This window comes from Bos taurus, chromosome X, assembly GCF_002263795.3.
Source record: "Bos taurus isolate L1 Dominette 01449 registration number 42190680 breed Hereford chromosome X, ARS-UCD2.0, whole genome shotgun sequence".
NCBI lineage: Eukaryota > Metazoa > Chordata > Mammalia > Artiodactyla > Bovidae > Bos > Bos taurus.
The window spans coordinates 22,039,889-22,184,067 of record NC_037357.1 but is presented as its reverse complement, the minus strand read 5'-3'; the positions used below and the strand labels follow the sequence as shown (position 1 = coordinate 22,184,067).

The following is a 144,179-nucleotide window of genomic DNA, read 5'->3' as shown; positions in this document are numbered from 1 at the left end:
AAAGCCAGCTTGAGGATAAGGTACATGGGAAGAAATCTGGAGGAAACCAGGCGCAAGTCTCCAAGGGTCCTTGCCAAGAGGACATGCTTGTTTCCCCAGCAAGAAGCATGACAACACATGTGAAAGGTTGTCTATCCAGGAATCTCATTAGAGACCCAGGACTCAGGGTTTCTACTGAGGGCTAGTCACATAGGCACCATCTATCTGCCTGATACATGCCAAAATTCCAGATACCTAGAGGGAAAATGGATAGGTATTCAGCAAGAACTACCTTGTTTGTACAGAATTGTTTAAATGCACCAAGTCACGTTTATCATTTCATGCAAGTTTCATATCATTTTAGGGAACTGTTTGCCAGCCTAGTTCCAGACACCAGGCAAGGGGCCAGCTGTGCAAGCAGGCCTTTTTAAGGACAGTAGTGTCAGGGCAGTTAAGTTGGTGAAGTAATGTGTGTGTGCGGTGGGAACCAAGGAGTTAATTTTCTGGAAATGAGCATTCTAACTGATTGAAGGCAGAGGAGAGAGAGTCAGATTAATCTAGTGGACAGTCTTGTACTCCATTCATTCATTCAAAACAATATTTATTGACTGCTTACCACTGTGCCAGCTATTATATAAAGCATAGTACACACAGGGAGCCAAACCAATGTTCCTGTCCTCAGAGAGCCCTCCGTTTTAGTGCCTCTTACCCACATATCGTGAATTATACCATATCCATTTTACTGGAAACTCTCTCTCTAGTTTTAAATTAGACCGTGAACATGGTAGATCTACTTGGCATGCTCCTTCATTAGAAGAAACACAGAGGATAACTTCTATCCAAATTCGAGCTAGTCCTGTGTGTAAGTAACACATACATAGTAAATGTGATAAATGGATTTTTAAGCGGGAGCCAGTTTGTTACTACTATAATCAAAGACTTTGGCATTATTTCAGTTGTGAGTTCTCAGAATCTGAATCCATTTTATGTGTTGGCTGCATGATTTTGTTGGTGGTGATGGTAATAGTGGTGATAACAAGAGGGAGAATAATCTGTTAGCTATTGAGAGAGCAGCAAGACACAAACCAGTCCAGAAAACATTCATCAGCTTTAGGTCAAACAAAAGAGCACATTAGAAGTCTAGTGTCTGATCAGTTTTGATTAAGTTCACAAGAATACTGCTACTTGATAGGCTGAAGTATTCTTATTCCATTGTCTAGCCCAGCCAGCCAGTCAGCCATCTCAATCCTGTCACCTATTGTACCACTGAGAGTGGTTCTCACCTCAACTTGAGACATTTTATGAAAGAAAATTTGCTTTCATTAAGTCTTGACTCAAACATTGCTCAGTTTTGGCCATACAACTAGAAAGATCAGATGGTATAAGCTTCATTGTCTCATCTCACAAGTTCCAGGAGTCTGATAGTTTGGCATTGTTGATTCTTAGTTGACTTGGGCTCTCTTGAACTCTTATCATACTGGCAGGGCAGATGCTTGGTAATTCAGACACCATTCTTATTTTGCACTCTAAAAATTCAAGAGTAGCTCATAGCCATCAAAGGGAAACCACTTTCTGCACTTGACTCATGTCTATCAGTAAAATTATTCCTGTGTATTTGCTCTATTTCATATCTGACAATTAAAACTTGAGCCCCTGACAAGGCCTTCTTTTTTGTTGTTGGTGGTGCCACATGACTCAGAGAAAGGGAAAAATAACCTCAGATAAGTAAAGCTTTTATCTAAGCATTTTAACTTTTGGAAAAGACAAAAACTGAAGATATGCTAACATACCAGTTGAATTCCTTAGTGGCCTAGAACAGTTCTTAGAATAAACAATGCTCTCAAAGATTTGATGAATGTCTGAGACAATGGAGGATCAACATATTAAAGAAAAGTAGCGCTTAGGGAATGTGGGGAAAATGAAGCTAACCTGTAATGTGGTCAGTTATCTGGGAATGTATTTCAAATTTTAAATATTCTTTTCATGTTTCAACTATAAAAAATCATCATCATAAAATGAGTAATGGAAGGTGCTGATTCAAACACAGATACCCCTGATATTTTTCTGACAATGAGAATAGCCTCTGAGGATAAATGTCTGGAAAATAAATTGTTCACAAACTATATTTTAATTAAATCCATGGTCTGTGCTTTCGTCCAAACAGTACAAAGGATTTGTGTACTTCATAGTGGTATATAAATAGACTCAGGTACATGGGTTCAGGAGACAGACAGCGTTATGTGTAATTTTACGAATCAGGGCTAGTGAGGTTTTTGTTTATCACTGTCTGTACCACCGGTCATCTACAAACCTCTTGATCACACACCTTCTACCTGAGTGTACATATTTATTTGTGTGCAATTATGTATATGTAAATTTTTACTAATAGATTTAAATATATTCTAAAATAAAACATAAGCATACAAATAAAAAAAGATGAAAGAAGTAAGTGTATTTGGAGTTCCAATCTGTTCTTCCCATATCTGATTGCTTTGCCCATCCCTGAGACTCATGTATCTGACTTGGGAGAACACTTTTCTAGAGTGAGGTCCATCATAGGAGTGCTCGACTCTTTCTTTATTTAATTATTTATTTATTTGGCTGTGCCAGGTCTTAGTTGTGGCATGCGGAAATCTAGTTCCCTGACCAATTCCCTGATCGAACGCGGGCCTCCTGCATGGGAGCTCAAGAGTCTTAGCCACGAGACCACCAGGGAAGTCCTTTAATTCTTCTTAATAGTATTTGTTTGAATTATTAAATGTGTTCAAATGTAAGTTCTTCTACTGCCTGAGCAGGTTCTACTTTCCATATACTGGGCTTTTGTCATCTATAAAATAGACTAAGTTAATAATGGCTAAACTCATTTAATTGTGGATCTTGGATGTTAGGCTTTTGATTTTAATTTTTTATTTCAGCCCCTCTTGAAGATGGCAAACAATGGGCTGAAACAAAAAATTGAAATTAAGAGCTTAATGTTTAGAATTTGGAGGAAATTCAAGTGAGCTCTCAGGTGATGTTTTATGCGTTTGTAACATTTATACTTCTACAAGTATCAGAGCTTCAAATTGCACAAAGACTTCAGGAGGATATCCTGTATCTTTATAGACCTGGCCACCTCTTTTTAAAATAGTCCTTTGCCTGGTGGGGCTGTTTATCTGCTTGAGCACCAAAGTTTCTTTTTTCTAGATTTGGTAAAGGAATTATGAACAATAGCATAATTCTTCTGTAACAAATTGAAAGGAATTGGACCCTAATAGTACTCTAGCCTGGAAAATCCCATGGGCAGAGGAGCCTGGTAGGCTGCAGTCCCATGGGGTCACTGAGTCGGACACGACTGAGCGACCTTCACTTTCACTTTTTCACTTTCATGCGTTGGAGAAGGAAATGGCAACCCACTCCAGTGTTCTTGCCTGGAGAATCCCAGGGACAGGGGGGCCTGGTGGCCTTGCCATCTCTGGGGTCGCACAGAGTCGGACACAACTGAAGCGACTTAGCAACAGCAGCAGCAGCAGCAATAATGGCTGCATTTTGAGATAATCATGAAGAGTAAATGTAAATAATAGTTGCTATGTTGATGATGATGACGATAATGATAACAGTGGCAAACACTGTTAACTGCTCCCTTCTCAGATGAAGGTAATTAGGCTCCACCCTTACGACACCATTACTTTTGACCATGGATACCCTTCACATATTCCACTTGATAGGATGTGTTATTTAATAGGGTTTGATGTAGGGTCTGTTCCTACTGAAAAATTCTGTTGCTGCTTATGGGTGTAATTTCCTGCTAATGGATTTACAAAAGAGTGAAAAGGGAAGAGGTGGTTACTCTCTTTAAGCTCATCTCGAAAGGTGATGCCTTTCAACAATATGTTACTGAAACAGAATAAAAGATGCTAGCAGAAAGATACTATTTCCTCTCCTTCACTCCCTCCTCTTCCTCTATTATAAATGTTAGCATTTCTCAAGATTTCGTCCTCAGCCTCCTCCTCATCTCCTTCTATGCATCCTTCCCAGGGCGTCACATCTTATCTACTCTACCCGCCAAGACTTCAGTTACCGTCTCTTTGCTCTTCACTCCAGAATCAGGTCCCTCTTCCGTGAAATGATTAGTTGGCAAAGAATCAGAAAATATTTGGCTTGTAGTGCCAGTTGTCACTCACTTTTTGAATGATATTGGGTGAGTTTACTTTCCTCACCTGTAAAAATAGGCTATTGGGAAAATGAACTCTGAGGCTCCCTATCTTTTCTTTTTACCCTGCCTCATTGCTGATGGGACCTTAGTTCCCTGACCAGGGACTGAACCCGGGCCCTGAGCAGTGAAAGTGTGGAGTCCTAATCACTGGACCACCAGGGAATTCCCCCCACAGTTCCCTATCTTGATGAACAACAACACCTCAACCATCCAGTTGCCCAAGTCAAAAACCCTAGAGTATTCTTTGACACTTGCCTCTTCTTTACCTTCCATCTCCCGTCCATGATCATGTTCTATGCATTCTACATCCACAGTGGCTTTGAAGTCTGCTTTTTCTCTGTTCACCATGTCATTGCCTCAATTTAGGCTCTTGACATTGCTTCTGGGATAACTGACATCTCAGATGTCATCCTCCTCCTCTAGTCCTGTACTTGCAGCCACCACACAGTCTTCACACTGCAGCCACTGAGCTCTTTCTAAAATGCCAACTGGGTCAGGTCCCTCACTGAAAATGCATATTTCCCCCCGGGCACATAAGATGGTGGCAAGCCTTTCCATGGTCCACGAGGTGCCACACGATCCAGCCTTCTAGCAACTTTCACGACTTCATGTCTCATCCCACCCCTGCAGATCTGTGTGCCAAGCATTCCAAGCTGGATGCGTCTCCCAACTGGTCTGATTGTCTCAAGCCTGTCTTTGTATTTGTTCCCTCTGCCAGGAATTCTTAGCCCCTCCCAACTCACTTGGCTAATGAGCACTGGCCTTCAAAACTCTGCCACCACCACCTGCTCTGAGAAGGTGCTTCCCTGACCACCCCTCACCCCACGGCTGGGTTTGGTAGATGCCCCACTCTGTGCTTTCATAACGTCTTATGCCACATCCCTGTTGTTATGCTGACTACCTTGTAAGGTTATTAATTATATGTGTGTTTGTTGCTCTCTCCTGGGAGCTAAGAGCTCATTTAGCATAGAAACTTTGTATGATTCTTCTGGGTTCTGCCCCTTTCTAGAACAGTTCCTGTTTTCACCTGATTGCATCTTGTTTCAGATTAATATCCCCTTTTCTGGATGCCTTCCCTGATTCCCAAACTCGGACCAATGTCTTCGACGTCCCTGCCCTGTAACCCTGAACTTCTCTCCTCTTTAAATGTTTACTTCTCTGTCTCGTCCACTATATGCAGAATCCCTTGAGATTTTATTCAACATGGTGTTTCCGACCCCAGCCTCCTGTTACAGTCAAGCACAGAGCCAGGTACAGATTACTCATTCATTAAACGTTTGCTGATTTCACTTTGCATTTGGACATTGTGATTTTGCCTCATTTCTATTTCATTTAAATGACATTCCTGTTTGTGTACCACTCCTGGTTGCATCTTTCCCAAGCGTTATACAGTTTTACAGATTTGGACTCTTTTGTCCTCTAGGTGGGGTTGTTTGGAAAAGAAATGCAAAGTTATGTATACTTTAGAAGAAGGAGGTACTGTATTAGTCAGCTCGGGCTGACAAAGCAAAATACTAGAAACAGCGTGACTCAAACACTGGACATTTCTTTTCCCAAAGTTCTAGGGGCGAGAAGTCCAGGATCAAGGTGCTGTAAGGGTTAGTTTGGGGTAAAACCTCTTTCCCGGCTTGTAGATGGCTAACTACTCATGGTGCTCTTCCATAGTCCTGGGGGCGGGGGAGTGGGAAAGAAAGAGAGAGATTTTCTGAGTGCTCTAGTGTCTCTTCCTGTTCTTATGAGGACTCCAGTCCCTTCAGATTAGGACCCTACCATTATGATGTCATTTAGCCTAATTAACCCCCTAAGGGGGCTTCCTTGGTGGCTCAGGGATAAAGAATCCTCCAGCAATGCAGGAGCTGCAGGAGACATGGGTTTGATTCCTGGTTCAAGAAGATTCCCCTGGAGAAGGGAATGGCTACCCACTCCAGTATTCTTGGTTGGAGAATCCCCATGGACAGAGGTGCCCTTGTGGGCTACAGTCCATAGGGTCGCAAAGAGTCAGACACGACTGAAGCGACTTAGCATGCATGCATGCACCCCTCTAAAGGCCCTATAGCCAAATTGGGGGCTAGGGCTTCAACCTCTGAATCTGGAGGGGAACACACAATTCAGTGCATAAGAGAACCACATCCCAAGGTTATCAACATTTTGTGCCATTCCATTAAATACTATATTCATGTTAGAACAAAAGCAGCAGGGTTGGTTGTAACCCCAACTTATGGTGAGACTTCCTGAGTCTCTGTTCTCTCATGTGTCAAAGGAGGGGACTTCTGCTGCGGAAGCGATGTGGGGGCAACTGAGCCCACAGGAAACCCTCGGGCTGGAGAAATGATACTTGAGTTCTTTCCCTTTTTCTGGCACTTCATTACCTCAGAAGCCTAGAGTCACTGTGGCTGGCCCACAAGCGCCCTCCTTCTAGGGCAAGTGGACTGCCTTCTTCAAGGGCTTCAGTTTTCTGGGTACCAGGTTTTCGAAACTTCCTTCAGGGAGCCCTCGCCTGGAAACCAGAAATTCCAGAAGTAGTGGAGGCAGCGCCATCCGGGCGGTTTTCTGACCTCTTGACTCTGGGGTCATCTGATACACAGGTGGGGAACACAACACCCACCTAAGATCAGGACCTTGGAACCATTCCACGGGCCCCCTGAGTGATTCTGCCCTGGCTAAAGAGGCTCATGCCGAGGAGACCTTAGCTCGGCATGTCCTCAGTGGCTTTTCACTAAATACTAGTATTAAGGAACATTAGTAGTTATTGTGGGAAATAAAGGATTCTGGGAACAAATTAGTATGTTTAACCCAGAGTTTCTCACAGATAATAGGTTTCTTTATTGTAGGCTTTATGAGAACCTTCAGCCATCCAAATGTATAATACAGAGCTCCAAGAGCAGGGCGTGGTGAACAGCCTTTCCCAAACTAACTGATCACGGGGCCTTTCAGTCAGAAAATCTTGGTCAGATTAGTGTTTCCAAGGACTCACTCTTAGGAATGCTTACTCTGGGACAGTCCTATAAAAAGCCATGTGGGAGGTGCACTTTGACCCAAGCAATTCCTCCAGGCCTAACCGTGCTGTCTCTCTCTCTGCTTGGGCTCCCAGCAATGCCAAGTCCTCTTGTCCTCCCATCCTGACTTGGCCTTTGCCTGTTCACCTGCCTCTTTCTTGGCTGACTTAGAAATCCCATAGGATTCTGCTGCCAGCCTTCTTTCCAGGCTCTGTGCTTTCCAGTAAGAATTGGCAGGTACACAGACCAGGCCCTCTGGACCAAGAAAGTCTGGCTTGATCTCAATTCTCCCTGTGCAGTTTAGACTCTGTCTTGGTCAGGAGGGATACAAACTGCTGAAATCATTAGATACCTTTCAAATAGAGGGTTTCCTGAGACCCAAGGCAGGTATTTAATACTATGGGACTCGCATAATAGGCATCTTACAAAAGACTCATTTGCCTGGGAACACTGAACAGGGAAGGGGAAGGGGAAATACAGTAAGGTTTTTTTTTACATTTTTAAAAATTTTAACAGAGCCAGAATGGATCAGAATTTTGCTTAGTTTTCATGTTACATAATGCTAAGAAAAACACAAAAATATAATCTCTAAATTTAAGTCTCTTTAGATTTATTTATTTCTAATTGAGGGATATATCAACTGCTTATTATCAGGGCTTCCAAGGTGGTACTAGTGGTAAAGAATCCTCCTGCAATATAGGAGATACAGGAGATGCGGGTTCAACCCCTGGATGGAAGATCCCCTGGAGAGGGAATGGCCACCCACTCCAGTACACTTGCCTGGAAAATTCCATGGACAGAGGAGCCTGGCAGACTCCATGGGGTCTCAAGAGTCGGACACAACTGAACTACTGAACACACACACAGACACACTTACACACATATTATGTGCCAGTCACTGTAGTGAGTACTTTATATACATCACCAAACTGAGTTCTCACAACCACCCTAACAGATAGCTACAATTATTCCATCCATTTTCCAGAGGAGGAAGTTGGAAGTCAGAGAGGTGAGGAAATAGGCCCAAGGAAGCTCAGAGACAGGACTCAAGCCTCCGTCTGTGTGGCCCTGGAGCCCATGCTTTTCACCACTTTGCTCTGTTGCTTCTCTAGTCACTCATGTGCCTGACACTCGAGCCAAATGGAACCATTGGAGTTTGGAGCAGAGAAAGGTTTGCTGCAGGTCCGAACAAGGAGAAAGGAGGGGCTCATGCTCACAAAGCCCAATCTCCCTGATGGTTTTGCTAGGGAAGAGTTTTTATAGGCAAAATTTGGAGGAGGTGGTGGGAAGCACTGCAGGATGTGTGGCCTTCCTCTGATTGGTTAGTAGTGAGGTAAGAGGATGGTGTTTTCAGAATCTCAATCATCAACCTTCTGATTCCAACCCATCTGGGGTCCACATGAGTGTGCTCAGCCTGAAGTTACCAACCTCTATCTGGGTGAGGACCCTGGTTCCATAGAAGAACTCAAAGATAGATATCAGATTGTTATGCACACCCTCAGAAGGAGCCAGGACCCTGCTCCATGCCTGCATTGTTGCTTGTTCCTGCATTCCCTCACTCCCTTAATGATAAGTGTTTGAATCTGCCCTGTGGAACTCAGGGAAGGACTGGAAAGCTGAACCGTTTTTCCTACAAACAAGAGAGGCTTTTCTACCCAGGAGGACCCCCACAGGGTCCTGCTCAGTTTCAATCCCCTGCCCCCTTTTTTTTATTCTGCTCCATCTTGAGAGGAAAAGGAGTAAGACAAGAAAGGGCATAACGTTTTTGGTAGAGAGGTTAATCTCGGCAGAAGAGTTGGCTTTGGGGGGACTCAGTTTTACTTCCTTGTGAATCTCCAGATGGGATGGAGCCCATTTGCCTGGTGTCCAAATCAAAGAGCAGCTTAGGTGACTATTTGAAGTCATCAGTGCCTGCCCCTCCCCCAACCCAAGAATCAGTTGTGTAGTGAAGAGAACTAGGGTTTTTTGTGGGGGAGGTGGGGCAGCGTAGTGATGGTGGGGTCTTCAGAAGGAACCTATGACCCCCTCATTATTTCTCACTGTGTCACTTACCAGAGCTCTCTGTTTCATTCCTCTCCCACCCCCAAGGCTGCAGCCCATGTTACCTGTGTGAGAGCACTTTTAAACCTTTCTAGTATGAAACCAAATTGCCCTTGGGGTGAAGTCCAAATTCCTAAAACTGCCTGCTTCTTCAGTTTATGCCTCCGAAACCCTCTGTTCTTCACTGCCCATCCTTAGCCTGTGGTCATGCTAAATGACTTCACCTTCAGGAGTGTCCCATGTGGGTTCGGCTTGCTCTGTCTACTTTTTTGGCCTAGAATACCTATTTCTCTTACCTAACCCATCTGCCTTGCGAACAACTATTCAACTTTCAGTGCACAGGTCAACTGTCTCCTTCTCTATGAAGCCTTTTTGGTTTTTGCTCACCGTCTTATGAGTTCTTAACCTGGCCTGGTTCACTTTTGAAGATGGTTTCCCAAGGGACCTCTCAGCTCTGGACAAGCTCCTCCCAGCAGGGACCCGGGCTTCTTTATTCCAGGTCTCAAGCAGCCAGAACAGACTTAGCACATAATAAGCACTCAGGAATGTTTGCTGAATGAAAGGTAGTTTCGCTAAATAAGAAATTGACATTTCATTTAAAATTCGGCCAAGATAATTTTCAGAATAAGAGAACTAAACAAACTATAATTTATTCCTATGGTATTGAGATATTGAGACTTATCTAAAAAAGCCAAGAATTTTTAATTTCTACCTCCATAAAATCTTAAGAGGAAAATAAAAATCATTGAAGCAGGATTAGCACACAACTGAAATATGCTAGCTCTCACCAGAGGGTGCTATGAACATAAAGGGAAGCCGTTTCTTTAGTTTGTTCTCCTCAGAGACAAGTGCAGAACCAAATAACTTTTCTGTTTTCCCTGCATTGCGTACAATTATGGGGAGAAATGAATAAACTCTCCCACGATGCTTGAAAAATCACGTATGTCTGAACAATCTTCCTGCTATAAGATGCGCATTTGTGCTGCCTGCTGGCACACATGCAACGCACACACAACACACCTTTAGAACCTTTAAAGATCAAGCATCAAGTTTACAAATGTATGAATGTTGTATATCTTGAACTTGTTCATCGACACATTCGGGTGTTATTTACTATAACATGAGAAGCAGAATCAAGCAGAAGAAACATGTGGGCCCTATGTTGCTTTTAACCTTGACATTAGAATATCCTAGACCAGTCCAAATATCAGAGATGGGTATCATCCAGCTCTTGCTCCTAAGAGCACAAAGACAAAGCAGTACCCAGCGTGTGCGCACTAGTTCAGTTTTGATTCTTACAAGACTGTAACAGGGGAACACACACAACACGATCAATATTTGGGGAGCTGTAGTTTGTATAACCAGTGACTTAGGCCAATCAAACCTTGTTTTCAACATCATCGCTCCAGTTTCTGCCTTCAGCATAGCCCTGTTGGCCCTGGATGCTGAGTGATATTTGTAAACTGTATTCATGTTTAGCATCCTTTTATATTCCCGAGCTCCAGGTATATGTGTGTTTCCCATCTGTGTCTCCTGCACATGCCAAAGGTGCACTGTAAGGACTCAGTCAGTGTTCATGGATTGCTTGCTTATTGATCAGTTTCTGTAAAAATGCTGCCAAAATGTCAGGAAGGATAGCGACGAGACTACAGGCGATACGAGTAAATGGGCCAGAAGGGACTGAGGGAAGAGAAAAAGACTCGCTTCATCGACCACTCAGTGTGCTGGGCACCGCCCTACCCACTTTCTGTGAATTTCTCATCTAATTCTTACAGAAGCCCAAGGAAGAAATCATTACCACTGTGATCCCATCACTTAGCTTTTTTGCACAGTTGTGACTGTTACATTAAAATACTCAATTAAGCAGCATTCCTGGGAGTGGCAAGGTTTCATGTGTGCCTTTTGTACCTTTGGATTTGAGCCGTGGGCAGAATAAATAGTGAACTGTTACTGAGGCTGACTCCTGTATTCCCAGGGGTAGGGGTGATGTGGATCTCCCTGGCTGCTTCTCTGCCTCTGCTGCACTCAGAGAAATTGACAGGGAGATGCAGCCCTAAGCAATGGACAGAAGTGAAGCTGTTCCTATCTTTTGACTGAAGTGGGGGGGGGGGTGCCTGTTGGGCATTTCCTTTCCTCCCTGGGACTCTTTAGTATCATCAGAAATGAAAGACATGGGCAGTGCTGATGGATGTTGAGCAGTTGGATTCACTGGAGAATGCTTTATAGAGGAGGAGGGATTTTGCCATCATGATAACTCTGCCTCAGGAGAAACCATAAAGGGTATCCAGTTTAACCACCCAAGCAAGCTTTTGAGACCCTTGATAGGATTCCAGCCACTTGCCCGCTGTGTGATCTTGGGCAAGGAACTTCACCTCTCTTAGCCTTCATTGTCTCATCTACAAAAACAAAGAGCAGACAAAGACCTTACAGGGTCATCATGAGGATTCAATGAGATAACATGCACTCCTGAAACCTACTAGGTACTCAGTACTTTTCATTTTTATTTTTTAGAGCAGTTTTAGATTCACAGCAAAATTGAGGGGAAGGTACACTGATGTCCCCTAGGAGACGTCCATTTGAAAGGTTACACTATACCCCTGTCCCCTTCCACACACAGTCTCCCCCATCATCCACATCCCCTACCAGGGTGGTGCATTTGTTGCAGTTGATGGAATGAGAGTGACATCCTACTCACCCAAAGTCCATAGCTTACCCTAAGGTTCACTCTTGGTCTTGGGCTTTCAGTGTGTCTGGACCAAATGTATAATGACATCCATCCATCGTGGTATCATGCAGAGTATTTTAACTGCCCTAAAAATCCTCTGTGCTCTGCCTATTCATCCATTCCTCCTCATGATCCCTTGCAATGACTTTACTGTTACCATATTTTGCCTTTCTCAGTATGTCATCTGGTTGGAATCACACAGTATATGTGCTCTTTTTTTCATTGGCTGCTTTCACTCAGTTCGTATGCATTGGAGGTTCTTCCATGTCCCTTAGTGGGCTGGATAGCTCATTTCTCTCCATTTGTTACTATGTGCTAAATCACTTCAGTCGTGTCCCAACTCTGTGATCCCCATGGACTATGGCCTGCCAGGCTCCTCTTTCTATGAGATTTCTCCAGGCAAGAATACTGGAGAGGGTTGCCAAGCCCTCCTCCAGGGGATCTTCCCAATCCTGGAATCGAACCCAGGAATCTCTTACATATCCTGCATTGGGAGATAGGTTCTTTACCACTAGTGCCACTTGGGAAGCCCCTTAGTGTTGAATAATATTTCATTGTCTGGATGTACCACAGTTTATTTATCTGTTCACCAACTGAAGGACATCCTAGTTGCTTCCAAGTTTGGGCCAATGAGGAATAAAGCCACTATAAACATTTGCATGCAGGTTTTGGTGTAGGCATTAAAATTTCAAGTCACTGGTACTTTTCAATGGAAAATGTGTCCATCCTTACTCCTATAAATTCCTCTCTCCCATAACTTTTTCCCAACGTGAGGGATCCATGCAGCCTAGATGCCCAATTTGCAGCAAAACCGTCTTATTAATTAGCCAGAAAGCTGCAGTGCAAGTGAACAATGTACTACAAATCTGTTTACATCGACTTCTGCAGACATTTTAAAACAATTAAACTGTCAAGGGGGCCTGGAGACAGCCTTGCATTTTAATGGGAAATGATTAAATATTCAGGCATTATTGCTTTGGATGTGGATGTGTCTGGGCTCTAAGAGGAGGGCAGAGTATTGATCAGGGCCTCCAGGAAGGCAGGATGCTTACTCGGGCTACTGGGCCACAGGCTGATGAAAGCTTGAAGATCTGAACTTCTAGGGCTGAGATGAAAGGCCACTCACTGGAGCTGACTAGATTTGTCAGCTTCTGTCTAGTGGGGCTCTGCCTGTAGGGCAGACAGTAGATTGTGACTTTGGAGGGGTACTATTGGTCAATGGGCGGAAAAAGAGGTGCTGAAGAGGGTGATGGACACAGCACTGCATGCTGACCCCAATATCAATCCTACCCGGATGAAATCCTTGTAAGGGAAGTGAAGGCACCCTGGCAACCCCTGTGTAAGCTGACAAATGCAAAACTGTCCTACAGCAGGTGAATGTTTGTCCCAGTGATGATAGCTGTGCAGGCTCAGGCTCCTAATGTGTTCACCATTTAGGATACCCTATTTTCTGTTGATTTCATTTGTTCACGGGCACTTGTCAGCTCACACGGGGACCCTTGCCCTCAGGCCCACTTACAGGCCAAAAAATGTAAACAGCTGAATGCAATCAAGTCGAATAGTCCAATGATAGATGTTTGTGTTGGGCACAGTGAAGGGACCAAGGAGGCCATGGTCAGCTGAGAAGTGTGGAGAGGCTGGAGGAAAAACCTTCCTAGGAGATGTCCATTTGAAAGGTTAACAGGCAGACAGAAGGCACCCAAGGCTGGGAGATCTTGAACAGACCTGCTGAGGTGTGAAAGAACCTGGTACTAGTTCTGAGAACTCAATTAGTCTGGCATGTGGGGTTGGGAGTGGTACCAATAGGCTGGCTCAGCCCAAACCTGTCCCCCTTACTACTTTTGAAAGGGTGGGAGGACCTTAGCACTAAGGTTCAGAAACTGTAATCAACCAAGAAGTGATGAAAATGTTGAAGTCCATCCCACCTATGGCAAAATAGACTAGCATCCCTTATACTTTTCTGTCGCTTGAAATCCTTCCATTGGTCCCAGAGTATGCCAGTGAAAGAACAAGGCTCTTTCTTTCAAAGTGAAAACACCTTTGTGAGATTTGTCATTTATTCACGAATTCATGTGAATCCATTTAATCGGATTGCTTTCCTCCATAATGCCTGACCAAGACCAGTCACATTGAGGACTAGGAGGCTGGGGAGACCTGAAATGCAATAGAAGCAAGGGCCTGGGGTACGGAGGGGGCTGCCATGCCTAGTAGGGGACTCCTCCTGCAGTGGACTTCTAGCAGCTGGCGAAGGCTTGCAGTAGCTGACAACTAGTTTGGGAGAAAGGAGTGCAGAAATAAATTTCACCTGCCTTGCAGTTTGGCTCCAAGTCAGCCCTCACTTTATTTCTGTACCGTCTAGACAGTTGAAGACTGAGCTGCTCTCATCCCAGTGCACTGACTGATGCAGCCCCTGTCCGACCAGAGGAAACTATAGCGCAGCTACAGGGAAGATCCGAGTCTCTTGATGAGACCCAGTAAGACCACTCAGATGGAGATGACTTAATTTCCTCCCTTGAGAAATGCCTTTTTAATAAGAGTTCTTCCATTGGCCAAGAGAGACTGCTTCTGTATTAGGGTTTTCTATTTTTGTTTGAAGGAAGCTGGCATCTGTCCTGTGTAAGGAGTTCACTGAAGCCTCAGTTCTTCCATTAGCCATTTGGGTTGCAAACAGGGATCCAGGCCTGTGCAGCTGTGTGTCTGGTGCTAGAACACAAGCTCAGCTTCCCAGTCTCAGGGCCGTGGGGAAGACCCCATGGCCACACTCTGAAGCTGACCATCTGCCCCTCTAAGCAGGACTGACGAATGGCTGGCAAGGTTCAGGAATGGCTACCTAATTTGCAGGGCCTGGTGCAAAATGAAAATGTTAAAAAATTCTCTTTGTTCCAAAATTATTGAAAATTAAAAACAAACAAACAAAAACCCCAAAAACGGTGACAACAAAGCTTATGAAACCAGGACACTGTCCCCTGCTGAGGAACAGCTCCTTGGCTCCTGTGGGTTCTAAGGGCTCCTGGTGTTCAGGCCCCCTGGCTGTGAGCAGTGGATGGGGGCGGGGAGAGGATGCTTGATTTGAGGGCAGAACAAATTTTCTCCATCCTCTGCCTACTGCTGAAATCCTGTCCTTACAGCTAAACCAATTTCGCTGGAGGCTGGATCCCTTTGGGAGGGGCTCCCGTCTGCAGCTGTTGTCTGTTACACTCTTCATGTTGGATGGAAAAGTGGAGGGAGAGAGCACAAGGCAATTTTGAGTATGCAGAGACGCTTAAGGGAAAAAAAATTATGTAAGTTTATGGAATGCTTTTGGGTATACATAATCTTCCTTTCCATATAGCACTGAGGATGGGTGATGGGTTCAATAAATATAGCTCCTGGTGGGTGTCAGTAATTCTTCAATATTCATTGATAGTGACGATATTCAGACCTTGAGACAGATTTCCTTTCTTTCTGACTCAAGGGAAATTTTCCCAGAGCCACACAGAAGGAGAATCCAATCTGTTCAATAGGAAAGACTCATTTGCTCCCGGAATAACTTAATTTCCATTTCCATTTGAATTTTTAACCAAAATAGTGGATCTTCCATAAGGCAGAAATAAAAAGAATGACAATTTGGTTTGGGGTTTCACTTTTCCTTAAAATTTTGATTCCTATATTAACACTGTTGAGTGCTTCAGTAACGTGTGTGGCATAATGTTAAAATAGACTGTGTTTCTTGCTTTTTGTTATAATTAGCTAAAAGCCTCATCATTGGCTGCTAGTAGAGTCTGAATTTTTTAACAAAGGACCTCAATATGAAAATGCATTTTTTGGCAAGAAACTCAAAAATCAGGTAAAGTGTCAACATTTGACAAGGAATTGTGACAGGAGATTCTTATCCATGTTTATTTTGCTTGTAGCCTTTTTGATTCATCAGTAATTCAATTTCAAAATAAAGGACACATTTTCCACATCCCAAAAGGTATCAGGGAGCCTTTCAGACAATAAGATTTCTGACTGTGGGAGAAACGTCTACCAAAGAAAGCAGCTTGCTCCAAAAACTCATCTAATGTGCTGAGGGATCCTGTTACAGACCATTTTTCGTAATTCTAGAAGGCAAAATAAAATTTTATGCTTGGAAATAATAAGTTTAAGCAAATAGTATGGGCAAAGCTTATATCTGAGTCCAAGCAATGGTCTGATTATTGCCAGAACAATACTGCTGCATGATGAATCATTAATGATCTGTGAGAGTCATAATGGTCTGTCACTAATGCCCATTAATGATCTCTCTATACCGCGAGTATGGGCTTGATGTTTCTGGCCAGTACCTTGGAGAATACTTTAGATGTGCCCTAAACTTTCTCTGATCTCCTTTCTCTCTGTCTGCTCCCAATGTAGACAGCAATTGTCTGGGGTAGGACCAGCTTATAAAGAAGCATGGCTTTGTTAAGGAAGTCGTATTCAGGTAAGATTTATTTAAGCAATGTTTTTGAAGGACAGATTTGAGAACTTCTCCTGGACATTAATGCCTTTGTGGAAATTAGCAGAGTTATGCCGGAGATCTTTCTGTTGAGATCTCTTGTGTCGGGATGGGACAGCGGCTGTTCAGTTTCCCCATTCTCCATGATGGGTGGCTGTTGAACACAGACTCTTTGAGAAATGCTTCCTTTGTTTTGTTGTGTTTTTTCCTAAGGAATTTGAGATCTTAATTGTTAGAGAAGAGAAATGTTTGTGTCCGGAAAGCCCTGTTTGTCTTTAGAAAACTGTGACACAAGCTGGTTCAAGAGAGATTTCCTAACTCTCGATTTGCCTTTATTCTGTGTAGGTAGCACAAGGCATTCATTTGAATTTCTAAAGGAAGAAAGGGGAATAAATAATTATCATCAGCTTGAAATGTATTTTGCTTTTAGCTTAGGAAAGGAAGGAAAGAGAAGGCAACATAGAGCTAAGGCGGGGGCGGGGGGAGTTCGACACAGTCACATATTAATTCTGAGAATCTTATTAGGTGTATCTTCAGGGAAATCACAGAAGATAGGCACTCCATATCTAAGTGAAACTAAAAGAAGATCCGTTCCTCCATGGCGGCCAGGGAGATGCGGCAGATAGCTAATGGAACCAACGCCCAAGAGCCTCTGGCTCACGGAGGAAAACAAGATGAGACAAGGTTGCCTAAGTGGCCACTTTCCAGCCTCTGAAAATAACATGACAGGGATTCTTGGGGAGGGTTTCAGTCACTCTGCTGGCTACTTTTTGATGAGAAATATGAACATGTAACTAAATGGAAAATGACATCTTTACTTTGGAAACTTTGGCCAGTCTTCATATTATTTGAACGAAGTAGCCTTATCAAGCAAACATTTCCATTGCAACCCTTTGCACTTTCTTGATCATTGAACTCACGAGGACCAGGGAGACTGCTCACCCTTCTAAATATTTCATTTTGCTAGGATGTTTAGTCCAAATGAGTGATTACTCTTTGCAATTTTTGTTTCTTCAAAATCTTTTCCTCCCTGTTCAAAAACTACTGAGTAGCATGTGTTTACTCAACAGAATTAACTGGGATTGATAGATTTTTCCCTTCTGAGAACTTCATAAGATCTCCCCAACTACTTGGAGTGGTCCTGGAGCATCCCAAGATGAAGGTTAGGATTGATCTGTCATGTTGCATGGGCCTTGCTTATTTGGTTATTTTCAATTGATCTCCTCATGAAAAGGAGAACAAAGCTCATCTGAGCATTAGGGCATCCTGGGCAGTATTAGTGATGGAGATACATTATAGACTTTGTGAGGTCAGTTCAACATTTCATTTTCTGATTATTTTCACAACTCATGCTTCTAATAAACCCACCAAAGTTTCTACCTTTCAGATGGGAAATGGCTTGTAATCATCCTTAAAGGGACTATGGACTCCATGCCCCTTAGAATACATGTGGCAGAAACCTTTAAACTCATTGCTGTGCTTGTAAAATATTTGAGTAGAAAGCATGCATTAATTCTTTGCTGAGTAAGGTCTGTGCCATAAGTAATTCTTACCAGACAATTATTTCATTGACAAGTGCATAGATTAATTGGAAGTGATCAGATTGCCATCTAAGCTGTTTGGTTAGATTCAAGCACAAACTAACTTTATGCTTACAAAAGACTTCTAGATTGATTGATGAAATGCTATAAATAGATGTGTCTGTTTTAAATAGATGTATGTTCATGGCAAACCAAGGCCCTTTGCAGAAATGAGTGCAAACTTGGGGACAGATTGGCAGTCACCGAGGATGCTGCAGTGTCTCTTTGAAAGGAAAGAAAGTACCTGATGTGATATAGGGTAAGCTCTGAGTCCATGGTAACACAGTGCAAAGGAGACCAGGAGAAAGGATTTTGCAACCGAAGAATGACAAATCTCAAGAAAGGTCAAGTAGTTATCTTTTAGTGTTTAGACAGGAAAATACTTCTCTTGTACAGATGAGACTTGTCTTCAGCCACCACACCCACAAGCTCTTGAGCTCTTTAAAGAATTCATTTCAATGGCTCTTAAGGCAAAAACATTCACCCTAAATTCTCCCTCCTCTAGTTGAGTCTGGTGCCTCTTTTTTGGTCCTCAGGGAACCCAGAAAACAGACTGTAGCTGTGTTCTGTGTAACCCTTCACAACACAGAAGGGCTTCCCTGGTGGCTCAGATGGTAAGGAATCTGCCTGCAATGCAGGAGACCTGGGTTTGATCCCTGGGTCGGGAAGATCCCCTGGAGGAGGAAATGGCAACCCACTCCAGTATTCTTGCCTGGAGAATCCCCGTGGACAGAGGAGCCTCACAGGCTATAGTCCATGGGGTCGCAAAGAGCCGGACACGACTGAGCGACTAACCTTTCCTTTCCTTTCACAACACAGAAGCCCTCCTGATCATGCTAATTGAAGTTAAAGATGCTAAGAGTCTTTAGCCTCCTAAAAGTCTTAATGTCTAACCAGTCCTGCCTTACCTCACCCATTTATTTCTCTAAGTCCTTATATCTTTGTTGTACTGCTTTCTGCTTGTCCCTGTGACAATTTTTTCAGCGTTTCAAAGTCCTTTCATATCCATTTCTTTTTCTGGCTGTTGTGGGCCTTCTATTCATGGCTATGCCTACATCTGCCTAATCATCCACATATCATGTTGACTGAGAATTTCCAGAATTTAGAACACATGAAGACAGATTCCCCCTTCTTTAGGAACTATAGGAGACAGTGTATTTGTTTTGTCTTTAGGCACTACAGGAAACAGTGTATTTGTTTTGTTTTCTTATCGATAGGCATTTAGGAAATGGTATATGTATTCATTGTTTTTTAATCAAAGATGACTTAAGTCTATTTTTCAGGGGATGCAAATGTGTACTTTCAGCTGTTCCATAGATCACTCATTTCAATCATGGAGGCCACTGTTACTTGGGCAGTGCTTCAAAGTGCCTTCTTATGATACACAGCTCTGACTAGCTGGCCGTGGATCTGGGGCTTAGAAGATACTCAGGGTTTTTTGAGTGAATGAATATCTTGACAATGGTTGCATAGAGAGCACTCCAGAATATTTCAATCTAGTTGCTTTGGACAAATGAGTAAAAAATCTAAACTGATCTTGTAAAACTGGCCAGAAAGAATATCTTCAAATCATGTCTTTAGAATGTATCGTGGAAGTGTGTATTTGCCTTTGCCTTTCACTTTAGAAACTGGAAGTTTGGGGTTGTGAATACTGTTAGAAGTGAAGAGATCTTGAGAAGAAAAGGAGAGTATTCACAGGAAGCAAGTGTCTTTGGGGTAGTAAAAGTTTGATAAGTTCCTCTTGGAAGGCCAGTGATGTGGGAGAAAGATGAATATGCCATAATGTTTCTTTTAATTCCTGCAGTGCCACTGGATGTGGCCCGTGACTTAAAGGATATCTCAATTTACAGAACAAGTGTGTCTTGCTTTATACAATTAAACTGCTTCCAGAAAATTATGTGTACATCAAGTACCATTTGAAATCCAAATGGAGTGTGTAGTAAGGAAACGAGCCTTGTGAATGTTTTTGTAAGTGAAGACTTTTTAAAAAATAGATATATTTAAAAAATTACCCTTTAATCTATCCACTGGAAAGTCTGAGTTTTGCCTACAAGAATTAAAACATAACAACATTCTGTTGAGAAGGAATTCTTTGACCAGGGCTTGCTAAACTGTTTTAATAGGGCCTCCTTTGGGAGAGGCGGAGAAGGCAATGGCACCCCACTCCAGTACTTTTGCCTGGAAAATCCCATGGACAGAGAGGCCTGGTAGGCTGCAGTCCATGGGGTCGCTAGAGTCGGACACGACTGAGCGACTTCACTTTCACTTTTCACTTTCATGCATTGGAGAAGGAAATGGCAACCCACTCCAGTGTTCTTGCCTGGAGAATCCCAGGGACAGGGGAGCCTGGTGGGCTGCCGTCTATGGGGTCGCACAGAGTCGGACGCGATGAAGCGACTTAGCAGCAGCAGCAGCAGCATTTGGAAGAATGTTAAAAATGGTTTCATTTAAGTCTGGTTACTTTATCTTGCAATTTCTTGTATAATTTATTAATTTCTTTGGATTTAGCAGCTATTATCTGACATGACATGATACTACTTCCTTCTAAAATAGAATTTTGAAAAAGTTTCATTCAAAGGGAGTTGTAAATAACAGGTATGATCATTTGTATATTTAAAGACAATATGTGCTTCTCTCCTGGGCGTAAAGCTTTAATCTGTTACCTGTGCCAATTTCCCATGTCTAGTTCAACATGTAGCTTCAGTGTCCAAATATTAACCCTTTCCCAACATACTTCATCCTGTACTCTGTTCTTAGAGGACCAAGACTGCTGATTCAGGATCCTTGCCTTACATGATAAAATGAATGTTGTCTAGGCATATACTAGGGCTCCAGAGGAGTCAGATTTGGGATATCTACTGGGACTCTTGGGCTTCCCAGGTGGTGCTAGCGGTAAAGAACCCGCCTGCCAATGCAGGAGACATAAGAGACACGGATTTGATACCTGGATCTGGAAGATCCTCTGGAGAAGGAAATGGCAGCCCACTACAGTATCCTTGCCAGGAGAATCTCATGGACCAAGGAGCCAGTTGGGCTACGGTTGACAGGGTCACAAAGAGTCAGACATGACTGACGTAACTTAGCATGCACACACGCACTGGGACTTTTTCTTTGGTTGGTTATGTGTGTGCATTGCTGGCATTCTTTGTACTATTTACTGTTCACTAGAGGGCTTAACTGCATGCTTGAGCAAGAAGATATTTTTCCAGCTCCAATACTAGCTAGTATAAGGTATCATGACAAGGTCTTCAAATTCCACATTCATCATGTTGCTTCTCTCAAGAAAAACACTCACTGGATTCATTCTGTATGCCAACCAGTTGGAAGCAGAGGGTGGTTGGCTTTATTCTGTAAGCAGAGCCCACAACAGGCTGGCGCAACATACCTTTCTAGTCCTATCTCCTTTCTTCCCCAAAAGAACGGCTTCAGTCAGTCCTGTTGTCTCCATTACACCAAGAGGAATTTGTCCAGTTCATTAAAGTGTTCTCTCTGCAGCAGCCTCTCTGTGATGTTCTACTTGCTGAAGAAGGTGCCAAAATGAAAGAGCCATAGGGCCTGCCTTCCAGGAAGGCACAGTCTGGTTGCCCAGCTAATACCAGACCCATAACAAGTGCTGTAATGGAAATACAAAAGCCACAGGGGGTCGGGACTAGGAGAGCTGCCTTCTGCTGGCTGGTTTTTGGGATCGCCTCACTGAGGAGGTGTTATTTAACCAGAGATTTAAACATGTGTGAGACTTTGGTTCGTGTCCTCTGAGCTGCCCTTCCAAAGCTCTCCCCAGACAAATAAGATTTCTTGGCCCCTAGAGCTCTCATAGGACTTACTGGCTAAACCAATCATATGACACTCGTTCTAAACTCCTTCATTTGTATTGAACTTTGTGCTCATTTCCCCACTGGATTTTAAACTCCTTGGAGGCAGGGCTCCTATTGAAACTTTTTTTTTATTATTAGTATTATTCCTCTAATCTATATTTGCGTGTGTGCTAAGTCACTTCAATCGTGTCTGACTCTGTGCAACACTATGGACTGTAGCCCGCCAGGCTCCTCTGTCCATGAAATTCTCCAGGCAAGAATACTGGAGTGAGTTGCCATGCCCTCCTCCCGGGGATCTTATGACCCAGGGATCGAACCTGCGTCTCATGTCTACCTGCATTGGCAGGCAGGTTCTTTACCACTAGCGCCACCTGGGAAGCTCCACCCCCCCCCCCACCCCGCACCGCCCCCAGTTGATAGCACAGGACTAAACACAATAGTAACTTAAAAATATCATTTATATGAAATAAAAAAGCACAAACTTTTGTTTGCATCCTGACAACTCCCTGATTTCTTAGTTGGTTGACAAACGAGCTACATAGTAAAATATCGAGATATAACACAACTACTCAAGTTCACTATAGCTGAGCCAGCCTGGACTGCAGAAAAAATTGTGATGCTTCCTTTGAACCTCTTTCATTCACTCAACAGCTATGCACTGAGAGCCTGCTGTGTTACAGGCGCTGTGCTGGCTTCTGGATGGACAGTGCAAACCACAGGATATATATAGTCTAGAAGCAGTTCAAAAAGCCTTTTTGATCCCTTTCCCCTACATCACATCATGATCCTGCTGTATAGATCTTAACACTCGAAAAACAACTATATCAGGCTCTTAGTATTTTCTGTTCCATATCATTTCATTCTCTTAAATATGTGATCTGCTTGGTCCTTGTTCTTGGTCAGCAGTTTCATTCTTCCTCCTCATTAAGAAAAAGAGGCTCTATACCTGTGGCGGATTCATTTTGATATTTGGCAAAACTAATACAATTATGTAAAGTTTAAAAATAAAATAAAATTAAAAAAAAAGAAAAAGAGGCTGAAGTTATCACCCTAATAGTTAGACTGTGTGACCAAGAGAAAACAGCTACTATTTGTTACATATCAACTATGGGCCAGCCTCCAGCTTAAATATTGTACGTGGATAACTCTCATTCTTACAACTACCCTGCCAGGCAGGTGAATATCTTAATTTTACTGCTGGGGGAACTGAGGCTCAGAGAGATTAAATAATCATACTGAGCTCCCATTTCATGAATGCTGAAGCCAGTCTTTAATATAGGTCCATGTCATGCCATATTGGGCTTCCCTGGTGGCTCAGTGCTAAACAATCTGCCTGCAATGCAGGAGACCTGGGTTCAGTCCCTGAGTTGGGAAGATCTCCTGGAGAAGGAAATGGCAACCCATTCCAGTATTCTTACCTGGAAAATCCCATAGACAGAGGAGCCTGGAGGACTACAGTCCGTGGGGTCACAAAAGAGTTGGACACAACTTAGCAACTAAACAACAGCAAATACCATACTGTCCAAGGTATAATGAATTTTGAGCAAATATTGGTTTCTTGATTGGCTGAATGTTACTATTCTAATTTCAAGATCTTTATATATTTAAAATACCAATGTCAAAGGTTGATAGTCTTAGGTTGCTAGCAATCCCCAGTCTGTATCTTTCTGTTCCCTTAACAATTCTATGACTGCTTTATGTATCATAGAAGCAAATTATTGTTTTGATACAATAGAACTCATTCTTCTAAAACATTCTTTACATGAATACCAATTGACAGTTCATCTCAATAACAGGAAGATGTAGAATCTCAGTTAATGTTATAGTTTCTGTCAAATACTCAAAGTTTTCAAGCCTCCAACTAAAAATTACAACATCAATTCATCTCAATAAAATAAAATAATCTGATTCATAGTTTCATAGACATATGAAAACTGACTCATAACACTCATCACTTGTGAAAAGATCCAAGATCACATTTCAAGCCTTAGCTTCAGTGTTGTCTAACTACACTATTTCTCTATGATAAACTTCTGGATTCTGGGCTGAAAATCTTGGAACCCAGCTGTTTCACAATGTCAGGGTGTGCCATCAGTATCCTCTGTGAAAGTGGTTCAAGTTGGTGATTCCCAGCTGATTTGGTTGGAACCCAGGAATCTACTGAAAAACTGATGCTTTTAAACTGTGGTGTTGGAGAAGACTCTTGAGAGTCCCTTGGGCTGCAAGGAGATCCAACCAGTTCATCCTAAAGGAAATCAGTCCTGAATATTCATTGGAAGGACTGATGCTGAAGCTGAAAACTCCAATACTTTGGCCGCCTGATGCAAAGAACTGACTCATTGGAAAATACCCTGATGCTGGGAAAGATTGAAGGCGTGAGAAGAAGGGGACGACAGAGGATGAGATGATTGGATGGCATCACCAACTCAATGGATATGAGTTTGAGTAAACTCCAGGAATTGGTAATGGACAGTGAGGCCTGGTGTGCTGCAGTCCATGGGGTCTCAAAAGTCAGACACAACTGAGCAACTGAACTGAACTGAACAAGAATCTACATTGGAACAAGGATTCCATGTCATTCTGGAACAGGAAAGATGACACATACCACACTCAGAGAAATCCTTCTGGAACTGTTCTTCTCCATTCACTATTCTCTTCCCAGTCTTCATTGTTGTCCTTCCCTCACCAGCCTCCCACATCCACACACAAGAATTTGAGTGTATATTACTTTTTAAAGTCTTTTTTTTTTTTTTTTGCTATTTAGATATAATTTACATACAGTGACGTTCTCAGATCTTAAGTAGACATAGATAGTGTCACCAGTTTTGAAAAAAACGCTTTCATTCATGTAATCTATACTCAAGATAGAGAACATATCCATCACCCCAGAAAGTCTCCTTATTTCCCTTCCTAGTCAACACCCCAGAAGCAATCCCTGAACTTATTTCTATCATCATGGGTTAGATTTTTGCTACTTTAGAACTTCCTATCAATGGAAACATTATAGTAGGTGCTTTTTTGGTGTCTGGGCTCCTTTCGCCCAGTAGAAGTTTTGTGAAATTCCACCCATGTGTCTGTGTGTATCAGTAAGTCGTGATACTTTCTTGCTGAGAAGTATTCCATTTGCCTGAATTATATCAGTTTGTTTACCTAATCTGTCACTGAGGGACATCTAGACTGTTGCCAGATGTTGCCTACAATGAGTAAAGCAATTCTTAGAAATTTTTCTATGGACATACATTTTCATTTTTTTTTGGACAAACACCTAGCACTTGCCTATTAAGATTGATATAAGTTTAATTTTTTAAGCTACTGCTAAACAGTTTCCCATCATTTTTATATTCCTGCCAAGGAGAACTCGGATTGTTCCCATAATCACCAACATTTGGGTTGACAGTTGTTTTGTTCATCATAGTCTTGTATGTATTACTGTGGATTACATTTTGGTTTTACTTTACATCTGGCTGATAACGAAGGATGTTGAGTACTTCTTCATGTGCTTGGTGGCTCTTCGTAAATCATTTTTACTGAAGTATCTGTTCAAGTGTTTTGCCTGTTTTTTCACTGAGTTTTTGGTCTTTTTATTGAATTGTCCACAACAGTCTCTCATTATCCTTTTAATGGCTGTAGTATCTCTAATGATCTCCTCATTTCCATTTATTATATTCACAGTTGTTGTTTGTTTTCTTTTTCTTGATCTGTATTGGTGGTGGTGGTGGTTCAGTTGTTAAGTCGTGTCCAATTTCTTGCGACCCCATGGACTGTAAGCCTGCCAGGCTCCTCTGTTTATGAGATTGTCCAGGCAAGAGTAATGGAGTGTGTAGCCATTTCCTTCTCAGGGGATCTTCCCATCCCAGGAATCAAACCTAGGTCTCCTGCATTGCAGGCAGATTCTTTACCAACTTGAGCTACAAGGGAAGTCCTTTGATCTGTATTGCTAGTGGTTTAAAATTTTATTACTCATTCAAAGAATCATCTTTTGGCTTGGGTGATTATCTGTTCTATGTGTCACTGATAACCCATTTTTATCATGTCCTTCCTACGTAATACATTTGGGATTTCGTTTGTTCTGCTCTTTCTGACTTCTTTTTTGAATTTATTTTTATTGGTTTATACTTGATTTGGGATTCCCAGGTGGCACTATTGGTAAACAACTCACCTGCCACTGCAGGAGACATAATAGACAATAGACGTGGGTTCAGTCCTTGCATCGGGAAGATCCCCTGGAGAAGGGAATGGCTACCCACTCCAGTATTCGTGTCTGGAGAATCCCATAGACAGAGGAGTCTGGCGGCTACAGTCCATAGGGTTGCAAAGAGTCGGACAGGACTGAAGCAATTAGCATGCACGCATACTTGATTTACAATGTTGTGTTACTTTCAGATGTACAGCAAAGTGAATCAGTTATACATATACACATAGCCACCCTTTTTTAGAATCCTATTCCCTTATAGTTCATTTACAGAGTATTGAATAGAGTTTCCTGTGCTATACAATAAGGTTTTTTTTCTGGCTTCTTAAGGTGGAAATATAAATCATTTATTATACAACTTTCTTCTTTTTGAGTAAAGTCATTTAAAGCAGCTATACATTTCCCTACAAGGACTGCTTTAGACTCGTTTCACTTTTTGATCTATTGTATTTCATTATCACTCACTTCAAAGTATTTTCTTTGTAATTAATTTTATTGGAATATAGTGCTTATATTATTTTTTACCTTTATTTTTAATTGGACGGAAATTTTCTTTACAAAGTTGGTTGGTTTTCTGCGTGCATCGATGCAAAATCTGCCATAATTACATGTGTATCCCTCCTTACGTATTTTCTAACTTCCACTTTAAATTTTTCTTTTGTGTATGCATGCTACTTCACTTCAGTTCATATCTGACTCTTTGTGACCCTATGGACTGTAGCCCACCAGGTTCTCTGTTCATGGGATTCCCCAGGCAAGAATACTGGAGTGGGTAGCCATTCCTCCTCCAGGGGATCTTCCTGACCCAGGGATTGAACTAGGTCTCCTGCATTGGCAGGTGGTTCTTTACCACCAGTGCAGCTGGGAAACCCAAATTTTCTTTTACTGTGGCCTTATTTATAATAAATATGTAATATTGGATTTCCAAATTTGAGGGCAGAGTCTAAGGTATATTCTGGTGTGGATTTTAAAACTGATATGGTTGCAATCAGATATATCTGTTGATTTCAGACATTTATTAACTATTTAGAGGCTGAGCTCATAGTGTACTTGGTGCCTTGAGGGAGAATGTGCTTCTGCTATTGGTTACAGTAGTTTCTAAAGTTATATAAGGGCAAATGATTGATAGTGTTTTTCATTCTATACTATGATTTTTGGTCTAGATATTTTATCAGTGCAATAGAGATGAGTATTGAAACCTCTGACCTGATTGTGGGTTATCTGTATTTTTCTTTATTTCTATAATTTTGCTTCATGTATGTAATAATGCCTTTGTTAGGTGCAAACACATAAGAATTTATATTCTTGATAAGCTGACCATTGTATAAATAATGTGATTTCCTTCTTCATCTCTGATGATATTCACCTCCACGAAGCCTACCTTATCTAGTACAGCCACACCATCAATGTTAGGCTCAGTTTTGCAGTACATATATTTTCCACCCTTTGACATTCATCCTCTTGTGTCTTTATGTTTACAGTGTGTTCTGTAAAGCAGTATATAACTGAGTCATTATTTTTCTTCCTTTTATTTAGGGTTTTAGACTGTTTATATCATAATTGGGCTTCCCTGGTGGCTCAGACTGTAAAGAATCCACTGCAATGTATCCAGTATTCTTCCGGAATACCGATTCCAGTATTCTGACGGAGAATCCTATGAACAGAGAAACCTGAGAGGGGTTGCAAAGAGATTGGATACGACTGAGCAACTAACACTTTCATTTTCATATTACAATATGTAGTTTCAATTTAATAGTTTCCGTTTGGGTGCTTCCCTGTTCCTTTTATTCCAGACTTTTGGTGGTGAATCAAAACAAAATCTTTTTTGGTTGCACTGCATCATGTTGGGATCTTAGTTCCTTGACAGGGATCAAACCCCCATCTCTCATCATAGAAGCAGTATCTTAAACTACTGCGACCATAGCGGAATCCCTCATATATTTTTATATTCATTCTTGAATTTATTTTAGCATTTCACAAGATTACAGTATGCATCTTTGGTGGTGGTTTAGCCAGGAGTCATATTCCGACTCTTTGCGACCCCACGGATGTAGCCTGCCAGACTTCTCTGTCCATGGGATTTTCCAGGCAAGAATACTGGAATCGGTTGCCATTTCCTTCTCCAGGGGATTTTTACTACCCAGGGATCGAACTTGGGTCTCCTGCATTGCAGGCGGATTCTTTACCAACTGAGCTACCAGGGAAACCATTCAGTATGCATCTTTATCTCTGCTATTTTCAATATATGTTCTATTATTTCACATAGACTATAAGAAGCTTGCAGAATTATTCTTCCAGTTATCCCACTCACAGCCTTTATGATCATTTTTCTCATGTTTTATTCTATGTGTTCTAACCTCCCCCTTGTTATGTTACTATTATTTTTACCATAAACAGTAGTCTTTGATATGATTTCTACACACACACACACAAACACATATTTACTGTTTTTTAAAATAATGATTCTTTTATATTTACCAGTATATTTACTTCTTCAGGCATTTTTTATTTCTTCCAACAGAATTAGATTTCTAGGGTGGTATAATTTTGCTTCAGTAAAAAGAGCTTATTTTGAGTACTTCTTACAGCATATTTCTGCTGAATAAAAATTCTTCTTTTCAGCTTCCTTTTTTCCTGAAAATTTCTTTATTTCACTTTCATCTTTGAAAAATATTTTTGCTGGATATGTAATTCAGGTTTGAATTTTTTGTAATTCAATTTGTATATGTAATTCAGGTTTGTAATATGTAATTCAGGTTTGATATGTAATTCAGGGTTTTATTTTCTCCCAGCGAGGAGACAAAATGCTATTCCATTGTCTTCAGTCTCATGGTTTCTGATGAGACGTTACATATTATTCTTATCATTGTTCCCCTGTATGTAGTATTTCTGATTTTTCTTGATGCCTTCAAGATTGTCTTTTTATCTTAGTATGTTTAGTAGTTTGATTCTAATATGCCTAGCTGGTTTTTGTTTGTTGTATTAATCCTGATTGGTATTCTCTGAGCTCCTTGGATAGTAAAGATGTCTTTCCATAAATTTTGAAAAATTGTGGCCATTATCCCCTTCTATATTTTTTCTGCTCATTTCTCTCTTATCCTCCAGGGATTCTAATTACTTGTATGTCAGATGGTTTGCTATTGTGCCACAGATATCAGATGCTCTGTTCCTTTTTTTTTGCTGCTTTATTTCTTTTTGTTTCTTTTTAGATACTTCTTATTTACATGTATCCAAGTCACAAATTTTATTCTCTGCTGTAGCCAGTCAACTGATAACCCCTCAAAACAAATTCATCATCTCTGATAGTTACATTTTATTTTCAGCTTTTCCATCTTTCTCTTATTCATAGTTTCCATCTCAATGCTGAAATTTCTATATCCATTTATGCATGTTACTCACCTTCCCACTATATCTTTTGAAAATGTGTATCATAGTCATTTTAGCATCTTGTTTGATAATTCCTTCATCCTAGATTATCTCTGGGGATTGGTTCTATAGTCTCTTTATCTCTTGAGAAAGAGATATTTTCTTCCTTTTTTGTAAGTTTTTTATTTGTTTCCTGTAATTTCCTCTTGATTACAAGTCACTATATGTAAAAGAAGAGAAACTGAGTTAAATTATATCAGTGTCCAAAAATGGGAATGCCTTTTCTTCTATTAGGCCATTAGTATTGCTTTGGGGTCAGTCTATTGTTAGATTGATCTGGAGCTGAGCTTTGTTGTTGCTTTAGTTTTATTCAATTCACAATAGGCTTCACTTTATTTAAGAGCAGGATTAAAGCTTTTCTTCAGCAGGGCTTTTGGTCTGAGTACCTGGATCCTTTGTTTCTGTTCTGCTTCCTTATCCCCATGCTTCAGCGGGCTCTGTAAACTGGAACTATGGCAGATGGGGGTGTTCTCTCTTTATTCTCCTGCCCATCACAGCAGTAGAGGGCCACTGGCTGGTACTCAGTGTTTTCCAGGTCCTCAGTGCCTGTGAGGTTTCTCTCGGTTATTTTTTTCTTCTTTTTGGTCATGGTGTATGGCATGTGGAATCGTAGTTCACTGATCAGGGATCGAACCCATGCCTCCTGCAATGTAAGCACAGAGTCTTAACACTGGGCCACCAGGGAAGTCCCCTCTGTCAATTATTTTCCCTGCCCTTCCTGCAGTGCGTACCTCGGATTGAGGAGCAAGGGATATCTCCCTCTGCTTTTCCGCTCCTCCTCCAATGGCAGATGACTGCTGTCTCCTATTCATTGTAAATAAAGGCTAGAGTATGGCAAGAATTGTAACTCCTACTTTCTGAGTTTTGTGTGCCATGATACCTTAGATCCGTAAGTACCATTATTGCAGAAGCAATAGCGTCAATATAATGCTCATAAAATATCCACTAACCACATAATATTCCAAAATTCTGTGTATGCTTGACTACATGATAATTATGCATATGGCCTGATTAAACCTGTTCTCCAATTTGGAGGTCAGAGTTTGTTCATGGTAAATTTTTCATGAGAGGTTTTTGTAGAGTCAAGGGACTATGGCTCATTGGGAATGGGAGAAGGGAAAATGTTACCTCTTGTCTCCCATATTTAAATGCTGGGATAAGAAATTATCTTCCCTCTGAAACTTTGTGTAACCTGGAGTAAGTTATAATCCACAGAGCCAAAACAGGGAAAACTACAAAAATTGTATCACGCTTAAGTATAAGCAACTAAGCCACTGCATGATGGATTATGATTCATAAAAGGCTTTTATTTAATATAAACTCATTCATATTTTGCTGCTTATAAGGTTCCTCACAGTATGAATTCACACATTTTCTTCAGTTTTTGCTAAGTATGGCTTTAGGAAGGATAATATAATATTAAAATACTGGAAGAGTAAAAGTCCGTTCTATTTAAAATATATAGTTTTCCTGTCAGTCTTCTTTTTCATATTTAGTTTTATAACCTTTCTGAACTTGGGAGACTAATTTTTTTACACAAAATTGAAATAAGGAGTTATATAAAGTAATATCCAATGGGAAAAGCATAAACACTGCAGAAACTTTCTATAATTTTTCCAGCCCTTCCCTTTGTTGTTCACTGTAATTCCTCTTGGAGCATTCTTGTGGACCATGTTTCCAAGCATCTAAGGACAAGGAAAATATTAACTGTTGGCTTTGTTTCTCATTTTACTAGGTATGTTTTCTTACTAGATCACAAAAATGCAATGGCTTCCTTGATAGCCTGTGTATTTCTAGGGTACATCAAGAAGAACTATTTGCCCAGAGAATTTCAATCGGGTGAATTTGTTCCACGGGGATTTCTTCCAAGCATCTCATTGTATTTCATCATGTAACAAGTGATGTGATTATGGGCCTTTAGTCAGAATGTTGTTTTGCTCACTTAAGATTCATTCTCAGGAAGGTTGAGCAAATTTGAATTTCATATGAAAGCTTTCTTTGTGTGCTTCAAGTAACTCTTTTCCCTTTATGGGAAGAGAAAATCTTCTTGTTGGAGGGATCTACAGATCTCCGTGCCTGTGGGGCCTGGACCAGCAGCAGGGGGGCCTCCACCCAAGGCTACTGCTTCCTGAGCCTCATTAAGGGCATCCTCTGCAGATTTCCTAGGGAGAACGTTGGTGTTGCAGTTATCCAACCCTTCCAGAAATTTGACACTGAGCAAAATTTGCCTTCATCTCCCACTAGAAAGACTGAGTCTAAAAAAAGAAAAAAAACTAAACTAAAAACCAGGAATCTCAGTCTTGCTAAGAAACAGCACAAGTAGAGAGTGGGCAAAACACGGATTACAGAGACAGCCTCTAGCCCTCCCTCGCTCTGTGATATTGTGCAAGGTTACCCAGGCTTTCTGAGCATCACTTTCCACAACTGTGAAAAAACTGAAGTAAACATAATACCTTCCTTGCAGGGTTATCATAAGGATGAAGGATAAGGTTTGTAATGAGTGTAGTGCTTCGTAGGCACCTAATAATATGAGTTGTTATTATGGCAGCAACACATAGGGTTAAGAGCAGAAGACTCTGGAACCAGACTGTTTAGGGTCCAAACCCTGTGGCCTGATGTATATATAGTAGCTGCTACTTAGGCAAGTTGTTTTAACTCCTCATACCTCAGTTTTATCATCCCCCAAATTAGGGAGAATGATAGTACCCGCACTAGTCATTTCTGTTAATCTGTGGCAGATGGGAAAATTCTGGCTGTTTTTGTCAAGGTATGTATGTAGATAAAGTTGAGTTTAATAATATGTTCTCAATGAGAAGAATGATAGAAACAGCAACTACAGTTTATTCTGTGTATGCTGTATACCAAGAACATGCTAAGCTCTTTACCAATGCTTTGCTAAACATGCTGTTACCAATATTAATCCTTTTAGCTCTCACAATTCCCCTAGGAGATAGGTACTAATAGTAATATTTATTCTTACAGGTTGAGAAAACTGAGGAACAGAGAGGTTCATCAGTGTTCTAAGGTCACGCAGCTCACCTGGATTCACACCTATGTTTTCTAGTGGCAGAGTTTGTGCTCTTAATCACTCTGCCATTGCGCTCGCCATCTTCTATATTAAGTGGAGAGCCTGTCCCGGGGCTTCAGGCTTCTTGTGCTTCATGACTTTTTCAATTTGATGAAGCAACTGTATATGATGGACAAATAATTGTATGGCAAATGAGATAAACTCCCATGATCATGTTTTCCTGATTAGTGGTGGGTTAATTACATTTAAGAGGTTTTTTTGTATATAGGTCACTTGTTTTCTAGATGAGGAAATAGAAGCCTTGAGTGTAGACAGTTTTCCAAAAATCTCAAGACAAGTTATGAGGAGAACCCAGGATTTCTTATTTTCATCATTCCATCAAGCCTGTAGTTGAAAAAGAAGAAATGATAGTTGACTTTGGACACAACTAAATACCAGTTCTAATTATCATGTGCAAACCCACAACAAACGGTGCCTTATTACAACCCAGGTCTCCTGCATTGCGGGCAGATTCTTACCAGCTGAGCTGCAAGAGAAGCCCAGGAATACTGGAGTGGGTAGCCTGTCCCTTCTTCAGCAGATCTTCCCGACCCAGGAATAGAACCAGGGTCTCCTGCATTGCAGGCTGATTCTTTACCAACTGAGCTATCAGGGCTCCTTCTTATTTTCTGCAAATGCCAAGTCATGTTTTGTCCATTACCAATAATGTCAATATTTTTGCGGGGAGGAGAAACAAGCTTCAAGCTTCCCAGGCACGTAAAAGGAAGTACCAGTGGAAAGGCATGCCAAAACAAATATCCTTAGGAAAGAAGCTATTATATTATCTGCACTCTTTGCCTTCAATGGCATTTCCCTCTGCTGCAATCACAACACCATCTGCAGCCCGCTCCTCTGAAGAGGGGAAAACTTGAAATGCGTAATGTCTGATGCTTGCTAGCTGAGAAATCTCCTGGTAACAACTTAGGAAGAACAAGGGTGCAGTTTCTGATTCAGTAAGAGGGAAAGGAGCACTCTCCTTGGCTGTGTCAACCTCTCGTGCTTCTGGGGGTGAGATGCCAGTCACTGTACCCTCATGGTACATCACCCATGTCATGGCCTTCACTTGTCTTTACTTGACGCTTTTCTATTGGTGACAGAGGGTATGCCTGCTTTTCCAAACAGACTTAGCAGCTTTCTTCTCTCCGCCCTGTGGGTGCAGCGTCATTTGTGTACTCAAGATGGTCCCCTTAACTCAATAAAGTATAAAATTGGGGGAAAAAAGGAGTGAAGAAATAGGTCTTATTTTAGACACATCTTTTCCATCCCCATCAATTCCTACTACTTATTTCCTCATAGTTCAGATTACAGAGAAATTCTATTCAGACTAGAAGGCCTGTAAAATGTTTCCCAAATCAAAGCGAGAAACAAACCACAATTTGTAAAACATATTGAACTATGATTCAGAAATAGATCAACTGAAGCAAGCCATGAGGTACAAGGAAAACTCAAACTGTTTCTTTATAAACTTAATTTTTTTTTGAATTTTAGATTTGCAGAAATATTGCAAAGATGATACAGAGAGTTCCCACTTACCCTGCATCCAGTTTTCCCTATTTTTTTTTTTTTTAGACTGTGCCTTTTGCAGGATCTTAGCTCCCCTACCAAGGATTGAACTTGGATCCTAGCAGTGAAAACACTGGGTCCTAACCACTGGACAGCTGGGGTATTCCTACAATTTCCCTTAATGTTAGCATCTTAATTTACTATGATACATCTGTGAAAACTAAGAAACTAACACTATACATTACTATAAGTAAATTCCAGATTTTATTTGGATTTCACCAGTTTCTCCACTAATGCCCTTATTCCTTTCCAGGATCCCATCCAGGAGTATCATACCCTCATTTAATTGTCACGTCTTCATCTCTTGTGGGTGTCCTCTCAGTCATGTCTGACTCTCTGCAACCCATGTGCTGTAGCCCCACCAGGCTACATGGGATTTTCCAGGCAAGCAATACTGGAGCAGATAGCCATTCCCTTCTCCAGGGGATCGTCCCAACTCAGGGATTAAACCTAGGTCTCCTGCATTGTGCAGTCAGATTCTTTAACATCTGAGCCACCGGGAAACCCTAAGAGATGAAAAGAGCTTCATCTCTTCTGGTCTGTGACAGTTGCTTCGTGTTCTCTCTCTCTTTTTTTTAACCTTGGATGTTTTAACACTAACTCCACGTAGCTCCTGTATCTAAGACAACTCCACTGAGTATCCCAGAAACTCACCTAGTTTACAAGTTCTGATCTGGATTTATAAGGACTGAACTTAACAAAATTCTGCTTTAAAACTGCCTTATGACCAATCCCAGCCTCTGGAACCCTTGTAACTCTCACTTTTAAGCCACTACTGAGCCTCTGACAAGAGGGTACAGCATGTTTTTAAAACCAGTGGCCTTCACTGGTGGTCTTTGTGTTGGATTTGACAAAGGGATTCATAACAATTTAATTCAATCATCCAGTAAAATGCAAGAATTCTTTCTACAGCACCTGATAAGTCTCTATCAGGCCTGTGTGAACCCCACCACCCATATATAAACACTGCAATAACAGGACACTAATTACCTCCCCAAAGAATCCATTTTCTCCATTTTTGGACAGTCCCTATTTGTTAGAAATGGCTTCATTAAAGTGAGCCCTGACCTATTGCCTTGCAGTTTTTCTTCACTGACACTATTGCTGTCTTCTACAGAGTTAAGTTTCCCCATCTATTTCCCATAAAGTGATGGGCCCAGATGCCATGATCTTAGTTTTCTGAATGTTGAGCTTTAAGCCAACTTTTTCACTCTCCTCTTTCACTTTCATCAAGAGGCTTTTTAGTTTCTCTTCACTTTCTGCCATAAGCAAGTAAGCTCCGTCTTAAGTTAAATATGGGATGGCAAGTCCCACTCCAGGTGAATGGCGGCAGTCAGACACACTTGGGTGGTCCAGCTTCATTCAGATACTGTCACTCGGTAGGTGTCTGAATTTGGGTGTGTGATTCAACAGCTCTGCTCTGGGCCTCATAGAATTATTATGAAAATGAATGAAGTAACACATATGACAGCACCTGGCACACTGCCAGGCACAGAGAAGACTCTTAATACATGAGAGTTGGTCAGGATGATCAACTGCTGAATACCCAGAATGAAATGTACCATTTATGTTGCACTGGGTTGACCCAAAAATTTGTTCAGGTTTTTTGGGCAAAATCTTATGGAAGAATCCAAATGAACTTTTGGGCCAACCCAGTATTGTGTTATTACATTCTTTGCTCTTCCTCACAGCAGTGAATTCTAACTTTCTCTTCTTATTAACTGATTTCAAAGACATAAGTTTATTTTCCTGTGACTTTTTTTCCTCAAGGTTTAATTAAGCTATTACTGAACAGAACTGAAGTGTTAAATAACCTGAGAGGATCAGTTCCTAACATTCATGAATATGGTATATTGCCAACGTAAGAGATTAGTCATGGTAGTGGATGGGAGAATTTGGAAAGGATTAGCAAATACCCCTGCTAATCAACAAAATATGCAAATGAAGCCCCTTCTTGTGGCATTGATCTCAGTCTCCATGGCAACACCAGAGTTATCTGTGTACATGGGAAGAAGTAATTTCAAAGCTGCAAAGTATGATAGAAAGCACTGTGAGGAGCATCAAAGGGGAAAAAGATCGCTGAAAAGTATTCCCACTTCTTGAAGAAATTCATACAACTTTCTGTAAGTTTTTATTTTCCCTGGGCCTCTACTGCGTGTGTGTGCCTGTGTGTGTGCGTGCTAAGTCGCTTCAGTCATGTCCAACTTTGTGTGACCTGGGACCATAGCCTACCCGGCCCCTCTGTCCATGGAATTCTCCAGGCAAGAATACTGGAATGGGTTGTCATTTCCTATTCCAGGGGATATTCCTGACCCAGGGACTGGAACCTGTGGATCCTGTGGTTCCTCCATTGGCAGGTTGGGTTTCTTTCCACTCACCACCTGGGAAGCCTGAGCCTCTCTACTGGAATGTTAATTGATGTTATAAACACAAACGGCGAGTAGAAAAGGTCAGAAGGGACCCACAAAATCTATAATCCATTGTTTTGACCGAACAACTATAAATTAAGATTATTTGCAATGTCCTTCTGTAGCAGGATTATCTGGGTTAGGAACCTAGTTTCCAGCAATCATCAGCTATATATTATTATCCTTTAGGCAAAATCTTAAACCTCTTCAACCTCATTGTCCTTATCTGTAACGTGGCGATAATAATAGTTCTACCAAGTAGGTTTTTGCTATGATCATTGAGTAAGTCAACACATGTAAAGTGGTAAGAACAGGGCCTGGTTCACAGAACTAAGTGCTCCAAAAAATGCTAGCTGCTATTATTATTATTATCACGCCTCATCATGTATTCTTTGCTAGTTGGTCATGCTTCCTGGAATAGGGACTACCTTTCAATTTTATATCCTGTGAGGAAATACAGAGCCCGAGAAAAGGATTATATTTTCCATTTTCTAATTTTGTTTGTACTGAAAAAGAGACTTGAAATGTCAGCCCTGAAGAGGTTTTATAGGTATTATAATTTTCAATTTCAATAAAACACTTAGGAAAATGGTAACTGTGACTCTGTTGAGGCGTGAGATCCAAGTAAAGCCACATCATTGTTTAAACTTTCATCAAAATCTAGGAGCAGGTGGATGTCCTTAAAATGGGATGTGATCAAAATTGAAATTCATTTACTTCAGAAACCAAGCCACCTTTTGATCTAAATGTGTGTGTGGTGTGTGTGTGTGTGTGTGTGTATATATATTAAAACAAATGCAGGCCCTTGTACCTTCATAGGCCAATTTTTCTTTGTGGTCTCAGCTCGATTTCACCTTGCCTCTGTGTGTTGGTTGCTTAAATTTCTAGTCCAAGCAGGATAATTTCAGGAATTCAAGTTTGGGTTTAGTTTTCAGTGCTTACATTTGATGTGAGATTATTCTAATAGATATTGGGCTACTTGCTTTGTGAGGTTAAAAAAAAAATTTTTTTTTTTACTGCAAACAAAGCTCCCTGCTGATCACTCCCAGTGGTTCAAAAGCTTTTTGGAGGCAGCCTAATGGAACTAAAGAGAGGAGTCTAGGAGTCTGAAACCTGAGGTTTGAAACCCTGCTGGCCTCTGCTACATCTGACTCTTCTTCCTTCACTCTGCTGCCTTTAGTTTTCCTGGATACCTTTTGTAAGTAACTACACTGCCTCTTTGGAATGAGGTAGGGCTTAAAATGATCAGTCAGTAAATGAGGTATGTGATGGTAGGCAAGCCGTGACCCCTTGGTGAGAAAACAGTTTTCTGGTCTGTAAAATGGAGCCAACTGAAATCTCCTCTGGCTTCATCAGCTGTTCTCAAGCATATCAAATAAGACAATGGTTGTAAGAGGGCTCTGTCAGACCTTAACAGATTGTATACTTCTGAAGAATTATTTTAATATCAAATATGACAATATATGGGTCAATCTAATTACCAACATGATTTAACTTCCCCTTTCACAAGGATCCAATGGTTCCCGGCTTATAGTTTGATGCGTGAACTGTATAGTTCTTCTAGGTTAAAACATGGCTACCTTCTAACATGCATTCGTATATGAACCTACTCATTAAAATAGTCCTGTCTGCATTTCAGTGCTCCAGATGCCTACTTTCTAACAGAGAAACAGAGAGTTAGCTAACTCAATGGAGCCAGGAAACTGTCATTTATGGAGTCCCTCCTCTGTCTAGCTGTGGGTATCCAGAGATGAAGTTCCCAGCCCCTGCGTGGGAGCTTCCCTGCTTGGTAGGCATGACGGACAAGTAGACAGTAAATGAACAGTGTAAATGCCATAATAGCTATCTGTGTAGGGTGCTATGGAGCAGAGAAAGAAGAAACTGTCTTACAGGGAGATCGTGGAGGAAGGTTTCCAGAGGAGATCATGCCTGAAATAAATCTGGAGGTTTGCTAGTGAGGTAGATAGAATTGTCAAAGCTGTAGCAGTTGGAGTGGCTAAAGGGATGGAAAGGATGCCTTGGGGAAGGGAAGTCTTTGGTATGGCTGAAATGCAATGTGTCTGAGGAAGGACATAGGGTGCCAGGAGTCTAGGGCCCAATAATGGAAGGCTTGTGAGTGGCGAGCCACTGAGAGTTTGTTAAACAGGGCATGCATGATCAGATTTTTCTGTTAACATTAGAGCAGTTAGCCGAGTATTTTGGTCAAGTCCAGAGAGGAGGCTATGGTGAAATTCAGGAAGAAATAACACTGGAATAGGTGAAATATTAACAAGAGGAATTTAGAGAAGTAGTAAGAATATAAGAACCTGCAGTACTTGATTACTCATTGATGTGAGGTGGGAGAGGGAAGGACTCGGGATAATACCCAAGTTTCTGGCTCAGTTGAGAATGGTGAATGAATCCGGAAAGAAGTAGGCTACAAGAAACAAACTCAATAGCCACATGGAGTAAGAGAAGAGGAAACCAGTCTGGGGGAGATGAGTTCAATTTGAGATTTGTTTAGTTTTGAGGTCCTGAGTGGCATTTGGGGAGAACTATCCATGTATTGAGTTCAGAGGAGTTATCCGAGCTTGATGAAATTGTAGGGGTCAAGAAAGGTTTCCCAACTCTCGTAGATTTCAGACCCAGCCTCAACTTGGGCTAGGTCCTGAACAACAAAGACAAATTCAAAGAAAAGCATTCAGAATTACTTAGCATCAGTTTTACATGGCATTTGTTGTTGTTGTTATTCAGTCGCTCAGTCTGACTCTTCGCAATCCCATGGGCTGCAGATGTCAGGCTTCCCTGTCCTTCACTATCTCCCAAAGTTTGCTCAAACTCATGTCCATGACCATCTCATCCTCTGCACCCCCTTCTCCTCCTGCCCTCAACCTTTCCCAGCATCAGGGTTTTTCCATTGAGTCAAATCTTTGTGCTAGGTGGCCGAAGGATTGGAATTTTCAGTTTCAGCATCTGCCCATGCCAATGAATATTCAGTTGATTTCCTTTAGAATTGACTGTTTTATCTGCCCTGCAGTCCAAGGGACTCTCAAGGAGTCTTCTCCAGCACCACAATTCAAAGCATCAGTTCTTCAATGCTCAGCCTTCTTCATGGTCCAACTCTCACATCCATACATAACTACTGGAAAAACCATACCTTTGACTAGGTGGACCTTTGTTGGCAAAGTGATCTCTGCTTTTCAATATGCTGTCTAGGTTTGTCATAGCTTTTCTTCCAAGGAGCAAGCGTCTTTTTATTATGCGTCATAAGAGTCTTCATAAGGTAATGCCAGACTAGAAGAAACAATTAGAAGTGAGTATTTTTATGCTAGTTTTCCTGAAGAATGGGCAGCCATGTAGAAATGTAATAGACCAAGGGGTACGAGGTAAGTGCATAAACTTGAGGAAAACTGAGCAAGGCCTTTGGAGACAACGATGTTTCTTTCCTCTGGTACAATAAGGGCACTTGGTGAAGTGAAAAGTGCTGTCCTGTCTGACTCTTTGTGACCCCTTGAACTAATACAGTCCATAGAATTCTCCAGGCCAGAATACTGGAGTGGTAGCCTTTCCCTTCTCCAGGGGATCTTCCCTACCCAGGGGATTGAACCCAGGTCTCCCGCATTGCAGGCGGATTCTTTCCAGCTGAGCCACCAGGGAAGCCCAAGAATACTGGAGTGGGATAGCCTATCCCTTCTCCAGCAGATCTTCCCAACCCAGGAGTCAAACCGGAGGTCTCCTGCATTGCAGGTGGATTCTTTAACCAACTAAGCTATCAGGGAAGCCTCTTACATGAGGATTTTATGACCTGCTTCTGACAAGGGAGGATGAAAGGTCAGTGACCTTACCTGCTTTTACTGTTTCTCTAACTCCTTCAGCTTAACATTTTCCAATGTGCCCAAGTGTCCTATTTAGGGGCAGCATGTCTCAACTTCCGTCAAAAGCAGTAGAAATTTCTGGATTTGTTACAGTAGGAAAGGTAGTTATTTTCTACACTATTCATAAGGCTGAATTCCTACATATACCAAGCATCAGCTAAACCAGTTCTCCTTTTAGAGGCCTTCCCTGACCTTGCCAATCTCAACTAGCTTCTTTGGTATTACTCTCGAAGAGTTTTCTGTTCTTTTTGCTTTATAGCAGGGGATCTCAATTTCTAGCTAGTTATTTATGTTTGAGAGTCCAATCTCTGGCTATCCATGTGAGCCCAATCACATCTGCCTTGTTTACTCCCTGAATACCTGCAACTCAGCACGGCACATAGTAAGTGCTCCAAGAACATTCGTCAAATGGATGAAATGAAGAGTAAATTACCTTAAAGAAGACAATAAGGGAGAAAATTAGAGGACCTCGGGCAGAATCCTGTGGAACTCAATGCTCAGTAAGAGGAAAAGGAGACTGAGAATGAGCAATCAAATATAAATAGGAGGAAAACCAGGAGAAACAGGGTCTCAGAGAAGCCTATGGAAGAATGTCAAGAAGAGAATGATCACTGGCATCCCAAGCTGCTAAGAGCTGTGCAAAGTAATGACCGAGAAGCAGTCATTGGATGTAAAAATAAGAAGGTTATTGATGATCTTAGTAAAAACAATTTTAGTGTTATGATGGAAATAAAGTTTGAATCGAGGTTTCTAGTCAATATGTTGAACTATTAGAGAAGCCCCTGTCCTTCCTTAAAAATGTATAAGGAGCAATAAAATCTAAGCATGTCTTTGACAATTCGAAAGTTCTAAATCCAAAAGAAAATTTCTAGGTGATAGAAACAAAGCAGAAATTCAAGCCAAAGCAAACTGCAACAGTTGAAGCTAAATGGCCATCAAGAGTATTAGACCTGGATATATATCTTGGAGCTTAAGGTGAAGCCATGGTAAAGAATCTGCCTGCAATGCAGGAGACCCGGGTTCAGTCCCCGGATCAGGAAGATCCCTCTGGAGAAGGGAATAGCAACCCACTCCAGTATTCTTGCCTGGATAATTCCTGAGAATTCCAGAGAAGCCTAGTGGGCTATAGTCCATGGGGTCACAATGAGTCAGACACAACTGAGTGATTAACACACTCAGGTGAAGCCACAGCCCTGATATAGAGCCTTGAGTTCCCTTCATAAACCTAGGAGCCAAAAGTCCATCCGGCTCATGATGAATCAGGACTCAAGGCCTGGGATGCAGAATATAGGTGGAGTGTCCTCTCTGGGCCTAGAATGTAAAAAATCAAAGCCCCACATCTTAATTTTACTAACAAGCTGGGAAATTTAAAAAACTGACTTTGATCCAGTGAAACCCAGAGAATGCTGGCAGAGAAAGAACACAAAATTGTAGAGATAGATAACTCTGCTTTCCCAGGGTTCACATAGGACTTCTACAGAAAGGAACTCTCCTGCTGAAGGTGAGCCCCTCAGATTTCCAGAGGAAAGAAGGGAAATAAGTCATTACAGGGGTGATCAGAAGTGACAATAAACAGGGTAATCTATATTCCAGAAAAAGTTGTATAATAAGGCAATATGGGAGAGACTTTAACATAAGCATCTTCAAAATGTTCAATAGGATAAAGGAAGGAATAGAATCCATAAAGTATAAACAGCACATTATCAAAAAATAGCAGACATATTAGAAAAGATGAAACAGACATTATAAAAATTATATATATATGTGTGTATATATATATATACACATATATGTACAGTAAGCCCCCTACATATGAACAAGTGCTGTTCTGAGAGTGCATTCATAAGTCCAGTTTATTTGTAAGTCCAGCAGAGTTAGTCTAGTCTGCAACTAACATAAAGCAGTTACATAGTACTGTACTGTAATAGGTTATAATACTTGACACACAAATAATACATAAAAAACAAACAAAAGTAAAACATTTTTAATCTTATAGTACAGTACCTTGAAAAGTACAGTAGTACAGCTGCATCACTGCTGCTTCTATGCTTGCTTCTGGACATGGGCTTGAAATAAAGATACGGTACTATTGTGCTCTATATGCTACTGTGCAGCAAAGTACACAAAAGTCCAACCACTTGTACAGGATGCATGCATGCGACAATGTATGCCAGACATGGGAACTAACTTTCATGATTGGACCAGGGAATGCACATTTGCACCTTTGAAAATTCTCAGCTTGAAGGACTTACTATATACATATGCTTGTATGTATATATATATATAATTTTTAATATGCTCTATATATTTTAAGTTACATAATGTATAATACAGTATTTGTGTGTGCATTGATGGAATAAAAACAAAATCAATCAATAGACTAAATCCAACTAGAGAAGGGATAGGTCAAGCGCCCCTGATTCTAACAAAGTTAAATAGTTGGGATTAGGAAAGAGAAGGAAGAAAGGGAATGTAGGAGAGAATGAAGTCTCATGTACACCTAACAGAAGTTTCAGAAGAAGAATAGCAATTTAAAGGGAAACATTAGATGAAGAGTTGATGGCTAAAATTTCCAGAATTGAACCAAAACTATTGAACAATTGAAGGAGCATAAGAGAGGAATGCAATGAAGAGGAATATTTTAAATATATTCAAATACCAACCAAATACTAGTTGTCCTCTAAAAGGGGTATTGAAATCTATAGGGAAGAATTGCTAAGAATACACACACACACACACACACACACATTTATATGATAAAATTAGAGTGAATGGTGAATGTGAAGAAGGTAAGTGTGTTGGTAAAGACCACATTTTTTCATGAATCCCTGGCCAGGAAGGGTAAAAACTTGAACGAGAGCTGAATGAGCTTGTGTGACATGGAAATTTATGCAACATGAATAGCAAAAGCAACACAGTGAGCTTATGTGTACACTCACATGCACACATATCATAGAGCTAGTAGAATAAAATGGCAGGGACTTTGAAGTATAGTTGATTTATGATGTGTTAGTTTCTGCTGTACACCAAAGTGATTCAGTTATGCACATATGTGTGTGTGTGTGTATTCTTTTCATATTCTTTCCCATTATGGTTTATCACAAGACATTGAATATAGTGCCCTATGATATGTAGTAAGACCTTGTTTATCCATTCCATATGTAATAGTTTGCATTAGCTAGTCCCAAACTTAAAATCACAGTGAAAAGTGAAAGTGTTTAGTCCCTCAGTTCGGTCCAACTTGTGGCGACCCCATGGAGCGTAGCCCGCCAGGCTCCTATGTCCATGGAATTCTCCAGGCAAGAATACTAGAATGGGTTGCCGTTCCCCTCTCCAGGGGCTTTTCCTGACCCAGGGATCAAATCCACGTCTCCTGCATTGCAAGCAGATTCTTTACCATCTGAGCCACCAATTGCAGGGAACTTTTATTTTATTTTATACTGATTTTTTACTAATTTATTTATTTTGAATTTATATTTACTAATGTCGCTAAGTCGTGTCCAGCTCTTGCAACCCCATGGACTGTAGCCTGCCAGGCTCCTCTGTCCACGGGATTCTCTAGGCAAGATTACTGGTGTGGGTTGCCATTTTCTTTTCCAGGGGATTTTCCCAACCCAAGAATCCAACCTGGGTCTTTTGCACTGTAGGCAAAGTCTTTACCAACTGAGCTATAAGGGAAGCCAATTTAGATTGGATTCTGTCAGCCAGGATGTATGAATGTGTGTGTGTGTGTGTGTGTGTTGATTTGCTACTGATGTATATTTGCTACATCATCAATTATTTTTCAACTGTAAAAGATTTATTTAACATCATCTTTCCTACAACTTTTGAAAAGCAAAAGAAAAAATGGTGAGAAGGACTGAAAGGACAGTTTTAAAGTGAATACATCAGCATTATGAAGAATTCCTTACATTTTTCATGTTTTTCCTCATTCATCTCAAGTAGGTGAAGTTTTCACCGTGGAGTGTGAGACCACAAATCGGTGTTTAGGAACTACTGCTTTAGGTGATGCCTTTAAGGGCGTATGAAAGTTTTATCACTTTAGATAGTAACATCACAGAAGATAATTTTATAAATTCAGAAAACACTGAAGCACCATTAAAATATGACTTTAGTCATGACCTCGTGCATTGGGGACTTTTAAATTGAGGGATTCTCCAAAGCTCTTAGTTCCCTTGAAGCCATTCAGGCAGCCTGTTCTGTCATTTAAAATGTCACCACTAGAGGTGCTCTTTTGTATTGATAGTATAATACTGCCTCCATAAAATCCTTATTAGAATGAGCCACTTGCCAGAGAGGGGGGTCATGAGAACATTACTAGTAATCATTAATCCAGCACTGATGAGAGGAGCTGCCTTATTGGAAAGCGGTGACCCAGGGATGTGATACGGGAAAGGACAATATTAATGAAGGAATAGAATTAGGACAACCCGGATCCTAAAGTCTTATCTGTAAGAGCTGGCTCTTGTGGAACCTCTAAAGGACGGCGGGCATGTGGGCTGAGATGTTGGCAGTAAAGCATTGTCTGCAGCCTGTCTGGAGTGTACACACACGCACGCATACATGTACATACAGTATGTTGTCTTGGTTCTTACAGTGAAATGAGGCAGTTGTTTCCCTTGACAATTCTAAGTAGATTTTTTTCAGACCAAAGTATACCAAGATTATGATAGAGAAAGTAGGCACTGGTATTTTAGCAGCAGGAAGAGGAATGACTCAGTAGGAAGATTTTGTTCTAATATGTTTACAATATACTCAAACAGTAACCAAATAATAGTTGTCCCTCTCCAATAGGAATATTGACATCTACCAAAGAAATTAGTAGGATTATCTGGTTGGGACAGTCATTTCCCTATAATCTTTAATTCACTAGCTTACAGTTTTATCATCATCATCATAACATTATTTAATAACTGCCCACACTTAAATCTCTGGTCATTAAGCTAACCCGTTATTGCAGGAGGAGAATGTGTGACTCACTGTGGTATACGTGCCAATTTAATTTTCATTTTGATTGGCATCTTTCCAAGGGGATTACTTCTACTAAACCCTCTGCTGATGGAAGTGGTAAATCGATAAACTACTGTACACTTAAACATCACCGTTGACAATATTGTGTGGAATACAATCAGTGGGAAAGGGAAGACAGTTGTTTACAAGCAAGAAATAAACAACTCACAAACGTCTATCAGAACCTCCACATAACACATTTTATTTTTCCCGATCCCCAGAATGCCTAATAACCATACCTATAATCAATATTTCACAGAAAAGTACACTTCTGAAGAATGCTTACAATAAGGGATCAACTTGTTGCCAAGTGATTCAAAGTGTAGGGGTATAAAAATTCAAGATTGTGCTCTTTAACAAGTGGTGCTGGGAAAACTGGTTAACCACTTGTAAAAGAATGAAACTAAAACACTTTCTAACACCATACACAACAATTAACTCAAAATTATTAAAGATCTAAATGTAAGACCAGAAACAATAAAACTCCTAGAGGAAAACATAGGCAAAACACTCTCCGACATAAATCATAGCAGGATCCTCTATGACCCACCTCCCAGAGTATTGGAAATAAAAGCAAAAATAAACAAATGGGACCTAATTAAACTTAAAAGCTTCTGCACAACGAAGGAAACTATAAGCAAGGTGAAAAGACAGCCTTCGGAATGGGAGAAAATAATAGCAAACGAAGCAACTGACAAAGAATTAATCTCCAAAATATACAAGCAACTCCTGCAGCTCAATTCCAGAAAAATAAACGACCCAATCAAAAAATGGCCAAAGAACTAAACAGACATTTCTCCAAAGAAGACATACATATGGCTAACAAACACATGAAAAGATGCTCAACATCACTCATTATCAGAGAAATGCAAATCAAAACCACAATGAGGTACCATTTCATGCCAGTCAGAATGGCTGCTATCCAAAAGTCTACAAGCAATAAATGCTGGAGAGGATGTGGAGAAAAGGGAACTCTCTTACACTGTTGGTGGGAATGCAAACTAGTACAGCCACTATGGAGAACAGTGTGAAGATTCCTTAAAAAACTGGAAATATAACTCCCATAGACCCAGCAATCCTACTGCTGGGCATACACACCAAGGAAACCAGAATTGAAAGAGACACGTGTACCCCAATGTTCATTGCAGCACTGTTTATAATAGCCAGGACATGGAAGCAACCTAGATGCCCATCAGCAGATGAATGGATAAGAAAGCTGTGGTACATATACACAATGGACTATTACTCAGCCATTAAAAAGAATGCATTTGAATCAGTTCTAATAAGGTGGATGAAACTGGAGCCTATTATACAGAGTGAAGTAAGTCAGAAAGAAAAACACCAATATAGTATATTAACACATATATATGGAATTTAGAAAGATGGTAACGATGACCCTATATGCGAGACAGCAAAAGAGACACAGATGTAAAGAACAGACTTTTGGACTCTATGGGAGAAGGCGAGGGTGGGATGATTTGAGAGAATAACATTGAAACATGTATATGATCATATGTGAAATAGATCACCAGTCCAGGTTCGATGCATGAGACAGGGTGCTCAGGGCCGGTGCACTGTGATGACCCTGAGGGATGAGATGGGGAGGGAGGTGGGAGGGGGTTCAGGATGGGGAACACATGTACATCCGTGGCTGATTCATGTGAATATATGGCAAAAACCACTACAATATTGTAAAGTAATTAGCCTCCAATTAAAATAAATAAATAAAAATTTTTAAAAATTCAAGATTGTGTAAATCCTCTCACCTCAGGGTAAGTAATATATCCTGATAAGAATTCAGCACCAAGAGTCAGTTTAACCCAGGTATGAAGTCTGGCTTTACCCAGTTTTGTTCCCCAACTCCCTAGCTCTTTCTCATCCTTCAGAATTCATCCTCCAAGATGTTTGTTTTGTTTTTTTTTTTTCCTGAAGCTGACCTCTACTGCCCAGAGTCAGCTGTGCCTTCTTTTGTGTACTCCCAACACTTTGGACATTTGGTCCTACTCTTACTGTGCTTAATAACATTTGGTTTTAGTCTATTTATTTCTCTTTCTCCTCCACTTGAGGCCAAGGACAGTCTCTGGAGAGACAATAGAGCCCTTTTAAGATCATGGGATATAAGTCAGAATGCATGGATTTGAATCCATCACTTCCTACCTGAATGAACTCAGTAACCTCTCTTTTCCTCAGTTTTTTCATCTGTAGAATGAGGATAAGCTCAGAAGGTTGCTGTAAGTATTAAGTGAGTAAATAAGTACAAGGTACTTAGATAATGCCAGGGATATAGTTCAGTTCAGTTCAGTTGCTCACTCGTGTCTGACTTTTTGTGACCCCATGGACTGCAGCACACCAGGCTTCCCTGTCCTTCGCTATCTCCTGGAGTTTACACAAACTCATGCCCATCGAGTCGGTGATGCCATCCAACCATCTCATCCTCTGTCGTCCCCTTCTCCTCCTGCCTTCAATCTTTCCCAGCATCAGGGTCTTCTCTAATGAGTCAGCTCTTCGCATCAGGTGGCCAAAGTATTGGAGCTTCAGCTCCATCATCAGTCCTTCCAATGAATATTCAGGATTGATTTCCTTTAGGATGGACTGGTTTGATATAGTTGGTGCTCAGTAAATTGTTGTCATTTAGTGGCTAAGTCATGTCTCACTCTTTTGCAACCCCATGTAGCCTACCAGACTTCTCTGTCCATGGGATTTCCCAGACAAGAATACTGGAGTAGGTTGCCATTTCCTCCTCCAGGGGATCTTCCTGACCCAGGGATGTAGCTGTTTTTACCTTTGCATCTTTCAGGTACCTTTGCATCCCTTCAGGGTGTAGCTCGGTACATGGCAAATGGTTCTCAGTAAATTTTAAACCAAGGAATGAACAATTTGGTCCAGGACAAATTAATTTCACTTATCTCAGATCACTTCTGTAAAATGAGATGGTTAATTGAGCATCAAGGCCCCTGTTATGAAATGAGGTTCTAAAGTTACTTGAGGTCTTCAGTGGTTACAGGAGAAATTAGTAAATAATTTCAATCTCTTGATTGTTTGTCAGAAGGGAAATGTTAGAGCAAATTAGTTAGAATGGATCTAGAGGAACCCCTGATTGCAAAAGAATAGTCATGGGCGTCAGAGCATGGAAGTGAATACATTGTGTGTAATATTTTTCTCTCTTTTGGCTGAACTCAAGCTTCCTGTAGCTGAAAGCAGATGGCACAAAAAAGCTTACAGTGTGCAAAGCCAGTTCCAGTTTTCCCTGTAAAAAAAGAACTGAGCGAATTGGGAGTCACTTTAACTTCTCATCACTGCTACGAAGGGGTGAAGATCAAGTTCAGGATATGTTATGTATCATAGCATTCCAAACCTCAGATGATGTGAGTCAGACCAGGTCCTGTGCTCAAAGTACTCCCTGAGCTGAGAAACGCAGAATAACATCAAGCAGTGATTTGTAATCATTTAATTTATTTATTTTTGGCTGAGCTGGGTCTTTGTTGCTGTGGTGGGCTTTCTCTAGTTGTGGAGAGAGGGGGCTACTTTGTCACTGTGGTGCATGGGCTCCTGGTTGTGGTGGCTTCTCTTGGTGCAGAGCGCATGCTCAGTAGTTGCAGCTTGTGGGCTCATGAGCGAGACCAGGGATTGAACCTGTGTCCCCTGCATTTGCAGGTGGATTCTTTAACCACTGGACCACCAGGGAAGTCCTAATCATTGAATTTTAGTGAGAAAGGTAGTGAAGTTTTCTTTAAATATCACTCTGCTGCTGCTACTGCTGCTAAGTCGCTTTAGTCGTGTACGACTCTGTGCGACCCCATGGACTGCAGCCCACCAGGCTTCTCCGTCCATGGGATTCTCCAGGCAAGAACACTGGAGTGGGTTGCCATTTCCTTCTCCAATGCAGGAAAGTGAAAAGTGAAAGTGAAGTCGCTCAGTTGTGTCCGACCCTTAGCGACCCCATGGACTGCAGCCTACCAGGCTCCTCCATCCATGGGATTTTCCAGGCAAGAGTACTGGAGTGGGGTGCCATTGCCTTCTCTAAATATCACTCTAAGAAACTATTATTCAAAGTGTATGGACTATGCTAATAATTGTGCATAGGTCATATCTATTCTTGTTTGTTTCATAATTCACTTTTGTTTAAAAAAGAAAAAAACATGTGAGTTGAAAATCATGCTATATTTCATCTTTTCCTGTTACCCAAGCCAGAAGATAGTCATATCAAGCACCACTGTTCAGCAACCTAAATTTCAAACCCAATGCCAAGAAGAAAAGGTCTGGCCTTGTAAACATAACGTTGTATTGTCTGAGAATCCTTAGTTTAAATATAAGCTCTGCCACCTATGTACAGGCCGGGAAACCATAGATACAAGTCTCACTAGACTTTGCTTTCTCATCTGTAAGTGGCAGTTTTGATAACACTTTACAAGTTCTTGTAGGGATTAAGAAAAATGCTGATGTCACATCACTTGTTGTTGTTATTCAGTTGCTCAGTCATGTTCAACTCTCTGAGACCACATGAACTGCAGCACGCCAGGCTTTCCTGTCCTTCACTATCTCCCTGAGTCTGCTCAGTCTCATGTCCATTGAGTCAGTGATGCCATCTAACCATCTCACCCACTGTTGTCCCCTTCTCCTCTTGCTTTCAATCTGTCCCAGCATTAGGGTCTTTTCCAGTGAGTCGGCTCTTCGCATCAGGTGGCCACAGTATTGAAGCTTCAGCTTCAGCATCAGCCCTTCTAATTCAGGGTTGATTTCCTTTAGGATTGACAGGTTTCATTTCCTTGTTGTCCAAGGGACTCTCAAGAGTCTTCTGTAGCACCACACTTCGAAAGCATCAGTTCTTCGGCACTCAGCCAGCCTTCTTTATGGTCCAACTCTCACACCCATACATGATTACTGAAAAAACCATAGCTTTGACTATATGGACCTTTGTAAGCAAAGTGATGTCTCTGCTTTTTAATACACTGTCTAGATTTGTCATAGCTTTTCTTCCAAGGAGCAAGTGTCTTTTAATTTTGTGGCTGCAGTCACCATCTGCAGTGATTTTGGAGGCCAAGAAAATGAAATCTGACACTGTTTCCACTTTTTGCCCATCTGTTTGTCATCCACTTAACAAGTTGTTTATCCAATTATAACAACAGTATTTATTGTTATCACCATTTTAAACCCCAATTTAGGGGGAAAAAAACAACCCAAAACCAAAAAACGAATGAACAACAACTAAAGCAGTGTGGAGGGTTTAAAAATCCTCTAAGGCATCTGAATGGTTCTCAGGTGGATCACTGACCTGGCTTTTGTCCCCTTCTTAGAATCTGATGGATACCATCTCCCCCAAATTCAGTCGGTTCTCCTGCCCACGTTCTGGCTGCTATCTACAAAGAGATGTGTTAAGACTTAATCGTGAGAGAGCACTAAAGTAGTTTCTCATTACCTCTCTGCTCCTGTAAAAGATGGCAACTCTTGATAGGAACTTGATGGAAACAATATCATTGGCAAATAGGAAATCCATCCAGAGTTCCTTATCAATTCAGTTCAGTCCCTCAGTTATGTCTGACTCTTTGTGACCCCATGGAGTGCAGCACACCAGGCTTCTCTGTCCATCACCAACTCTCAGAGCTTACTCAAACTCATGTCCATCGAGTCGGTGATGCCATCCAACCATCTCATCCTCTGTCGTCCCCTTCTCCTCCCGCCTTCAATCTTTCCCAGCATCAGGGTCTTTTCCAATGAGTCAGTTCTTTGCATCAGGTGGCCAAAGTATTGGAGTTTCAGCTTCAGCATCTGTCCTCCCAATGAATATTCAGAACTGATTTCCTTTAGGATTGACTGGTTTGATCTCCCTGCAGTCCAAGGGACTCTCAAGAGTCTTCTCCAACACCACAGTTCGAAAGCATCCATTCTTCAGAGATCAGCTTTCTTTATAGTCCAACTCTCACATCCATACTGACTACTGGAAAAACCATAGCTTTGACTAGACTAGACAAAACCATAGCTTTAACTAGACTAGAGTTCCTTATGTTGGTTGTGAATCCTGCCCCACCCTCCCAACCCACCCTAACCATAGCTTTGACTAGACTAGACAAAACCATAGCTTTAACTAGACTAGAGTTCCTTATGTTGGTTGTGAATCCTGCCCCACCCTCCCACCCCACCCCAACCCCAACTTTCCCTAACAGGGAAAGTTAGATCTTTTGCAAACACTGAATTCCCTTCCTTGCATCTGGAGTTTAGATCACTTTGCTCCAGAAATCCTATTTCCTGAAACAGCTTAGATCCAGAAAAATGACTGATGGTCGGCTTCTGGCTCAAATCCTCCCATTATTTTTCCCCCTAGCTTTTCATTTAGATTACTTAGTTCACTGTGCAAGAAATGAACCCTCTGCTACAGATATTTTGCCTCTGAGTTTTGTGCATTTCTTGTCTGCCCTAAGTGTTTCATCATAGAAACATATCATTTATATTTGTTAGTCACCAGTCAGTTCATAAAATAGCAACTATTCCTTCAAGATCTTCAAATATGGTTGAACAAAACTAAATTGATTTCAGAGAAGCTGGTGTCGTTGCTGGCTGGGGACACTGTATCACCACTGGGGCAAACCATTTGGTTGAGAATAGATGTATTGTATCTGCCAAGTATTAACCACACGTTGCATGAGAGAAACTTTAGAAAATGAATGTGACTGCCTTGACCCGAGTGCTCCAAGTTCACTCAATATAGTCTTCCAAAGGCAAAGCTACTAGGAGTCTCCAGGCTCCATCAGACAGGACCATACACTTTCTCAGTAACGGTGTTGCTACCCTTTTCCTCATGACTCCTTCTTGGTTGCAGGTCATGAGTATGTGAATAGTGTGTGCGTTCATGTTCAGTCACTAAGTCACGTCCAACTTCTTGTGATCTCCTTGACTGTAGCCCACCAGGCTTCTCTGTCCATGGGATTTCCCTGGCAGGAATACTGGAATAGGTTGTCATTTCCTTCTCCAGGGGATCTTCTTGACTCAGAGAAGGAACCCACATCTACTGCTTGGCAAGTGTATTCTTTACCGCTGTGCCAACTGGGAAGACCATGTGAATAGAGTATAGTTTTAAATCACAGAATGAGAGCCTTGAGCCCACATATCCACTAAGGTAGAAAAGGTTTCTATTGGAGTCACAAAATCTTCTATCAAAAAATCTGCCAATTTTTAACTATGTTATTGGACACCCTTGCTGAAAAGAGTGTTTTCCTTGTACAAAACTTCAATCCCCACATATTGAAGCTTAAGCTCATTTTCTTGTGATCCTTCCTCTCTCATAATCCTCAGGGAAGAAAGGTCCATTTCAGTCATCCGGTATTTTTCTCCAGGTCTTCTTAATTAAAAATGACTAAGCAGATATTCAATAAAGGACAGAATGGTATGGACCTAACAGAAGCAGAAGATATTAAGAAGAGGTGGCAAGAATACACAGAAGAACTGTACAAAAACGATTTTTATGACCAAGATAATCACAATGGTGTGATCACTCACCTAGAGCCAGACATCCTGGAATGTGAAGTCAAGTGGGCCTTAGGAAGCATCACTATGAACAAAGCTAGTGGAGGTGGTGGAATTCCAGTTGAGCTATTTCAAATCCTGAAAGATGATGCTGTGAAAGTGCTGCACTCAATATGCCAGCAAATTTGGAAAACTCAGCAGTGGCCACAGGACTGGAAAAGGTCAGTTTTCATTCCAATCCCAAAGAAAGGCAATGCCAAAGAATGCTCAAACTACCGCACAATTGCACTCATCTCACATGCTAGTAAAGTAATGCTCAAAATTCTCCAAGCCAGGCTTCAGCAATACGTGAACCATGAACATGTAGATGCTCAAGCTGGTTTTAGAAAAGGCAGAGGAACCAGAGATCAAATTGCCAACATCCGCTGGATCATGGAAAAAGCAAGAGAGTTCCAGAAAAACATCTATTTCTACTTTATGGACTATGCCAAAGCCTTTGACTGTGTGGATCACAATAAACCGTGGAAAATTCTGAAGGAGATGGAAATACCAGACCACCTGACCTGCCTCTTGAGAAACCTATATGCAAGTCATGAAACAACAGTTAGAACTGGACATGGAACAACAGACTGGTTCCAAATAGGAAAAGGAGTACATCAAGGCTGTATATTGTCACCCTGATTATTTAACTTATATGCAGAGTACATCATGAGAAACACTGGGCTGGAAGAAGCACAAGCGGGAATCAAGATTGCTGGGAGAAATATTAATAAACTCAGATATGTAGATGACACCACCCTTATGGCAGAAAGTGAAGAGGAACTCAAAAGCCTCTTGATGAAAGTGAAAGAGGAGAGTGAAAAAGTTGGCTTAAAGCTCAACATTCAGAAAACGAAGATCATGGCATCTGGTCCCATCACTTCATATGAAATAGATGGGGAAACAGTGGAAGCAGTGTCAGACTTTATTTTGGGGGGCTCCAAAATCACTGCAGATGGTGATTTCAGCCATGAAATTAAAAGACACTTACTCCTTGGAAGGAAAGTTATGACCAACCTAGAAAGCATATTCAAAAGCAGAGACATTACTTTGCCAACAAAGGTCCTTCTAGTCAAGGCTATGATTTTTCCAGTGGTCATGTATGGATGTGAGAGGTGGACTGTGAAGAAAGCTGAGCACCGAAGAATTGATGCTTTTGAACTGTGGTGTTGGAGAAGACTCTTGAGAGTCCCTTGGACTGCAAGGAGATCTAACCAGTCCATCCTAAAGGAAATCAGTCCTGGGTGTTCATTGGAAGGACTGATGCTGAAGCTGAAACTCCAATACGCTTTGGCCACCTCATGCGAAGAGTTGACTCATTGGAAAGGACTCTGATGCTGGGAGGGATTGGGGGCAGGAGGAGAAGGAGACGACAGAGGATAAGATGGCTGGATGGCATCATCAACTCGATGGACATGAGTTTGAGTGAACTCTGGGAGTTGGTGATGGACAGGGAGGCCTGGCGTGTTGCGATTCATGGGATCCCAAAGAGTCAGACTCGACTGAGCGACTGAACTGAAGCAGATATTCAGAGGCATTGAACCCTTGATGTTGCTGCTGTTATGGCTAATTAAATGTGAAAGAGTGGAATTCATAGGTATGATTAATTCCATCAGGATACTTTATGATTTTAAAGTTCATAAATTATGAAACAATGAAATTTTTATGGGTTATAGGATTTTTCTTCATAAGGATCAGAATCAATTAGTGTGTTCCCCACAGATTTTATTTATCTATTTTTTGATTTAAATATAAACCAGAGGTAGATTCAGTACGTTCTACAGCTTAAGCATTTAGAGAATGATCTCAGAAATAGGACGCAATGAAGACCAACCCAACTAGTCTAGAGCAGCAGAAGCCTAGGGTTCCCTGGCTTTTCATTCTGAATGGGGATAAGGAGAGCCAATCAGTTGCCAAAAAATTGATTTTGTAGACCTTTTGTTTCCAAAACAGAATTCCCCCAAATGATCTGACTAGGAGAGACTCTATGCCAGCTAGTAAATGTGTCAGGTTATGTTACAGAATACAGTAGTCACTCTTTCTGTCTCTAGAATTCCAATGTGACATTGACGAGATTCCCTTAAATCATATTTTTCTTTCTGCTTGGAGTTATGTGGCAAGAGCTTTTGCTAATGGCTTTTCTCTAATCTCCTCATTTGTATTTCTATCCAGTCGTTTCTCTGGGCTTTTGGATATAATTAAATAAACCACAAAAAGTGGTACTTGCTACCCAGTCTCTTCAATATCCCCTCTGCTGCCCTAGTCAGCTACTGGCAAGATTCCAGTGTTGCTTGGCCCTGGTACACTTGAATCCACCTCCCACTCCCAGCGCCCTCCCTTTGAGTTCATCATCAGTCCTTGACCTGGTAACTTGTCACTTAGATGTTTTGATGGACTGTTAGCGAAGGTGCAGAGCCAACCAGCAAGAGGCTCTGATTATGTTTATCTTCACGGAGGAAGGGTGTTTGAAATCTTTTCTGAGTTTCAGAAAGACAGCCAATTCCTTCCTGCTCAGAAAGTACTGAGGCTGCTTCTGATTAGGCTGTCTCAATTCTCTCGTTTTTACTCATCACAGTCACATCTGTTCGGGTTTCTGTCTCTCTCCTGGAGGTGCCTCTTGAGAGCAGGTCCCCTCAGCTTCTTTCCAGCTCCTCTGAGTCCTGCCAAAAGAGACTGGCAGACCACGATCAGACTTCCCTGCTCCAGTAGTTCACATACCTCTCCCTGAAAAGAATACCAAAGCCTGCTTCTCAAGTGAACCCAGGAGGAATGGAGCCAAAGAGACTTTCAGATTTTTCTTTGAGATTCCCATGTAGAGTTTATATTCTAATGGGATGGGGAGAGAAAGGGCAGAGGGCAAGTATGAGGAGGGCATGATGAAAAGGTGGGAGGAATAGGGGCACAGGTGCAAAAATCATAGGCTCCCAGAGTCAAGAAGACTTTCTAGAACATCTCATCCCAAGGTTTTCAAATGCTTTGTTGTCAGCAGTGTCATCATTTTTATTTTTATTTTTTTGTAAGTAATCATATGTACAAGTTCCAGTATATAAAAGTGAGGAAAGTGGAAGTGCTACGATTGAAACACAGGTGAGGGAACTTACATCCTTCTACTCTTTGGGTTCTGCAGGATACAACTGGAAAGCCATCTATCATGTTTCAAGGATGCTTTTAAAGATGGGAAAACTGAAGCCCCAACAGGGGCATTGACATGATAAAGGTCACACAGTGGTAGAGATTCAGACCTGTGCCCCCTGTCACTCAGGCTAGAACTCTTTGTGAGTTGACTTGGAGAAAGGAGCCAAGAATTTTTTCTTCCTGAGTCAGATGAAGGAGAGAGCCTGGTGGAAAGTGCAGTGAGTATCAAAGGTCTGGGAGGAGTTGCGGTGAATAGGGCCACCTAGCATAGAGGAGTTGTGAGCCTTGGAGTTAAGCAGGAAGAGTTGAAACTCTAGATCTGTAGGAGATCTGGGAAGTTCCCCAACAAGGGTGCAGGGTGAACCGGTAGGAACAGAGCAAGACAGGAGAAAAGGGCACATTGGAAGTGAGTGTCAAAGGAAAGGGCTTCCCAGGTGGCTCAGTGGTAAAGAATCCACCTACTAATGCAGGAGATTCAAGAGATGTGGATTTGATCCCTGGGTTGGGAAGATCCCCTGGAAGAGGAAATGGCAACCCACTCCAGTATTCTTGCCTGGAGAACCCCATGGACAGAGGAGCCTGGCAGGCTACAGTCCATGGGGTCACAGAAAGTCAGACACGACTGAGCAACTGAGCATGCATGTACACTAAAGGAAAGTCCTTGATTCATCCTTCCACTGAAATGCCACACTGCTGGTCTGGGGTGGCAGTGAGACAGAAAGGAAAGGCAAAATATGCTTCTCTAGGGTGACCTGCAAGTCTTTCTTTCATTATTGCCTTCTCAAGATGAATGAGTTTTTAGCACAGGTCTCCTCTGAGGGTTTCATTGTTGTGTTAACACACTTCTCTGAGAGCACCTGAGAAAGACACAGGAGAGTCAGGAAAGAATGAAAAGCTCTGTTCCATTAATGGTTAAAGTGATTGTACAACACAATTTGGACCCAAAGTGCAAACAGGTTTCCTTCAGTCCCTCACCCCGACCACTTCCCCCAACACCCTCCTCCCTTGCCATGATCCCTCTCCAGTGACAGCCCTCAGATTCTCTTATGGAAGAGAGAGCACGCATGTGGTCTGTAGACAGATCACAAAGAGTTAGAGACCCCTATGTCTGGTCTTACCCATCACATGTCATTTGTTTTCCTGTCCATGGAGTTGAAAGGATAAAGGGAGGATAAAAATCAGCAGAAGTACATTTTATGGGCTGACAGGGACATGGGACAGGGAGAGACTCTGGTTCCCCTTATACCTCTCATTTTTCAAGAGAGGTCAGAGCAAGAAAGATATATATAAATACCCAGAGAATCATCCGGTTGTCAGCTTTGACCCAGTGGTTTCATGTGTTCATAGCATAGAGTTTTAATTCTCTAATTAATATGTTTTAAAAAAGCCTGGGGTGGTGGGTACGAGTCAGGAAAAGAGTTGATATATTTACCTGTTTGTGTTTGAGTCTTTGTAATGGTGCGCTGCTTCTCTTCATTATATATCCCTGAAGTCTTCTCTACATCTGTTTACCTCAAATCCCGCCTGCAAATACCTTGTGAGTGACATTCAGACAAGCAAACAGTGAGTGCTGACCTGGTGGAGAAGCAGTGGGAAGAGCCTGGGAAAAGCCTTCATTATTTTCTCAGTACCATTCCCTTATTCTTCCCAAGTTCTGTCCCTTGTCTGAATCAGGACTCTGTTTTTCTTTAGCTTTGTCATGCCTGCTTTGGTGCAAGGTCCCAAGAAAGAAACAGAGGGAAAAAAGGTGGGTTTGTGGTGGTAGTGGGGGGGGGGTGGATTCTTGAAGGCAGTATACAGCAGAAGGTAAAAGCATGCACACTGAGTAGGAACCTCTTAACTGTCCATCCCACACCCAAATATTGGTCCTGGTCAGAGCTGCTTTCAACCCCTCTTTTGGGGAGATTATTTCCCTTCATTGTAGTTGGGATTTAAATCAAATACCTTCTGAGCCCAGGAAACATCTTTGTACCCTTCAGAATCAGTATCAGTCAGTCACTTGTCAATTATTTTTAATAAACTTTTCTTGAGCTTAAACTATGTGACAGGAAACATGCCAGGGAATGGGAAATATAGTGGGACCAAAACCCAGTCCCAATTTTTAAGGCGTTCAGAGTCCAGGATTTTTTCCCCATGAATTAAAGTCTAAAGATACTTCAGTGGACTTGAGATGCTAAAATTCTTCTACCTTGTCCTCCTTTTCTCTTGGGAAAATGCAAGCACAAAAGAGCAGTAAGACTAACCTGCAAGAAATTTCAGACTGTTGGGCATCATTGTCCCGTGTCTATCCATTTCAGTCACTGCAACTTCAGGCCAGTGCACTTCAGCAGACACAGTTGTGCTTACCGTAGGCAAGAGACACTTCAAGATTGGGGAAAGGTGGAAGGGAGGTGGCAGCAAGCTTACCCGGTGGAGCAGTGAAATGTACAGAAGGTTCAAGAGCTTTAACTCTGACGGGCTAAAAGTAAGGAGCCCTGAAAATTTCAGTTTCTTAGTTGAGGCTCAGGCCCAAGAGCTCAGGAAAGGACCAGAGCCTGGGCGTTTGGTTTTGCATCTACAGCAGTTCTGAAAAGAGCTGGAGGTCTAGTCGACAGAGCAAGTAGTGATAGCTCCATGTCAGAGCCGACCTACTGTTGAGGGGCTTCCTTTCTGGCATAGAAATCAGTAAGAGATGGGGCAGAACTTGTGAATTGAGTGAGGCGAGCAAAAAGCCACACTTGATTCCTGAATTGGAGGGAGGCAGGCTGCCTGAGCTTGAGGAGCAGGGGAAATTAAAAAAAAAAAAGAAGAAGAAGAAGTTAGGATACTGGAGACGCGCCAGAGCTTAAAGAAAGGCTCAGCTCTGCATTTCTCAGATACTGCTTCTGTACACGACTTCTTTGCGTGGATCCCAAAGCCGAACTGAACAGTGAGGGGCGCAGAGGGAAAACGGGGTTCGGAAGGCACAAACTGGCCTGAAATGAAAAGTCAGCAAAAACCACTGGGTGGCAGCGTGGTGTGCGGGCGCAGCTCTGCAGTGCCTGCGCTTCTGCTGCTGCCGCGGGGGGAGGCTGAACCAGTCTGCGAGCCCCGGCCTCGCTCCTGAATGGCTACAAGTGTCGCCATGCGAAAAACCTCAGCGAGTGTGTTAGGAGGGGAGTGCGTGTTGTGAGTCCAGCCTGGGGCAAGGGGCTGGCGAACTTCCACTGGGCTCCAGCCCGGGCGTCATGGGGCCAACTCAGAATTACCCAGTAACAGAACATCCCACTCCGCCATCCCCCATCTCCAAGCAACCCCACCTCCCTCCCCGCTCCTCCAACCCAAGTGCCTCATCCGGTGTCTCCTCCATCACTGTTTCCGCCCGAGGCTCCTCTGGGGAGGAGGGTTTGGGAGATGGGGCAGTGCCGGAGCCCCGACAGGTGTTAGCCCGAGCGGCCCGCCGGGGACTTGGGGGATGGGGCGGGTGGGGGCGGCCGGCGGCGGGGCGCCAGCGGGCTGGGCTCCGGGAGGGAGGGGCCACCGGGGGAGGGGGCCGCGGGAGGCCGTCGCGCTCTTCCGGAGGGTGCCTGCGGCGACAGAATTCCTATACTGAGTCGGTGCCGCGCCCAGAGCAGCAAGCGGCGGCCAGCGGCGGCAGCGAAGATGCGAGGCCATTACCTGTTTGAGCCGCGTCGGAAAGCTGGCACGGGCCAACTTTTCCCGGAATCGGCGGGCCAAGAAGTTGCAAGGACTAGTGGGAGGCTCGGAGGGGCCAGGGCGAGGGCGCGCCCCCCCAACCCACCCCCCCCTACCCCGCACCGGTTCCTCCATCCCCCCTCCCTGCCGCCGCCCGCGCTCCCGGCCTCTCTCTCGCCGCCCGCGCTCCCTCCCTCCGCCCGCCTCCCTCCTCCGGCCCCCTCCGCGCGGCACCGGCGGGGGGTGCCGCCAAAACTCCGACCCGAGCCACTTGGACTCGCACAGTGTCCTCCGGGCCGCAGGGGCCGAGCGCACGCACTAGCGCCGCTCTGCCGCCACCGCCTGGCCAGCCAGTCTCCGCCCGCGATCCCGGCCCTGGGCTGTGGCGTCGGGCTCGGACCCAGGCAAGGCGGCCGCCCGCGCGGGAGCCGGACCACCGCCGGAGGAGCTCGCCGGGATGCTGAGCCCCCTCCTCGGCTGAAGCCGAGCGCCGAGAAGCCCGGGCAAGCGCCGGCTCCGGAGACTAAGGCGGCGGAGGCGCGAGTCCGACCGGGCGAGCGCGGAGGCGCGGGAGGAGGAGGCGAACCCGGAGAGGAGCCGCGAAAGAAGTGGTGGTGGTGGGCGTCGTGGCCATGGCGGCGGCTATCGCCAGCTCGCTCATCCGGCAGAAGCGACAAGCCCGCGAGCGCGAGAAATCGAACGCCTGCAAGTGTGTCAGCAGCCCCAGCAAAGGCAAGACCAGCTGCGACAAAAACAAGTTAAACGTCTTTTCCCGGGTCAAACTCTTCGGCTCCAAAGAAGAGGCGCAGAAGGAGACCAGGTTGGAAGGGGGCTCTTGGCTGGCTCTTTTTTTTTTTTTTTCCCTCTCTCCGTACTTTACGAGTGTGGAGGGGGCTGGGGGGCGTGGGATGGAAGCGGAGGTGAGTTTTGTCGGTGGCCCATCTAGTGCGGATGTGGCCACCTAGCTGGTCTGCGTGCGTGGGAAGCGATCCCTCTCTCGCCTCCTTCGTAACAGTAACAAGACTTGCTGCATTGCAACTGCCGTGGGACAGGCGCAGAGCTGGGGGGCATACCCTGCCCAGCGGGCGCGCCATCAGCTTCCAGACAGGCCACATGTGTGCAAGCTCGGGCGCTCTGGGCAGCCGTGTGTATGGCGTGTTTTGCAGGCGCGGAGCTGGGCAGACCCCTGCCCACCCCTCCCTCCAGGGAGGGGAATCCCTCCCTGGCCTTCATCCCCGAAGCGCTGACCCTTCCCCTCCCAGCTTCTACCCCCAAGGACCCTGGGCTTCCGCTGTCTAGGCATTCTGTTTCTTTGGTCACTTTTAAGCTTACTGGGACAGACTTGTGGTGTAGCTTTGAAATATTTGCTGGAGAGGAGGGGGTGGATTCCTAGACCTGTGGCCGAGAGCTTAGTGATCTGGTTCGACTAGTCAAATTGGTTGGTTACTTGCTCCTAAAATGCAGGATTGAAGAGAGAATTTAACCAGATCGTGGGTCCTTTTGAACCAATTCAGTGAGAAGAGCAGCGCGGTGGTTCCGGCGCCAGGGGAAATTCACACAGCTCGAGGTGTCGGGTTGCGTCAAGGTTTACCTTCAGGCGAAGAAGCAGCTTCTTGGGCTCTTCTTAACCAAATGGATCCTTTACTCAATTTTCTTACTTGTACTAAATACATATTACAGAATTTCTGACGTATCAGTCTGTTATTTCGCTATTGTGCGTTCTTACACATCCTGGAATGAAACATGCAGACATAAATTTTCTGCTTGCTCGAAGTTTTTAAGGAATGGGCTGTAAATTAGGCTTGCTTTGAAACAGGTTTAAGCGGTGGCACAGCATGATTATGTGGTCTGAATAATGACATAAATATCATTTCAGTGCAGGTGTCTGTATTCAATAAAAGCAAATTTTGGATAGCATGGCGGTTATTGATAAATGAGGTGCTTCATTAATCTATGGTGATTCATAATTGAAAATTATCTTGAGAGCACATATTTTGGATAATTACATTTCTGATACTAAATTTGAAATAAATATGAACTAATTTTCTTTCCTCCCCACCAACAAAACCCCGGCTCTTTGCACGCATTTTCCCCTAAGGAGAAATTAATATGTTTTGTTTTAATTCTCCCTCTCTCCCCTCCTTTTTTGTATGGCGGCTCAATTTTCTAAATAGAAATCCTTTGATGGGGTTCCAGGTTGTTTATGCATTTTTAACCTTCTTAGAATGGAGGGGATGCTTTATTCCAATTGTGGTAATTCTGAGGGAAACTTTTGCTGGTGTGTTTTGGTCCCTGCTTGGAAAACCACTCTAAATCTCATCTTAGTGTTTCTCTTTTCCTTCCGCATGAGAAGTGGCACATTGTTAAAAGGCAGAATATGCCACTTGCCAAGCCATTTGAATGCTCAATGAGATGAAGTGCCACTCTGTAAGCCAAAGGACACGCCATCAGAAACTGTCTCTGCTGTCAGTAGCTTTAGGGCTTTACCAATGTTACCAGGTGGCAGTCAAATGTTTCTTCAGTCTGAAGGTTGGTTCTGAAACTTGCAGTTTGTTTGCTTGTTTTCCTTTTTTCAGAGGACTCTTTATAAAAAGTGTCGTTTGACCTTTTTTCCACTAAAATTTGTAAATGGAATTCGAATTCTAAGTCTTTTCAAACCATATGTGCACAACTTATCAATTGACCCCAACCATCTTTCTCTTTGCAGAGCCTCAGCTTAAGGGTATAGTTACCAAACTATACAGTCGACAAGGTTACCACTTGCAGCTGCAGGCAGATGGAACTATTGATGGCACCAAAGATGAAGGACAGCACTTACAGTAAGTGACTGCAAAATAAATAATAGTATATCCCAACATATTGTTGACACTTTCTTTCTTTCTTTATGTAAACAACCCTGCTTAATCCCGAAGTGAATCCAAAATAGAGTCAGCACTATATAATCCCATTTCAGCAGGTTAGCCTAAAGGAAGGGGAACATAAAAATATCTAAAATAGTGAACGGTAGCAAATAATGTTGACACCATCTGAAGAACAATCCAAATGTCATCTCCATGGTAATCTGGATAGATTTATGGCTGTCCTTTGGATTTTATTACTTTTTTCCCACAGAAAATTTACTCACCCCCACACTGATCCTGAAATAGCACAGTTATCTCTACTCTTAAGCACCGGTCTCATCCCAAGAGAGAAGAGTGGTTTCATGTCAGGAGAATTCATCATTACAAGCTTTCACTTCTGTTCCCCCTGCCCTACACACACTGATAATTCTCAGACTAATTGGGATTTTAACATTGAGATACTTCCACAGGTGGGTAAAGAGATTTCTTTGAGCATTCTATTTTTAGTCATGGTTTAAGTCAAGACCAAATTGGAGACCATCATGGTGAACCTAAAAGAGAAACACATCAAAAAGAAAGTTAGTTTTATTTCCAGTTACTGAAGGATAATGATTCCAAGATGTTATATAACCTTTTGTGATAGGCTTTATTTATTTGGAGTCATAAATGCATGAACTCCTTAATAGTGACACCCTCTTCAATGATGATAATTGGTGGTTTTTTGTTTTTTTTTTTTTTGCAATTAGAAGATTGCTGTAGACATATTCAATATTTCATGAGGCTAAATCACCTAGTTCTCACAATTCCTTCCCAATTTTCCATAATTTATATTTCATTTCCCTCAGACTTCATTAATCTCCCAGAAATTGTGCCATTGCCAAGAAAAGCCCATCTGAAAGCTAACAAGTTCTCTGCAGCATTTTCAGAGGTACAGGGCTAGAGAGAGCAAAGCCATAGACAAGGGTTCCAATGTTGAATGTTAAAAGAGTTTCACATCTTTTAAGAAAGCTTCCTGGGCTGATTGATGACCAAGGCAAGACCTCAAGAGGAAGTCACCTTTAATTACCTTTAAAGAAAGCTCTGTGGGTACCTAGGATGAAAAAGTTCCATATATAAACGATTTTATCGTTCTTCACTGTTTTGCAAAATGCTGTTACTGTTGCAGTTCTACAATGAGTATGCTAGATGTTCTTTCAGGTATAGTCTTCTATTTGAAAAAATGAGTCAAGGCTAATTAGAGGGTTTTACTGTTCCCCTGTAACAGACGTGAGTCCATCATAAAACATTCCCATGAATTGCTACAGTCCATGGGGTCGCAAAGAGTTGGACCCAACTTCACGACTGAACAACAACAAAGCTGCTCCTCTTTCCAAAGTGCCTCAGCAAAACGGATTCGTTGGGCATTACTGAGAGGAAGTTGATGATCAGCTGCTAATGACCCCCACCCAGTCAGGTTTTCCCTCAGTTACTTTTAACATTTTCTGCAGATTAGTGCAGAAATCAGTGGAAAAGTTTATTTTGGGTCCAATGTTCACATGCCTTTCCCGAAAAGGAAAAAAAACCCGGATGATTCATTTATTGTATAAGCAGTGATACGGCACACACCTCAAGATCACAGTGTATGTAGTCATTGTAGAGTACTATACACACACACATATATCTACACATAGACACATACGTATACACACACACACGTGTGTATGTAAATAAAGCTCCATTTCTTAACTGTGGACTCAGGTAGTCAGTTTTACTTTTCAGTTCCTGCATATGCATAGCTCCTGGTTGTCTTATAACTGACTGATATGCATGGCATTTCTGCATACTAATGATATTGTTGGGCCTTAAAAGAGCCAGAATCTGTGTTTAGGCAGAATGAAATAATGAGAGGTGAGTCAGCCAAGGGTGAGTGTTACCATAAGATGAAGCACACAAATGAAAAGTGTCTCAAAAGAAATAGCAAGCCTTTGGGGCTTGACTCTGCCCCAGCTGCCAAGTATGATCAGAGGCCGGCGGGCTAGCTTGTCTTCCCACTTGAGTATATTGTAGGGTGTAAGTCATCAGGAAACAAGAATACTTAATGGTTAAAGTGATCATTAAAATGATCATCATTAAAATGGAAGTCTAACTATGTAGATGTATTCTTTTTTCCCCCCTAAAGCCAAGCAATTTTCTTGGCATTCATTATTTATTTTGTTAATATACTATTTCCTTAATATGCATCCTTGTTATTTATGTTTATATTTTTCTTAATTTTTAGGGTTTTTCATCATATTTTTTTCTCACTTGGTTCACCTTGGTTGATTTTATGATATTTTAATTCTGACATGATAAGCCAGATCATGATAAAACAAATCAATTCACACTTACCAAGATACATCTATTTCTGAAAACATATATTTGGTATTATGCATTTAAGCTAACCTTAGGTAGCTTTATTACAATGGTAAATATCAGTCCAGTAAAATCTCACCATGAACAAATCAGCCATTGTAAATTATGTATTGCCCCCTGAAAAGGAAAAGATGATAGACATTTCATGAGAGCAGTTTTATTATATCTGCCTTGGACTCAGTGAGGGCCATGTTAGAATAGGCAACTTTCCTTTCAAACCTCCAGTAGTGTTACCAATTTAATGGGTCAAGTCTTTCTGATCAACATTAATATATACTTTTTAAATTGCTCCCTTTGAGAAGTTGATCTTAACCCAACTGATAAACAAAAAGATGGCCTCCTTTTTGTATTAAGCAAACACTGAGTGCCAACTCTGTGCACATCTCTAAGAAAAATGGGTCTTTCAATGTACAAGGAGTTTGTTTTTATGTAGATACAACAGGAGACAAGAAATGGGGCCCTTTTATTTCTTCCTCAAAATTTTGACAGAAATGGAAGAAGAGAGATCAGATGTTTAATGAATGTGTTTTAGATACACACATAAAATCCATTGTTTTCTTCTCATGCTTAGCATATTTTCATCCTAATCAAAATAATATCCTAAGTCCATGAAGAAGTACTCCAGATTTAGAGAAACAGAGGCATATTGGAGAATACTTAATCTGTGCAAGATCACCCTTGATGTAATAATTTCTTTGCATTTTTATCTAGAAAGACTGTCCCTTTAGACAGACAAGCCTGTTTATGATCTTAATTGATCATAAATTCATCTTAATGATCTTAAATGTTTATGATATTAAATGTCTAAAGAAAAACAGTTGGACTGGTATCACCAGTCACTCTCCACTTTTGCTGTTTTCTTCATTTTTTTATTTTAGCGTGGTATTTTTTATTTTTGAATCGGGCATCACAGATATCTATGGTACATAGTGAAAAATCCGTGTGCCACTGTATAGTTCATACCATTATTCAGGGATAGATAATCCTGGGCATGGGTTACTCATATTCTTTGCTTCTCTTCCTTCTACTGCTATCTGATGTTTGAGAATTAAACATTTTATTGCCCATTAAAACACACGTCAGAGTAGTTGGGGCACATGGTGAAAATCAAATATTTCTCTCTTTCTTTCTCTTTTTTTTTTTTTGCTTGTTACCACCTGTATTCAGGGAACTAAGAAGGTTCAGAATATTGTAAACAATGGAGTTCTAGAAACAATTCTAAATATCCTTTATTACCTGTCATCGATCATCATCTATTAGTTTGATTAAACTAGGACTCCAGCATACGCTGGTGTTATAGTTGTCTAGTGCTATGCCTTTTAAGCCAAACCCATAAGGAGGTTTTTGTTTGATTTCATTTGATTTCTTAGATATCAGAATTTTAAACCTCTGAACTGTTATGTAATGGGACCGTGATCTATTACATTTCAAAAATATAATATCATGATTTCACCATACAGATTGCTAGCAGTCCACAAATGTGTGTTGAGCACCTGCCGTGAGCAAGGTGCCATCACAGAAAGAGATGGAACAAATACATGACATGCTGAACAAGATCAGACTTCATTCCTGGGCACTGCATGGTCAAATATAGCATGAGATCCTAGTTTGCAATCTGTGCAATTCCTTTCCTTCACCTCACATAACAGAAGGGCACAGCTTTTAATATGATGAGTATTGAATGAAGTGCCATCAGCAGCATGTGGCAGGAACACTTGCATTTTGCACCATACAATCTGTCCTAGCTCCTCTGTGGTAACACCCTGATTTTAAGGGAAAGGTACATTGTAGGCTCACCAAGGAATATTGAGTTCTTCATTAATATTTCTCATCTCTATAACTCCACCTACTGCAGTAGAATATATATACATCAAGATAAGAGATCTGAGAAAAAATATTCCTGCCCACGGGGTGACTACGTTCTTGCTCACAGAAATGATAGCAGACCGATTTATCATCCTCCATAAACTTACACACCAAAGCAAAAATCGTCAACATTGGTCTAGGACTCTTGAGAGAAAGGTGCACAGGCTATTTTCAAAAGATGTGTGTGGCAAGCACTATGTTTTAAAAATGTACTGTTTTATTTTTATTCCTGGTGTAGGAGGGAGTAGACAGCTGGTAGGGGGAAGACACCCACTGGTTTTCTCCAGTGAGTGGTGTGTGATTGTGAGGACAGCCGGGATGTAAGTTTCACGCAATCAGACCTTCAAATGGAGAAATGAAGTCCTCTTTGGCACCAGCCAGCTGCCCACTTACAACTATTTAGGAAAAAAAATTAAATAAAACTCTCAAGTTTGTTGTTTTTATTCCTATAACCTTTGCTCCCAGAGACTAAAAGCTAAGACCCCTCTGAACCCCATCTTAAAAAAATGTTCTTTAAGAAATACTACTCTGGGAACATGAGATTCCAAAATGTGACTTTTTTTTTTTTTTCAAGTCCTGGATTTCTTTTTTTTTTTTTTACTGTGTCAGAAATAATACAGATAATTTAGGTGAAAGAGTTGGACTACTGTCTTTTCTAAGATTCTAGGAATCTCTCCCCAACTGGTAGATCATATCTGTGTCTGTGAATCTCAGCAGTTGTCTAAGAGAGCAGTTTAAAACCTTGGTTTGTTGAAGATAAAGTTATTTAATATGTAAACTAATTCCTGGAACTGGATCACTTCAGAAGCATCAAGATTCCCCACCTCCAACACTGTACAAACCATGGAATTACCTTCCATTTTCTCCAGGGTGTTTGAAAATTACATCCCCATTATGTGACTACAACCATGAATTGAGGGTACTGAAAGGTAGAAGAGGCTTTATCATCCATATCTATCTATCCATATGTACATATATGAATGTTCTTACCAAGCAGACTTTACTTTTGAAAGACCAGAGAGCCCTGCTGGAAACATTGAAAAGCTATGGAATTTGATATTGTAACCTTGTTTTCACATTGTTTTTGGCTGCAGCTCTGTTTAACCTCATCCCTGTGGGTCTTCGAGTGGTGGCTATTCAAGGAGTTCAAACCAAGCTGTATTTGGCAATGAACAGCGAGGGATACCTGTACACCTCGGTAAGTCTTTCACTGTGCTCATGTTTTGATTATTCTAGTTTTCATCTGATATGAAGGGAAATTGCTACATATGTGTTATCACTGCAGGTTTGTGTAATTCAAGGAGGAGTGTTCTGGATGGAAATATTAAAAAAGACAAATTAATTTCCAATGAAAGTATATGTATTACTAATTAATCATTTGAAGCTAACATTTTTGATAGAAAATTCAAAGACTCACTAAGCATTTTTGCATACATTGGCATTTGGGTTGTTATTTTCAACCCAAATGTCTATCTTGCAGACTTGCTTTGCAACTGTGGAAAGCAAAGCCATTTGTACAACTCAGTTCAACATATATCTATCCATGTTTACTCCTAAGGAAATTAATAAGACCACTTCCTCAAATCAACTCTAGGACACAAAGAACAGTTTCAGAAGTGTTTCTTTATCTTACCTTTCAGTTCTATTAGGTCATGTTTGCTATCTCTAAGTACTATTTTTCCATCAAGTACACTCTTCTTACATACAAATTCCAGCTTGGCTTTTTCTTAGAAGTTTGTGATGAATGGAGTAAAAAGTGAAACTTTTCTCAAGAAATTTATAAGCAATGTAGACAACAGTTCAGCTAGGAACCTGGGGCCACATTAAGCTTTTTAAAATTTTATATTTAAATATAGGCAAAAATGGTACAGTGCCAGGGTTAGGATTTTACTGTTAGCAGTAGATCTAGTTACTGATTAGAGGAAACCACTTAATATATGGATTTTTCAAATCTTTGTTTTGAATTTCATACAGTCTAAGAAAAGGATAAGATGTTAAAAATGGAGAAAATTGCTTGTCAGACTTTCTTCTAGATAGCCTTGAAGCAGTCTATTACCATAACTAAAGATATCTATTCCTCAAAGTGCAAAAGTGGTTACCTTTAAACACTCTTGCTCTGGCCTGTCCCTTAAATTTATTTCAAAGCCAGGTATGTAGAAAGATTCTTAGAAATGATGAAAGCAAAGCATAACTCTGTTTTTCAGAGGCTAGGATGAGAAAGAGGGGAGGGAGAAGAGTAGAACCAAAGGGCTCATTCATTTGGTAAACTGGGGTAGAACATTTCAGATTTTACAATAAAAGATTAGCAGCATAATCTTCAAATATCAGTCCCTATCAGCATTCCCATCAGGCCATTTCTACTGTCTTATTGTTAAATAAATGCAGGGGTTTTATCCTTTTTACAAATGCAAGATTTGAATGTATCTCAAACTAAATGAGATCTTTCAGTTTATTAAATACATGGCTAAGCAGGGCTTCCCTGGTGGCACAGATGGTAAAGAATCTGCCTGCAGTACAAAAGACCCAGGTTCTATCCCTGGGTCGGGAAGATGCCCTGGAGAAGGGAATGGCAACCCACTCCAGTATTCTTGCCTGGAGAATTCCATGGACAGAGGAGCCTGGCGGGCTATAGTCAATGGAGTAGCAAAGAGTCAGATGTGACTGAGTGACTAACACTCACATACACACACGTTATTAAAAACAATAGGAAAAGGGATTTGTTTTCAGATTTGTGCATTGAGGTAAGGTAATTTAACAATGAAGTATTTTAATTAACTTTATTTAGATCAACAGACTACCTCACCAGGACCAGATGCAAAGGTAGGTTTTTCATAAAAGAAATGATTGCTTTCTGCAACTCCTGTGCAGGCATGGGAACTAAATGGAATACATGGGGCATACTTTTGAGAAGGTAAATAGCAGATGACATAGGAAGTCATTACTGGTAACGCATCCAGAATTTCCCTGAGTTGTGGTCACCATTGAGGTGCCCTGATGAGAGGATTGGATTTTTTTTTTTTTTAATCTGGCAATAGTAAATGTTTTTAAACAGTTTGGAAATAATACTTAAGTTAGAATGAGAAAATGTCATGTAAGTTAGTTAGTATGACACATGCTCCTACTTAAGAAAATTAGGGCAAGAGTATTACATGGAAGGAATTGATGTCAAAACTCATACCCTACCATTCAAGTTGACCATTATTCTAGCAAATGGTAAATGTCAATGTGAGCTCATTTCTAAGGAAGGCCTTCCAGGGGACTCAGCATTGTAGATGGATGGGCTTCCTTTCTTTGGTAGGCAGGCTAATCTATAGCAAATATGGGTCTCTTTGTACACATATCCCATTAAGGAAAAGAAATCTTAAATATTTCCTATTAAAGAAAAGAAGCTATATTTTGGTTAAGGAGGAGAGATGTCTGATTGATAATCCTGGAGTTCAGAGGAAAAAGATATCCAAATTCATCTCCTCCAGGAAAGAATTGGAATCTTCTCCAGGATAAATCTTCTGATTCTTCCCATTACTTCTTACTGATTGTGACTTGGAGTCCCATCACCACATTGATCACCATCCTTAGTGGGTGATTCATTTATTATCATCTTATTTAAAGTGTAGCACTCCGACTCTGAGGATATTGCCTGTCTTAGTGATTTTAGCACCACAAGACCAAAAAGCCAAATGACATCTTATCTCGTCAAGAAGAATGGGTAACTAAAGAGAAAGGATCACTAGTCCCTTACGTAAAATCATGGCACTTTTACTCCTGAAATATGGCAGGCAGTTTTGTTAGAGAAAATAGGATTGGACAGTGACCCGAGGAGGAAGCGAAAAGAGGAACAGGAAACAGAGGCTACTGCTATAGCAAGGAAAAAAATCTGTTAGGAAGTTATCAAAAATATCTTGGTGAGGGCTGAGTAAAGTCTGCCTTAAAACATTTGCAGTGGCAGGGGCTAAAAGGAGATGGATTCAGGAGGTATTTCAGAGGTAGAATCATGAGCATTTGGTGGCTGTTTGGATTTGGAGGGAAAACAGGAGCACCATGTATGGTTGAACATATATAGTTGCCATCCACTGCACAGATAGAAGTGAAATATCTTCAGGTAGACGTTGTTTAAAATGTGCACAGTATTATTAGGGTCCCTGAAAGAGAGTGAGAATTATATCTTTGGCAGTTGAGTTGATGGTGAGCGATTAACCAAGATGGAGAATAAAAGAAAAACAATAGTAGGAAAAAAAGGATACCCAAGTACAGGTTGGCATAGGTATTTGAATATATGACCCTAGAGCTTGAGAAAGAGGTGTGAGCTAGGGATAAAATGTGAGAGTTATCACATGTAGGTGGTGGCTGTTGCCATGAGAATAGCTGAGGAATACATAGCATGAGAAGCAAAAAAAGAGTTTGTCAAATAATATTAGGCAATAATAGCATGGAAGCCCTGCAACAGAAGAACAAATTGTGACAGATGCCATAGCATTGTAAAAAACAAGTGGGGAGAGGGTTTTTGGAAGAGTCAACAATGTCAGATGCTTCAAAGAAAACAAATAAAACAAGAACTAGAAATTTACCATATGAAGGTCTTGAGCATTCTTGATAAGAGCACCTTGAGTGGAGTAGTAGAGACAGAAGCTAGACTGCAGTGACTTGAAGAGTGAATGGGAAGAGACAGGACAGGCAGTAGCTGTAGAATGTCTAAGGGAAGGGGAGACACGAGTGAGTATTTAGAGGAGGACACGGAATTGAAGAAGGCTTTGAGGGTTCTTTGCCTAAGACTCTTAAATATATTTGTTAGCTGAAGGTCAAGAGCCAGTAGAGATGGAGATGTTGAAGACATAGGAGATGGGATCCTTAGGGTCTCAAAGGAGTCAGAGAGAGAGTGATGGAATTGAATATGTGAGAAGATCAGATTCACCTTGAGATGCTGCTTCTACAGTAAATCGATGAGGACAGGTGTCAACATAGGTGCACTGAATCTGCAGGTGATGGACAAGGAAGTTGAAGAATTTCCAGCTGGATGATTGAAGCAAGATAAAGAGTAATCAGCTAAAAATCAGGCATAAGGATGACACAGGGTGAAGGTTTGCAACAGTGGTTTTAGAAAAAGGGAGAGGAAAGAGACAGTCTAATGACCAGGGGTGGATAAACTGGCCCACAGGCCAAATCAGGCCTACCACCTATTTTTGTAAATAAAGTTTTACTGGGACACAGTCACACCCATTCAAAAGTTTTGCAATACAAAGGCAGAGTTGAATAGTTGCCCCACAAAGCCTTAATTATTTATTATCTTGTCCTTTATAACGGAGAAGGCAATGGCACCCCACTCCAGTACTTTTGCCTGGAAAATCCTGTGGACGGAGGAGCCTGGTGGGCTGCAGTCCATGGGGTCACTAGAGTCGAACACGACTGAGCGACTTCACTTTCACTTTTCACTTTCATGCATTGGAGAAGGAAATGGCAACCCACTCCAGTGTTCTTGCCTGGAGAATCCCAGGGACAGGGGAGCCTGGTGGGCTGCCATCTACGGGGTCGCACAGAGTCTGACACGACTGAAGCGACTTAGCAGCAGCAGCAGCAGCAGCAGTCCTTTATTTAAAAAAATGGTTTTTGACCCCTGGTTGGATGATAGTTCACAATCTTAGTTACCTATTAGGATCACCTGAGGACATTTAAGAAAATTCCATTCTGTGTGCTAAATAGGAACCAATAATATCAAAATATCTGAGGGGGGAGTCTGTGTAGGAATAGTTTCTAAGGCTCCCCAGCTGATTCTAATGTGTAGCCTGGGTTGAAAACCACTAATAACACAAGTAAGGAAAATGATTGCTGAGTAGCACTGAGAACCACCTCCACCCCCAGTGAAGTTGGAAACCATGCATTTATAGACACTCTGTCCCATATCTGAAATTTCTGAAACTGATCTTTTTCTGTTCTTGCAAACAAATTGCTTTTACATTTCTGAAGGACTATTTCTTGAGATGAAAGAAAATGCTGATCCTTGGAAGAGCTTTCTTATTTTATTTTCTTTTCTGTTTCCTGTCTTCTTTTGCATTTCTGCTTCTACATCCCTTGATTTCTTTCAAATTCAATTTTACACTTTTGCCCTTTCTTACTCCCCTTTGGCCATTAAACAAAGAAACAATACCTCCATGTTGTTATTGCTACAGAGAGCAATTTGCTTTCCATGATTAATCTCAGGATTTTTGCACCTTTTCCCCCCTCCCTCCCTTTTTTCCTTGTTGCCATGGGGGCAGACTTGATGTAGGCTCAAGTGGCAGTGAGAAACCATCTGTGGCACAGAGAATCATAATTAGCCATTATTTCATAACATATTTACTTTTGTCCTTGATATAACTAAGTCTTTCTAGAACTGTAAGGAAATTATTATTCATTGTGTATAGAGAACTTTGTTCATACCTTTGATTTTTCTTTACCAAGAATAATGAAAAAAAAAGAATAATGAGTTGTACAGAAGCTTTTGAGAGTTCTTCAAAACTTACTCATATAAAGCTATTTGTTATACATATTTCAAAGTTGCTTGAAATAAACATTAACTAAAGGAAATCAAGTCTTAAATGTAAAAGTGTTATTAATGTCCTAGTATCTATTTTAATAGAGGAATAATAACAGGTATTAGAGACAAGATAGTAAAGATTCAAAGCCGAGCCCAAAGCATTATCTTTTGATTTTGAAATGTTCCAGAACTTAGTAACAGCATTTTTCCCTGCCTAATTATTTATCATTCATCAACACTTGTTTTCCATTTCCAAAGTACACAGTGTTGCTTGGGTTACTGTAGGGGTAGCTAAAATGTGTAGATAAGTAGAAATCCTTTGACAGGCAAAACTTTTCTATTCATGTATTTCTAGAGAGGACTTTTAAGAGTGATTTTAACTGCTGTTTTATGGTCCTGGGCAAACTAGATGCAAGACCAGAAAGCAGGTCTCCCTGAGTGTTAGCTTGATGCAATGGGAATGAAGCAGTGTGTGTTACTGATCCCGTGGGCCCAGGCAGACTTGGGATCTGAATTAAGGGGACATTTTCCTTCTCTATCGAATTATTTTTACCTAGTTTAAACTTAGCAAGTTTCTTCTCCCATCACAGATGTTAATTTTGATGATCCATTCAAGATGTTGACTGACTTTCCACTGTATAGTTCTTGCTTTTTAAATTTATTTTGTGGCAACTAGCAAACAATCCATTGGGAGACACTTTGAGTAAATACTTGCTCTCAAGAATGCAGTTTTTAACATGATATTTTCAGGTATCCCAAATCTCTTTAGAAAAATAGGATAATTAGTCATAAACTGAGAAATGACCATTTGTTTTTGTTTTTTTTTTTTTTAGATAGACCATACAATTTACTATAAGCTAATTTGAGGTTGAGAAAATTTAATAAATTTTCCCCAAAATGAACAAGTGTCATAAAAAATGCAATTCAACAACAAAAATTTCCTGGGTTCAGCATTCTAGTCACTAAGCTTAAATTCCATTATTTAATGGAAATTTAAATTGTCCAGGTAAATTAAAATGCATTCTGATACATGTTTTGATTTCATACTGTATGTAGGGGGATTGTTTATATTAAGAGGCCTCAGATGTTCAGGACATTTAGCTGTCATCTGAGAACTTACTCTTTTACAGATTTGTTTAGTTTCTCTGATTTTAGTATGTGACAATTTAAGATCTAATTTTCAGTGATATGGCTTCACAGCTCAAGCCCATATTCTAATACAGAAAGGATGTTAAAGTTTAGATGAATTCATCGATCAATTCACAGTGATGAAGGTACTCCCAGCAAACATTTGTAGCATGTAAAATGTTTGAGTTATGTCAAATCTGTATATCAGCAAGTTTGTATAATTTAATTTCTGGGGTTATTATGACAGACTTTTCAATTTAATAGAATTAAGTGAAAGGGCACTGGTTTAAACATTACTGCTCTTTAGGGAAGTGGGATTAACTCGGTTATAAAAGAAAATACATTTCAAATGAACATGAGCACTATCATATCCAATGCAGAAGAAAATGATCATTATGGATTTTGCATATAGCCAGTAGCCATCATGTATAGCGCTCCCTACAAAACAAGTAGACACAAATTTTACCTTCTAATTAAAACATTAGTTTATGTTTAGTGTTTATGACTCAAAAACTTAGATTCCAAATTTTGGTACCTACCTCTAGAAAAGGCTTCTCTGGTGGCTCAGGTGGTAAAGAATCCTCCTGCAACGTGGGAGACCTGGGTTCGATCCCTGGTTTGGGAAGATCCCCTGGAGAAGGGAAGGGCTACCCACTCCAGTATTTTGGCCTGGAGAATTCCATGGACTGTATAGTTTATGGAGTCACAAAGAGTTGGACACAACTGAGCGACTTTCACTCACTCACATCTAGAAAACTTTTTTGTTTCCACGGGCTGTGGGATTAAACATTTTTGATTGACATTTTCAGTTCAGACTAATGGTTGTAAGGGTAATTATACGCATACATCCCTATTTCTGAGTGGTATCAATAAAATGGGAAATGTAAACAATGGGATTATTTTACAGGAAGAAAGGCAAAGAAAACAAGCACATTTTATTTGTTAATGAATGACTCTGCTAGCTCAAGGAGACAAATTTTATGTTTTGAAGAGGCTTGCAGTTATTATATTGGTACTATTGAACTAGAGGTCATTATAATTATTGTAGTGAAAAATATACCAAAGTATCTGTATTCATCTTAGGTATTCCTTCAGAATACCGGTGAATCAGCATAATTTTCAAACCCAAAACACATTTCCTAAGTCACAGATTATTTCACATGTTTAGTTCTCTTTGCAGTTAATGGAAATTTCATTCAAATGTGAAAGAAAATCTAGCTTGGCATTATTTGAATGTGAAATTAGATGATTCTGGTTGGTTGTGCCTTCAAAGTCAAGGGCCTTCTCTCTTTTCTCCCTAAAAAAGAAATAACCAAACTGGTAAATTATTCAGGGTGAAGCTCTTCATTTCTTAGGTGGAGAAAATGACTGAGGATAGTACTTTCTCAGAAATCAAGGAAACAATAGTAGTTGTAGCTAAATAGAATAAGATTGGCTCTCAATTCTGTTTTTGAGGCCAAGTTGAAAAAATAATCCAAATGAAAGGTCATTGGGATACATATTTAAAAGAGTGTCTCATGGCTTTAACTCAGAAGCTAAATTCATATTTTTAGGAAAAAAAGCCAGTCTGTTGGAGCTAATAAATAAAATAACTGGCAAGAATAACAAAGAAGAATTTTAGCAAGTAAAACTAGATGTAAGGAGGTAATACACACACATGTACACATATGCATACACCCACAACACATGAAAGATAATGAAAGAAACCAATTTTATGTTCATAGCTCTGTTGCTATTACAGGATGAATTATTATGGAATTCCTAAAATAATTCAGTTTTAAATACATACCCTGCACCAAATGTGTAATACCTTTAGAGATTGCTCTAGCAACATATTTGATAACGCTTGATAGCTTTATAAAACAGAGCAAAAAGACTTTTTAGCTATATTTTATGTAATCATTCAGTGAATCTCATGGCTTGGTATAGGCATTGTTTTTAGTCCCTGTTTTCTTGTTTGTATAGTTTTTTTAGTATAATGTTAATCTACAGTGTGATAGGAAAACACAGAGCTTATCAAGACCCTTTTTCTTATTATCCTTTTTTCCATGAAAGCTATATTTAAGAATAGTTTGCCTAATAAATCCTATGCTCATTAAGGAATAACTGGTTTTATTTTTCTCCACCTCCCTCTTAGTCAGAGAGCAATGCCCAGCAAAAATTACCTTTTAAATAAATATTTATTAAATTAGTAAAGATGTATATAATAAAGAATAAGGACAAAGCACATTATTTCTGTCAAGCCTTTGAAATATTTAAAATAAGTTAAAAGGGCCAATTTTAACCTTCCATCCTTCCTTGCAAGTGTTAACATTTCAAGATTATATAAGAAAGTGAATTACTGAGACATGAGAAAAAAAAATTGAAGGCAACAGCACTGGTTTCAATGGTTACACTGCTTAAAGGGAATTGTGACTTCTGAACAGGGAAACTTTAAATGAAAGCGTTTCTCTGATCATTATAATAGCTGTAACCAAGGTTAATAACTGGCAAGCCCCTGACTAATACATTTAATATGTTTTGCCCAGGCTGAATGTGTGAATAGATAACACGTCTGTACTAAAATTCTGATTAAGTTATTCATCAGATTCTCTGATGCTAACTGCTTTTGACAGTCTTGGAAGTGAAAGTACTGGAAAAGCCTCAATTGATTTCTTAAAAAGATTTAACATATAGCCAGTAGCCATGTTACATCTCCTTCCATAAGGGCCTCAGATGTTATAGGAATTCTGGCTCAGCATAAAACAAGTAGCTAGAATGAGAGATGATGTCCATTTTTTACGTGAGAAAAAAAATTGTTGTAGAGATTTGGAAAAGTCAAATGTAAGTAACCACCCCAAGGTGTTAGGACATAGATTGTAAAAATACAAAGGATGAAAAGATGCCTAACAGAGGGAGGGTATGAATCATCCCATGACACTGTCATAATTGACAAAGAGACACTAGAAAATGACAGTGATAGCTTTCAGAAATGAGATGTCAACAGGTATACTCCTTTGTGTATAGCAAATAGCATAACAGAAAATCCTGTGCATAACAAACCCATTGCTATAATCTGGCCCCCAAATCAGCAAGGCTACAACAACAAAAGTGTTTGCTTGTTGGTTTGATTAAAAAATTCTCAAAAGTATTATATACAGTATTCCCTGGTCCCTGCCCACATCATCATAAGGATGATTTACCATAATACAAGTGTTAATACTTTGCAGACTCTTTCCACTGAAGAAGTTATAGGCAAAGCCTAGGAGAGATCAGAAGCTGAGTATTTTTATACTGTGTCATATATCTTATTTAATTTTTTAAATTTTATTTTATATTAGAGTATAGTTAATTTATATACTTTCTAGATTAGCTATTATTAATAGTTAATTCATAACCTTTAACATACAAATGTGCTGAAACCTCCCTCCATTCCTCCAGTCTCAGAAAGCCCAGTCACACATCTGGGCCTGAAATAGCCCAAGAGCTTTATCAACCAATCAACGACCAGATATCTGTCAACATCCTCAGATACTAGGCAGCCCTGTGATCACGTTGATTTCTACTGACGATGGCTGGAGTTTATAGTGCACATAAGGAGATTTGTCCTAAGTTCCGAGCCCTAATCGTTAACAGTTGATCTACTGCTGGAGGGATCAACATAACCTGTTTCTCCCCTAGTTGGGCAGCCTCGTGTGTGTGTGTGTGTGTGTGTGTGTGTGTGTGTGTGTTAGTCGCTCAGTCGTGTCCGACTCTTTGCAACCCCATGGACTGTAGCCCACCAGGCTCCTTTGTCCATGGGATTCTCCAGGCAAGAATACTGGAGTGGGTTGCCATTTCCTGGCAATGATATTTTTAATCTAGAATTCACTGTAAGAAATTCCATATAGGGAAACAATTTGAATGTCCTTGGGGATGGGGGTGGGGGAGGGTGCATCATTGTGGAAATTTACCAGTTGCGTTAAATATATATTGATGTGGTCACTGAGTAAGAGGGGTCTCAGAGCAAGAGGAAATTGTAGGGTCAAAATCTGGCTCCATTTCCTCATTTGCCATGAAGATCACTGGTAGGAAATGACCACTTGTTTCTGACTAGGTGGGTGGTTAGATAGGTATTTAACACTAGAGACAGCAAATGGATAAAAAGCACATTTATTGAAGCTGTTTGTTATATTTACATTCGTAATATCCTCACCAGCAAGGGAAGTCACCTAACCCACTGACTTTGTTTCTTTCTTCTCTTCTATTCCAGAGAGTCATTTGCTCAGACCAAAAAAGTTCTGATTCCAGTAGGGCAGTCCATGAAACAAAGCATTTGCATGTCACAAGGGTATTTGAATCTAACAATTCTTAAATTTCGCATAAGATAATAGGCTCAGGAAACACTTTAAGTGCCAGTGTCTTTGATCTAGGCATGAGACTTTATTCAAACCAATAATTAACCTAGAGAAAAGAGGTCAAGGGGACCGTGATGGCTGGTTTTGCTCAGTGCTTTTCTTTGCTCTGGACCATGGCCTGATTTTTGTTCACACTTGGGGCACACAGAGCAGCGTTTTATTTTCCATGGTTTGGAAGCTTTTTTGGTATGCCCTCTCTCCAGAGTCGGGGTGCGGGGGTGGGTGGGTGCTTTTTTATCTCCATAATTCGTCTTTCACCATCCCTCAAACAGCAGCTTTCTTGAACCTCTCAAGCCTTGGTGAGACTAGTGGATTTTGACCTCAAGGTTGAGGGGTAGGGTGTGTTTTGTTTGTCTTTTACTGTCTGTGGAGATATTCATCTATTTGCATGGTTCTTGCTGTCAAAGAGGTAAGGGCTCTGGTCTCCTAGCTGTCACCTTCGTGTGGATGCAGAGAGGAAGTTTGACAACCAGCTGGCGGGATGGTAGTACTGTTTTTGTAATTGTGTACCATCATAATATCAAAAGATGGAAGCAAACTGGTGAGGAGTGATAGTATTAAAGAAGTAGAAGAATTCCAGATGGTTTTGAAACAATTCTGGACTAGATTTGTTTCAGAACTTTCTGTCAGTCGAGACACCTCAGTCTTGTCAGTTTCAGGGACCCAAAATGAAAAAGGAAACTTCACTCTTTCTTCCACAAGATTATAAGTGGTCTGAAATTCCAACTAGGCTATAAGGGTGACGCTCCACCTTCTGGGTTCAACAGTCCGGGTGACCTGGCCCAGGCCCCATAACCCCTGTTGCCACCATAGTGGTAAAGATATGCCATGAAATGACAGGAATTCAGTGAGTCAGTAGAGGAGATTATATGATGGCAGATCTTTTCAAATACGTTTGCCATCATTGCCTTTTTTCCCCATTTGTGCTAATAATTCATTCAGGTAGCTCTGCAAACAGGTTTTAAATGGTTCTATCACTCACCTAAAGCTCAGACTCTCTTGTTATTTTGCTTAGAATTTTCTGTCAGAATATTTGACACTGTGTTTTTTATGGCAAATATAGAAGCATTTATACAATAGTCTTTTTATATGGTCGATCTTCTTTTTGGAAGAGGGAAATACTTGGCATTTTTGTCAGGATAATTGTGAGCTGCCTGAGTTTAAAAATTGGAACCATAATGAGAGTTGATTGGTGCTGTGATAGGGTGGTTATTGTAACTGACTAAATGCTGATATAAAAAAGCCTGCTGAAAGAAGATGGACAATTAGTTGGTTTGGAGTTTTGCTTTGCTTTAACCACCGGTGCCTAATTGAGTGTTTATTATTATTGTTATTTCCTGGAGTATTGTTATGCGTCATTGAATGGTGACTTGAGTCATCCTTTGAGAGGCTTTGCTGCTGCTGCTAAGTCACTTCAGTCGTGTCTGACTCTGTGCGACCCTAGAGACAGCAGCTCACCAGCCTCCCCCATCCCTGGGATTCTCCAGGCAAGAACACTGGAGTGGGTTGCCATTTCCTTCTCCAATGCATGAAAGTGAAAACTGAAAGTGAAGTCTCTCAGTCGTGTCTGACTCCTAGCGACCCCATGGACTGCAGCCTACCAGGCTCCTCCGTCCATGGTATTTTCCAGGCAAGAGTACTGGAGTGGGGTGCCATTGCCTTCTCTGTTGAGAGGTTTTACAAACATACAATTCTAGCCTGTTTCTATGCATACCTGCCTAATACTCAAGTCTAGGTGTCATTTGCATAATTTCCTTAAATCATTTCTTTAATATGATATAATTTTCTTAGCTAGCAGTATATAGAGTTCATCAAATCTAGAATTCAGTAATCTGAAAAGTTCTCCCAAGACCTCACTGTCATTTGTATAGAGATCCCTCTGTATGAAATGTGTCATAAGAGTATGAGATTGAGACCCACTGATTTATTGAGTACATAGCATCTATTGGGCTTCCCTCGTAGCTCAAACGGTAAAGAATTTGCCTGCAATGCAGGAGACTCAGGTTCAATCCCTGCGTTGGGATGATCCCCTGGAGAAGGAAATGGCAACCCATTCCAGTATTTTTGCCTGGAGAATCCCATGGACAGAAGAGCCTGACAGGCTGCAGTCCATGGGGTCACAAAGAGTCGGACACGATTGAGCAACTTTCACTTCTAGCGTCTATTAGTAGTTAAATCCTGATTTTTAAATGGCTCGGTACTCCCTTAACCTGAGGGATGTCAAACTTCATCTGGTTCCCAGTTCAGGGAAATGAAAGTAGGACCCACTGAAAAAACCTGGAAAGTCTCATCAGCAAGTTGCTCATTTATGGCACATTAGTTAATTACTTCACAAATTGTTCATCGTGTTCCCATTTCACATTTGTAAGCACACTTTCTGAGTGTTACCAACTTTTAATTTCTTGGAATCAATGACTATTTCATAAGTTATGTATTAGCATATGGTATCACCCAGTCGAGTGGCTACAGTGCATTTTCAAACATTTGTTGGAGCATTAAGGGGAAATCTAAGCCAACCAGGGTCACTTTTGCATAATTAATGTATTTTTCTCTTAGAATTTAAGGGAAAACTTTGTTCTTAAAAGTTAGCAGCAAGACATTAAAAACAATAACATTTTTCATGGGGAGTTTATCTAAATACAGCAGTAATAGAGGAAATTTGTCTTTTGTATGAGATTTTATTAAACCTTTATTTGTTGTTATTCTTGCCACCAAATCCATTTCCATTTTGTCATGGACCAGTGTTTCATTTGATATATTGAGGAAATTAATCATTCAGGAAGCCATATACAGAGCCACTTTGCCAGAATCCATGATGAGTCAAAGTTCATGGGAGACCCTTGATATAAATGTACTCTTTCTGTAAAGGATGATCCTGTTGAGAGAGTTTAGCTTGTGTCATGCGAAAGAAAGTTTGCTGTAAAAGAAGTTTTTATTCTAAGTTTTTCCTATCTCTAGGATTCTAAGGTTAGATTTATAGAGAGAACCCAATGTAGTAATAATATCAAAAACACATAATATCAAATATGGTGATTTCCTCTTTCTTAGCCCTATTGCTTACATCATAGTATGTGTGTGTAACAAATGATCCAAAAAAAAAGTACTGCTTTTGGATCACCATGTTGTACTGCTGAATTAAACGCAAAGTCAAAATAAGTATATTTTGTGACAATAAACCCAAAATTAGTAATGTGAAATTCATCCTTTTGTCCAATAAAATCTGTTTGATCATTATGGCCTAGAGTCACACTGAAAGAATTCTTCATTATTCCAGAAGTTGCAGGTATGTACCTAATGTTTATATGTGAGGCAGTGTTGGCCAAGAAAAATTCAGTGCCTTTCTTGCAACATACATGAACTTTTCTCTAGTTGTTTCATGCATCTTGATCTTCTGTGGAATTTCAGCATCACCACCTCTGATGTGATCTCATGGCAGATTCACATATCTTCCAGAGGTCTTAGAACGTTTTTTTTTGCTACTATGATACTAACTGTAGTCCCCAAAGCAATCATGTAACTTCTGTGGTCATCCCACTTAATTCAACGGCAAATTGTTCCTCCAGACAGTTTTATTGTCTCTGTGGTTGCTCAAAGAAGCTTCCTTACCAACTCAATTTTAATTCCTGCTTTCAATTGAAAATTTCTTTTATAAGGATACCCAGTAGTTCATTTTGCCTTCAGGTATGACATTCTGAATTCAAATGAGATAGACACTCTTGTTTGTTTTTGCTTTATCATTTGCTTTGTCTACAGTCATTCCCTCCTCTCCTGAATTACTCATGGAAGAACTTCCAGTCTTCAAATTTTTATTTAGCAAAAGTCCCTTGATAGAAGCTGGATTACATGTCCTTAAGGCCCTACTCTGTTTGGCTTCATTAAGCCAATTGTAAATACAGAGATTAAAGAAGTATGTGACAGTATCAGACAATTACCCTGCAGCATTACAACCTTAGAAACGCCTGCATAAACATCACAGGGCCTCACTTTATGTTTCAGAGCAGACTGTATGTCATATTTTCATGTACCTCTTTTATTCCCCAGGTGTTTCTTGTGTGTAAATCGAGCATCCTCAAACCTTATTTTAAGCTATTTGTGGGTAAGAATGGCGTGCCCTCCTTTTATATCCCCCCTCCATACCAAATTCGTTATTAAATATCTCATACATACTCTACTAATATTTAATAAATGATAGAAGATGATAGAACATTTTGCTGTGTTAGAGGCCAACGAATGAGAGAAATGAAATTATTTCTTTCATTTCCATAATAAGAGATGGCTGAATCAAGAACACCACAGTTTAGAAAGGAACCATTTGGAGAGCCAGACTACACGTGGGCTTCCCCCCTTCCTCATGGAGGCTTGAGTGTTTACCAAGTCTCTGTCACCATTGCAAGATAGTGATGAATAAAATGCCACTTGATAAATCATGTCCTCTCTTATACATGAGAAACACTGTTGAATAGGTAGTAATGTCACAATTGTCCAGGGAATCCCAAGGTGGGCACCCTGAGCTAGAAAGCTGAGAATGCAGCTTCTAAGTCCAGTTTAGATAAAAGTATAAACTCAGGTAGCTCCCTTCCTTGGGCTTCCCAGATGGCTCTAGTGGTAAAGAACCCACTTGCCAATGCAGATGATGCAAGGGACTCGGATTCGATCCTTGGATCGGGAAGATCTCCTAGAGAAGGAAATGGCAACCCACTCCAGTATTCTTGCCTGGAGAATCCCATGGACAGAGGAGCCTGGCGGGCTGCAGTCCATGGGGTTGCAAAGAGTTGGATACAACTGAAGTGACTTAGCACACACGCACGCAGCTCCCTTCCTTATACTAAATGAGATAATTACCTCTGATCCCTCTGACCCCTAGAATCTATTTTGCAAGTCCTAAATACCTGAACTTTGTATCCGTCATGAAGTTTTTTCATAAAATCTCCAGCAATAAAGTTGAATAGCATGCAGATCTAATGAGAGCTCCTTGGTACTGGTTGACCAAGGACCATCTTTGAAATAGCTGGGTTGTATCTGGGGAAAAGAACAATTAACTTTCTACTCATGATCAAAAAATTGTTACTGGTTTCTAATGAATCTTTCATGATAACTTATCTTCTTTGTCTCTGCTTTTGATGATCTGGTTTATTTATATAAAAGTACCATTAGGATTCCACTGGGGATATGATTGGACTTGACCAATAAAGGATGACTGTTTGTGTCTTCTAATTGCCTCTGCTTAATGGTCCTGCTCTTCACCCAGCTCAACTGTGGAAAATGTCACATTTCCATGGTCTGTGACTCATAAATGAACGTGTGAATGGTGTCAAAATATGGCAGTTTGCTGTATGTAAAGGGAGGTAGACAGCTTTTGAAAATGGTAAGGTACATAACTAGATATTTCTTGACTGAGAACATTTCTCATTTGGGCTTAGAAATAGGCTTTTTTGCTGCACTCAGTTATCACATCACCTAATGAAGGGCTCACTTGCCTTGTCTGTATTCCTGCCCACTGGTAAACTTGTTTGTTTCCTGACCCAGGAAACAAATCAAGTGGACTCCAAGCTTGACTCTCATTACCGCATACAATGGGAGAAAATACATGATTTCCTTCTTCTGTTAATATCAGGTTTTTCTTTGTGCTAGTTTGCTTAGTTTCCCCCATAGTGCAGTCTTCCAAACATTTGTTATTTTCTCTTTTCATGCAATTTGAATTAATGTGGGTAATTGTGGTAGTTAGAGGCTTTCCTCTCTCAGATGGTAATTATCCATTCTATAGTTTCATTCCAAACCCAGTAGAACAGTATTTGAAAACTTGATATTTATCAAAAGGGATCTCTGGGCATAACTGAATATGCACAGTTTAACAAATATATAATCAGAGGTTAAATTAAACCAAATTTACCCACAGAGTTACCCTAGTTGCTTATGTATTATGTTAACAGATTTTGTTAGTGTTACTCCAGAATATCAGCAAACGTCTGATATATTAATGGGAATTTTCTCTCTTCTATGAATTTATCAAAGCATGATTCCCTAGAATATATATTGCTTTTTCTGGCAAGAAAACATGTTTGAGATTTCTTTGGAGGAATTGATAGCAGATAACCCATTCAAGCTTTGTTGATCTGAAGGGAGAGAAATGTCTAGTGTACCAGATTTGACTTAAGTTTTGTTTATCTATTCCTTTATATCGAATTTCATAGAGAATCAAAAATGCTGGCCTTTGGTATTTCTGAAAATTAAACCCAAGGAGTTCTGTTGTATTTCCTCATCAATGAGCCAGGAAAAGCTGTTGCATAGTTTATCTCCTTTCTTTCATCAATCTCTACATGACAGTGAAATTAAAGATAACTTTTAGAGGACACAGAATCTGTCATAAAATTCCTGTTTCTGCACAAATCATTTCATTATAGAGAAACAGTAAGATTAATTTTCCCACATTGTTTCTTTGTAAATAGATTTGAGGATTGAGATGTATAGGATTCTGTCAGGAACTAGGAGGATTCTGAGCACATTTAACCTGTAGAACTATGCTGAGGAGTTCGTGATGTAGGGTTGGCCAAAAAGTTTGAGCTTTCCCAAAACAACTTGTGGAAAACCCCAAATGAACTTTTTGGCCAACCCAATAGCTTTCTACTCTTGTGAGCTTTTTCGTATCTTAGAGAGACAGCCACCAGAGTGGTACAGTCTTTAGGGGTAGTGTAAATATTCCTTCGGAGAAGGCAATGGCACCCCACTCCAGTACACTTGCCTGGAAAATCCCATGGATGGAGGAGCCTGGTGGGCTGCAGTCCATGGGGTCGCTAGGAGTCAGCCACGACTGAGCGACTTCACTTTCTCTTTTCACTTTCATGCATTGGAGAAGGAAATGGCAACCCACTCCGGTGTTCTTGCCTAGAGAATCCCAGGGACGGGGGAGCCTGGTGTGCTGCCATCTCTGGGGTCACACAGAGTCGGACACGACTGAAGTGACTTAGCATAGCAAATATTCCTTAGGCACGGCAATTCTTCAGGTTCTCCATCTCATAATACATTCGTAGGAATATAGGGGAAAGAATTATCCTTATTCCCCATGTTTGTAGGATTGCAGAAAGTAGTGGACTAGGAGAACCCTCAACTGAGACACAATACCTACATCATAAGCATGTCCACCCTTCACTGTCACTTGCCCACTTTGTGATCTATTGCAGATTCCTCATCTAAAACATGGAGTATTACATATTTCTGGGCTTCATGAAGATTACTTCTGTGAATTGTTTGACATATATAGATGCTCAATGAATCTTTGCATCCCCATCACTGTGGTTGATTGAACATTGAACTTAAGGCATCCTTCTATGTAACAAAAGTTTCAGAGACTTTTCATGAGGCTCATGCAACTGTAGAATCTAAAATTAAATTTTAGCTTACAAGTGCAGCTTATGAAGGAGCAATCCATTTTTTGAGTATTTTCTGAAACACTTTTATGAAGAAAACCATCTCTTATGGGTGCATTGTTATCCTGTTTTACTTGGTTGAGTGTATTTCTTTGCTCATTATGAGCTGAAAGCTCTTCTAAGTTAAATGAACTGAAGAATATCAGTGGGCCGGGGGTGGGGGTGAAACACTACACTCATGCAAGTTCATGTTTGTTTAAGTCTGGGATCACTTCTGAGCTCAGAATTTCCGTGGCTCACCTATCTATCAAGAAAAACATAGGGTCCAGTCATAAATGTGCATGAATAGGGCATGGTGATAGGCTTGCAGTCAGAGCTTTCCTCTTTCTAGGTTTGATGATGTGAAAGGTATATGCCATTTATCAAAAGGAGCAAAGAGCACATGAAAGATACTAAGAGAAAAGTTGACATGTTGGAATCTCACAGCTTCGTTACCCACTTCACAGGATAATGTATTTGGAACGCTGCTTTACTTCCTAAGATACCATCCCATAGTTCATCAGCAGCTCTGCTCTTGTTTTGCAGAGATGTTCTATCAGTGCATGAATCTAACAGACCGTGCATGGTGTAGTGACATATGAGAAGCTCTCTGGGAAAGAATCAACTAAATCTGAAGGAAGAGCTATTTGAAATGTTAATCATATTCCCCAACCTTTTAAATTTCTGATTGGCTGATGTATGAGTAGGAGTTCATAATTTTCTGAATTCCGTGTAAGGAAATCACGACCGTCTCTACAAAGGTGGTCTACTCAAATTCAGTTAATATACCATTTTCCCTTTGCAGCCTACGTTTTTTTTATAGACAGGGAGACTGAGGGTCCAGTTAGCCTTTCTGAATTCATTGATACGTACTGGGGAAGAAAACATGTATTCATAAAAATAAATCATTACTAGACATTTAACTGGGTTTTCTAAGTGCATTAATCCCATCCATGTTTTAACATGCTTTTGGGACTGGAATAGCCCCATCAACCTCACCTTTGCCGGTTTCAGCTCACCCTGGCTTATTAGGCTCCCGGGCTAACAAATCTTATAAGGACCAAACAGCTGCAGGTTCACTGAAGTATGAGTTTTTCAGCTTTCTCTTTCTTATGTTTTTTTCTGCTGTCTGTAATCTTTGATCACCCCCCAGTACCTCTATACTAAGCCATTCTGCTACAGATTGAAGATATTTCTATTCATTCAAAACAAGTATTTCTCATTTAGAGCAAAACCTTTCATTAATAGTAATGATGCTTTAGTAACTGGCATGTATTTTCTCCATAATTTAACAGGAACCTGAATTATTGCAAACTGCTAAGATTAAAAAGGTTCAAGAACAAAAACAAAATCTCTTTGAGGACTCAGGCCTCAACTCTTGGGCTCTCGTTCCCTATAAAAGAGGCACATACCTCCAAAGATTCAAAAGTAGTTATTACTGCATGGTACAATCATACATGATTCTTATTTTTATACTTTTATCAAAGCTTCTAAAATTAATTATATTACCTGTATAAAAGATAAGAAAGTGAAACAGTGTTCTTTGGACAGTGTCTAACTTACCTCAACTTTTCAGTCCCTTTTGTCTGTGTGTTGATTTAATATGTGACATTGTCACTAAGGTGCATATTAGATGATCAGAAGTCAGCAAGTCACAAATTGATATGAAACTGATTATTTGTGAAAATGACAAGGGTTTGGGGCAGTCTTCGGAACTATAACCATGGGAACTCCCAAATGTTTGTTCTCTATTATTAGTTTATCTTGGACTGTGCACCACTTTTTAGTTTTCCCTTAATTGAAGAGGAGCTAAGAGGCATCTTTCTTGTGTTTCATTATCATTCTTTTCAACACTACTGTCCATTGCCCCTTGACAGACACTCTCCAACATTACTCTTGTAAATCTTGATGATTTCAGTATCCATGTAGATGGCTTTCAGGTGCTCTGACCTCTCAGTTCTTTGAATTTTTCTTTTCCAGTGATCTTATCCATCCTACCTCAGCCATCCACTCTGAAGGAAAACAGTAGATGGTCATTCAAAGTAACCTTTATCCCCATTGTAATTTCCAGCATCGTGTTCTTTGACTATCACTTTCTGCCTGTACAGTTCATTCCTTCTAGTCCCCGGATTCAGAGTGTCCATTTCCTCACTTAGCTTCTTCCCCTACTTAGGTGACAACAATCCATCATGCTAATCACTCTTGGTTACACTATCTATTGAATTCAATTCCTCCCACTCGTTGTTCATCAACTGGCAACATCCCCACCCTAGTTAAATTCACATCTTTGCCAATTTGACACCTGCACAAGTGTGGCTGGAGGAAAACACAGTGCTGCTATCTGATTTCACTTTAATGATTTCACTGATCATTGGTGGACCATCAATGCTTCCCGGTAAGCCTGCTACACAGATGAATTGCTGACTTGACTTTGTTTTCTCATCTGTAATATGGGGATAGTAGTAGGAAACTAAGCCATAGGGTTGAGAGATTTAAATATGTTGGCATATATAAAGCCATCTTCCTCTACCTCATTCTCCTTATTAGTATTAATATTATTAGAATTTTCCTAGTTGAATTACTTTTATACCAACGTACTTGATTGTTTCATACTTCTTTCTCCTGAAATCCTGAATGTTTCCTCCCGCTCTTCAGGCTAAGATTCTTGTTTTACAAAGAAAATAGAAAATAAAATTTCCCTTGTACTTCCACCAGTTTATCTCTTACCCGCTTATATCTATGCCTACCTACTCTGCCTTTCCCCCCTGTTATTATGTCACTTTTCCTTGCTCCTATAGAAAGCCAGCCCTTACAGTTTTCCACTGGATTCAACCCCACATCTTTCAAGATGATCAGTTCAGAAATGATCACCCGTCCCTCCTATGTCATCATATTTTCCTCTGTAACATATAATCCCCATCAGCATACAAACATGCTCCTATTTTTCCCATTTAAATAAGAAAAATCTCCCTTGATTATACATCCCTCACTAGGTACCAGTCCATTTATTAGTTTCTTGTTACAGCACAACCCCTCAAAGAATTGTATGCTCATCTCCCCTCATCTTCTCTCATTCTTCCTTAAACCTAACCAGTCTGGCTTTTGCCCTCTACACACCCCCGCACCCCACCCATCATAGTATTCCACCCAATTACTCTTTTCAAAATCACCAATTACCTCCACATCTCACTGGGCCTCCAGAACACCACGCTCTCTTGGTTTTTTCTCCTCTCTCACTGGCCAATCCTTCTGTTTCCTGTGCTGGTTCCTTCTTAACTTCTTCAAGTTTAGATTTTGGTGGGCCCAGGGACTTGGCTCTTGGATGTGTTCTTTATCTATGTTTATTCTCTTGAGAACCACTCTCATGACTTGAAAATACTATCTGTATATGAATGTGTTAATCGTTCAGTCACGTCCGACTCTTTGCAACCCCATGGACTGTAGCCCACCAGTCTCCTCTGTCCATGGGGATTCTCCAGACAAGAATACTGGAGTGGGTTGCCATGCCCTCCTCCAGGGAATCTTCCCAACCCAGGGATCGAACCCAGATCTCCCACATTGCAGGCAGATTCTTTACCCTCTGAGCCACCAGGGAAGCCCATCTGTATATGGGTGACTCCCCAAATCCTCCAGCCTGGACCTCTTATCTAAAATCCAGAACTGTATTTCCAATTGCTTCTTTGACATCTCCATTTTGGGGCCTAATCAGCACCCTTGTCCAAATAGAAATATTTATAACCCTTCCCAGATTTGCTTTACCCTACAAGCTTCTCCATTTCCATAAATGGCAACCTCATCCTTCCAGTTGCTTGGGTCAATGTCCTTGGGGTTGTCTTGCATCTTTTCTTCTCTAACATTACACACCCAGTGCAGCAGCAAAGCTTGACTTTTCCTTCAAAATATATGCAACTTGAGAACCAAACCAGTTCTCATCACTTCCATTTCTACCTTCTTGGTTCCCCCTCTCATACCTGGATTTTGGCAACAACCTCCTAGGTAATCTTCCTTCTTACATTCCATGCCTCCCTGCTCTATTTTACCATCATCCTTTTTACATATAAGTCAGATCGTGTAATAGCTCCTTTGCCCAGATTCTTCCAACGGCTTCCTCAGAGCATGCTTCAAAGTCCTTACTATGGATGGTCAGACCCTCTGTGACATGGTCCCCCAGCTCTCTGACTGCACCCTCCGCATTTTCACTGGCTTCTCACTCACCACTCGCTAGCTCAAGTCACATTGGGTTTCATGCTGTTCCTTTCGCACATCATGAGAAGCCTGCTCTGCTTCAGCGCCTTCTCAGTGGCCGTTCCTTCTGACTGGACTCCTCTTCCCCAGATAGCCCCACTGCTCGTCTCTGCTTTCAGGTCCCTGTTCAGATATCACCTTACCAAAGAAGCTTCCATAATTTAAACTAGTACTTTGTCCTCCTGATTCTCCATCTCCCACTGTCCATAATATATACAGATATAAATTGATCCAATCAGAACAAATACGTTGAATGTATGTTTGTTGAATAAAATGTTTATTGGTATGATGTTTGTATCTATATCCTAGAACATAAATTATCTGCAGGCAAGAATTTTGTTTTGTTCACTGTTTCTGTTGAATGAATAGATATGTACATGTTTATTTATTTTGTCTCTCTACTAGAATGTCAGCTCCTTGAGGGCAGGGTCTTTATTTTGTTCAGTAACCTCTTCTTGGTGCCTGGAACAGTGCAGTGGGTGCTCAATAAATAGCTGTTGAAATATTTAGTTGATTCATTAGGACAGGCTTAAAATAAGTTCTGGGAATAATGCTTAAACTCATATTGGTGTAGTTGATACATATCCAAGTTCTGTATGAGGAAAACATATTAATAAAAATTGACTGTGTTTGTAAGATTCATAATTTTATCCTACTCCATTATATAGAAATGATGATTTATTTTTAAAAACTATTAAGTATAAATTTGAAAACCATAGGTTTTTCTGGCTAAGAGTATACCACCATATGAAGTAGAGATGTCATTCAGCCTAATTTAAATTGAACTTCTATAGTCCAACCATTGACTCCTTTCTCATTTGTTACAGATTTGTTGCTAGGAAGCACTATGGGTATTTTAAGTATATATTTATTTCCACTAAGAATTATGTAATCAGTTTTAATATCTTTTAGTATCCTTTATAACGATGTAGATTAATAATGGAAATGATGGTGGTGGTGGTATGTGTGTGTGTGCACGCCACAGCTAAGGAACAACTTTGAGACTTGCTGTTCAGTTCACACACACACACACATAAAACCCACTCACTACTAAAAAAGAATTACGAAGTGGGTCAGTCTTATAAAGTATTTTTTAAAGAGATGCAATAACACCTGTTCCCTAGATTAATTCAAACTATGCTTATTCCTTTTTTGGTAAAGGTCCTGAGATGACCTGATTTAAGGAAATTATGTATAATTAATGTCTCAGTTGTTCACATGTGAATTAAAGTAATTTGAGGACTCTAGAAAAGTTTGTTCATACATACTTTGTTTCTTCTATTTTTCATTTTATATGAAAGTAAAGAGAAGTTAAACATTACCCCGAATTCACCAACCAGAGATTTCAGTGTCCGTCACCCATATGCTTCTCTATGTATATACACATATATGTACTTTGTTGTACATAAATGTGATAATTCTGTATGTGCTACTCTGTAACTTGCATTTTTTTCACTTACATCTTGTGCACATACTTTGTCAATAAATGTGCATCCACATCATCATTTTAAAAGGCTGGTAATATTCTATTGTATATATGTACCATAACTTGCTTATCCAATTCTCTGTTGATGAATGTTTAGAGTGTTTTCTTTTTTATTGTTGTTATAAAACAATGCTGTGGTAGACATTTTTATGCCTACATTTTTAATAAATATTTTTAAGTTTCTTCCTCAGTCCCATTATTTTGTACCCATGTCTAAATGGATCGCTAAACAAAAATAAGTTTCTCTCCATTCTGTTTTTAATTATTGTAAATTTCAAAGTAGTGAAATTTGAATAAATGAGATTTGACTCTGTACTTTGCCCCACAACCTTCTCTCAGAGTATATTCAAAGGGAGTGAAAGGGCTCATTAACAGACAGAGCTATTTGAGTTAAAGATCAAATTTGTTGAACATTTTCACTTAAATATACCAATCTTATCTTCTTGACATTTTTTGTTATATTTGATGCTGACAATAAAAACTTTGGGATAAGCTATAATTTCTGCATCCATGCATATTCAGGTCTGAAAATGAAAGAAGAATATGACAGGTTTGCATGTAGCAACTTGCCACCCACACAGTTCTTTTCCTTTCTGATTCTGACACTTCAGCCTTTGAAACAGTTCCCATGAGCAATACTGAGATTCAGACTATTTAGATCTAAAGGAAAAAACACAAGATCTTCCACCACTTGTATCTAGCACCTGGAAACCTCTTTGAATAAGTGCTGAAATGTAATCATGCTGTTATTTGTTATGCACACAGGAGAAATCCTAAAGGTATTTTAGGCAGAAGTAGGAGGCTGAGTCTAGAGATAGTAAGGACAGCATGGGGCCCAAGGTTGGGGAGGGAGCCCCAAGCCACATTATTAAAGTGACATGGTTTCCATATATTCTTGTCAGTGTGCAAGTAGATTGCATGTTGCATGTCACTTTCATGCAAAAGTATCATTCTCAGCTTTTAGAAGCCTGATACGACAAGAAAAGGGAGAGACCTCTTTGTTGAAAAAAATGTCTAGGTTTAGCATCAGGTGAAGGGGTTATTGGTGGTTTTCTGAAGTAGACTAGATCCTTTTAACATTACTTTTTTCCTGTGCCATATAGAACAAACCTGAGTCCATAGGTGTACCTTTCCTTCCTCACCATCCAAACACACTGCAATAGTGACAGGATTTTTTTTTGCCCTTCATCAAAAAGTCTTAATACTGTGAAGGATCTTACAGGTCCTTCCGTTCAACCTCCCTCTCCCAAAGACGGCCTTTTCTTCCATTTTAGGGCTAAGACCTCTGTCTTTCCCCTTTTTTAAAAAATATTTGTGTGTGCGTGTGTATATATGTATGTGTGTGTGTATATATATATATATATATATATATATATATTTAACTTTACAATATTGTATTGGGGTTAGGGTTAGGGTTAGGATGATTGTATCATTTCCCAAAGCCATGGAGACCTAGATCAGTATTTTGTTTCCCATACTGTATTTTAACTGTCTCCTTGACTATCAGCTTTTTACCATTAGCATACAGATAATTGTCAGGGACTCCCATTCTCAAAAGTCCCTCCTGGGACTCTTTTCCCCTCTCAAACTGCTTCTTTTCCTTGATAGCCAAGAGCCAACCTAATCTATCTTTGATTGGTCTATTTTCTCAACTACTCATTAATTCCTCGATCGTTTTTACTTTCTCTTCTGCGCTTATTACTGTCCTTAAACTCCTACTGCTGACGTCACCAGTGACCACCAACTAAATCCCACTGTTCTCTTCAGACCTCACCTGACTTCTTCCTGTAGCAGTGGACTAGGTTCATCACCTCCTCCTCACTGGCACAAACTCTTCTCTTTGGCTTTCCCAACACTGCTTTCTCTCTATTTTTCTTTTGATTCTTCCCTTTCTTTTGTCTCTTAAATGTTGATACCTTTCCTAACCCCCAGGTTTCCACCTCAGTGGCTGTCTTCTTTTCTACACATATTCTCAGATTATTAAATCTCCTCACAGGCTACAGTTACCATTCCTATGCAGAAACCGCTTCCCTCTTGACAAGGGGACTGGCTACTACATCTCAACATCTGTCTACTACTAATGAATCTTCAGACTCAAGATAGCAAATAGTGGAATCATGGTTCTCTGTCTCCAAAATAGAATAATCCTACTTCTCACTCTCTGGCAACAGCTTTTTGATGTCCTAGGTTTAAGGAGGCTGCAGCATCATTAATAAATGACACTTAATATTTGCCTTCAGGATGCTTACAGAGGTTAAGAGGGAGGGCTCTGTCAGACGTGGATTGGAAACCCAGCTCAGCTGCTTATAAGGTTTGTGATTTGGGATAAAGGAGTTAATCTTTCTGTCCCTCTACCCCCATTTCTCAAATGGGGTAATAGTAGTATAGATTTCATGGAGTCCTTAAGAGGATTAAATGCGGTGACACACACACAGTTTTTACAGTGTTAAAAGCACAAGAGTTCATAAATATTTGATCTTATTATTTGCTGTTATGGTCTATACAGTGACATGCTGACTTCAGCCTATAATTCTCGGAAGACTGAGGATCTTATCTATTATATTGTCAGATTGTGCCTTTTTTCTAAGACTGAATTAATAAGATTCATGGAAAATCCAAAAGTATGGTTATTCCCAGGGGACAAACTGTTCCGCAAGGTCACGCTACCCTCCTCAGCCAGTGCTCATCACTGCAGCGGGACGGTTCCACAGAAAGGGTAACTCAACGAGCCATCCATTCCCACCTAAAATCACAGCTGAAGAGAGAAAATCTGAAGTGGAACGTTGACGAGGCTGCTGTTGGGAGACCCTGGTCTGCACTCTGTCTGTATGCTTACTGAAGGGAGCGCAGGGCAGGGTTTCCCATACAGAGGGCACAGGCAACCACTGCATGGCAAAAGTGGATCAGAACTCAATTTTAAAGCCAATTCACCGGAATCTACCTCCACTGCTCCAATGCTTCATGAAATCCAGCTGGTCTGCTCGTAAGAAGTGCCACCTGATAAGTCTCTTTAGTAATTGTTGAAATGTCCTTGTAAGTCTCCTTATAGTCTTACGTGGAACAAGACTTTAACTTTCTAATTGAGTCTTCCCTTTTCCCTCTCTCTTTGTTCATCTCTCTCTCCCTTTCTCCTTCTCCCTCTCTCTAAAGGAATACTGATTTTGAGGATATTAATTTCCTGTTTAACGGGGTAATTTGTGCTTGTAGAAAAATTGGAAAATACAAAGAACTATCCATTTTAAGGCCCCCCTAAGCAGTGACAACCAATATTAATATTCTGTTATAGATCCTTACAGTGGCCAGTGACTGTCTGTTTCTCTCTCTAATGTTTTATATATATATATATATATATATATATATATATATATATATATAAACACATATATTGGAGAAGGTGATGGCACCCCAGTCCAGTACTCTTGCCTGGAAAATCCCATGGACGGAGGAGCCTGGTAGGCTGCAGTCATGGGGTCACGAAGAGTCGGACACAACTGAGCGACTTCACTTTCACTTCTCACTTTCATGCATTGGAGCAGGAAATGGCAACCCACTCCAGTGTTCTTGCCTGGAGAATCCCAGGGACGGGGGAGCCTGGTGGGCTGCCGTCTATGGGGTTGCACAGAGTTGGATACGACTGAAGTGACTTAGCAGCAGCAGCAACACACACACACACACACACACACACACATATATATATATAAAAATCATGTTTGATACACATTTGATACACACACACACACACACACACACACACACACACAGAACATGGGCTTCCAGGTAGCTCAGTAGTGAAAAACCTGCCTGCCAATGCAGGAGATGAGGGTTCAATCCCTGGGTCGTGAAGATCCCCTGGAGAAGGAAATGGCATCCACTCTAGTATTCTTGCCTGGGAAATCCCATGGACAGAGGAGCCTAGTGGGCTAGAGTCCATGGGGTCGCAAAAGAGTCAAACACAACTTAGTGACTAAACTACAACAACATACATAATAGTTTGAAACCTTTTATTATTATCATAAATATTCCCTCCTATATTAAGATATTCCACATCATTATTTGAATGGCTGAACACTAATAGTGTACTTAGATTATTTTCTGTTTCTTCAGTTTTGTTTTTTGAAATGCCTAAAATGTGTGCAACCTCTGTGTCTAGATCAGGGCATTTGAATCCTTGAAAAAGTGGGAGGAAACAGAATAGTTAATAATGGTCTTTGACTTACAAATTGTGTATTGTTGTGTATCCTGGTCATGTATAATACGGGTAATTGACCTATGTCTAACATTTTCAAGTGTATAGTGTTTTTGTGTTCATTTCTTTGTTTGATCCCTGCAACCACCTTGTGCGATCCCAAGGGTATTATTATGTCTTCACAGATAAGGACACTCATGTCAGAGAGATAACTGATTTGACAAAGGACACGGCAGTTCAGAAATAAGTGGCAGAATTGAAGTTGAACTCAAGTCTTTTCATTACAAGCCAGTCTCTTTCCAGTCCATTTTGCCCTGTTCCAACTTCTCCACTTAAGTTCAGGGCTTCTTACTCACATTTCTTATTCAAATGTTCTCTTCTTACACATTTTTCTGTGTGTTTTTTTTAATATAAATTATTTATTTTAATTGGAGGTAATTACTTTACAATATGTACTGGTTTGCCATACAGTCAACATGAATCCGCCACAAGTATACCACATGTTCCCCCTCCATCCTCCCTCCCCGTACCATCCCTCTGGGTCATCCCCAGTGCACCAGCCCCAAGCATCCAGTATCATGCATCGAACCTGGACTGGCGATTTGTTTCATATATGATATTATACATGTTCAATGCCATTCTCCCAAATCATCCCACCCTCTCCCTCTCCACAGAGTCCAAAAAGACTGTTCTATACATCAGTGTCTCTTTGCTGTTTTGCTTACAGGGTTATCATTACCATCTTTCTAAATTCCACATATATGCGTAGTATACTGTATTGGTGTTTTCTTTCTGGCTTACTTCACTCTGTATAATAGGCTTCCAGTTTCATCCACCTCATTAGAACTGATTCAAATGTATTCTTTAATGGCTGAGTAATACTCCATTGTGTACATGTACCACAGCTTTCTTATCCATTTTTTTGGTCATGACTTAGTACATGTAGTTTCCCACCAATTTCCTCATTAGCCAAAAATGAATATGGCTAGATCCTAACAATAAAAACACATTTTTTTCCTTTCAGAAATGCCAATGTGCTGTGTATTAATTATACTTGGTGAAAAAACTCTTAGATGTTGGACTTTTACTGATGATGTTTATGAAGTACCTATTTATAGCAACTTGGGCTCTTCTCAGAAAGAGGGAAATCCTTTCTTTTCCCTTAACAGTTTAGGCAGGCTGGCCTGCAGTCATTCAGAGTTGGAACATCTTGATTTGAAAATGCAGATGGTCAGGTTAAGAATACAGTGTAAATGCTGGGGAATTAAAGCATAGGATAAAACTCCCTATCATGATATGAGATAGGAAACATGTAAAATAAAGACACTGGCTAAGGGGTGTGGGTCAGAATAGCCCACCCTGTAGCCAGCCTTGAAGTTGATATGTTTCATCTAGTCTTCTCATTTTAGTTAGGCTCCCAGGACAACAGTGGAGCAGGAGTAAGAAGTATGTGTGTGTGTGTTTCTCAGAGACCGAGAATGAGAGTGAGGTTCCATGTGCTTATACCCGGGATGGGGCCCCTCCTCACCTGATTACCTGGGAAACTGATGACAAAGTACTCCCAGTCCCTTGTCTGCCCTAATTTAGTTGATGAGATTACTGTTCCTTGCTTTTTTTTCTTTTCTTTTCAGCAGATTGCTTTTTTTTTTTTTTTTAATTTAAAAGTAGCACCTTTTGATGCTCTGCTTATCCTGGTGCCTATTAAGAAAGTGGTCAGGCACACACTTTGGCCATCTGTTTATATGAAGGTAAAGACTTGCTTTTCTTTCAAGAATTAAGTGCATTTACATCTCAGCCAACTCCCTGCACGTAATGAGCACTACAGAATACTGAAAACAATCTACCGCAAAATAATCTGCATATTCTTCATAAACAGGAACGAGATGCTTTTCACAATGTCCCTTTGCTCAGAATTAATGTCTGATTTAGCTGTAGTATGCTAGGTGCTTAAAATACTTTCCCAAAGGCCCAGCCAGAAGGGCGCATTGTAGATACATAGATTCTAAGAGGTTTATGAAATCTGCCAAAATTATGTTCCCTGTGTCTCCTTAAAATGCACGGGTATCACTCACTTCACTATTCCCTCAAACCAAGCAGGACAATTGCAGTAAGATAATGGCCTGTTCGGCGCACAGGGATGAAATGATCTTAATTGCACAGTTGATCAAAAGATACTTGAAACCCACAGGAGCCCTGGCTTGAACTGAACCCCACAATCAATGTGATGCTTGAAGGAGAATTAACACACGTTCCCAGACCTCATCGGACCAAGGAGAAGCAGACAGCTTGGCTTTGAAAGAATGAATTAGCTATCAACGAAGGAATTTTAGACTTATTAAAGCCTGGATCTTGACTCAGAGTGACCTCTGACAACTCTGACCTAAAGAATATTCTCCAGGAGGGAAGGGACTAGAAGAGCACACTCCAGGGCACTGAAAACCCCCTTTCGTACAAACAGAGATCTTGGTTGTACCCCCTCATTTTCAGGGAGCTCAGTGGACCCAGCATGTCCTTGAGTGTGGTGGTCAATGAACAGCTAAATTTAAGAACAACAAGGAAGTAAACCGATAGGGGCAAGTAGTGAGGAAGGTAGAAAAGGGTGAGAAGAGAACCTCTTTCATATACTTAAATTTCTTTGAACTTCCTCACTAGCAAACCTAGTTGCTGTATATTGCCGGGCTTCCTGGAGAGGCTCAGGTTTTCATCTCTTTCTCTCTTTCCCTGTTTCTTGTCCTCTCTGCCCTGCTTTTAAAAAGAGAATTTTTCTTGGCCCTATGTGGGAAACCCTCTGGCATTCTCTAAAACTGCCTAGTGTTCTAGAACCAGCCATCTGTGGAAATTTTTATTTTCTTAAGTTAATTTTTTAATTAGTTCCTTTTCTCTCTCACCTTAACACACATACTCAGACTAGTGTTGAGGATTAATGAGCAAACTAACTCTTGGAACAATTTCCTTTTTACAGCTGAACTTTTGCTTGACTTTTCTGAATAATTTCTCCTAAAACATCTTAAATGAGGTCATCTCACAGAACAAAGGAGTGATGTGTCTTTTCATAGCCTGTACAGGTATCGAGTATAACATTTCAAAACTGAACTTGTAATTTGGAATAACTGAGCTTCATAACAGCCCTGCCAAAAAAATAAAGTATGTAAGGTGGGCTTTCACATTATTGTCCTCAAAAGAATGTGCTAACCAAAGTTTCCCTTGCAATCTGTGTAGGGAGCTTCATGTCATAATAATTTTCCAGACTTCACTGCATCAATCAAACAGATTGTTCTTATAGTGGTACTTCCCAGGGAATTCGCGCAGCTGGGGAGTTTGTACCATTGAGCCAAAACAGGCCACTGGAATGGGCCATAGTCCTTACTTATTCATTTATGGAGCCATTTAAGACAACACTCTTGCAACAGCTGCTCGTTTGTAAGAGCAGCCTTGGGGGGAGCGGGGAGTGGTGCTAAATTTAAGAGACCTAAATGGGACTAGTAGACATCAAATGACAAAGAATACCAAAGAGACAGGTGACTCACAGAAGATAACTGTGGTACTCTCTGTAGGGCTTCCCCACAGTGACTCTGAAATAACTGAAGTTTCAGCAGCAACGATTTGGTGAAGTACAAAGCACTGAAAATATAGAAACGGAATGTGCGTGCGCCTCCCCCCAACCCACTACACACACACCAGCTCTATCTTATTTCTGATATAAATTTGGATTTTAAGTAGTTTGCCAGTTTGCTTTCTAATAAGTGAAACATGTGCTGGTTTATTTGCATGTCTGTGGCTAAGGTTATCCACGACCATATGTCCATTCGTTTACTATATGCTTACATATTGGAGAGTAAGGGAGAGTAGTTGAGAATGACTCATTTGGGACTAGATACAGAATTCGGATGTAACTCAAATATTGCCATTCTCAAGATTTTAATGGATGTCTCTACCTAAGGCTTGAGCTTGAAAATGGCTCTGCTGGTTTCTGGTGTGGATTTACTGTGTACTCGTTCATAAAGGAGCTTCTCTGGTGGCTCAGTGGTAAAGAATCTGCCTGCAATGCAGGAGACTAGGGTTCAACCCCTGGGTCAGGAAGATCCCTTAAAGGAGGGCATGGCAACCCACGCCCAGTATTCTTGCCTGGAAAATCCCATGGACAGAGGAACCTGGCGGGATACAGTCCTCGGGGTTGTGAAAGAATCGTTCATAAAGGACATCAATGCTCTGTAGATTTTGCTTCCGGGAGGGGAGTTCAGGATTGGAACATGTGTACACCCGTGGAGGATTCATGTTGATGTATGGCAAAACCAATACAATATTGTAAATAATTAGCTCTAATTAAAATAAATAAATTTAAATTTAAAAAAAGAACATAAAAATAACAACAACAAAAAAGATTCTTTACTGAACTTTCAACTATCTGGGTAGAAAATAATCAAGGCAATGTTAACTGCTCTATGGATTTTGTAGAGCAGTTCGGTTCAGAATTGATTAGAACCAGTTAGGATGTGGAAAACTGTGGTTTTGTACATGTAGAAGATTTTAAATCCAGGCCATCTCAGCCTTCAACTTCCAGTTCTTCCTCCATATCTCAGGAGGTTCAGAGAATATACAACCATTTTAATATTCACATAAGCTTCCCTGGTAGCTCAGCTGGTAAAGAATCTGTCTGTAATGCAGGAGACCCCTGTTCAATTTCCGGGTCAGGAGATCCCTTGGAGAAGGGGTAAGCTACCCCACTCCAGTATTCTTGGGCTTCCTTGGTGGCTGAGACTGTAAGAATCCACCTGCAATGTGGGAGACCTGGGTTTGATCCGTGGATTGGGAAGATCCCCTGGAGGAGGGCATGGCAACCCACTCCAGTATTCTTGCCTGGAGAATCCCCATGGACAGATAAACCTGGCAGGCTATAGTTCATGGGGTCGCAAAGAGTCAGACATGACTAAGTGACTAAGCACAGCACAAGCAAAATATAATCAGGAAGACAAACTTCTGCCCCGAACATCACGTTGCCCAATACAGAATTCCAGGAGGAACACGTTTGAGGTCAATCTGTTTTCTTGGATAACTTATGCTGATTTTTTTCCTTTCCATTAGTCGAGTATCTAGCTTTGGGAAGTGGTAGAGGCGTTGGTGCTCTCCAAACTGGAGCTCCTTTCTACAGGTAGTGTAGAAACCCTAAATAAGACTTTTGCAGCAGACAATGAAAAAAGAATGTTCATCGCAGCACTGTTTATAATAGCCAGGACATGGAAGCAACCTAGATGTCCATCAGCAGATGAATGGATAAGAAAGCTATGGTACATATACACAATGGAGTATTACTCAGCCATTAAAAAGAAAACATTTGCATCAGTTCTAATGAGGTGGATGAAACTGGAGCCTATTATACAGAGTGAAGTAAGCCAGAAAGAAGAACACCAATACAGTATAATAACGCATATATATGGAATTTAGAAAGTTGGTAACAATAACCCTGTGTACAAAACAGCAAAAGAGACACTGATGTATAGAACAGTCTTATGGACTCTATGGGAGAGAGAGAGGGTGGGAAGATTTGGGAGAATGGCATTGAAACATGTAAAATATCATGTATGAAACGAGATGCCAGTCCAGGTTCGATGCACAATACTGGATGCTTGGAGCTAGTGCACTGGGACAACCCAGAGGGATGGTATGGGGAGGGAGGAGGGAGGAGGGTTCAGGAGGGGAACACATGTATACCTGTGGCGGATTCATTTTGATATTTGGCAAAACTAATACAATTATGTAAAGTTTAAAAATAAAATAAAATTAAAAAAAAAAAAGAAAATGTGAACACCCAGAGCCTTCTGGAGCAAAGGGACCACGTCTGTCAGGTGACAACCACCCAGTAACTACTCAGTGGCCATCAGTATCTCTGCCCCACAGCCCACACATTCTCTGGACTTCGAGAGGATGGAAGCAAGCTGAAAGCCATTCCCTCCTTCTTAATGATTATCCATTAATACACCATGTTTTTTAATTGCAGAATAGATTAGAAACAATTACCAAATGAAAAACTGAAGAGGCCTTTGCTGCTTTTAGCCTTCAGAAGCAACTTTTGAATGGAATCAAAATGTTCTTTTCAGAGTCAGATGTATCATTTTACCTGGATTACATTTTATTCCTCTGTCATGGATACATGCTTTTTTCTATCTAAAAATGGAATTTTCCTGGACGTGGATTCAATCTGTGTATTGCTGATTGCTGCAATTTATTTTTGGATAATGCTTTTCAGAAAGCATTATTTAGTAAGCTAATTTTTTCATGCTGAACAATGTATATATTAAAATCATAGTTACAGCATATTCCAAAGGTCTCTTTTCATTCAGCAAGGATATGGAACCGTATTGATAACTGCTAAGACAGTTTAATCATTCATTGTTAACTGGGAACATTTTCAATTTTATTGTAGTTGTCATTGCCTATCATGGTACTCTTGTATAAAAAGAAACTGTTTTATAGGGGAAAATAATAAAATTAAAGGAACAATGGATCTAATTTTTGTCAGTGCTCAGGAAGTGAATCATTCAGTGCCAGGCCTGTAGAAATCAGGCAACATCATTAGAGCTTCATGAATTTCAACTTTGCTAATGTGGAATTTTTTTTGTATTTCTTACTTGGACATGGATGAGGCTTTATATAAATGCAAATTCCCTAATTTCTTATATTGAAGACTTTGTTTATTTGCATTTTTATCCTACCTCCTCCAAAGAGAAGGAAAACTTGGTTAATATGCAAGTTAGAATTTTTATTGAGGCTTGTGTTTTCTTCTTTCCAAAGACTAGGGTGATAAAGAAAGTTCAAACTGCCTGATGAAATTTGCATCACATTTAAAGAAAGAGCGTTTAGCAAGAGAGATTTTGTCATGAACATTTTCACAGCTTGATTCTATTTCTCATTATATCTCAATTATCAAATCAAATCAAATGAAGCCATTCCTATAGAATGAAACACATGAAGATGGCAAACTACCCATGAATATGAATAAAGAAATATCCATCTTCAACTGTTCCTATATTTTTATCTCACCTAATCTAGCAATTCTTTCCATCTCATTTTTTTTAACTGAAGTAATCTCAGGCTAATAAATTAAATTACTATCTAATATTATTGCTGAAAACAGAAGGCTACATGAGGAAGAAGGAAAACCTTCTGACTTGATCGTGCTGCCTCCTGGAGTCCTGGTTATGGAAAGCGTCAAATATAGCTCAGTAATGCGGCAGCAGCAACATCACCAGAGTTCACAGTGAAATATTTTCATTCATCCCCATTGGAACGCCAGAGTGCCAAGTGGACTCAGCATTAGAGCTTAGAAGTCTAGAACCTCTGTTGTAGATTTCTCAGTCAAGAAAGAGACTCAAAGTTTAGATTTAGGCAAGAGGTACAAAGCAAAATTATTTCATATCCACAAATGCCAGTTGTAGAGGAGCACCAAGTGTCTGAAAAGGCGAGATTTGAGGGTTATACTGCTTCTAACAAACTTTCCCAAGCTCTTATTTATTCAGTGTGCAATAGAAAGAGAAGGCTGAGTAAGACAGCTATGATAGGGACTGGGACAAGGAAGAACAATGACTTATACTAGCCAAGCAGCCTTGTAGTTTGAGTGATTGGTCATCCATTGATCAGCTCTAACTCCTCCAAAGAATGGGTAGTAGTAGTAATAGGCTTCTGGAAAGACAGCACAGTGCAGATTTTCAAAAGGAACAGAACTCCTCAAATGTGTTTCTGTTGGATCCTGGGACTGTACGTGATGGCATTTGTTGCAGAAATTGTTCTTCTCAGTTACATTTTATTGGGCAGATAGATACTAAAGTGAGCATGTATTCCCTATGTAACTCCCCCAAATGTAATACATTTCAAATCACATATTCTAAAAATGAAGACTATCTTACATAGATAGAGCAGTATTCAAATCAAATGTATTCCATAGAGTACTTCTAGGAAGGGTGCTTCAAATCATTGGCTTGCCTTGCTAGAAAAGGTATAAATTATTTAAACAAAATATCCAAGTGGATTAAAAAAAGACTATGAGGCTGCCATCATTTACTTGCAACCCACAGGATTTTCAGGGAAGGCTACTGATTTCACTTTTAAAGGAGTGGGTTTAAACAGTGATCTCCTTTAACAAATTAAATTGGAAATCCAGTTAAATTTTGTTTCCCCTGACCAACGTTTAGTTAATAACCTATGTGATGCCTTTGTTTAGACATGACTACTCCAGTTCAGTTCAGTCACTCAGTCACGTACAACTCTTTGCGACCCCATGAATTGCAGCACGCCAGGCCTCCCTGTCCATCACCAACTCCCAGAGTTCACCCAGACTCACGTCTATCGAGTCAGTGATGCCACCCAGCCATCTCATCCTCTGTCGTCCCCTTCTCCTCCTGCCCCCAATCCCTCCCAGCATCAGGGTTCTTTCCAATGAGTCAACTCTTTGCATGAGGTGGCCAAAGTACTGGAGTTTCAGCTTTAGCATCATTCCCTCCAAAGAAATCCCAGGGCTGATCTCCTTCAGAATGGACTGGTTGGATCTCCTTGCAGTCCAAGGGACTCTCAAGAGTCTTCTCCAACACCACAGTTCAAAAGCATCAATTCTTCCCCGCTCAGCCTTCTTCACAGTCCAACTCTCACATCCATACATGACCACAGGAAAAACCATAGCCTTGACTAGACAGACCTTTGCTGGCAAAGTGATTTCTCTGCTTTTGAATATGCTATCTAGGTTGGTCATAACTTTCCTTCCAAGGAGTAAGCATCTTTTAATTTCATGGCTGCAGTCACCATCTGCAGTGATTTTGGAGCCCCCAAAAATAAAGTCTGACACTGTTTCCACTGTTTCCCCATCTATTTGCCATAAAGTGATGGGACCGGATGCCATGATCTTCATTTTCTGAATGTTGAGCTTTAAGCCAACTTTTTCACTCTCCTCTTTCACCTTCATCAAGAGGCTTTTTAGTTCCTTTTCACTTTCTGCCATAAGGGTGGTGTCATCTGCATATCTGAGGTTATTGATATTTCTCCCGGCAATCTTGATTCCAGCTTGTGTTTCTTCCAGTCCAGCATTTCTCATGATGTACTCTGCATATAAGTTAAATAAGCAGGGTGACAATATACAGCCTTGACATACTCCTTTTCCTATTTGGAACCAGTCTGTTGTTCCACGTCCAGTTCTAACTGTTGCTTCCTGACCTGCATACAGATTTCTCAAGAGGCAGGTCAGGTGGTCTGGTATTCCCATCTCTTTCAGAATTTTCCACAGTTTATTGTGATCCACACAGTCAAAGGCTTTGGCATAGTCAATAAAGCAGAAATAGATGCTTTTCTGGAACTCTCTTGCTTTTTCCATGATCCAGCAGATGTTGGCAATTTGATCTCTGGTTCCTCTGCCTTTTCTAAAACCAGCTTGAACATCTGCATGTTCACAGTTCACATATTGCTGAAGCCTGGCTTGGAGAATTTTGAGCATTACTTTACTAGCATGTGAGATGAGTGCAATTGTGCGGTAGTTTGAGCATTCTTTGGCATTGCCTTTCTTTGAGATTGGAATGAAAACTGACCTTTTCCAGTCCTGTGGCCACTGCTGAGTTTTCCAAATTTGCTGGCATATTGAGTGCAGCACTTTCACAGCATCATCTTTCAGGATTTGAAAGAGCTCAACTGGAATTGCATCACCTCCACTAGCTTTGTTCGTAGTGATGCTTTCTAAGGCCCACTTGACTTCACATTCCAGGATGTCTGGCTCTAGGTGAGTGATCACACCATCATGATTATTTGAGTCTTGAAGATCTTTTTTGTATAGTTCTTCTATGTATTCTTGCCACCTCTTCTTGATATCTTCTGCTTCTGTTCGGTCCATACCATTTCTGTCCTTTATCGAGCCCATCTTTGCATGAAATGTTCCCTTGGTATCCCTAATTTTCTTGAAGACTTTCCCATTCTGTTGTTTTCCTCTATTTCTTTGCATTGATCGCTGAGGAAGGCTTTCTTATCTCTCCTTGCTATTCTTTGCAACTCTGCATTCAGATGCTTATATCTTTCCTTTTCTCCTTTGCTTTTCGCTTCTCTTCTTTGCACAGCTATTTGTAAGGCCTCCCCAGACAGCCATCTTGCTTTTTGCATTTCTTTTCCGTGGGATGGTCTTGATCCCTGTCTCCTGTACAGTGTCATGAACTTCCATCCATAGTTCATCAGGCACTCTTATCTATCAGATCTAGTCCCTTAAATCTATTTCTCACTCCCACTGTATAATCATCAGGGATTTGATTCAGGTCATACCTGAATGGTCTAGTGGTTTTCCCTACTTTCTTCTATTTAAGTCTGAATTTGGTAATAAGGAGTTCATGATCTGAGCCACAGTCAGCTCCTGGTCTTGTTTTTGCTGACTGTATAGAGCTTCTCCATCTTTGGCTGCAAAAAATATAATCAATATGATTTCGGTATTGACCATCTGGTGATGTCCATGTGTAGAGTCTTCTCTTGTGTTGTTGGAAGAGGGTGTTTGCTATGACCAGTGCATTTTTTTGGAAAAACTCTATTAGTCTTTGCCCTGCTTCATTCCATATTCCAAGGCCAAATTTGTCTGTTCCCCCAGGTGTTTCTTGACTTCCTACTTTTGCATTCCAGTCCCCTATAATGAAAAGGACATCTTTTGGGGGTGTTAGTTCTAAAAGGTCTTGTAGGTCTTCATAGAACCGTTCAACTTCAGCTTCTTCAGCGTTACTGGTTGGGGCATAGACTTGGATTACTGTGATATTGAATGGTTTGCCTTGGAAACGAACAGAGATCATTCTGTTGTTTTTGAGATTGCATCCAAGTACTGCATTTTGGACTCTTTTGTTGACCATGATGGCTACTCCATTTCTTCTAAGGGATTCCTGCCCGCAGTAGTAGATATAATGGTCATCTACTAATGACTACTCCAAGCATGGATCAAATTAACAAAAGTATATGGCCAATGGAAACAAGAAGAATTGTTAAGTCTATAATGTTAGTTTTACATTTATTTTTTTAAAATCACCCTATGAAACATTTTTAGGTCACTGATTTAGAAGGTATTAATGCAATGGTGAAGATCAGTCTCTCATCTTTTCTTTTCAAGTCAGTACACATGTCCTTCACGTGTCAGAAGGATTAGAAAGATAAGACCAATTTTCTGGATTATTTAAGATGGATAGAAAAAGCAAGCTGGCATTTCATCATCAGTCTGAATTAAGATCCTATATTTTTACTTAGCATTGAAGTGTGATGTCGTTGAAACTACTTTCAATGTGAGGTATTTGTCAGAATATGCAGGAGATGAGGGCTTCCACTTTTAAACCTGACTTCCTCTTTAAGGATAGTTATGTGAAAAACACCAAGCTGTTTATGTGGCCTTGTAGAAATACTATACATCATCCCTTTAACGTGTAAATTACAAAGATCAGTATCATTCTTTCCATTATATAAACTAGGAAACCCAAGGTTCGAAATACTTGTCAGACTTAAGTAAGTGAAATCAAGTGACAGAGCCCAGGGTCTTTTCCCAACAGAACTCCTTGATCTAAAAGAATGTAACTGGAGTTGCATAAGCTACTCCATACACTTGAATGCACAGACATTTTTCAGACAAACTGGAAAGTTCTTTTCTGTAATACTTTCTAAGAATGATGATTCTTCTATAGTATGTCAATTGAATTTCAAATCTGTCATAATTGTTAACTTTTGAATCATCTACCTAGCCAAAATAAATCAAAAAATTAATTTTAAAAACACAGTTAGAATAATTGGATTAGCTCGGTGCTTTCATCTAAGTAGCCATACAAAAGGAAATGAGCTTTTTAAGGATTAGTTTCCCGCATGTGCTGTGTATCCTAGCTGATAGCTGTTGTAGTGAAGGCAATTTCTGTTCATAATTGCTGGTTGTATTTGCTCACACCTTTCTTTAAAGGAAACTTGTCTGTTTTGGCAGGCTCCCATTTTTTGCTCATTCTGAAAATGACTTGGGAAAATTGCTTGAGTGCAGAAAATTTATTTTTCCTTCTTAGAAAAAAACATCCCTCCCTTCTGAACACAAATACTGTAGCCTGGTGAAATCTAACTCTTCAGCTTCCCTAGGTGGCTTTGTCTCAGTGAGGTTTTGTAGTCACAAGTGGAACTTATTACACAGTCTGCATCATGCTGATCCTCGAGAAAATAAACCAACCAGTTAGGCATAATAAATATTTTACTCTCAGCTCATTTTAAAAACCTGAAGCAAATCAATAAGGTGAGGTCTTCATTAAATTCTTCTGCTCTCTTCTCTAGAAATTGAAGAAGAAACAAGATCATCAAAAGCTAGAGACATCAAATAGTTCAGGCTGTGATTAGTGGCATCAGAGTGGTAATCATAGTGGGGGTTGGTGATTTCTTTCAGCAGGTGAAATACTAGGAAATAAACTGAATTTCTGTTGTGAATTCCCAGAGTAAACCTTCATAAAGCCCAGTCATTAAAGATTTGACTTCTTTAAGCATATAGCCACAGCCATAAAGTGAAAACTTAAGATAAAAAGTAGCTCATGTCACTCTAGCATCACATGTAATACAATTGTATCAATATAACACTGGGTCCAAGTTTTGAAATGTTTTCAAATAGATTGTGCATACACATGTGGCTTGAGTGAAAGCCTACTACCGGCTTTTTAGGGGTTAAGGCAAATGTCCATCTTTAAATCAGCTCTTTCTGGTGCCTGCTAGAGATAAATCTCGGAGAAGCCAATGGCACCCCACTCCAGTACTCTTGCCTGGAAAATCCCATGGACAGAGGAGCCTGGTAGGCTGCAGTCCATGGGGTCGCTAAGAGTCGGAAATGACTTGAGTGACTTCACTTTCACTTTTCACTTTCATGCATTGGAGAAGGAAATGGCAACCCACTCCAGTGTTCTTGCCTGGAGAATCCCAGGGACGGGGGAGCCTGGTGGGCTGCCTTCTATGGGGTTGCACAGAGTCGGACACGACTGAAGCGACTTAGCAGCAGCAGCAGCAGAGATAAATCTGTGTTAGGTTCTAGTAAGATCATTGAAGAATATGGCGTGGTAATAATATTGTAATAGTAGATGGAGTCATATAGATGCCTAATCTGTCAGTTAGTGATTTTTAATGGGTTGTGTTTATTCATAATAAATGTGACCCTAGGGGGTCAAAGTTAAAAGCAAAGATTCAACTAAGTCTTTTCATTCATTCCTAAGAATCTAGTACAGTACCCTGCCCATTGGCCATCCATTAACCTAAGCCAGTTAATTAGCTTTGTTTTTGTTAAGACTGGTTTCCTATAATTCCTTAAGAACAAGGCTTCTTTCAGGGGGAACAATAGAAATAAGTCATTTTACCAATAATTGGGAATGGAGCTCACAGTGCACACGGGTGATCTATAAATGCCATCATTTCTGAAAAGCTTCAACAGGGGTCATTAAATACTCCATTGTCAGTCAGGTTAGGCCTTAGCAATGCCCATAGCTGGCACTTTCTTCCTTTCTATGTATGGCATGTCCATGGTTAAGATGCCCTGCCATGTTCCCAAATTAGGCTTGCCCAGCCGTCTCTGTTTTCCTGGACATTGTATCTGTTTTTTCTCCACCTGTCATTTTTCTTACACTTTAGTAGTGCCTCCATGGAGGATGGCAGAGAAGGCTGTGTTTCCTATACCCCCGTCATTTTTAAAAACCATTTTTACCCTCCAGCATTCAGCTAGTGACCTGCTGGCATCTGCCAGAAGAGGTACTAGTGTTAGACCCACTGGCAATGTGGAATCACTATTCCAAGTGTGGTCATTCACCGGCTGTCATGAGAATCCCAAGGTATGATGCTCAATCCCTCCAACAAGCTCAGGTGAACTCCTTGGTAACCAAGAAATCGTGCTGCAGGATGGTTCTTATTCTCTATTGCTGTTAGCTGTGAGAAGCCACTGCAGGCTAGAGAAAGCCTTCTTAGAAAACTTCCCAAGGCAACTCAGCTCTTTTCCCTCCCAACATCTATGGGGTTTCCAAATGAGATTCCCTCCTGTTGAGTTGGAGGAGCCCTATACATGTTATCAAATATTCAGGGTTGTGACTGAGCCTCTCTAGTGGCCCTTAGGATAAAATGGCTGTTGAACCTGGGTCTGAGAGGCTTTTGCCGAACCGCAGCTCCTTCCCTGACTGGATAGCTGACAGTGTGTCCTCCAAGATCCCATAGGGCGCTATGGTTATTCCTACTTCAGTACTCACCTTGCCAGCAGTACTTGAGCATTTCTCTCTCTTGTTTCTTTAACTGGACTGTAAACTCCATAAACAACCATGTCTCATCCACTGCTGCAGCCCTAGTGCTTAGCTTAGTGCCTCAACTTTTCATGCACATTGTACATGTTCGGTAAATGTTTGCTGAATGAATGCATATTAATTATAGTTATTCTCATTGGATACTAAGTAATGGTGATGGACAGGGAGGCCTGGCGTGCTGCAGTTCATGGGGTCGCAAAGAGTCGGACATGACTGAACGACTGAACTGAACTAAGTAATTATCCTTTCACCGTCATTAAGTAATATTGATACTGATTGGCTACAATCTGGTTAAAGGAGCAGCCTCTAAAAGGCATTTCCCCTCTCGGGTAACCCTCACACTTGCAGATCAACCCTGGTAGCCCCTTCTTAGGCTATCTTAACCCTCTTTTTTTCACTTTTTCCACCTGCTATTGATTGTCTCACCAAATTATACACCTAATCTGAGCTCCTTTTTGTTTTCCTTTAGCTAGTTAGTAAGGATATATTTCTTGCTCTTTTTAGATCTTTAGTCCTTCTGCTTCTCTCATAATAGCTTCCTGTAGTATACATATTTCCATCCATCCATTATCCATCCATCCAAGCAGTAATCCAGTGATTTCCTGATACTTGGCAAACACAGTCCCTGCTTTCTCTGAGCTTAGAGTTAATTGGAAGAAACAGACTTTAAACTGTTAACCGGTCCCTTTTTCACAAATACCTGAGCACTAGCAGATGAAGACTATCATGATAGATCACCATTGCAGTGCAGCATTGAACGGTATTTTTAAATGTGGATGTTAACAAAACAAGAAAGGCCTAGGAACTAGGATGTAAGCAAGAAGGTGCACTTAGATGCATTTTTAGTAGTCACCATCCAAATTAAGCTCTTGGAATTCATTGCCTGGCAACAGGAGAAGTGGCTTCACTCCTGAAAAGCTGAGAAAGAGCAGAGGAGTGGCAGAGCATGCCAGAGAAACCCCCCAGGGATTTCTTAGCCAGATGTTTAACAACTCATTGTTTCAGTTCTGGGAGGAAGACAATCCTAACCTCTGCTCGAAGGATGACTGATTAAGGATAGAAAGAAAAACAGACTTTACCCCAGAAATGACTTTACTGAATTTTAGTACCTGCCACCACCCTATTTTCTGAGCCAAACACCTAAACCAACCCCTCCGCCCCCAACCCCGGAAGCAGAATTGATGCAGACTACAGACGCCAGTTGATTGTCAGTCCCACTGTGACTTGTGCAGAGAAGTGACATGACTTGGTTAGCAGCTTTCACTGCCCCGATGTTTTATTCAAGCACAAAGTAATTGTGCTTTATATGAATGCCAGTGTCCCACAATAGTGCCTTTCATTCCTGAATTTAAAACACTCGCTTTAGAAAATTCTCTTCCTTATTAAGGGAGTCCTGTGAAAATCTTAACCTATTTAATCCTCCCAACAACCCTATGAAGAAACTTATTTTCCCCCATTTAAAGATGAAGAAACTAAGGCCAGAGGTCATAGTAGTTACCCAAATTTACCTAATTAGACAGAGCTGGGTTCTAATTTGTGCTCTGCCACTGTTTGACTTGAAAACCTAGTTTCTCAACCAGGGCACAAAGTTGCCTTAATATAGAACATTCAATGAAGAAGAAAAGACTGGAAAGGACAACAGTTCTGGGCTGGTCTTTGCCATCAGCCTTTAGTTAAGATTGTTTATCCACTTTTCCTTTTCCCAGTGTGTCAAAATCAACAAGCCAAGACGTTTGACTGAAGTCAGCATATCTTAAAAACCAATTTCCATAAAAAGAACTGCTAGAGGCTTAATATGTATGTTGCTTTATTTTATAAGGTTCCAGTATCTAGTCCATTAGTTTATATCCAAAAGAGACTATCTCCCAGGGAATACAGCCAAACCTCTTCATTACACCTGGATCACGGCCCTGAACTTCTGCTACTGGCAGAACCATCCCAGGCATTTGGTTAGATAAAGTTCCTTCTGAGTCCATGTTAAACCAGGCACATTGCAGCGGCGTCCTGATGTTCACACTTGCTTCACATAGTCACGCTCGTCCAGTGAGTGAAACAGTGGCATGATTTGCATTTATTGCTGTTGACAGATTTTGAGGTTTATTTGTGCAAAGTGGGTCCAAATAGAAACCATTCTTTTTTCCTTCTCCTTCACCTAATGCTTCCTTTCAAATTCTTCCTGTCTCTAAACAACATCTAAAGTATGGCACGCCAAAGTGGTTTTCCTGTTCCCTTGTACTTAATTAGCAAGTTGTGGCATTTCTTTCTCCTTCAACATTCCTCTTTCTTCAGAAATTCTTATCTTTGTTTTGGTAAGTGGCAGACAAAATGTGGTCCACGGCAAGGACATGAGATGTGGTCCCTTCTACACTGCACCTGTTCAGCCCAAGACGCCTGGGCTCTGTGCAGAGCAATGGAAGCACAAGTCACACCAGGTGTTAAACCCCCATGAAAAACACATCAGAGTGAAGCACTGGGTCCCTGACTAAACTCCTCTTGATATTTTACTGTTTTAATCTTTATTTGATGTATTTTAAATACATTAAATTTTTTTGAAATTTTTGATGAAATCATCAAAAATAATAGCATCTTCTTGAAAGACATATTCTTCATTTATTCTTTTGTTCAGTACAATGAACTGACATTTCTAATATGTTGAGAAGATTGCATTTTCATATATTACTGAGATAAGCCCTTGAAATTTACTAGCCATCAGGATTTGCTGCTTTTAATGATTAATTACCTATTGGCATACTTTTCAAAGGTATTATTCTTTTTAGCTATTTCCTTTCATCTTGACCTACCCTTTTTTTATGAATAGCCTTTCATGTATAGCTCAAAAGAGTGTTAGCAAAGGTTTATTCTGTTTATCTACGTAGAGATGCTGGTTTATAATTATAATGCAGCTCGTAACCACAGTGAAAATGAAAGCCCTGATAACTGTACCTCAAAGGAGCTGAAACATCATTTTATGACAAATCTAATTCCTTAATACTTATGCAGAGACCTTCCTTTCAACTTTTCAGGCCACCAGAATTCATCCATCTATTCACTCAGCACATTTCTATGGCATGAATACAGAGCTTGATGCACTGTTCCAGGTTCTAGAATACAACAATGAACAAAACATAGTCCCTGTCCTCATGGAGCTTATGTTCTAGAGGGGTTAGACAGACAGCAAATATAAACAAATCCATATATAATTTGCTTTGGAGAATGAACAAGCAGGGTTTGAGGGACAAGGGTGTGCTGAGAGATAGGGACAACTTTCATGCAGAGTCATCAGGGAAAGCCTTTCTGTTAAGGTGATTTGATGGACGGGAAGGAAGGGTTCAGATGAGTGTCTAAAGGAAAAAAATTATTGATAGAGGTATCAGCAAATTCAAAGGCCCTTAGGTGAAAATAGGGCTTCCCTGGTGGTTCAGATGGTAAGGAATCAGCCTGCAATGCAGGAGACCTGGGTTCCATCGCTGGGTCAGGAAGATCCCCTGGAGAAGGGCATGACGACCCATTCCAGTATTCTTGCCTGGAGAATCCCCATGGGCAGAGAAGCCTGGAGGGCTATAGTCTACGGGGTCGCAAAGTAGGTGAGAATATGGTTGGCATATTCATGGGACAAGCTAGGAAGCCAGTGTGACTGACATAAAGTGGAAACAAAGAAACAAACAAACAAAAAATGGGCAAGTGAGAGATGAGAATGGATAAGTAGCCAGGATCAGATAACGGATGATTTTATTGTCCAAGGTAAGGACTTTGCTTTTGACTCTAAGTGAGAAGGGAAGTCATTGGAGCGTGTTGAGTAGTGGAGTGACACGATTTGCCTTATGCTGTAAATTAATGTTTTACCACAAGGATGGCTTTTCTGGCATTAGTGACCAGCTAAGACAATTAGAGGATGCTCTGGAGGAATCTATGATCTCCCCCCGGTGCTCACAGACTCTGTTCTGCAGCTACAGATTGAACCTCAAACTTTAACCAAAAATCATGGGCATTTGCTCCGAGGGTCAAAATACAGGTGGCAAGAATGTGTTCTTAGCCCATGCAATCTCTTCCATACTGTGAGGAGGGAAAAAAAAAAAAGAGTACATTCCTTTAACTCAGCCGTCAGCAGTGCAGGAAAAACAACTCCTACTGAAGTGAGTCAGTGCATCTTCACAAACAAAAGCAAGTGTATTATGCCTTAAATGATGGCTCAGTGGCCTCAAGGAAGTAACACACCTTCCTGAGCACCTAATTTACTACCAGGCTGTGACTCAGGCTCAGGGAAAAATCAATCCTATTATTGCTCATTCAAAATACAATAAGCAACTGTGGATACTCATTGAGACTATTTAGAAGAACAGAGAGTTAATGTTGCTAAAAAGACAAAATGTAATCTGCTGTTCTCACACGGACTTGGTGTGTACATCTGTCCTTCCTTGACGGGTTGCTCTGTGCACCCCATCTCTCATCTCTGCTTTCTCATTGGAGCCACATGCGTGATTTGAGGTGTTGGTGCAAAGGTAAACACCAAAGTGCTGATGGTTTCACATCTGTTTGATCTGTCACCCCTGTTTCTTTCTAATGCTAGAACAATTGCAAAGATTGTGACAACTGGGCAAGGCCTATGGAGTCACCCCAAAGCTCTGAGACTTGAAACTCTGCTAGTGTTTACTCAAAGGAGTATTTGTACTGTCTTTTTTTTTTTTTTGCTATGCTGGGTCATAGTTGTGGCATGTGGGATCTAGTTGCCTGACCAGGGATGGAACCTAGGTCTCCTACATTGGGAGCTCAGAGTCCTAGCTACTCTACCTCCAGGGAAGTCCCTGTACTGTCCTTTATTCTGGTCACTTAGCTTACAGCCTACCTGTTCGTGCCTTTTCCTTATGATTTTTCCACAAATACCTTGCTTCTGAAACCATTCTTTCAATAGATCAGAATTGCAGAAAGTATAACTTCAGCGACACCAAAATGTGTTTACAGCATATTGTTGCTGGTGGTTAGAGTACTAGTAACCTCGCCCTGCAGGAAGGTGTTTTAACGACGGAACCTTGTTATCTTATATTGGCATATGATGCCAATATAAGATAACTTATATATGCCAATATAATATCACTTGCAGTTGGTTACTAGGTTAAATTGACTCGAGTTTGGCTAATCATAGAATGTAGGGGTTCTATGTTCCTTGAGGTAATATCACAGTGGCAACTTTGATCGTTCTGGTGTGATTCTGAAGGATTTGTTTTTACATATGGCATCCGGTCCCACCACTTCATGGGAAATAGATGGGGAAACAGTGGAAACAGTGTCAGACTTTATTTTTCTGGGCTCCAAAATCACTGCAGATGGTGACTGCAGCCATGAAATTAAAAGACGCTTACTCCTTGGAAGGAAAGTTATGACCAACCTAGAGAGCATGTTCAAAAGCAGAGAAATCACTTTGCCAGCAAAGGTCTGTCTAGTCAAGGCTATGGTTTTTCCTGTGGTCATGTATGGATGTGAGAGTTGGACTGTGAAGAAGGCTGAGCGCTGAAGAATTGATGCTTTTGAACTGTGGTGTTGGAGAAGACTCTTGAGAGTCCCTTGGACTGCAAGGAGATCCAACCAGTCCATTCTGAAGGAGATCAACCCTGGAATTTCTTTGGAAGGAATGATGCTAAAGCTGAAACTCCAGTACTTTGGCCACCTCATGTGAAGAGTTGACTCATTGGAAAAGACTCTGATGCTGGGAGGGATTGGGAGCAGGAGGAGAAGAGGACGACAGAGGATGAGATGGCTGGATGGCATCACTGACTCGATGGACGTGAGTCTGAGTGAACTCCGGGAGTTGGTGATGGACAGGGAGGCCTGGCGTGCTGCGATTCATGGGGTCGCAAAGAGTCGGACACGACTGAGCGACTGATCTGATCTGATCAGCTATTGCCATTCTAATCTGTACCTTGACCCCGGATCGCCACAATTTTTGAGCAATTGGTAACTCCTTAGCTGCTGCTGCTGCTGACAGTAGAACATTTAACTATAACAGATTAAATGACTAAATGAATCTTTTGCAAATGAAATAAATGCTGAATCAGGTTGTCATAGTGGGAAGAATGCACAGTAGGTCTGTATCTTGCTTGACCACTGTAGACTACAGAACTCAATTTTGACCTGTTGTCTCTCACCATAAGAACACACCTTGGGGCACTGTATGAGTTCTGATTGCAGCTTCAAAAGTCCTCTTTGGACAACTGTTGGGGGACAGCAGCTGCTCTGCCAAAAGTGCTAAAGCACCATGAGTATCGGCATCTAGTTTAGGAAAAACAGTGCACATGGTAGGCACTCAAACAGTCTTCATTGACTTGAAGGCATGTAACTCCCATAAAATGATATGTAAGACAATTCATCTTCATACATTGTATAAAGATGTTGCTCAGAGCTCTGACTCACTAGGTGAATCATACATTGGGATTTGGTATACACATCAATTCCTTGCCAGGGCCAGCACTTTTACCTGCTTTACCTGGAGAATAGTAACAAATGGCTTGGCACATGTGAACATGCTTTGTTTGATATGAACCAGCACATGTTATTGAATGTATTCTAGCCTTTCCTGAACAATTGGCGTTTGAGAGTCAACCAAAGAACAAGGGTGGGCTTTTTCCAGTAGTGGGCTTCAGAACAGAGAGGAAATGGATCCATGACAGGCCCAAATTGAATGTTGAACCCACACAACCCGCTCCCTAGAGACATCACTTGAGCAGAAAAGGATGTACATCTGGTATACCCTATCTCCCTTCCAGTCCTCAACGGTTTATTGTCATCAGAAGTCAGCATTTAACTGGTTCTACTGGAAGCTTGGTGAGGGAATTTCCTTCTGAGGACTGTGATCTCCTCTTTCTCTTGGGGAAGGAGTGTCATTTGCAACCTCCTGATGCAGAGGGATATGGTAGGTAACATTGTGTGGCTACATCCCAAATGTATTCTCTCTACAGGTTTAAGAAAAAAAAGAGACATAATCCAAGTGCTGATGTGATTCATGAATAGAAGATGCAGCTCCTAATGATTTGATGATATGATTTATTGTGTCCCATTCGCATGCACTTAGAAGAACCTATGTATGGAATCAATAGGAGCCATAAAATTAAATCCAAATATATTGTGACCATTTAAAGTTTTAGCCCCCTTGATTATCTTTAATATATACAGCAGATTTGCCAGTATAGATTTTTCATCACCAGCCATCTGGTAAAAATTAGTATGAGATAAATAATTTAGCTTCCTTCTGTTCAGATACAATTTCATTACCCTTTTCCTCGATACTGTGAAAAGTCTTCAGAAATAGTCAGTTGTAAAGTGCTTTTGCATTCTGGCTGAAGCTGAGCCTGGAGGTTCCTGACATGCTGACATTTGACTCTCTTTTCTCTTTGTGCCGTGAAAGGAAGAGCTACCGGTTATTACCAAGTGGCCTCCAGAAAATTTCATACCTGGGGGCAGCCCCTGCTAAGTCACAGGGTGCAGAACCGAGACACAAGGTAGCTGGGATGTTCCAGAAGTGCAAGACATTTTCTTTGAATTTAAAAAATAAGAATAATGCAGAGCCTAAGAAACCCAGGAGAGATTAGTTATATATTCCCTGTGACGCAGTAATTCTCTCTAATCACAGTGAATATCCCAGCCTCTAAAGCATACTAATTGGTTTGGAGGAGATATTTTTCCATTCATAAGAAAAATGTCTGCTCCTTTTGGTCCTGGCCTTATTTCTCCAATCTGGCTGGAGTTGAGGAATCTTATGCTAGAATTGTAGGAACACATGTGTGAGATTATGGAGGGCCTTGAACGCCAGGCCAGGGAGTTTTGGATTTTATCCTGTAGGCAGCAGGGAGCCATTAAAAGATTTTAAACAGGAGGAATGTAAAAAATAGGACTTGATTTGGATTCGTGTTTAGTATAAAAGTGCAATGATAAGATATATTAAGGGAGTGTTATGGTTCTGTTCACAGCATGAATATAACTGGGGAATTCATCTCTACTAGCTGTCTAGTTCAGCTTTTACAGCATGCAAATTTTCAGGGCCAGCTGTAAGAGCTTGATGGTAAAAGAACAAAGTAAGAATTGATAATGTGAATACAATTGTAAAGAAAGGGACTTTAGTGGTCAAGATCACTGATAACAGAATAATAAGCATTGTAAAGGGTGACTGTAGAATTATTTGTTATTTTGTTGGAGTTCTTTGAAATCACTTCTATGCTATATAATTACCTTAAGTTTTAAGTGTTCCCTGCAGGGATAATTTATGTATTTTGCATTATCATGCAAATGCTTTAACAATCTACACTGTTGAAAATGAAAGCTGAAAATTATTCCAAATAGATGATGGTTGTGCAAAGCTTATGCAATATTAATCATCTTGATATATTCTCATAGTTTATATTGTATCCTTGCCTTGTGTTTTCAACTCTGGTAATACTTAGGTAACAAATATTTGAAAATTGAAATTTCATATTTTGATAAAGAACTGTATTTATTTCAAAATTGAATGACATCAAAACCCTTTTAAAAAATGAATCTAAAAATGCTGCAGTATTTCAGGAAATCCAGAACAGACCAAATTTAATTTAATCTAAGCTACTGAAAGCTCATTTATAAATTGTAGCTGGATACTCGGTCTAAACACTGTTGTAAAGCGTTGCGTTTTCCACCGTGGTTTCTCTCAAACAATAGTATCAGGTGATGAGGAGCATAAACAGCATCACAGGTGAAAAGAGTTTGGTCATAAATAGGGAACCGTTGTCTTGTTTACTGCGCCATAGTTACACATCTGAACATTACGTCCCTCTTATGAAAATATAATTCACTTTATGATAACAACATTCATATATCAAAGTGTCTTATTTTAATGAACTTTATACTAATCCTGAGTTTCTCCAAAGACCTGGACTTCCTTTTTCTTTTCCTTCAGAGATGGATGTGCTTTCCACAGAGGAAAATCTCTAGGAAGAAATAGGTTTATTTGTTTATCAGGCTCCTCTATAGATGCTGACTTTACAGAAGAACAACCTGCCCTGGGTGGCTTCTCAGATTTTACCTGAGGTCTGAGCACAACCTGGAATTTGGACAGGAGACAGATTTTCTCCAACAAGAGAGATGGCTCACTTTCTCACCCTCTCCATGTACGGTGGGGGTGGGTGGAGTCCGGATGGGGAACGGCAGGCATTTCTGAAAGGCCTCAGGATTATAGAACTGGGAAAAAGAAGAACTTGCCACCTTGACTTTTTCTCTTCTCACTTCTTCTTGTCTTTCTCTGTCTCTTTGTCTGCCCCACTCCCGCTTCTCTTTTTATGTCTGTCTGTCTCTTGAGAGGGTTTCCCTGGTGGCTCAGATGGTAAAGCGTCTGCTTGCAATGCAGGAGACCAGGGTTCGATTCCTGGGTCAGGAAGATCCCCTGGAGAAGGAAATGGCAATCCACTCCAGCACTCTTGCCTGGAAAATCCCGTGGACAGAGCAGTCTGATAGGCTACAGTCCATGGGGTCGCAAAGACATACAGACACAGGACTCCGATCAGGCTGATTTCTATTTTGCTATATCAGTTACCCACCTCTTAGCAGCAGCAGCAGCAGTAGCATCTAAAGAGGCAGAAGGCTAATGTCAGTAAAAGTTCTCTGGGGTCATCCCCTAAGAACTCTTGAGTGTAGAGAGGTCCCTGAAAAGAAAAGAAAAGCAGCACTCAAATGTACTGAAATTCAGACATGAATATTTTGCCATAGAAGAATCAAGTTTTCATGGCATAAACTAAGAGAATGTTCCATGGACACATTACTTAAGATTCATGGAATGTTGCCTGGCAGGATTGACTTGTGCTCTGTGGTAAAGCTATTCCTTTCCTCTGCAGCCCAGGGCCAGTTAGCACTGCTGGGTCCTCGGTGTTTTTCAGCTCTGGAAACATCTTAGAGATCAAGTTGCCTGAAAATAAGGGTCTCTCGCACGTCAACATGGCTTCCCAGGTGGCTCAGTGGTAAGGATCCATCTGTCAATGCAAGAAATGTGGGTTCAATCCCTGGTTCGGGAAGATCCCCTGGAGAAGGAAATGGCTCCAGTATTTTTGCCTGAAGAATTCCATGGACGGAGGAGCCTGGTGGGCTACAGTTGCAGAGAGACAGGACTGAGTGACTGAGCACACACATACACACACGCATGTCAACACCGGCTACCTTAAACAGATTCCTGCTTCCTCTAGAAGGAGTTGCCTCCCTGCTCTGGATTCATTCTCTAAATGAAAGTGTGAAAGCCAGATTCCAATGCATTAATATCTCTGGTTTCATTTCTTCAACTGTAAAAAAAAAAAAAAAAAGTCTACCAAATCCATTGTAATCATTACCTTTCTTATTGTCATCATTATAAAAATGTCCCTTATCTGTCACTCGAATGTCATTAACTATTGAAGCATTTGTAGGAAACTGTTAAAGTAGTTGCTGCTTAAACATAAGGAGCTATTAGAGTTTTCAGGATTGTTGTTATTAGTAACTTACATGATGAAAGTAGAACTAGCAAAACAGTGGTTTAGAACAAAAGAAATGGAATAGTCATGTTGCACTTTTATGGCATGGTAATTAAAATGAGATGTGTAAATATCACTTGGCCCATTAATACTGGATTATTTCACAAATCTCTTTAATGTCATGCAGGTTCACTGATACACATTACAGTAATTCAAATTTTGGAATCTTAGGATATTTTAAGCCCCAAATGAAAGATGAGTGCATTGCCACCCTTGCAAAGGAATCACTAACGAAAGGAGTTCTCACCCATATAGTTCATGTGTAACTTGAAGCTCTGTGAACTGGCAAGGCACTTCTCTACTCCCTGATCAGTTTGAAGTTGGGATGGTCGTGGGGAGGAGACTGCATTGACCTGTCTATCACACGAACAGGAAAGTAAGGCAAGGCCAAGGACCCTATAGTCTGTGAGCACCCCCATGTGTGCTGGCTGCTTTCCGTGCTCTCTGCAGTCCTCCCTGGGAGGCACGTGTTGCTATTCTCCTCTTAGCGATTCAGGATCAGAGCCCAGGTCAGCTGCCCGAAGTCAGAAATCTGGAAAGTTGATGTGGCAGGTTCGAAGCTCTGTGGTGTTCAGAGAGCCAGGACACACGAATCGGAGGAAAGACTGACCCTTCAGCCAACATTGGAACTATTCATTTAGAGGAGAACTGACATCACAGCACTTGTCTACACAGTGACTGTTGGGGTGAAAGGGTGCACTTGCAGTGGAGTTCATAAGGGAGTGGCTTAGTAAGGGCTTCTTTCCTGTGGTTTTTCTCCCTTGTGAGGTGGGAGAACTCCTCTCTCAGGCCACAGGGAGGTCATTCCATTCTGAAGCTCATACAGAGACCTGCTTTTGAGATTAAATTAGATCATTATATAGGCAAAGGGACTTCCCACAGTGCTCGGTGCACCGTAGGCTCTCAGTAAGGAATAGGTGAGAATGGATTCTTCATCTGAGTCTTCGGTTAGTGAATAATCATACCACTCAGACTCGTGGTAAGTGACTGTCACAGGCATCCTTTCATTATCTCCTTTCAAGGGGTAAATGTTAGTGGAAATGCGTTCTCTACGTGGAAACAGGACTCTGTACAATTTCCTATCCCCAGAAGTCGTTTGCAGGTGTTATGCGATGTGGTTGTCCCATAGCCTTCTATGACATCTTTCTCATCCTTGGTTTATAGATGAGGCCTTTGCACCTTGCCCTGTGACTCCAGGTTTTCTGGTTTGCAGTGGAAAGCACATATTAGTGACTTCCTTCTGAGCAGAGGCATTGCTTTGCTACCTGTGCAAGAGAAAAGATAAGAAGTCTTCTCTGAAAGTCTTTGAAGAAGTAGACTTCTAGCTATTGTAAATGACTCTGTTCTGCAGAGATAGACCCTATCAAATCTAACTCAACCACTATCCAACACAAATCAGAATTACCACCCTCACAGTGGCCAGATGCACCCACCTGGGTACAATTTTAGTTTTAATAGGCCACCTACTTTGCCAGAGTTTTTTCAGTTGATCTATGCAGAAAGAACCTTTCTTCTTTGCATGACAGTTTGTTGGATGTCTAGGGAAAGTTTTCACAGTTCCCAGGCTTTGAACATTTGGGCAGAAGCTTGGAAGAGCTATCTAAAATACAACCTAAAAGTTTATTCACTTGGTGACTACAAATTCTTCCAAAGTCATTCTCTTGCTGATGGGTTTAGATCCTGCTCTGAAGACTCCCCAGTGGCTCAAATGGTAAAGAATCTGCCTGCAATGCTGGAGACCTGGGTTTGATCCCTGGGTCAGGAAGATCCCCAGGAGAAGGGAACGGCAAGCCACTCCAGTATTCCTGCCTGGAGAATCCCATGGACAGAGGAGCCTGGTGGGCCACAGTCCATAGGGGTCACAAAGAGTCAGACATGACTGAGTGACTAGCACTTTCACTTTTCTTTCTGAAGTTCTTCTACAGAAGAATCCTGCCACAAATTAGAAAGCATCACAGTAATGGAGAATAGCTAGCTAATAGTCACAGATTAATTCCAGTAACCAGCCAAAAGACAGGAAAGTTTCTTTTTAGAGATCATATCTGATATTTGATTCCCCTTTCAAAGCACATAGTTCAGCCCTGCTTATAAGAAAAACCAACACTGCGCATTAATACACATCATAGACAAAAAAAAGTTGGAGAAAGATACTTTAGAGAAGTGTTCTTCACTTGAAAAAAAATGCTTTTCCATGCACAGATTTGTGTTCAGCAGTAAGATTTAATCTAGTAAGATTTTTAAAGAAAGTATGATGGCCACATAGTCTCTGTAATATCTTATGTAAAATGAAATCTCTCTTCTGCTCCCTAATTGGATTCCTAGCCAATCTGTATTCTTCTGCAAGGCTTGGACCAGACTGACACTGTCTTGGACCAATCACACAGCCCTGGAGATGTGTGGCCTATCCCACTTCTTCATCACAAACGTCAGCAAGTTACTTCCATTTCAGAATGTATCTGCTGACCAGGTTTGGAGCTGAGTGAGGCCTTAGGGTCTTTTTTTTCTTTTCTTTTTTTTTAAAAGAATCATTTATTTTTAACCACAACAAAAATCACCCTTCTTAGGCTCTGTAAGGGATGCAGTGTTTTTGTTTTGATTCCTGCTTTATTCTAGCTTATTTCTGTGTATTTTATAAAACGAATTGTAAAATTCAATATTTCATGAGACTGCTCTACAGAAATAGATGAAAATCTAGAACAAGCCAATACAAAGGACTCAGTGAACCCCAGGGCCAAAATGTGGTCATATCTGCATCCTAATTCTGTTTATACAAGCCATTGCTTGACAATCTCGTTAAAATTTCCTTTTTTTTTTTTTTTTTTTTTCATTTTTGTTTGTTAAGAGTTGAAGAAAGGCAATACCGGGGTGCCCTATTTTGTGGACTCAACATAAGGTCAATGAAAATGTCTATTAGATACCTTGGAATACAAAAATGCTACTGAGAAGTTTCACTATAACCATATGAGGAGAAATAGTCCCATGTACATATTCTTAATTATGATTTGTTGCATTGCAAACAGTTGCCAGTTAGCACGTGTACTTTGAAGTCATTTTGTGACGTGGTATTTCATGAAGCCTATTTTTCAGTACTTCATCTCTTTAGTGCTGTGGCTTGAAGCACTGCAGCCTTTTCAGCCGACTGCAGACCAAAATGACAAATGGAAGGAAGCAAAACAGTTTTGGGGGAGCCAAGCTTGGAGGAGAACGCTAAACACCGAGTGTCATTCACGTGCAGTCCTCATTTGGGGCAGAATTTATCTCCTTCCATGGCAATAAAACAAATATAGGCAGATCCTTTCTTTAGAAATTGATTCCAGAGTGCAGAAGAACCTTGAAAAGAAGAGAGAATGTATTTATTTTACCTTGGTTTTCTGGGCATGTATTATCAGAAGTAATCACACATTTCATGTTTATGGGGCTTTACAATTCTCAGAGCTTCTTTCACATACATCATCTCATTGCCTCCTTGTCCAACCATCCAGTACGATCACCAGGACTGGTCCCCACCCCACCTCCTCACCTTTTTACAGAAATCAAGTGAACAGAATTTAGTTGCAGTCTTTAGCTGTTTGCAGAGCCAAAGACCAAGAGTATGAGTTTAATGCCTATATCTTGGTTACCAGAAAATCTCTTTATTCTTGGAGCTTCAGCTTCGGTTTTGTCTTTATTAGTCCCTCTTCTCTTCCTTCCTCTCTGTCTCCCTCCCTCCGTCCTTCCCTTTCTCTCCTCCCTCTGCAGTTTTTTAAATTGAATTTATCTGTAGGCTGCTTTCCTCCTTTTATCACCTACTCTTTCTGCCCTGGCAGGCAAGTTCTGACTTGTCAGTCTCTCCTCTCAAACAGCCCTCTATTCATATCCCACCACGTTTAACCCTTTTTTGGACCTGTATAAGCTATCTCCCAAGTCCTCTTCCTATGAAATCCCATTCTTTTCTTTGTTTATTTCATTAGATATATATTGATCATTGACTCTAAGCCAGGCCCCATGCTCAGAGCTGCCCTCAAGTATTCCACAGTCCAGGGAATATTTGAGTGAACAAACCAAACTCTGTTTATCATGAATTAATAATTTTGTTTAGCTACAGTGAACTGGCTAAGTATTGATTCCTTCTTCTCCAACCTCTCCCTTCCCGTGCTTTGATCTTAGTAATAATGAAGTTCATTCACATCAAATATACCCTGAGAGAGAACATCAAAGTCCTGAATATAATAATTAATCCTGGATTTTGAAATCACCGATAGAAGGGAAGCTTATATAGAGAATATAGGTAGTTATGGGGTCACCCGCTATGGGTATGATTTATATTTTAGATTCTATTTTGTTTTATTTTTTTAAACAGTTGAAAATCTAATGTTAATCTGCATATTATTTTCATTAGGCTGGGGAATAATTGACACACACAAGTCAGACCTGTTTGTATAAGCTGCTAACTTTAAATCTAGAAAATAATTGTCATCAGAACATGGCTGAGAATCAGAAGAGTGACCCTTGCTCTTGGCAGTAATTGTTAAATTAATTGGATCGTCAGGCTACTGAAAATGTGGCCAGAAGAGAGAAGGAAGTGAGAGAAGTAAAGGGCGAGATAGATTAGTTATGTTTCTAGAACTTGCTGAAAAGAAGAAATTATGTTTTATTGAGTTCATTTTTAAAAGTTTCTTTAAATGCTCACTCATCGACTTACACACTGTTTTTCTGTGTTCTATGATGCCAATAAAAATGTGACATGTGAATAGAGCAAAATGTATGGAGACACATTCATCTCTACCAGGATTTGTGCAGTTCACATAGTGTCTACATGTGCGAAAACTTATATTCAGTGTTCATGCTTTGTTCAACAGCCTAGGACCTCTGTGTTGCCATTTTATATATGGACAACCTAAGGAGACTCTGCTGGTCTCTTGAGATCCAAGGAAATCAGCACTGCCCTTTTAAAAAAGATTTCTTTTGAGAGAAATGTGTTCAAAGCATTCACGATATTCCTAAATCCTCAAAGCCTGCTAAGGACATCACTTCAGTCATGTCCGACTCTGTGCGACCCGATAGACGGAAGCCCACCAGGCTCCCCCATCCCTGGGATTCTCCAGGCAAGAACACTGGAGTGCGTTGCCATTTCCTTCTCCAGTGCATGAAAGTGAAAAGTGAAAGTGAAGTCACTCAGTCGTGTCCGTCTCCTCGAGACCTCATGGACTGCAGCCCACCAGGCTCCTCCACCCATGGGATTTTCCAGGCAAGAGTACTGGAGTGGGTGCCATTGCCTTCTCCCCCTCAAAGCCTAGTGAGGTACAAACTCAAGTAGAACACTGCCACCCTGTCGGTTGGTAGCATAGCTGCAAGTACAAAAGCTGGGGGCAAAAGTATGAAAACGCTGCTATTACGGTGTGTGTTTGCCAAATGACTTTTTTTTTTTAATGTGGACCATTTTTAAAGTCTTTATTGAATTTGTTAGAATATTGCTTCTGTTTTATGTTTTGGTTATTTGGCTGGTGGGATCTTAGCTCCCCAACCAGGGATCGAATGCATACCTGTCAGATTGGAAAGTGAAGCCTTAACCACTGGACCACCACAGAAGCCCACCCCCCACCCCCACAATGACTTCTTTTAATCAAGAAGAAACTTAGCCATGGGTGTGTGCACTGTGGTATTGTGGACGTGTTTAGCATGTGGAGATGATGTACATGATATACAGATGGTTTTGAGCTCTTGCCATTTGGGTTATGGCTCTACTGGAGGAGGGCATGGCAACCCACTCCAGTATTCTTGCCTGGAGAATTCCACGGATAGTGGAGCCTGGCAGGCTACAGTCCATGGGATTGCTAAGAGTCGGACATGACCGAATGACTAACACTTTGACTTTCTTGAGGATATAGCTTCACATCCCCTGCGGAGTGATGAGGCCCTTAGTAGGCTCCCTTCCGGGAAGCTACCATCACAGCCCATGCTTCTTCTGACCTGGCCCCAGCTCCAAGAGGCCAGAGAGCTATTTTATCCCCTCCATCCTGTGCCCTTGGTGCCAGAGGCAACTCAAGGCACCAGGGTAAATTGCTATCCCAGGTCCAGAGCCTTTCTTCTGGGACAAAGTTGCTTTCTAGCACACCATTGGATCTGGGGGGCTCTTTGCGTATATCCTGCATTATTGATTGCATGAATGCCTTATTCACTTGATTGTTAAAGTCTGTGTGGAAGTCTAATATGCCCCACTGAGGGCAGCTGACCATCACCATCTGTAGCTCTAAGTATTCTCTAATATGCTCTATTGACCTGATGTTGAGGGTTTCAGATGTTTTCATCTTGTTAGTGGTAAACCTTCAAAGACCTATATTGCCCTTAATAGTGAATTAATTGGTTAAAAATAATTGTACTGTTAGGTTTTGCTCCTGGATCTGTTCATTCTGCAAATGTAGATTTTTCATTCTTTACTCAAAATATAATCACTGTCATTAACTGGTATGGATTCTGTGGATAAAAAAGTTAGGTAATCACTGCGGAAAAAACTAACCTTGGACTTTAAGGGGAATAGAGAGGATGATTACAGAAAAGAGTTGAGAAAGATTGAATTTTTTTTTGAGAGTTATTCCTCTGAACCTTACTAACATTATTCCTCTGAAATAAGTATAGATATGCAAGAGAGGTAAACAACTTTTAAGAGAAATCAATGCATGAAAGGTTAGAAGACATAAAGCACCTTTTCTTTTGTACTCATGTCAAGTAATTTCTTCGTGGCTGTGCAGGGAATGCTTGACATCTTTTTAATTCATTTATTATGATAGCCAGTATTTATCTAATGCCTATTCAATACAGAGTACAGTGAGTGCTGCCTCTATTTCATGCCTACTAAGTGTCAAGGCCACTGTGGTACCTTTTTTCCCAGACCAAGAATAATCATCTCCAGATCAATCAAAGACTGATTGCTTGCCAGAGGTCTACTTGGTATTCTGTGAATAAGGCTTCTCTGGTTAGGGTTCAATCCGATTTCTATTATTTCTGTGAACCGCTGCTGAGACACAGAGATGTAGCTCTACCCCTCTTCCCTTTGGTGGCCCTTCCTGTGTTGGGTGGGATGTTCACATCTTTCCACATTTGATAAAAATCAAGCCTCTTCTGCCTACTCATTTCAGCACTGGATAAAATGACAGTGTCACACACCGAGAACAGAACACTGCTTTGGTTGCTTCAACATTCTTTTTTTGGCCTCATTTTCCTCCCTCTCTACTGAGTTCTTGAGTCCAGATTTAGTGGTGATGACTAAGAAATTGCCAGGATGTGACAGAGCATTCAGTTCATTGAGTCCTTCCTTGCCATTTTCCAATAGTTGTAACAATTGCCAAGTTTTTTTTTTTTTTCCTCCGCATGTTGGAGGTGCCAGTATCTGTGTAGTATCTGTTATTCTGAACAGATTTGAAGTCACACAAACAGGATTTGTCCCTGAAATGACAGCCTCCATCTACATACAGCTGATTTCATTCTGTGGTATTCAGGAAATTCCCTGCAGACTTCTTACTGGGTTGATACTTTTGAATCCCGGTGTTTCCAATACGTCAATCTGAACCTCTGCAATGCAAATCCTGTAAACCATCGGTCCCCAATCTTTTTGGCACCAGGGACTGGTTTCGTGGAAGAGAGTTTTTTCCAAAGACAGGGCTGGGGAGGGAGCGGGGCATGGTTTCAGGATGATTCTCTTAAGAAGTGCACAACCTCGGTCCTTTGCATGCGCAGTTCACAGTAGTCTTCGCCCCCCTATGACAATCTAATGTCACTGCTGATCTGACAGGAGGCAGAGCTCAGGCAGTAATGTGAGTAATGGGGAGTGGCTGTAAATACAGATGAAGCTTCGCTTGCTCACCTCCTTCTCTGCAGCCCAATTCCTAACAGACCACGGAGTAGTGCTGGTCTGTGGCCCAGGTGTTGGGGACCCCTGCTGTAAACAATAACTGGATGGTTTACTGTGTTCAGTAAACTAGGCAATATGATCAGTCACTGATGGCTGAAAGGCAGATTCAGAAATAAAAGACAAGTTCCTTGTCTTCCAGAGCCAAGCATGCACATGTCCGAGTCACGGGGCCATGCCAGAGATGGAGATAAGAGTTCCTGGGAACACAAATATATGTGTCATCGGTTCTGATTTCAGTCAGTTCAGTTCACTCGCTCAGTTGTGTCTGACTCTTTGCAATCCCATGAATTGCAGCACACCAGGCCTCCCTGTCCATCACCAACTCCCGGAGTTCACTCAGACTCATGTCCATCGAGTCAGTGATGCCATCCAGTCATCTCATCCTCTGTCGTCCCCTTTTCCTCCTGCCCCCAATCCCTCTCAGCATCAGAGTCTTTTCCAATGAGTTAACTCTTCACATGAGGTGGCCAAAGTACTGAAGTTTCAGCTTTAGCATGATTCCTTCCAATGAACACCCAGGACTGATTTCTTTTAGAATGGACTGGTTGGATCTCCTTGCAGTCCAAGGGACTCTCAAGAGTCTTCTCCAACACCACAGTTCAAAAGCATCAATTCTTCAGCACTCAGCTTTCTTCACAGTCCAACTCTCACATCCATACATGACCACTGGGAAAACCACAGCCTTGACTAGATGGACCTTTGTTGGCAAAGTAATGTCTCTGCTTTTGAATATGCTATCTAGGTTGGTCATAACTTTCCTTCCAAGGAGTAATCGTCTTTTAATTTCATGGCTGCAGTCACCATCTGCAGTGATTTTGGAGCCCAGAAAAATAAAGTCTGACACTGTTTCCACTGTTTCCCCATCTATTTCCCATGAAGCGATGGGACCAGATGCCATGATCTTCGTTTTCTGAATGTTGAGCTTTAAGCCAACTTTTTCACTCTCCTCTTTCACCTTCATCAAGAGGCTTTTTAGTTCCTCTTCACTTTCTGCCATAAGGGTGGTGTCATCTGCATATCTGAGGTTATTGATATTTCTCCCAGCAATCTTGATTCCAGCTTGTGCTTCTTCCAGCCCAGCGTTTCTCATGATGTACTCTGCATAGAAGTTAAATAAGCAGGGTGACAATATACAGCCTTGACATACTCCTTTTCCTATTTGGAACCAGTCTGTTGTTCCATGTCCAGTTCTAACTGTTGCTTCCTGACCTGCATACAGATTTCTCAAGAGGCAGGTCAAGTGGTCTGGTATTCCCATCTCTTTCAGAATTTTCCACAGTTTATTGTGATCCACACAGTCAAAGGCTTTGGCATAGTCAATAAAGCAGAAATAGATGTTTTTCTGGAACTCTCTTGCTTTTTCCATGATCCAGCGGATGTTGGCAATTTGATCTCCGGTTCCTCTGCCTTTTCTAAAACCAGCTTGAACATCTGGAAGTTCACAGTTCATGTATTGCTGAAGCCTGGCTTGGAGAATTTTGAGCATTACTTTACTAGCATGTGAGATGAGTGCAATTGTGCGGTAGTTTGAGCATTCTTTGGCATTGCCTTTCTTTGGGATTGGAATGAAAACTGACCTTTTCCAGTCCTGTGGCCACTGCTGAGTTTTCCAAATGTGCTGGCATATTGAGTGCAGCACTTTCACAGCATCATCTTTCAGGATTTGAAATAGCTCAACTGGAATTGCATCACCTCCTCTAGCTTTGTTTAGGAGAGGTCATATATGATTTCAGGGGCAGTCATATTTGAGCTCAACCTTGAGGAATGACAGGAAAGCCAGTTGGTAGAGAGATCCAGGAAATGACATGAATGGGGTCTATAAAGGCACAAAGGCACAGACTGAAGGCATGGTAATGACTACATTGTGGAGAATTTTAAATGCCACATGGAGTTGTCATTTTACTCTAGGCAAGGCTAAACCAACATTCTATGCAATCGTGCTCATCCCTGGAGAACACGTGGAGACTATTTTAGTCATATTTCTTTGTAGGCATACCTTGGCTTTCCCTATGTTGAGAATTCTACAAAGAGGAGTGTTCACAGCCCATAAATAGAACGCTTTGGTTCCTACCCTGTGATAGTTGCCTTCAAAGTACATTGCTTCTTGAGTAGGTTGAATTTGTGTGAGTCTTCTGAGTCTCTACTAAGTATGCCCCTAGGCTGAAATTATCCCAAAAGATGACTCTGTTCCAGGCGCTCTGGAAGCCAGATGGAAGAACCAGTGAAATTACTGAGTGAAACAGATTTTGTGGATTTCCAGAAAAAAGAAAAGTGTTCAATTATTTAACATTAAGAAAAAAAGCTGCCTCATTTGAGGAATCTGTCTCTCTTCGCTGAAGTGATTCTCTGATACTGTTGCTCAGATAGTATACTTTGCTTGGAATGCTACCTAACATGAAAATGAAGGTAAGTATCGTTCCCAAAGGACAGGTGTCCGGAGAGATTGCAATATTTTGTTGCAAGGTGGGTTTTTTTTTTTTCAGGTTTTATCAAAACTTATTCCTGATAAGATCCCAGCAAAATAGCAAGAATCAAAGGGCATCCTTGGTGTCACTGTCATAGGAAACTCACTTAGCATTTTCCTCATTATCTTGGACTCCAAGTGGACCCACTGCCACCCTGCAGATTATTTAGAGGTTAAAATATGCTGTTCATTTCATTGTCTACAAATGGATATTTTACCTAGCTATTTATTGTATAATGCACATATTGCAAAGCTTAAAAGAAGGTTTTCTGGTTTTGTTTGTTTTCAGAAACAGTCTGTTGGGTCAGGAACCTTTCATTTGTATGGGGAAGTCCAAAGAAAACATGGTCACGTACATGGCAGAAAATCACATTGTCAGGTTCAAAATCCCCTGGGGTGCTCTCTCATGTCTGCTCTCTCATGTCTGCAAGTAAATTCCTTGCTTCTATATTGATTTGTGTGAAATGTTACTGTAAGGCAAGGATGGGGTGATGAGGGACTTTTTTTTTTCTGTTTTTAAGTCAAGGTCCAATGATCTGAAAATTTCAGTTTAGTTTATCTAAAAGTGAAAGTTAGTCTTTCTTAGTAGCATCTCTTTAAAAATCTAGGCATTCAGCATTGTAACACTGTAACACAGATTTCAGCCTGGGGTGATTGAAAATTATAGCATATAGTAACTGGACAATCTATGAAAATTAAGTATAAGGATGAGATGTTTATTTCTCAAATTTAATCTTGAAAGGAACAAAACTCCATGTGACAGTGTTATGCTTGTCTCTTCAATCTTTGGCTCCTCTATTTGTCCAATACATTACACTTATGTGACTGGTTCTCAGTTTTCCATTACCTTATTACAAAGAGAGCTAATTATTGATCAGTAGCCCTTGCAGTTAGGGCTTTTTATAAAGCATCACATGAAATGTTATATATAGTCTCAGTTTCCAATGATAATAGTTTCTGCTGTTAAAATAGAATGCCAGTCTTAACAAGCTTTAACAAAGTATGTCCTAAACTCCTGAAGGGCAATACCATATGGTTCTCCATGAAATTCATAGCTGTAAATATTGAGCTTTTGTTTATTTACTTTTCTTGTAGGAACATTTCACACCTGAGTGCAAATTCAAAGAATCAGTGTTTGAAAATTATTACGTGACATATTCATCGATGATATACCGTCAGCAGCAGTCAGGCCGAGGGTGGTATCTGGGTCTGAACAAAGAAGGAGAGATCATGAAAGGAAACCATGTAAAGAAGAACAAGCCTGCAGCTCACTTTCTGCCCAAACCACTGAAAGGTAAACTCGAGAGTATACCAGCTGTGGATGAAATGAGTATCGGTATGGAAATTAATCCTTTATTTTGAAAGTGGAACCTAATCCTTCCATCCTGAGGCATTTATACAAAAATTTGGTAAAATTTTACACTTAAAAAGAACATTAAAGCGTAGATGGGAACATCTAATCTCCTGATTGGAGTTGACCAAAAAGTTTATTTTGGCCAAATCCAAATGAACTTTTGGCCAACCCAATATATCTACATGTGGTAACACCTTACTTACGTGGAAATAGCTTAATTGCTAACTCCCGGACAGCCAAGAACCTCAAGATAGGCCAAAATAGTTAGAAATACAGATGCTCAAATGCGTGCACACTTAACACTTATTGGAAACCTCCTTGGGCCCAACAATGTTGTCCCAACAGTTTTCCTTCACGGTTTTGTTTTTCGGTCATTATTAGAAGCCTGGTGGCAAGTGAGAGGGCTTCCATCGTGGCTCAATTGGTAAAGAATTTGCCTCCAATGCAGGAGATGTGGGTTTGATCCCTGGATTGGGAAGATTCCCCTGGAGGAGTGCATGGTCACCTACTCCAGTATTCTTGCCTGGAGAATTCTATGGACAGAGGAGCCTGGTGGGCTGCAGTCCATGGGGTCACAAAGAGTTGGACACGAATGAGAAACTAACACACACACACACACACACACACACACACACAGAGCAAGTGAGAAAGTTTGAGGGATAGGAATGGGCTACAGGAAGTAGGGATGACAGAAGGAGTGAGACACAGTGGGAAGGGGATAGAAAATCCAGACAAAGGAGAGCAAGCCCTTCAAGAGGTTACTGGCTCGAGGTTAGAAGAGCAGTTTACCAGAGGGGCAGTCTGCCCAGTCAAGTCACCACAGCGCCCTTTGACAGCACATTTTCTAGAGCCAGATTACTTGAATCCTCCTGCAATGCAGGAGACCTGGGTTCAATCTCTAGGTTGGGAAGGTCCTCTGGAGAAGGGAAAGGCTACCTGCTCCAGTATTCTGGCCTAGATGATTCCATGGACTGTGTAGTCCATGGGGTTGCAAAGGGCCAGACACGACTGAGTGACTTTCACTTTCACTTTTCATATAAAACCATCAGTGATGGAAATAAGGCATTAGAATTCTCTACACACCTCTGTACCAAGACTGGCTTTTGCTTCATCTGGTCCAAAGACTCTACTGAGTCTTTGAAAGCAGCATTTCTCAGGTTTGGCCTCCAGCAGAGAGGCCCAGGGGGTAGAAGGAAAGCTGAGGGCCAGTGCAATGGCCTCTGACGCCGTGTCTCTATGCTTTGTAGTGGCCATGTACAAGGAGCCGTCTCTGCATGACCTCACGGAGTTCTCCCGATCTGGAAGTGGGACCCCGACCAAGAGCAGAAGTGTCTCCGGTGTGCTGAACGGAGGCAAGTCTATGAGCCACAATGAATCAACGTAGCCAGTGAGGGCAAAACAAGGGCTCTGTAACAGAACCTTACCTCCAGGTGCTGTTGAATTCTAGCAGTCCTTCACCCGAAAGTTGAGATTTGTCAATGACGTTTACCAAACAAACAAGGCAGAGTTCACTATTCTAATCTGCCATCAAACCTTCTCATCCATCCAAAAGCCCCATAATTTAGATCAAGCTTGTGCAAAAAAACAGTGCCGAGCCTGATCAGTGAACTAAATCTGGGAGAAGGACTGCCCAATTTTCTCATGATCTCACCTCTGCTTAGGGGAAGACAAACCAAAAACATTTCACAGCACTAATGCTGATTAAGAAAAATTTGCTCTCCAACCAAGACAATTGAAAAGACCATCATTGTTCTTCAAAAACAAACAAAAAAGAAAACAGAACAAAATTAACTGCTTCCGTGTTTTGTAGGGGCAAACAAAATTCTGTGAACTGTGTTGTTTTCTTGGCTTAATGTTTTCTATCTATGCTTGATTCATATGTATTCTTTACGTTGCAGTTTTATGATTTCTGAAATTCAATGGTTCTATTGACTCTCTGTCACTTAATCCAATTCAACCAAATTCAGGGTTGAAGCTGAATTGGCATCTCAGGCTCAAGGTTCTTATGATTTTACCATTTTTTCCCCTTTAGATTCATAGTATTCTGGTCAAGTTCTTGTGCTGTACTTTGTGCGTAGAAATTGTGTTGTGTTGTGTTGTGTTGTCAACCCCAGTCAGTAAAGATTACTTAAAAATAAAGATTATCCTCAAGTGTAGTTTTCTCTTAATTCCATTTGTGTTATCATGTTAAACTATTATTGTGGCTTCTTATGTAAAGACAGTAACTGTGGAACTGTGATGTTGTCTTTTGTGTTGTTAAAATAAGAAATGTCTTATCTGTATACGTATGAGTCCCTCTGTCATTGTATTTGGCACGTGAATATTGTGTACAAGGAAATGTTAAGACTGGTTACCCCTAAACAACATATACTTATACCTGCTTCTGGAAAAGTGTTTAAGACTTAGCTAGGTTTCCATTTAGATCTTCATATCTGTTGCATGGAAGAAAGTTGGAATCTTGGCATAGAGTTGCATGATATGTAAGATTTTGTGCATTAATAATTGTTAAAATCTGTGTTCCAAAAGTGGACATAGCATGTACAGGCAGTTTTCTGTCCTGTGCACAAAACAGTTTAAAAAAAAGTTGTTTAATATTTGTTGTTGTATACCCAGATACGCACCGAATAAACTCTTTATATTCATTCAAAGAAAAATCCCTTAACGTGTATTTACTGTGTCCATTATGTGCCGTGAATTGTGGTAGAAACTGGAGTTACACACTGAATTATGTACATCTGATCACCACCTTCAGATAATCTACAGTCTAGAGATTTATATTCGCATGAATACTCTTAAAAGTGTAATTGTTATACTTGAACTGCAGGCTGGAACAGAAGAATTTTCATTCCCATTCAGTGATGAACTGTAAAAAAGGATCTATATTCTAGTACCCTGCTGTTCACACTGTCATCTCCCCCTCTCTGATGCTCATTTCTTTCCATAGAGGAAAGGCACGGGACTAAATATCTCAAGTCTTTTCCATCTCTGAGAACTGAACATAGCTATTTTCTTTTTTTATTAAAATTTCAAACCATAAGTTAAAAATAGAATGTTACAGTGAATGCTGGTAAACCTACACCTGTGTTCAAATATTCACATACTACTATACTGTACATCTATCCATCCATCACTCCATCTTATTTGTGATACGTTTCAAAATCAACTACAGATATCTGTACACTTCCTCATAATTTGGTATGCATTTCAGTAACTAGAGTTTGGTGTCCATTTGCAGTATTTTGCATCATATACAACTTACAATAAAGTGCACATAGAGTGTCTTTGTTGAGTTGACAGATGCATACATTTGGGTCACCATAAACATTGTCAGTGTTGATGACTTTTCACTATCTCCCCAAAGCTGCCATCGCCTGGTCATGATGCTTCAGGAGTCGACCATGTAGGAAGGTGAGAGTGGAGGAACAGGTGAAACATAATTGGCATCCATCAAATAAAGTTCCTGGGGCCCCAAGCAGCATGCTTTTGCACAAAGGAAGGCTGCTGATTCCTAAGACATCAGGGCCGGATTCAGCAGGAGCTCCTAGCCTAGGCCAACCCAGCCCAGTTCAGTCACCTTGTGATCCTGTCTTAAGCCCTCATCGTGCCAGAGCTCTTGGGTCCAGCTACATGAAAGATGCTGCCTGCCCAGTTTGGACAGGAGCCTGGGTACCCTATGCCATAACCAGACTCACTCAGCCTTGCCCCCCTCTATTCAGTCTTCCTAATTTTCAATCCATAGAGAAAAGTACTGCATTGTCTCAGTCTTGCTCCAAGGACTTTAAAATTTGATTATTGACGAGTTTCCTTGCAGCTTTTCCTTTTTCATTGCTCAAGAATAGCATAGGTCTGTTGGTAACAAACAAGTCAGTACCTTGGAGTCTTAGGGAAGCCTGGCATAAATTAGAAGTGGCCAAAATGCCCAGGAATAATCCTTTTTTCCCAGCATTCTCTATGAGCTGACTCACGTTGTTTTTAACCGAAGGTGATCTTTAAATAAGTCAATAATTAAACTGACCTCCAAAAATACCTCACCACAAACAGCCATACTTTCACATACCTTCATTACATACACATTCACACACACACACATAAACACCAGAAACGTTTCTCGTGGTTGGAAACATTAGCTGTGCCAAATGTTTGATGAAATAAGTTTTGGAAAAACACCACAAGGACTATTGGCTCGCAGATATGTGTCCACATTGTAGACACCTAGAGGGCTTGTAAGATACAGATGGCTGGACCCCACCTCCAGTGTTTCTGATTGAGTAGGTCTGGAGTGGACTCAAGCCTTCGGATCTTTAAGTTCCCAGGTAAGGCTGCTGCTCCTGGGGAACCATACTTTGAGAACCACTGGCACACACAGTATCCTTCAGGATTGAAACTGTGTATTAGAACATTGAATTCTAGAAAGTTCTGTGTTAAGGAAGCCTGCTTAACTGAGAACTGCTAGGGTGAACTGCTGCTTCTTTGACCATGGAGGCAGTTTCACAGAGCCCATAGTAACCCTGCAGTAGAGCAATGGTACTCAGGCCTTTGGGGATACCAGAACCACCCAGGTATTTGGCCTACTTCCACAGTTTTAGGCCAGGCCTAGGAATGTCCTAAATTGGGCGCCCACCACAGTCTGAGACCACTGCTCTGTGGCTTGCACTCAGTCTCAGGTAGTCACACTCTCTGTTAGTGTATATCCACAGAGTATATACAGAGAAGTGTATATCTTCTTGTCAAATTGAGTCTAGGAAACAATATGGAAAACAACAACCAATACCCTTCTTCAAGCTTCTTGAAAAACAAATGCTAAAGTTTTCCTCGAAGAGTTGCCCTTGTACCTGGAGGGAACACGAATCCTTAAAGGACTGAGCAGGGAAGTGATCTGTAGCCCTTATCCTCACCTTCCTCACTGGCCTGGTCCTAAGCCAATCAAGTTCACTGAGTGAGGGAGTGATAGTCACTCAGTCTTGTCAGACTCTTTGTGACCCCATGGACTGTAGCCCGCCAGGCTCCTCTGTCCATGGAATTCTCCAGGCAAGAATACAGGAGTGGGTTGTCATTTCCTTCTTCCAAGTTCACTGAAGAACTTGTCAAAGGAGCCAGCAACATGTATCCAAATTTTCCAAACAGCCATAATCCAAGTGAACACAGTGGAGGAAATGAATATCCAATAGGATCATCTCTTCATCTACACTGACTGATTATTATTAATAACCAGTCTGTGGAGAAGGCATGGCGGAATCCAGGGCTGATGACCATTTTGAATAAATGTCATCCAGGTGCCTTAGAAATCTCATTTAGTTGAGGTGTGTTATTCATGAGATAAATTGAAATGTGCCCTCACTGGCACATCATATTCCTACCAACAGTCTTTCCAAGGCAATCTAGACTTCTACTATCATGCTTCTCAAACTCTTCCAACCTCTAGTTAAAGCCATTTCCACATTTTAGATCTTGATTATAGCAGCACCCTATTATAGTACCAGAATCTGTACAGGAATGTGGTAGTGGCAAAATGGATGACCATTTCCAATCAAAACCAAGTGGAGAGCTGTAACTAGGGTAGGCATTTGTGCCCCAAATTATTAACTTTATTGACAATGACAACTTATCATACCTTTCATCACGCTATATGCCAAAACATGTGGTCCCAGGGTTTGGCTTGATGCATTTAGCTATCCTGGAATGAAGCCACCTGGCAACCATGCTAACTTTTTCTGACACCTTGGGTGTGCCCTTTACCCCTAATGAATGGGAATGCTACAAGCAGGTACATGCAACAGAGTGTGCCTTAAATTCTGGATTCCTATTTAGCTCTAAATGAGAAAAAAAAGGGGGGGGGAATCCACACTTTGAGAAAGGGGACGACAGAGAATGAGATGGCTGGATGGCATCACTGACTCGATGGACATGAGTCTCAGTGAACTCCGGGAGTTGGTGATGGACAGGGAGGCCTGGCATGCTGCGATTCATGGGGTCGCAAAGAGTCGGACACGACTGAGCGACTGATCTGATCTGATCTTTTATGAATCATCACATCCTGGACCTTTTTAATCTCTAAACATTGTGCTACTTTTTAGAGGTTAGTTTGAATCTGCTACACAGAGAGCAATATTCTATGCCAAATAAGTCAGCCCTTTTGCTAATACACATGAATACAAATGTCTGGTATTTTCTTCATCACACTTACTCTAATAAAAAAAATAAAGGAAAGTACAGGGCATCTTCCGGGGATGTTTCCACTTCTACGTGGGCATTCTTGAAGAGGTTTGTAACAGCTGCAATTCTGTCATTATGCATGCAGTCTTTCTAGAACACCCAATATGGCTGGTTTTCAATATGAGGATTCCAAACGAATTTACCAAATATCAATGCAATCTCTTCTTTTCTATTAATTTTGTTTCACACACTCTGCCTCTCTGTCTCTCATCAGTCACTTCACACACACACTCACACACACACACATACAGAGATGTGACCCCAAAGATTCTCAGAAATGCTCTGTTTCTCTGGGAGGATAACATATGTCTATTCCATAGGGACACTGGGACAGCCAAGTTTAAAAAACCAGGACTCAAGACAGAGATGGCCAACAGGTACCTGAAAAGATGCTCCACATCACTAGTCATGAGGGAAATACAAATCAAAATCACAGTGAGATACCTAACCGCACACCTGTCAGAACAGTTGTTACAAAAAGGACATGAAATAATAAGCATTGGTGAGACTGGAGAAGCAGGAGCCCTCCTACACTGTTGGTGGGAATGTAAATTGGTGCAGCCTCTATGGAAAACAATATGGAGACTCCTCAAGATATAGAACTACCATATGATCCAACAATTCCATTTCTCCATATTTGCTTAAAGGAAACAAAAACACTCATTTTAAAGAATCTGAAAAAGAATATATATATATATATATACACACATATATATATACAGATGTATATATATAACTGAATCACTTTGCTACAATAGGAAACCAACACAACATTGTAAATCAACTACAGTTCAATTCAAAAAAGAATGTAAATAAGATAACCTAAAAAAAGATATGTGCACCCTTAAGTTTATTGCAGCACTATTTACAGTAGCCAAAATATGGAAGCAACCTAAGTGCCTATTGGTAGATGAATGGGTAGAGAGGATGTGGCATATAAATATACAGTGCAATAGTACTCGGCCATGAAAAAAATGAAATCTTGCCATTTGTGACAACATGGAAAAAGCAAACAAAACAAAAATAGACTCATAGGTACAGACAGCACACTGGTGGTTACCAGAGGGGAAGGAGGTGGGGGTTGTGCAAAATAGATGCCAGGGATTAAGAGGTACAAACTTTCAGTTGTAAAATAAACAAGTCATGGGGATGTAATGTCCAGCACAATGAATAGAGCTAATAATACTTTAATAATTGCGTGTGGGGACAGATAGTAACTAAATTCATTATGATCATAGTGATCATAATGTGTAAAAATTTCAAGTCACTATATTGTACATCTGAAGCTAACATAATATTATAAGTCAACTATACTTCAAAAAAATACTAGGAAGAATAAAATCAGATTTTAAAAAATAGTGCCCCCTGGCTTCTGAAGCTGTCCTGCCAGCTATGACACTTCTTTTCACTAAGGAGAATTGTTCAGATTTGTCCCCACAACATGTTAGCATGTCTGTACATTCTGTACTCTAAATAATTGTGTGCTCTCAATTTGTTTTCAATTCTGCAAAGTTAACACTTAGAGTAAGAGAAATGTACAAGGGTAATGACTGAGTAAAAACTCAGCTCCTTGGAGTCAATTTCTCAGCTTGTTGGCTCAGTGGATATTTTTTACCTTATAAGCCTTCAGTGCACCGCAGCACATGACTGAGGTCTGGAGAAAGCATGCAGGCAAGGATAAATGGATTGACACTGAGTGAATCTTGCAGAAAAAAAGATATTTTAGGGTTTGAGCAGTGGGGACATTTTCCTTCCTTATTGGGATTAGTAAAGTGGAACTCCAACTGGAAATAACTATGCAGTTTTACATTCTTCATATATGTAAACCTCCGCATCACTAATACCCTCGTATAATACAAACCGGATGGTTCCAACCCAAGTGTTCTTTTCTTCTTTAAAAGTTGCAAAACTAGGATCAATTAGTTCTCAAAGACTGGCTGTACTACAGTTTTCCCTTTAATATAAAACAGCTGAACAAAACAGCTTACACAACATTTGAGTTTCCTGGGTCTTAGGGACATTTCAAAGTACATCATCATTACATTCACCAATGTGCTGTATGCCAAATCCACACAAAACACTTCCCTATGGTGTGTGTATGTAGTGCGTAGGGCACTAAATAGAGTCCTGCTACCTACTCTTATGGAAGTTTCAGTGAGGAGATATCCAAATATCCTTGAAGTCACCCATATCAAGTAGAATATCATGTGACTAAACCATGCTAGAAACCAAATACACAGGTTCTGCTTTCCAGAAACTCTCAGTCTAAAATAGTCAACAGACGTGCAACTATCAACTTTAGTCAGATTAGGACAAACACTGTAATACATATAATCAAGGTGTCAGGAAAACACAGCGGTGGAAGAAAATTGATTAGAGAAATTGAAAAAGTTTCAAAGAGGAGTTCATCTGAGTGGAGTCTTAAAAGACAAATAGGACTTCAACAGTTAGAAAGGTAATATAGATGACTCTAGGACCAAAAACCAATATAAGCAAAACATAGAGTCATTAAAAAGCATTGAATGTCCAGAAAACATTAATTAGACTAGTGTAGCTGGACAAGAGGAGGCAGAGCCCCTGCTATGCATGCAAGAGATGCTTGGGAAGAGAATAACCTCCCCACCATGCTTCATTCCATTATGTCTCATTGCCGGAAAGAGACTGTGAGCCACCTAGGTCTGGATTATTGGCATGTATAATATAAGTTTTGAAGCCTAGTTGTTCTATATGTTTTGTAAAATCCCAGTGAGTAAATGGCTCTCTTCAGTAGACAAAGATGAAAGATAATGATCTATGAGCAAAGTATGAATCACAATCTTGCCTATTAGACTGGAGTGGATGGGTCTTACTAATTTTCCCTTCTCATCTATTGAACAATCTGTTCTTTGCCAGCTTTCAAAAAGAATTTGTCAAGCAATATGGGTTGTTTGACCAGTACAATCACATAGAGAAAGAAAAGCCGCAGCAAGATAATGAAAGGAAAACTTTCTTCCAGCAAATTCCTTCCATCTAAATGTACATTTTAAAGATATTTTTCCTTCGAATAAAGTTTATTTGGAGTTTTCAGGTTTCCAAAGTTAAAATAACATCTCTGCCTCCATCTGTATACTCCATCACATACAGGCCCCCACACATGCCATGGGTGAGCTTGCACACACAAACACACACACAATATTTGTATACTTCTTTGGGAAGGAGAGCTAAAGTTTTCATATAATGTAACATAAAAAGTTCTTAAGAATAAAATTAATTTGGCTTGACAAACATAATCACCATGGAACCCAAACTCTTGTAATATAGAGTGTTTCCAGCACCACAACCAGTTTTCTTATGCCCCTTCCCAGTCAATTCCCACCCACCACCCAAAGGCAACCAGCAGTCTGATTTTTTTCACCTTAGATCACTTGTTCCCGTTTTAGAACTTATTATAAATATTATCATACATATGTGGTCTTTGTGTAAGATTTGTTTTGCGCAGGATAATGTTTCTGAGATCCATACATGTTGTTGTGTGTTATCTGTATTTCATCCTGTTTATTGCAGAGTGTTGTTGTTTAGTCGCTAAGTCACTTTGTGACCCCATGAACTGTAGCCCGGTAGGCACCTCTGTGTGTGGGATTCTTCAGGCAAGAATACTGGAGGGGGTTGCCATTTCCTTCTCCAGGGGATCTTCCTGACCCAGGGATCGAACCCAGGTCTCCTGTATTGTCAGGCAGATTCTTTACCACTGAACCACCCAGGAACATAATTTGGCTATACCCACAGTTGGCTTACCCATTTCCAGTTGGCAACACCTGGGCTGTTTCCAAATTTGGGCTGTTGGAAGAGAGCTGCTATAAACAGCTTCATATGCAGGTTTTTGTGGAAACAGGCACATAAGTAAATACCAAGGTGTAGATCTTCTGTTCTCCTGGAGTAGGTGTATGGTTCATTTTATGCATCTGTCAGAACTTTCTCCAAAGTAGTACTTTTTTTACACTCCTACCAGCAGAGTATAAAATCTCCAGTTGCTCCAAATCCTTGTCAGCATTTGTGTCTTCATTCTTTTTCATTTTAACCATTCTGGTATGTGTGTAGTGGTTATCTCATTTGGCTTTAATCTGCATTTCCCTGATGATTAGTGATGTCTACCACATTTTCATGTGCTTATTGGCCATTCGTGTATCTTCCTTTGCGACATGTCTGCTCCCATGATTTGCCCATTTATATCACACTGTCTTTTTATTATTGATCTGTAGGAGTTCTTTATATAACCCAGATACTAGTTCTTTGTCAGATACGTGATTTGTGAATATTCTCTTCCACTTTATGGCCTTTTTATTGATTGTTTTAATGATGTCTTTTAGTGAGCAGACATTTTAATTTTGATACAATCTAATTTATAAATTATTTTCTTGCATTATTATTGATTTTTATGTCTTATCGTTAGCTTTTATGTTTTATATATATGATCCAGCTCGAACTAACTTTTGTGTACAGTATAAGGTCCTAGTTGAGGTTAATTTTAAAATGCGAATATCCAGCCCTGCTGGTTGAAAAGACTTTTATTTCCACATTAGGTTGCTTGGTGTTTTTGACAAGAAATCAAATAAACACGTATATGTGTGAGTCTATTTCCAGACTCTCTATTCTGTCCTACTGGTATATTTATTGATTCTTATGTCATTACTACACAGTCTGCTGCTACAGCTGCTAAGTCGCTTCAGTCGTGTCCGACTCTGTGCGACCCCATAGACGGCAGCCCACCAGGCTCCCCTGTCCCTGGGATTCTCCAGGCAAGAACATTGGAGTGGGTTGCCATTTCCTTCTCCAATGCATGAAAGTGAAAAGTGAAAGGGAAGTTGCTCAGTTGTGTCCAACTCTTAGCGACCCCATGGACTGCAGCCTACCAGGCTCCTCCATCCATGGGATTTTCCAGGCAAGAGTACTGGAGTGGAGTGCCACTGCCTTCTCCAACTACACAGTCTAAATTACTTTAACTCTCTCATAGGTCTTGAAGTCTGGTAAGAATTCCTTCCACTTTCTTCTTTTCTGGATAGCTTTTGAACATCCTAGGTCCTTCTCTGGGGAGCTGGATATGTCCCACAAGGCTTCCTCTTTAATCTGCCCTTCTACTTTTCCATCCCCTCCAAGTGCTCACCTGATCTCATGTTTTCATTCATCATTGCTAACTAATGAATCTCCAAATCAAATCGTAATCTCTGGCTAAGTCCAATTCATGCTCCAAGCCCATGTAGACATTCCCCTAAAGCTTAGCTATTTCTCCACATCAGCAACGAATTGAACTCACTAGGCTTTCCCCCAAGCTGGCCCAAATGAGAAGTAAGATCACTCTTACCAGCTTCAAGCTCAGAAATACAAGGTCTTTGAATTGTCTCTTCATCTCCCATGGCTAATCACTGACAGTTACAAATATTTATTTGTTTTTATTTTCTATTTTTTTTAA

The 144,179-nt window shown here is 40.8% G+C and overlaps 1 protein-coding gene and 1 non-coding gene across 2 annotated transcripts; both read left to right on the top strand.

The window, feature by feature from the left end:
* Positions 1 to 60,157: 60,157 nt before the first annotated feature.
* LOC112445031 (fibroblast growth factor 13-like) lies at positions 60,158 to 135,174 on the top strand. The gene is given in 7 exon segments (XM_024988473.2): positions 60,158 to 60,386; positions 60,388 to 60,412; positions 62,300 to 62,397; positions 62,399 to 62,411; positions 67,784 to 67,887; positions 132,262 to 132,460; positions 133,768 to 135,174. Coding segments are annotated over 7 exon segments (738 nt in total). The 5' UTR covers positions 60,158 to 60,224; the 3' UTR covers positions 133,905 to 135,174.
* Positions 94,627 to 94,709, top strand: MIR504 (microRNA mir-504). Its single transcript, NR_031327.1, has one exon. It is a non-coding gene; the product is annotated as a microRNA mir-504 (primary transcript).
* Positions 135,175 to 144,179: the final 9,005 nt, after the last annotated feature.